The 142,705-nt window shown below is 54.1% G+C and overlaps 4 protein-coding genes across 7 annotated transcripts in view; 1 reads left to right on the top strand and 3 right to left on the bottom strand.

The window, feature by feature from the left end:
- Positions 1-33,312, bottom strand: part of LOC137358257 (fibulin-1-like) — a 94,789-nt gene extending 61,477 nt beyond the window's left edge. The window contains exons 1-8 of one of the 3 annotated variants that reach the window (XM_068024158.1): positions 33,084-33,312; positions 30,641-30,762; positions 11,579-12,250; positions 10,950-11,061; positions 4,030-4,162; positions 2,912-3,098; positions 2,097-2,189; positions 1,487-1,588 (exon numbers count right to left, since the gene is read on the bottom strand). In XM_068024158.1, coding sequence (XP_067880259.1) covers positions 1,487-1,588; positions 2,097-2,189; positions 2,912-3,098; positions 4,030-4,162; positions 10,950-11,061; positions 11,579-12,250; positions 30,641-30,680 — 1,339 coding nt within the window. In that variant the 5' untranslated portion in view covers positions 30,681-30,762; positions 33,084-33,312. Of the gene's footprint in view, positions 1-1,486; positions 1,589-2,096; positions 2,190-2,911; positions 3,099-4,029; positions 4,163-10,949; positions 11,062-11,578; positions 12,251-30,640; positions 30,763-33,017 lie in introns of all 3 variants that reach the window. The other 2 variants (XM_068024159.1, XM_068024160.1) reach the window with 2 other exon arrangements.
- An 8,031-nt stretch (positions 33,313-41,343) lies between these two features.
- LOC137358256 (structural maintenance of chromosomes protein 1A) lies at positions 41,344-82,603 on the bottom strand. Of its 2 annotated transcripts, none has more exons than XM_068024156.1 (25): positions 82,415-82,603; positions 79,935-80,123; positions 79,297-79,409; positions 78,673-78,876; positions 77,131-77,369; positions 75,858-76,116; positions 74,442-74,582; positions 73,112-73,194; positions 72,716-72,923; positions 71,576-71,761; positions 68,277-68,456; positions 66,652-66,798; positions 66,295-66,432; positions 65,777-65,893; positions 64,503-64,609; positions 63,942-64,083; positions 57,889-58,034; positions 56,812-56,965; positions 55,172-55,282; positions 53,244-53,400; positions 49,339-49,493; positions 48,315-48,466; positions 47,748-47,817; positions 46,996-47,106; positions 41,344-43,101 (listed from the first exon to the last, which is right to left on the bottom strand). In XM_068024156.1, exons 1-25 carry the CDS (start codon positions 82,521-82,523, stop codon positions 43,021-43,023), a joined length of 3,699 nt encoding a protein of 1,232 aa, XP_067880257.1. In that variant the 5' UTR covers positions 82,524-82,603; the 3' UTR covers positions 41,344-43,020. The 2 variants fall into 2 exon arrangements, with proteins under 2 accessions (XP_067880257.1, XP_067880258.1); XM_068024157.1 differs by having other exon boundaries at positions 55,172-55,270.
- Positions 82,604-83,229: 626 nt separating this feature from the next.
- LOC137358386 (RIB43A-like with coiled-coils protein 2) lies at positions 83,230-98,446 on the top strand. Its single transcript, XM_068024329.1, is given in 8 exon segments — positions 83,230-83,517; positions 84,590-84,671; positions 94,815-94,856; positions 94,859-95,158; positions 95,309-95,427; positions 95,920-96,147; positions 97,606-97,772; positions 98,168-98,446. Coding segments are annotated over 8 exon segments (1,137 nt in total). The 5' UTR covers positions 83,230-83,400; the 3' UTR covers positions 98,250-98,446.
- A 160-nt stretch (positions 98,447-98,606) lies between these two features.
- hsd17b10 (hydroxysteroid (17-beta) dehydrogenase 10) lies at positions 98,607-111,539 on the bottom strand. Its single transcript, XM_068024330.1, has 6 exons — positions 111,440-111,539; positions 106,482-106,646; positions 105,812-105,976; positions 104,100-104,228; positions 103,278-103,386; positions 98,607-99,610 (listed from the first exon to the last, which is right to left on the bottom strand). Exons 1-6 carry the CDS (start codon positions 111,461-111,463, stop codon positions 99,420-99,422), a joined length of 783 nt encoding a protein of 260 aa, XP_067880431.1. The 5' UTR covers positions 111,464-111,539; the 3' UTR covers positions 98,607-99,419.
- Positions 111,540-142,705: the final 31,166 nt, after the last annotated feature.

The raw sequence follows: 142,705 nt of genomic DNA, 5'->3' as shown, positions 1-142,705 counted from the left end.
CCGATAACACTGTCCCCCCGTGTACAGTACAGAATAAGGAGTATATTAATCCTTTACCCATTTCCCCGATAACACTGTCCGTGTACAGTACAGAATAAGGAGTATATTAATCCTTTACCCATTTCCCTGATAACACTGTCCGTGTACAGTACAGAATAAGGAGTATATTAATCCTTTACCCATTTCCCTGATAACACTGTCCGTGTACAGTACAGAATAAGGAGTATATTAATCCTTTACCCATTTCCCCGATAACACTGTCCCCCCGTGTACAGTACAGAATAAGGAGTATATTAATCCTTTACCCATTTCCCCGATAACACTGTCCGTGTACAGTACAGAATAAGGAGTATATTAATCCTTTACCCATTTCCCCGATAACACTGTCCGTGTACAGTACAGAATAAGGAGTATATTAATCCTTTACCCATTTCCCTGATAACACTGTCCCCCCGTGTACAGTACAGAATAAGGAGTATATTAATCCTTTACCCATTTCCCCGATAACACTGTCCGTGTACAGTACAGAATAAGGAGTATATTAATCCTTTACCCATTTCCCCGATAACACTGTCCCCCCGTGTACAGTACAGAATAAGGAGTATATTAATCCTTTACCCATTTCCCCGATAACACTGTCCGTGTACAGTACAGAATAAGGAGTATATTAATCATTTACCCATTTCCCCGATAACACTGTCCGTGTACAGTACAGAATAAGGAGTATATTAATCCTTTACCCATTTCCCCGATAACACTGTCCCCCCGTGTACAGTACAGAATAAGGAGTATATTAATCCTTTACCCATTTCCCCGATAACACTGTCCCCCCGTGTACAGTACAGAATAAGGAGTATATTAATCCTTTACCCATTTCCCTGATAACACTGTCCGTGTACAGTACAGAATAAGGAGTATATTAATCCTTTACCCATTTCCCCGATAACACTGTCCCCCCGTGTACAGTACAGAATAAGGAGTATATTAATCCTTTACCCATTTCCCCGATAACACTGTCCCCCCGTGTACAGTACAGAATAAGGAGTATATTAATCCTTTACCCATTTCCCTGATAACACTGTCCCCCCGTGTACAGTACAGAATAAGGAGTATATTAATCCTTTACCCATTTCCCCGATAACACTGTCCGTGTACAGTACAGAATAAGGAGTATATTAATCCTTTACCCATTTCCCTGATAACACTGTCCGTGTACAGTACAGAATAAGGAGTATATTAATCCTTTACCCATTTCCCCGATAACACTGTCCCCCGTGTACAGTACAGAATAAGGAGTATATTAATCCTTTACCCATTTCCCCGATAACACTGTCCCCCCGTGTACAGTACAGAATAAGGAGTATATTAATCCTTTACCCATTTCCCCGATAACACTGTCCCCCCCGTGTACAGTACAGAATAAGGAGTATATTATTCCTTTACCCCTGTCATTGGGTATGTTATAAGATGTCCCTCCAGTTCTTACCTTCACAGGTCCTTCCATCGTTCAACATCTTATATCCTGCAAAGCAGGAGCAGGTGATGGACTGTTCCTCACTGGTACACAGCTGTGAGCAGGGATTGTTACCTGAGTTGAAACAGATAACACACAGTGAGCAGAGAAACCAACACGCTGAGGATATTATCTCAGTACTGAGGGAGCGCCGCACTGTCGGAGGGTCAGTACTGAGGGAGTGCCGCACTGTCGGAGGGTCAGTACTGAGGGAGCGCCGCACTGTCGGAGGGTCTGTACTGAGGGAGTGCCGCACTGTCGGAGGGTCAGTACTGAGTTCTCCCCAGGTCCTGGGGCCGATATTTATCCCTCAACCAACATCGCTAAAAACTGATTCTCTCGCTCATTATCACATTGCTGTTTGTGGGATCTTGCTGTGCGCAAATTGGCTGCTGCGTTTCCGACATGACAACAGTGACCTTACTTCAAAAGGATTTCATTGGCTGTGAGGCTCTCTGCGATGTCCTCAGGTGGTGAAAGGCGCTACAGAAATGCAAGTTTTTCTTATACTGACTTATTGGTTGGCTTTACGATTTATTTTTACCATCAAGTCCAGCGCTTTTCCCCGTGGCCGGTGACATACCTCGGCAGCCATGATCCAGCGCCGACGCAGAGGCCCGCGTCGGGCTCCCTCGTCCGTCCCCCTCTCCTCTGCCACCTCCTCCCGCGTCCACTTCTGCCGGGATCAGAGGGAAAGACGTTCAGTTGTTGGGACATACATGGAGGCAGGGGACATGGTGGGCGGTTCTGCCTGTATTCTCCCAGGTCAACCCAGCCTTGTCCCCTGTGCTCCCAGGTCAACCCAGCCTTGTCCCGTGCTCTCCCAGGTCAACCCAGCCTTGTCCCGTGCTCTCCCAGGTCAACCCAGTCTTGTCCCCTGTGCTCCCAGATCAACCCAGCCTTGTCCCGTGTTATCCCAGGTCAACCCAGTCTTGTCCCAGGCTCTCCCAGGTCCACCCGGTCCTAAGTTCTCCCAGATCCACTCAGCCTTGTGCCATGTTCTCCCAGGTCCACCCAGTCTTGTCCCAGGCTCTCCCAGGTCAACCCGGTCCCAAGTTCTCCCAGATCCACTCAGCCTTGTGCCATGTTCTCCCAGGTCCACCCAGTCTTGTCCCAGGCTCTCCCAGGTCAACCCGGTCCCAAGTTCTCCCAGATCCACTCAGCCTTGTGCCATGTTCTCCCAGGTCCACCCAGTCTTGTCCCAGGCTCTCCCAGGTCCACCCGGTCCTAAGTTCTCCCAGATCCACTCAGCCTTGTGCCATGCTCTCCCAGGTCCACCCAGCCTTGTCCCATGCTCTCCCAGGTCCACCCCAGTCTTGTCTCTCGCTCACCCAGCCCTTACCGGGGCCTTCGAGGTGAAAGAGCTCCCCCCCTCCCCCCACCCCGCCCGTAACTCACCGGCGGAAGCCGTCTCTGGTGGGCGCCTGGGCTCACGCCGATTGCTGGGCGAGGGGAGGTGGCTGCCCGACTCCGTGCAGCAGCTGGTGGGAACCCGCCCGCAGCCGCGTCCGAGGGCTGGAATCCGGTCGCACGGCACTCCGTGACTGCGGGCCCGGATACCCAGAGCACAACACTCGCAACAGCGCTGCAAATTCAAAGCAACACAAGAAAGACGGCCGTCAAACGCAGACTTTGAAAACGGCTCCGCTGGCAAAACCACCTCGGAAGCCTCCGTCCATCTCTCCCCCCAGTCTCAGCTCAGAGGCCACCTCTGCCCCCTCCCCCCCCACCGCCCCCCGCCCCGACCGGAGAGTCTCGGACACGGGGGGTCACAGACTCAGGATCAGGGTTTGGCCATTTCGGGCTGAGACAGGGAGAAATATCTCCACTCGGAGGGTTATAAACCTCTGGAAATAAACCTGACCCGGGAGAGCTGTGGATGATCAGGCATTGAGTACATTCGAGACTGAGATCAATAGATCCTTTTGGGCACGAGGGGGGAGTCGAGGGAGAGAGGGATAACGCGGGAAGGTGGAGTTGAGGGAGAAATTCTTGCTGAATGGCGAAGCAGAGGGATGGAGGGGCCGAATGGCCAACTCCTGCTCCCATTTCTTATGTTACTTGACTGTTCACATGACCTCCCACCTTGCTCCCTCGCAGGAGGGTGTCAAAGATCCCACCCACATCCCAATATTTATCCCTCAACCCAAATCACTAATCCGGGTGATTGTCACATGGCTGTTTGTGGGATCTTGCTGTGCGCAAATTGGCTGCTGCGTTTCCTACACTACAACAGTGACTGCACGTTTGCCTTTTCCTCACTCTCTCCCTCTCTACCCCTCCCCCCCCCGGATTGCTCGTGACAGGCTCCGGGAAGTGGGTCTTCTAATCCCGGGAAAGTTCGGGGTAATCCAGGAGGATATGCCAAGTACTTAGGCCATTAGGCCCATCTGCTCGGTGCTGGGGTTTCTGCTCGACGCGAGACCCCTCCCGCCCCCTCCCCACCCCCCCCATATCTTTCTGGAGAGGCTTCACCGGGTTTCAGGCAAGGGAGGGAGCAGGGGCAGGGGCTTCACCTTGTACACGTCTGATCCACAGGTGTCGTCGGGGGCCTCCCGTGTGCAGGGGCTGTTGCGGATCGCCGCAGCGACACCTGCCTGGCATTTCACCTCCTCCAGTGTGGACAGACAGCACTGCTCCTGCAACTCCCTGGGGAAACAAAATCACGGAGATACCCCTCAGTCTGGCACAGAAATCTTAATAACCGGGAGGAAATGAAGAGCTGGTGACAGCACCCAGCGTCGTCATCAGTCCCAGCATGTGTACACACTGCGTAACACACACACCGCGTAACACACACACACACACCGCGTAACACACACACACACACACACACCGCGTAACACACACACACACACCGCGTAACACACACACACACACCGCGTAACACACACACCGCGTAACACACACACACCGCGTAACACACACACACCGCGTAACACACACACACACACACCGCGTAACACACACACACACACCGCGTAACACACACACACACACCGCGTAACACACACACACACACCGCGTAACACACACACACACACACCGCGTAAAACACACACACACACACCGCGTAACACACACACACACACACCGCGTAACACACACACACACCGCGTAACACACACACACACACCGCGTAACACACACACACACACCGCGTAACACACACACACACCGCGTAAAACACACACACACACGGCGTAACACACACACACACACCGCGTAACACACACACACGGCGTAACACACACACACACACCGCGTAAAACACACACACACACCGCGTAACACACACACACACACCGCGTAAAACACACACACACACCGCGTAACACACACACACACACACACCGCGTAACACACACACACGGCGTAACACACACACACACACCGCGTAAAACACACACACACACCGCGTAAAACACACACACCGCGTAACACACAAACACACACCGCGTAACACACAAACACACACCGCGTAACACACAAACACACACCGCGTAACACACAAAAACACACCGCGTAACACACAAAAACACACCGCGTAACACACAAAAACACACCGCGTAACACACACACACACACACACACACCGCGTAACACACAAACACACACCGCGTAACACACAAAACACACCGCGTAACACACACACACACACCGCGTAACACACAAAAACACACCGCGTAACACACACACCGCATAACACACACACACACAAACACACCGCGTAACACACAAAAACACACCGCGTAACACACAAAAACACACCGCGTAACACACAAAAACACACCGCGTAACACACACACACACACACACCGCGTAACACACAAACACACACCGCGTAACACACAAAACACACCGCGTAACACACAAAACACACCGCGTAACACACACACACACACCGCGTAACACACAAAAACACACCGCGTAACACACAAAAACACACACCGCATAACACACACACACACAAACACACCGCGTAACACACAAAAACACACCGCGTAACACACAAAAACACACCGCGTAACACACAAAAACACACCGCGTAACACACACAAACACACCGCGTAACACACACAAACACACCGCGTAACACACAAACACACACCGCGTAACACACAAACACACACCGCGTAACACACAAACACACACCGCGTAACACACACACACCGCATAACACACACACACACACCGCGTAACACACACACACACAAACACACCGCGTAACACACAAAAACACACCGCGTAACACACACAAACACACCGCGTAACACACACAAACACACCGCGTAACACACAAACACACACCGCGTAACACACAAACACACACCGCGTAACACACACACACACACACACAGCGTAACACACACACACACACAAACACACCGCGTAACACACACACACACAAACACACCGCGTAACACACACACACACACCGCGTAACACACACACACACACCGCGTAACACACACACACACACCGCGTAACACACACACACACACACCGCGTAACACACACACACACAAACACACCGCGTAACACACAAACACACAACCGCGTAACACACACACACACAAACACACCGCGTAACACACACACACAAAAACACACCGCGTAACACACAAACACACACCGCGTAACACACAAACACACACCGCGTAACACACACACAACCGCGTAACACACACACAACCGCGTAACACACACACACACACACACACCGCGTAACACACACACACAGCGTAAAACACACACACACCGCGTAACACACACACACACACACACCTCGTAACACACAAAAACACACCGCGTAACACACACACAGCGTAACACACACACACACAGCGTAAAACACACACACACCGCGTAAAACACACACACACCGCGTAAAACACACACACACCGCGTAAAACACACACACACCGCGTAAAACACACACACACCGCGTAAAACACACACACACCGCGTAAAACACACACACACAACCGCGTAACACACACAACCGCGTAACACACACAACCGCGTAACACACACACACACACACACACCGCGTAACACACACACAACCGCGTAACACACACACAGCGTAACACACACACACACAGCGTAAAACACACACACACAGCGTAAAACACACACACACAGCGTAAAACACATACACACACACCTCGTAACACACACACACCGCGTAACACACATACACACACCGCGTAACACACACACACACACACACCGCGTAACACACACACACACACACCGCGTAACACACACACACACAAACACACCGCGTAACACACAAACACACAACCGCGTAACACACACACACACAAACACACCGCGTAACACACACACACAAAAACACACCGCGTAACACACAAACACACACCGCGTAACACACAAACACACACCGCGTAACACACACACAACCGCGTAACACACACACAACCGCGTAACACACACACAACCGCGTAACACACACACACACACACACCGCGTAACACACACACACAGCGTAAAACACACACACACCGCGTAACACACACACACACACACACCTCGTAACACACAAAAACACACCGCGTAACACACACACAGCGTAACACACACACACACAGCGTAAAACACACACACACCGCGTAAAACACACACACACCGCGTAAAACACACACACACCGCGTAAAACACACACACACCGCGTAAAACACACACACACAACCGCGTAACACACACAACCGCGTAACACACACAACCGCGTAACACACACAACCGCGTAACACACACACACACACACACCGCGTAACACACACACAACCGCGTAACACACACACAGCGTAACACACACACACACAGCGTAAAACACACACACACAGCGTAAAACACACACACACAGCGTAAAACACATACACACACACCTCGTAACACACACACACCGCGTAACACACATACACACACCGCGTAACACACATACACACACACCTCGTAACACACACACACACACACCGCGTAACACACACACACACACACCGCGTAACACACACACACACACACCTCGTAACACACACACACACACACCTCGTAACACACACACACACACACCTCGTAACACACACACCGCGTAACACACATACACACACACCTCGTAACACACATACACACACACCGCGTAACACACATACACACACACCTCGTAACACACATACACACACCGCGTAACACACACACACACCTCGTAACACACACACACACCTCGTAACACACACACACACACACCTCGTAACACACACACACACACACCTCGTAACACACACACACACAGCGTACCGCATAACACACACGCGCGCGCACCGCATAACACACACGCGCGCGCACCGCATAACACACACGCGCGCGCACCGCATAACACACACGCGCGCGCACCGCATAACACACACGCGCGCGCACCGCATAACACACACGCGCGCGCACCGCATAACACACACGCGCGCGCACCGCATAACACACACGCGCGCGCCGCATAACACACACACACGCGCACCGCATAACACACACACGCGCGCACCGCATAACACACACACGCGCGCACCGCATAACACACACACGCGCGCACCGCATAACACACACACGCACCGCATAACACACACACGCACCGCATAACACACACACGCACCGCATAACACACACACGCACCGCATAACACACACACGCACCGCATAACACACACACGCGCACCGCATAACACACACACGCGCACCGCATAACACACACACGCGCACCGCATAACACACACACGCGCACCGCATAACACACACACGCGCACCGCATAACACACACACGCGCACCGCATAACACACACACGCGCACCGCATAACACACACACGCACCGCATAACACACACACGCACCGCATAACACACACACGCACCGCATAACACACACACACACACCGCATAACACACACACACACACCGCATAACACACACACACACACCGCATAACACACACACACACACCGCATAACACACACACACACACCGCATAACACACACACACACACCGCATAACACACACACACACACCGCATAACACCGCGTAAAAAATACACCGCGTAAAACACGCACACCGCGTAACATAGAGATAGGGAGGGTTGTAGGGGCTGGAGGAGGTTACAGAGATAGGGAGGGTTGTAGGGCTGGAAGAGGTTACAGAGATAGGGAGGGTTGTAGTGGCTGGAAGAGGTTACAGAGATAGGGAGGGTTGTAGGGCTGGAAGAGGTTACAGAGATAGGGAGGGTTGTAGGGCTGGAAGAGGTTACAGAGATAGGGAGGGTTGTAGGGCTGGAAGAGGTTACAGAGATAGGGAGGGTTGTAGGGCTGGAAGAGGTTACAGAGATAGGGAGGGTTGTAGGGGCTGGAGGAGGTTACAGATATAGGGAGGGTTGTAGGGCTGGAAGAGGTTACAGAGATAGGGAGGGTTGCAGGGGCTGGAGGAGATTACAGATATAGGGAGGGTTGTAGGGCTGGAAGAGGTTACAGAGATAGGGAGGGTTGTAGGGGCTGGAAGAGGTTACAGAGATAGGGAGGGTTGTAGTGGCTGGAGGAGGTTACAGATATAGGGAGGGTTGTAGGGCTGGAAGAGGTTACAGAGATAGGGAGGGTTGTAGGGCTGGAAGAGGTTACAGAGATAGGGAGGGTTGCAGGGGCTGTAGGAGGTTACAGATATAGGGAGGGTTGTAGGGCTGGAAGAGGTTACAGAGATAGGGAGGGTTGTAGGGGCTGGAAGAGGTTACAGAGATAGGGAGGGTTGTAGTGGCTGGAGGAGGTTACAGAGATAGGGAGGGTTGTAGGGCTGGAGGGGGTTACAGAGATAGGGAAGGTTGTAGGGCTGGAAGAGGTTACAGAGATAGGGAGGGTTGTAGGGCTGGAAGAGGTTAGAGAGATAGGGAGGGTTGCAGGGCTGGAGGGGGTTACAGAGATAGGGAGGGTTGTAGGGCTGGAAGAGGTTACAGAAATAGGGAGGGTTGTAGGGCTGGAAGTGGTTACAGAGATAGGGAGGGTTGTAGGGCTGGAAGTGGTTACAGAGACAGGGAGGGTTGTAGGGCTGGAGGGGGTTACAGAGATAGGGAGGGTTGCAGAGCTGGAAGAGGTTACAGAGATAGGGAAGGTTGTAGGGCTGGAAGAGGTTACAGAGATAGGGAGGGGCGAGGGCCATGGAGGGATTTGGAAACAGGGATTAGAATTTTAAAATCAAACTGTTGCTTAACTGGGAGCCGATGTAGGTCAGCGAGCACGGGGGTGATTGTTGCCAACAGTCTGCTTCAGCCTCAGGCTGTTGCCAGGGAGAGGGATGGAGTCAGTAGCTAGGGAACGGAGTGTGTTGTAGGGATCGAAAACAATGGCTTCAGTCTTCCCGATATTCAATTGGATTAAATTTCTGCCCATCCAGAACTGGATGTTGGGTAAGAAGGTAGGTCAGCGGGCACAGGGGGTGATGGGTGAACGGGGCTTGGCACAGGTTGGGACATCAAGGTTACGGACCGTCAGGGTCAGCCTCAGAGCATTACCAGGGAGAGGGACGGGATTGGTGACCAGGGAACAGAGTTTGGAGCGGGATTCAAAGGCAATGGCTTCGGTCTTTGAAATGTTTAGTCGGAGGAAATGTCTGCTCATCCAGTACTGGATGTCGGATAAGCAGTCTGATAATTCAGAGACAGCGGAGGAGTCGAGAGAGGTGGTGGTGAGGTAGAGCTGGGTGTCGTCAGTGTACATGTGAAAACTAACATTGTGCTTTCGGATGATGTCGCCGAGGGGCAGCACGTAGATGAGAAATAGGAGGGGGCCGAGGATAAATCCTTGGGGGACACTAGAGGTAGCGGTGCGGGAGCAGGAAGAGAAGCCAATTCTCCGGCTACGATGAGATAGATAAGAACGGAACCAGGTGAGAGCAGTCGCACCCGGCTGGACGACAGCGGAGAGGCGGTGGAGGAGGATGGTGTGGTCATCCGTGTCAAAGGGTGCAGCAGGTCGAGGAGGGAAAGTTTATCTTCATCAGTCACACAGGATGTCATTTATGTCTTTGCTAAGAGCTGTCTCGGTACTGAGGCAGAGGTGGGGGGGGGAGCCGGATAGGAGGGATTCGAAGGCGGAGTTCTGGGAAAGATGGGCACGGATTTGGGAGGCAACAACACGTTCAAGGACGTTGGAGAGGAAAGGGAGGTTGGAGATGGGACGGTAGTTTGCAAGGATAATGGGGAGGGTGGGGGAGTAGGGGGGGGTCAAGGGTTGTTCTTTTTGAGAAGAAAAAAGACAGCAGATTTAAAGGAGGGGGTGAAGACACACGGCGGCACCAACTCCTGCCGAAGGATCCCTGAGTTGTGAAAATGCAGGGTCCAACACCATCAGGGAAGGGCTTCCAGAGTGAAGTAAAGGTAAACAGACCTGCACAGCTCAGAGTCCCCTCCGTGCGGCAAATCCTTCAGGCATTTGCCATCCTCGGCCGCACGGTGATGCCCTGTAGCACAGCAATAGGCCAGAGACTCGTCCAGCACGGCTGCAGAAAACAAACCCGAAACACGGGGTCAATCCAAGCAAAGCAAAACATCAAACCAAGTGCAGGGAGCGGTCAGCGGAGAGTGGTCAGGAAGGGACCAGTCAACAGAGCGGGCAGGGAGGGACCAGTCAGCGGAGAGCGGGCATGGAGGGACCGGTCAACAGAGCGGGCAGGGAGAGACCGGTCAACAGAGCGGGCAGGCCGTTAACAGAGAGGCTGCCCGCCCACCCCAACTGTACCAGGGGCGGGACCTGGCCCCTCCCGGCCGGGTCGCGCAGACGTCGAGGGCCGGGCTGGACGTTTGCCGCCTCCCGCGAGATGCCTGGGGGGGGGGGGGGAGGTGGGGCGGCCAGGTCTGCTCGGAGCTCGCGGGCTTGTCGAACCTGCAGCCAGCATTTCGACTGGGTGGGTCGTCGCACTGCAGACCACGACCCCTTTCCCCTCCATCCCTTCTCCAAGCCCCTCCAGTTCCACTCCCTCAAACCGCAACCACCCCCCCCCCCCTCCCGCCGCTCACCTCTCTTGCCGTCGCTTGACGTCTCCCTCTCGTCCGTCTCCTCCCGGCGGTCATGCTGCTGGCCCCCAGCCGGGTCCTTCTGGTCGGACAGGACCCCGTCGGTCGGCCCCTCGAGCCGCCCTCCCTCCTGCCCGCAGTCCGGGTCCTCGCTGCACGTCAGGGAGCCCGAGCCGAGGCACTGGCAGACAGTGCAGGGCTCCACGCGGAACGAGTGCCCCACCGGGTACTGCTCCCCGCTACTCACGCAGCCCATCCCGGCGCACTGGGGACACCCGTCTTGGGGCTGGTACGTCCTGATACAGTTCTTGGGGAGCTCGGGACAGGGGATGAAGCTGCAGTCGATCCTCCCGCCCCCCTCCGGGCACTTGCACTCGGTGCTCCCGCCGTCCACGTAGTAGGAGGCGCCGGCTGGGATCTTGCCACCCCTGTAGCCAGCCCGCAGGCAGTCGTAATACATGTAGCCCTGGCACTCACAGCCCACCCGCACGCAACTGGCACAGCACGCGCCGGCCTCCAGGGTCTCCTCAATGCAGTTCTCCAACGGGGGGCACTGCACGCCCGTGCAGTCCCGCTGGCCGAGAGCGCTCGTCAGTGCCAGGGCAAGGCACAGCAAGATCCCGCCAGAGACAGTCAGCGAGCCCCTTCCCTCCAGAACGGCCATGACTTGGAAAGCTGTGGGAGAGATCGAGACGTGTCAGCAGATGTCACTGGGTTAGATAGGGTGTAAAACTCCCTATCCTCATCAAACACTCCCAGGACTGGTACAGCACGGGGGTTAGATACAGAGTAAAGCTCCCTCTACACTGTCCCCCATCAAACACTCCCAGGACAGGTACAGCACGGGGTTAGATACAGAGTAAGGCTCCCTCTACACTGTCCCCCATCAAACACTCCCCAGGACAGGTACAGCACGGGGTTAGATACAGAGTAAAGCTCCCTCTACACTGTCCCCCATCAAACACTCCCAGGACAGGTACAGTACGGGGTTAGATACAGAGTAAGGCTCCCTCTACACTGTCCCCCATCAAACACTCCCAGGACAGGTACAGTACGGGGTTAGATACAGAGTAAAGCTCCCTCTACACTGTCCCCATCAAACACTCCCAGGACAGGTACAGCACTGGGATTGGCTGGTCAATTTGGGAAGCACTTCCTGCCAGCAATCAGGGGGAACAGCTGCACCTGTGCTGCAGCAACTGCAACTGGAGAGGAGAGAGGAGACTAGAGTTACTGCAGAGAGGTGACTGTAGACAGCTGTATTTACTGTGGAACTGTTGCACTTTTTCAAGATTAAGAAGACCTGCAAGTCATTTTGGAGAGGTGGGTGTTGGAGCACCAGAGAACTGTTGGTTGTTTGGACTGTTGGGGGAGGGAGAAGGCACCGGAAGATCCAGGGGTGGGGCTGCCAAATTCTATAGGGAGCCCCTGTACGAGCTCTTGTGTTTATCAGCCATCCTGCACAAAAGGGGCTCCCTCCCCACCCCCAACTGTGTGGCTCGGGACGGCTGGAGCTGCCCGGCTGAAGAAAATCCTTACACAACAACAGAAAAGGGAGAGAACCGGGCGGCTCTAACCGACCTGGGCGAAGAACCCTCCCCTAACTGGAAGAGTGGAGTGTCGACTCTGCAGGAAGGTGCTCCAACCACCAAGTGAACTGTAACATCCTTGCAGCTGTTCTCTCTCTTCCATCACTCGGCCACCTATCCTCTCCTCTCCTTGTCCTTTTCAGCCCTATCCTCCTCTATTCCCATCCCCCACTCCCCCATCATATTGTTTGTGTTTAAGAAAACTGTCGTGTGCTTTGTTTCTTGGGGGTGGGCGTAGCTCTGCGACCCCATGGCAAGCCCCTCTTCGCCGGTGGCGGGGCCTTCCCGTTCATATGCTGCTGCGGCTGCTGCAGCTGCACCTGTTGCCCCGTCACCGTTTGCTTTATTAACATCGAAGCATGGGGTCAAGAGCTACGTCCACCCGAACATGACTATCGAGGCATGCGTGAAAGCAATGGCCGAGGTTGTTGGCCCTTCGGCCATTGTTGCAGCCTCTAAAATGTACGGGAAGGCAGTGTTTTTCCTGAAGACCGAGCGGGCGGTGTCCCTGGCTCTGAGCAAGGGGCTCACCGTGGGCGGGACCTTTCTGCCAGTGGACCCCCTGGAGGCCACTGCGCAAAGGCTCATTTTATCCAATGCCCCACCCTTCATCCCTGGTGAGCTCCTCCTTCCCCACCTGCACCATCTGGGGGAGGTAAAGACGGGGCTCACCCCAGTCCCGCTCGGTCTTCGGGAGAACAGCCTCCGACACGTGTACTCCTTCCGCCGCCAGTTATTCATACAGCTGGCGCGGGAGGAGGTGACAGAGGGCCACTTCAATGTAGAATTCCAGGGGACGGCCTACCGCGTCTTCTGGACCTTGGACGGGGTGCGGTGCCATGTCTGTAAGGGGGTGGGGCATGTTCGTAAGAACTGCCCCAACCTCCCGGCTGCCAACTCCAACTCAGCGGCCCAGGGTGGCGACGCTGCACCTCCTCCCACCCCCCACTACACCACCACCAGATACCATTCAGTCGGTACCGGAGGCTGTGGTTTTCACAGCCTCCGGCAGGGAGGGGGGTGACCGTCCAAGTGGAAGGAAGGCGCGGAGGAGAAATAAACATTGAGAGGCGCGTCCCCTGGATATCGTGACACTACCCGAGCCTGAGCTCAGCCCAAGGCCCGATTTCGGGAAGTCAACTTGCCCCAGGGCTGGGCTCAGGCCCAGGGTGAATAAAAAAAAGGAGAGTGTGGAGGTGGAGGCCTCTGATGATATGGAGGTCTCTGAGCCTCCGCACACAACTTGGAAAAAGAGGAGAAGGCACCCCTCCACAGAGGTAACAAGGGGCCCTGAGGCTCAGGGCCCATCTGTTGGAGGGGAGCTGTCTCCTGTTTCGGGTCCCCAGGTTTCCCCTACCGCCACCACCAAGGCTGCAAAGTCCGGGCAGGAGCACTCTATTCCTCAGGATGGAGAGGAGGGGAAGGCCCCGGTACTTGAGGCCCCTCCTGAAGGAGTAAGTGGGGCCCTGCTTGTGGTGGGGGAGCCTGGGGACGCCGCCCATTCTGCCACTGCTACTGGGTCGGGTGCCCTGAATGAAGGGGAGGGCGAGGCCCCAGAGGGTCGGGCCTCCCAGCCGGAGTCCACCAACCAGGAGACACCCGACCCAGTTATAACTGAGAATGCTGCCCCATCTGCTGGGCCTGTGGGTGCTGGCGGAGCGGGCGATAGCCTCCTCCCTCCGCCTCCAGTCTCGGCTCCGGCTGGTTTCCCGGAGTCCGGAACTTCTGTCTCCCCTGGACCACTCATTGGCCTGGGGACGGAGGTGGAGGGGGGTCCTGAACCGCTGGTGCCTACAGGCTCCAGTTTCACAATAGAACCCAGAGAGGACTCCTCCGCCATCGATCCTGGGGGTGGGATCGTGACGGAGGCGGGACCAGCTGGCGCGGCCGGGACGTCCGCCCCACAGTGTGTGGTGGACGTGTCGGCCGCTGGCGGTGACGACCCGGAGGAGGATGGGGATTCGGTGCGGGGCACGGAGGATGATCTTGATTCCATCGCCAGTGAGGTGGTGGAGTCCCTCGTGCCTCCCACCGAATCTCCTCTCATCCCCACGGCGGAACTCCGGGATTTCCTCGCCGCTTGCAGGGGTTGCCGCAATAAAGTTCAGCTGGCCCTCGACCGTTGGTCGAATCTGGCGCTGATCATACAGTCCGTCCGTGCCACCCTTAAGATAGCGGGCAAGCGCGCGGACGTGAAACTGGTTGAGAGGCGCCGTTTTAATGTGTTCCTCAATGGGTTGCTGGGGGAGTGGAGGGCCAGGTGCACTTCCACTCCCTCCTCACAGTGAGGTGTTGGTGACGGGTTTTAAGTACCTTTGACATGAAGATAACCATAGCCAGCCTCAACATCAAGGGCAGCAGGGGGTCTCACCGCAGATTTCACAATCTCTCAGTCCTCAGGGAAGGGAGATACGCGGTGAGCTTTCTGCAGGAAACCCACATCGTTCCGGGAGACGAAGCCACCTGGCTCCTGGAGTGGCAGGGTGGGGTCTACATGAGTCACCTCACCCCTATTTCTAATGGGGTGGCTATCTTGTTGGCCCCAACTTTTCAGCCGGAGATCTTGGGGGTCAAGGAGCTAGTGCCGGGCCGCTTGCTCCACCTCGCCGTTCGCCTGGGTAGCGTGCCGCTCCACTTTGTGAACGTGTACGCGCCCAGACCCGGCGCGTTGCAAGCGCGCTTCTTTGAAGAAGTGTCCGCTCTCTTGAGCTCCATCGATAGCGGCAAGTGCATCATCCTCGGGGGGGATTTTAACTGCACCCTCGAGGTGGGGGATCGCTCCGGTCCCCAGCGCGGCCAAGCATCGGTGGAGAAGTTGAGGGGACTGATCAGCTCCCTTAACTTGGTGGACGTCTGGCGGAATCTCCATCCCGACTCCAGCGCCTTCACGTGGAGGTCTGGAGGAGGGGGGTCGCGAATCGACCACCTCTACATTTCGCAGGCGTACGTCTCCCGCGTTTCGGCGGCCTCCATGCGGCTGGTGCCGTGCTCGGACCACCGCCTGGTGTGGGCGGAGTTCACTCCGCTCCGCACGCGGGCGGGGTCCGCGTACTGGCACTTTAACAACCGGCTGCTGGAGGACGTGCGATTTCGGGACTCGTTCTGTCGATTCTGGGCCAACTGGAGAAGGAAGCAGGGGGGCTTCATATGGTGGGACTCACATCTGCGTCTTCTGTCAGGAGTACGCGAAGGGGTCGACCAAGAGGCGGGAAGCCGAGATCGGGCGCCTTGAGAGGGAGGTGCTCGACTTGGAGTCCCGCCTCGGTCATGCCGTCGTGGACCCGGCTCTGTGGCAGGCGTACAAAGAGAAGAAGGGCGCGCTGAGGGACCTGCAGCTCATAGGGTCCCGAGGCGCGTACGTGAGGTCGCGGATCCAGATCCTGGAAGATTTGGACCGCGCCTCTCCCTTCTTCTACTCGTTGGAAAAATGGCGGGGGGTCCGTAAGCAGCTCGTCGAGCTGCTGGCCGACGACGGATCCTCCATCACGGATCCGGAGGGAATGGGCCTCCTGGTCCGGACTTATTACAGTGCGTTGTTCTCTCCGGATCCGTCCAGCGAGGATGCGCGCAGAGTTTTGTGGGAGGACCTGCCGCAGGTCAGCCCGGAGGACGCCGAAGGATTGGAGTCTCCGCTCACGTTGGCGGAGCTGACTGGCGCCCTCCACCAGCTCTCGAGGGGCAAATCCCCAGGGCTGGATGGGTTGACCGTGGAGTTCCTCAGGGCGTTCTGGGACGTCCTGGGGGACGATTACGCGCGGGTCCTGGGGGAAAGCCTGGTGACCGGGGAGATGCCCCTCTCGTGGCGCAGGGCGGTCATCGTCCTGCTGCCGAAGAGGGGCGATCTCCGCCTGCTTAAAAACTGGCGTCCGGTCTCCCTCCTCAGCACGGATTATAAGATCTTTGCCCGGGCTATGTCTACCCGCCTGGGCTCCGTGCTGGCCCACATGATCCAACCCGACCAGTCCTACACGGTCCCGGGCCGGTCCATCCAGGACAACATCCACCTGATCCATCTTTCCCAGAGGACTGGTCAGTCGGTCGCCTTTCTCTCCCTCGATCAGGAGAAGGCGTTCGACAGGGTGGATCACGATTACCTTTTCGGGACTCTGCGCGCTTTCGGACTCGGGCCGCATTTCGTGGCCCGGGTCCGACTTTTATACGCCGCCGCAGAGTGTCTAGTCAAAGTTAACGGGTCCTTGACGGCGCCCCTTCGATTTGGGAGAGGAGTGCGTCAGGGATGCCCCATGTCCGGCCAATTGTATACCATCTGCGTGGAGCCCTTCCTGTGCCTGCTTCGCAGGAGGTTGACGGGATTGGCTCTGCGCGAGCCGGCCATGCGGGTCGTCCTCTCGGCTTACGCCGACGACGTGCTCCTCGCAATCACAGATCCCGTTGACTTGCGGAGGATGCGCGACTGCCAGCAGACCTTTTCTGCCGCGTCCTCCGCGAGGATCAATTGGGAGAAATGTTCCGGACTCCTGGTTGGTCAGTGGCGGGTGGACTCCAAGCCGGAGGAGATGACACCTTTTGCGTGGAGCACCACGCACCTCCTCTATCTGGGAGTCCACCTTAGCCCCACTGAGGAAGCCTGGCCGGCAAACTGGCAGGAGTTGGAGGCGAAAGTCACCGCTCGGCTGGGGCGCTGGACAGGACTGCTCCGAGTGCTTTCCTACAGGGGCCGAGCGTTGGTCATAAACCAACTGGTGGCCTCCATGCTGTGGTACCGGTTGGTCACTTTGGCCCCGCCCCCTGTATTTGCCACCAAGATCCAGAAGAAACTCGTCGATTTCTTCTGGGGCAAGAGGAAACACTGGGTCTCTGCCGCGGTCCTGAGTCTCCCGATCGAGGAGGGCGGTCAGTCGCTGGTGTGCGCCCGCACCCAGGCTGCGACTCTCCGCCTTCGGACCCTGCAGAGATACCTGTACGTCGAGCGTCCTCCCAGATGGTGTGCGCTGGCGACGTATTTTTTCCGCCAGTGTCACTGCCTTCAAGACGACACGCAGCTCCCGGTGGAGTCCGTTAGCCGCGCCTCTCTGAGGGAGTTGCCTGTCTTTTACCGGGATCTTTTCCGAGTCTGGAACATGGTCGCCTCCAGTCAGGGCGCTCCCCCGTCGGCGGAGGAGAGCGCCTCGGCTGTCCGGGCGGCCGACTCCGGGGACGGTCCGGCGGGCGGAGGAGTAGCCGAAACCCCCGGGACGCCCCTCACTGCGGGTGGCGAGGGGGCTCGGGAGTGCGGAGCGATCCCGGCCGAGCTGACCATCGCTCGGCCGGAACTGCTCATCGGACCCAGGCCCCGAAACCCTCCTCGGGAGCCGGTCCCGCACAACCCGAGCCGCCTCTCGGAAATGCCCTCCGTGCCATTCCAATCGGCGCAGAGGGGTTTCCTGTATGGGCTGCTCCTGCACACTCTCCACTTCCTCGCCCTCGTCAGCCGACTGGACACGCCCTGGCGGTCCGCGTTGCCATCTGGCGGCGAGGGGAAACCCCGATGGAGGTCTCTCTACGCGGGAGTCTTCCCCCTTTACATCGGGGACCTGGGGTGGAGGGTGCTGCACAGAGCAGTCCCGTGCAATAGGCTTTTAAGTAGGTTCACGGACTCCCAGGCCAGCTGTACTTTCTGCGGCCTGGACGAGTCCGTGTTCCACATTTATATGGAGTGTGCGAGGTTGCAGCCCCTATTTGAGTATCTGAAGGGGCTGCTCCTCAAATTCTGGCTGCACTTCAGTCCCACGCTCCTGATCTTTGGGCACCCGGTGCGGAGGGGCTTGGGTCGGGAGGAGGATCTCGTCGGTCTGCTCCTGGGCCTGGCCAAGGTGGCAATTCACAGGTCCAGGTTGCGGGCCGTCGGGGGGTCCGTCCTCCCCGATTGCCTGCCCCTCTTCCGCGGTTACGTTCGCGCCCGGGTGTCCCTGGAAAAGGAGCATGCGGTGTCCGCCGGTACGCTTGAGGCCTTCCGCGACCGGTGGGCACCGCAGGGACTGGAGTGCATCGTCGACGCCGAGAATGGCATTTTAATTTGAGTTTTCATTTCACTTATCTGTTTTTAATAAAGTTATTTTATAAAATGTATATAAAGGGGGCCTCCCTAATGCAGGTGCGACCATCAATTGTCTGAGTTCCCCCCTTCAGTTCAATAAACTCAGCGCAGGTCAGGGTTGGCACCCTGACATCTGCTCAGTATCTGCTTGGTCTGTGCAGCTCAGGTCCAGTGATCTACTGATATCTGATGTTGCACTGTTGTGAGACCCCTCGACTCCACCCCTCTCCCTGGCTGCTGTCTGAGGCTGCACCAGTCAGTTCGCAAGCTTGCCGAACCTCTTTGACCCCGAGATGAGCTTCCAACCTCAAATCCTCCCCATAGCTAAGACTGCCTGTTTCAGCCCGACTCTGCCCTTGCCTCAGCACATCGGCTGCTGAAACCCTCATCCCTACCTTCGTTACCTCTGGACTTGAATATTCCGACGTTCTCCTGGCTGCTCTCCCACGTTCTACCCCCCCCCCCCCACCCCTCAACTTGAGCCGATCTAAAACTCTGCGACCTGTATCCTAACTCGCACCGAATCCCGTTCACCCATCACTCCCCGCCCCCCAGTTCTCCCGGGTTGACACCGGCTCCCAGTCTAGTCACTCCTCGACTTTTCAAATCCCTCCATGGCCCCTCGCTTCCCCCCGCCCCCCCCCCCCCATCTCTGTATCCTCCTCCAGTCCCGACAACCCTCCGAGATCTCTGCGCTCCTTCAATTCCGGCCCCTTGACCATCCCCCCCCGATTCCCATCGCTCCACCATTGGCGGCCGTGCCTTCAGCTGCCTGGGGGGCTCCTAAGCTCTGGAATTCCCCTCCCTAAACCTCTCCGCCTCTCTCTCTCCTCTTTTTAGACATTCCCTTAATATCCGACCAAGCTTTCGGCCACCTGTCCTAATTCCCTTGGGCAGCTCGGTGCCGAGTTCTGCTTGCTAATGCTCCTGCGTTTTGGGAGCTTTCACAACGTCCCATTGTACCTGAGTAATCGCAGGATTGCATCCATGCAGGGGAGGCGCTCCAGAAACCATGCAGGGGAGGCGCTCCAGAAACCATGCAGGGGAGGCGCTCCAGAAACCATGCCAGCCGGGAGATTATCGTGTGAGGGAATCACAGACACAGACCCACGTCCCATCACCGTGTGGGGGAATCACAGACACAGACCTACGTCCCATCACCGTGTGGGGGAATCACAGACACTGACCCACGTCCCATCACCGTGTGGGGGAATCACAGACACTGACCCACGTCCATCACCGTGTGGGGGAATCACAGACACAGACCCACGTCCATCACCGTGTGGGGGAATCTCAGACACAGACCCACGTTCCATCACCGTGTGGGGGAATCACAGACACTGACCCACGTCCCATCACCGTGTGGGGGAATCACAGACACTGACCCACGTCCCATCACCGTGTGGGGGAATCACAGACACAGACCCACGTCCCATCACCGTGTGGGGGAATCACAGACACTGACCCACGTCCCATCACCGTGTGGGGGAATCACAGACACAGACCCACGTCCATCACCGTGTGGGGGAATCTCAGACACAGACCCACGTTCCATCACCGTGTGGGGGAATCACAGACACTGACCCACGTCCCATCACCGTGTGGGGGAATCACAGACACAGACCTACGTCCCATCACCGTGTGGGGGAATCACAGACACAGACCCACGTCCCATCACCGTGTGGGGGAATCTCAGACACAGACCCACGTCCCATCACCGTGTGGGGGAATCACAGACACTGACCCACGTTCCATCACCGTGTGGGGGAATCACAGACACTGACCCACGTTCCATCACCGTGTGGGGGAATCACAGACACTGACCCACGTCCCATCACCGTGTGGGGGAATTACAGACACAGACCCACGTCCCATCACCGTGTGGGGGAATCACAGACACAGACCCACGTCCCATCACCGTGTGGGGGAATCACAGACACTGACCCACATCCCATCACCGTGTGGGGGAATCACAGACACAGACCCATGTCCATCACCGTGTGGGGGAATCACAGACACAGACCCACGTTCCATCACCGTGTGGGGGAATCACAGACACAGACCCACGTTCCATCACCGTGTGGGGGAATCTCAGACACAGACCCACGTTCCATCACCGTGTGGGGGAATTACAGACACAGACCCACATCCATCATCTCTCTCGACTCCTCTGCTAAATTATCAGGCTGCTCATCCGACATCCAGTACTGGATGAGCAGAAATTTCCTCCAGTTAAATATCGGGAAGACTGAAGCCATTATTTACAATCCCTGCTCCAAACTCCGTTCCCTAGCTACCGACTCCATCCCCCTCCCTGACAACAGTCGGAGGCTGAACCGGACCGTTCACAACCTTGGTGTCATATTTGATCCTGGATGAGCTTCTGACCTCATATTCGTGCCAACACTAACACCCCCTATTTCCACCTGCGTAACATCACCCAACTTCACCCCTGTCTCAGCTCATCTGCTGCTGAAACCCTCATTCATGCCTTCATTACCCCTAAACTTGACTATTCCAGTGCACTCCTGGCAGCTCACCCACGTTCTACTCTCCATAAACTGGAGGTCGTCCAAAACTCTGTTGCCCCGTGCCTTAACTCTGAACAAACTGTTGGAGCTGCGGGCTGACAAGTCCCCAGGTCCTGATGGACTTCATCCTAGGGTCTTAAAAGAAGAGGCTAGTGAGATAGTTGATGCGTTAGTTTTAATTTTCCAAAATTCCCTAGATTCAGGGAAGGTCCCGTTAGATTGGAAAATAGCGAACGTAATTCCTTTATCCAAAAAGCGAGGGAGACAGAAAGCAGGAAACTACAGGCCAGTTAGCTTAACATCTATCTTAGGGGAAATGTTAGAAGCTATTATTAAAGACGTTATAGCAGGGCATTTAGAAAAGTTCAAGGTAATCAGGCAGAGTCAACATGGTTTTGTGAAAGGGAAATCGTGTTTAACCAATTTATTGGAGTTCTTTGAGGGAGTTACACGTGCTGTGGATAAAGGGGAACCGGTGGATGTACTGTACTTAGATTTCCAGAAGGCATTTGATAAGGTGCCACATCAAAGGTTATTACAGAAAATAAAAGCTGATGGTGTAGGGGGTAACATATTGTCAGGGATAGAAGGTTGGTTAGCTAACAGGAAAGAGAGAGTAGGCATAAATGGGGTCATTTTCTGGTTGGCAAGATGTAACTAGTGGTGTGTCACAGGGATCAGTGCTGGAGCCTCAACTTTTTACAAGTTATATAAATGACTTAGATGAAGGGACTGAAGGTATGGTTGCTAAATTTGCTGATGTTACAAAGATAGGTAGGAAAGTAACTTGTGAAGAGGAAATAAGGGGGCTACAAAGGAATATAGATAGGTTAAGTGAGTGGGCAAAGATCTGGCAAATGGAGTACAATGTGGGAAAGTGGAAAATTGTCCACTTTGGCAGGAAGAATAAAAAAGAAGCATATTATCTAAATGGTGAGAGATTGCGGAGCTCTGAGATGCCGAGGGATCTGGGTGTCCTCGTGCAGGTACAGCACGTAATTAGGAAATGTCATAGAATGTTATCGTTTATCGCGAGGGGAATTGAATATAAAAGTAGGGAGGTTATGCTTCAGCTATACCAGGGCATTGGTGAGACCACATCTGGAGTATTGTATACAGTATTGGTCTCCTTATTTAAGGAAGGATGCAAATGGCAGTACAGAGAAGGTTTACTAGATTACTAACTGGAATGGGCGGGCTGTCTTACGAGGAAAGATTGGACAGGCTAGGCTTGTATGCGCTGGAGTTTCGAAGAGTAAGAGGCGACTTGATTGAAACATATAAGATCCTGAGGGGTCTTGACAGGGTGGATGTGGAAAGGATGTTTTCCATTGTGGAAGAATCTGGAACGAGGGCTCACTGTTTATTATCGGGGGTAGGTGGAAATGTGGAGTAATCAGTTCAGCCATGAACTTATTGAATGGTGGAGCAGGCTCGAAGGGCCGAATGGCCTACCCCTGCTCCTAATTCGTATGTTTGTATGTTAACTTGCAAACCGTCCCGTTCCCCTATCACCCCCTGTGCTCACTGACTTAAAAATTCTTATCCGTTTTCAAATCCCTCCATGGACCTTGACCCCCACTCACTATCTCTGTAATCTCCTCCGAGATCTCTGCGCTCCTCCAATTCCGGCCTCTTGACCATCCCCCGATTCCCATCGCTCCACCACTGGCGGCCGTGCCTTCAGCTGCCTGGGGCTCCGAAGCTCTGGAATTCCCCTCCCTAAACCTCTCCGACTCTCTCTCTCTGCTCCTTTAAGACGCTGCTTAAAACCTCACTCTTTGACCGAGCAGCTGATCTTTTGCTTTGCATTGTTCCTGTCAAGTGACGTGGGACGTTTTATTACGTGAAGGGGCCATGATGTAGGTTATTGCTGTTGGTAGAGGTCGCGGGTTTGGAAGGTGCTGTCGAAGGAGGCTTGGTGAGTTGCTGCAGTGCATCTTGTAGATGGTACACACTGCTGCCACTGTGCGTCGGTGGTGGAGGGTGTGAATGTTTGTGGATGGGGTGCCGATCAAGCGGGCTGCTTTGTCCTGGATGGTGTCGAGCTTCTTGAGTGTTGTGGGAGCTGCACCCATCCAGGCAAGTGGAGAGTATTCCATCACACTCCTGACTTGTGCCTTGTAGATGACGGACAGGCTTTGGGCGAGTTGGGGGCATCACAGAGCTCCCGGGTCCACCGGTTTCAGAGGCGGTAGCGTTAACTGACTGAGCAACTGCTGCAAGGGGAATTCTCCTCGATGGCAACCTCCAGCCCCCTTTCCCGCAGATCGTTGCGGGGGCGACCTTCTCCAGACTCACCTTCGGAAAGGGATCGGTTAAAGACCAGCGACGGCGCCCCCAGTCGAACAGCCTGCCCGCTCGGGCGAGGCGCGGGAGGGCGGCAGGACCCGGAAAAGGGAATCAGTGGCCAATTCCGTACGAACCCGTGATCTTCCCCCACGACGACAACCCAAAGCCCCACTCCGCGTGCCTCAGTCCCACGCAGGGTTTGGCCAATCTCACACAGCACCAGAGGCCGAAAGAAACGAGCGCCGAGGAAAACTGGAAGACGTTGATTTGCAGGCGCTCAGGGACTGAAATGAAACAGGAGAGCCTAGGATAATTGCTGACGCTGTCTTGAGGAGGCAGAAAAGGTGGACCCAGCTCATCACCTGCCTGTGGAATTGCCTGCAAGCTAACATTCCCCTGTTCAGGACATGCTCCACAGGACAGACAAGTGGGGACTAGCAGCGAGAGCAATTGCCCAGGAACAGTGCGACTGAGCATCGAACAGCAACCATCTGAGGGCCAAGCCACGAATTCCAATAACCCAGAGTCCAATTGCACGCAGAGACAAAGATAAGGTGCAAGAGCATTAACCGAGGCAGCGTTACAGAGTCATACAGGAGTAACTGGGACAGCAAGATTTGTGAAGGAATAAGGCGGACAGCGACTGACACAGACCCGCGTCCCGTCCGCGGTCGGCGCAGGGTTTCCCCCTCGCTGAAACGTTAGTGAGCGACCATGGTGAGGACGTGACCTCCCAAAGCTTCCAGGGTCTGCCCGAATGGGCAGCAGCGGACCAAATGTTGCCCGAGCCACCTCCGCAAAGCCAGGTCTGAAGGAAGGTTGGCAACGAGCGCCCCTCTCCGCAAGGAGTAGTCGCGTCTAGTCAGAGTGACGGAATACACATTAGGGATTAAAGAGTAACACCTCCTACACTGTCGGAGGGTCAGCGCTGAGGGAGCGCCGCACTGTCGGAGGGTGAGCGCTGAGGGAGCGCTGCACTGTCGGAGGGTCAGCGCTGAGGGAGAACTGCACTGTCGGAGGGTCAGCGCTGAGGGAGCGCCGCACTGTCGGAGGGTGAGCGCTGAGGGAGCGCCGCACTGTCGGAGGGTCAGCGCTGTGGGAGCACCGCACTGTCGGAGGGTCAGCGCTGTGGGAGCACCGCACTGTCGGAGGGTCAGCGCTGTGGGAGCGCCGCACTGTCGGAGGGTCAGCGCTGTGGGAGCGCCGCACTGTCGGAGGGTCAGCGCTGTGGGAGCGCCGCACTGTCGGAGGGTCAGCGCTGTGGGAGCGCCGCACTGTCGGAGGGTCAGCGCTGTGGGAGCACCGCACTGTCGGAGGGTCAGCGCTGTGGGAGCACCGCACTGTCGGAGGGGTCAGTGCTGAGGGAGCGCCGCACTGCCGGAGGGTCAGCGCTGAGGGAGAACTGCACTGTCGGAGGGTCAGCGCTGAGGGAGCACTGCACTGTCGGAGGGGTCAGTAATGAGGGAGCGCCGCACTGTCGGAGGGTCAATACTGAGGGAGCACCGCGCTGTCGGAGGGTCAGCGCTGAGGGAGCACTGCACTGTCGGAGGGGTCAGTAATGAGGGAGCGCCGCACTGCCGGAGGGTGCCGGGTATCCTGGCCGGTATTTATCCTCTGGCCTGCTGCTCCTGGGATCCTGCTGTGCACAGTCTGGCTGCCACACCACCACCGCCTCCACCTCAGTGCCTGAGAGGTACTCTGGGGACGTGCTGAGGATGTGGCAGGAGCTATCCGAATGCAAACTTCCCCCCATGAGTACGAGCTACCGTGGCCAACCTGTCTCCACCTTCAAGAACACTTGCTGGGGCCCTCCGCCCAACAACTCTCTTCCCTCCCACCTGCCCAAGACCACAGATATCGATCAGCCTCCAGTTCCTGGATGGTTCTCCATGCACTCGCCCGACCCAACGGAGGCCCTGATGTCACTCTGAAACGACTTACAGCACAGGAGGCCTTTCGGCCCATCGACGCTCTGTCGGCTCACCGCTTTACAGCCAATGAAGCACCTCTTGAAGCGTGCTCGCTGTTGTGATGTAGAAAACGCGGCAGCCGGGTCACGCACAGCAAGATCCCACAAACAGCAATTGTGATAAATGACCGGATCTCTTTTCACTCCAGCCAGCGGAGAGCTTTCCCCCCCACGGTTCCCACTGACTTCTATTTACTCAACCGCCATGATGCTACACTTAGTCAAACGCTGCCTTGATGTCAAGGGCAGTCACTCTCACCCTCACCTCTTGAGTTCACCTCTTTTCTCCTTGTTTGGACCAAGGCTGTCATGAGGTCAGGAGCTGAGTGGCCCCTGGCGGAACCCAAACTGAGCGTCACTGAGCAGGTTATTGCTGAGCAAGTGCCGCTTGATAGCACTGTCGATGACACCTTCCATCACTTTGCTGATGATTGAGAGTAGACTGATAGAGCAGTAATTGGCCGGGTTGGATTTGTCCTGCATTTTGTGTACAGGACATACCTGGGCAATTTTCCACATTGCCGGGTAGATACCGGTGTTGTGGCTGTACTGGAACAGCTTGGCTCGGGGCGTGGCTAGTTCTGGAGCACAAGTCTTCAGCTCTACAGCCGGGATGTTGTCAGGGCCCCTCGCCTTTGCAGTATCTCACGTGGAGTGAATCCAATTGGCTGAAGTCTGGCATCTGTGATGCTGGGAACTGCAGGAGGAGGCCGAGCTGGATCATCCACTCGGCACTTCTGGCTGAAGATGGTTGCAAATGCTTCAGCCTCGCCTTTCGCACTGATGTGCTGGGCTCCCCCATCGTGGAGGGTGGGGATATTTGTGGAGCCTCCTCCTCCTCCGCCTCCTGTCAAGTTGTTTAATTGTCCACCACCGTTCACAACTGAATATGGCAGGGGGGCAGAGCTTAGATCTGATCCGTTGCTTGTGGGATCGCGTAGCTCTCTCGATCACGTGCTGCTGACGCAGTGGGACCCGTGTTGTAGCTTCTCCAGGTTGGCACATCATTTTTGAGGTATGCCTGGTGCTACTCATTGTACGTTCTCCCGCACTCTTCATTGAACCAGGGTTAATCCCCCCAGCTCGATGGTAATGGTAGAGTGGGGGATATGCCGGGCCATGAGGTTACAGATTGTGGTTGAGTACAATTCTGCTGCTGCTGATGGCCCACAGCGCCTCGTGGATGCCCAGTTTTCAGCTGCCGGATCTGTTCTGAATCTTGGGAGAGATGACACAAAGTAGGGTTGGATTCCCGGGAATTCAGACGGTTGAGGGAGGGATTTGATCCAAGTTTTCAAGATACAAAGGGGAACAGGGAGGGTAATGAGAGAGAGAGAGAAAAAGTATTTCCGTTGGTTGGGGCGTCCAGCACTAGGGGGCGGGGTCTAAAAATGAGAGCCAGACCTTTCAGGAGTGAAATTAGGAAACGCTTTGACACACAAAAGGGTGGGAGAAGTTTGGAACTCTCTATCGAGTTTTGTTAACCAGTGGCATGAAGGGATATGAGGGCAAAGGCAAGTATATGGGGTTCAGTCACAGACCAGCCATGATCTCACTGACTGGCGGAACAGGCTCGAGGGACTGAATGAGGAATGGCGCACATCTCGTCGCAGGCGCTCGCTGCCCCACCGAGTAGTGCCAGGGCAGGTCCGCCCTCTGCAAGATCGGTGGCTCCCTTCTGTATGAAGCTCGTCCTGGGTGCCTCACTTTAATAAGAACTGAGTAAACCTTCTTTAAGTAATACCGGCTTAAGTTCGGCCAGTCGCGTTTTAGGCGAGGCCCCTTCTGCCTCTGGGAGCCTGGAGCGGATTGCGTGTCAGGCAGCAACAGGCACGATCGGAAACTGAACCTCCGCCGTGCCGGGGAGGCGAAGAGGCAGGGATGGTCCGCTGGGCCAGCCTGCACCTTCAGGAGGGGAGCGAGGGAGCAATATCCGCCAAGTGAGGGACAGAGCAACCAGAGGGGGAGGAAAGCACAGAGTGCAATCAAGCACTACCTCCGGCAAACACCAAACACAAACACTGTCGGAGGGTCAGTACTGAGGGAGCGCCGCACTGTCGGAGGGGCAGGACTGAGGGAGCGCCGCACTGTCGGAGGGGCAGTACTGAGGGAGCGCCGCACTGTCAGAGGGTCAGTACTGAGGGAGCGCCGCACTGTCGGAGGGGCAGTACTGAGGGAGCGCCGCACTGTCGGAGGGGCAGTACTGAGGGAGCGCCACACTGTCGGAGGGGCAGTACTGAGGGAGCGCCACACTGTCGGAGGGGCAGTACTGAGGGAGTGCTGCACTGTTGACAACAGTGGCTGCACTTCAAAACTACTTTGTTGGCTTTTGAAGGGTTCTGGGGCTCGCTGAGGTTGCATTGAGGATGATACAATTCTAAGTTTGTTTGGTGCGAGATATGAAACGGAGGCCACCTGGGCTGCACTTAATTCACTTGCACCGGAATCAGAACCCGTGTCATTTTAACTGCAGACAGTTCTGTTTGTGTCAGATTTAGAGCACAGGAACAGGCCATTCGGCCCAACTGCCCCATGCTGGTGTTTCAGCTCCACACGAGCCTCCTCCCACCCCACTCTTCATCTCTCCCTATCACCCTATCCTTCTATTCCTCTCTCCCTCGTGTGTTTATCCAGCTTCCCCTTAAATACATCGATACTATTCACCTCGACCACTCCCTGTGGGAGCGAGTTCCACATTCTCACCACTCTCTGGGGAAAGGAGTTTCTCCTGAATTCCCCATTGGATTTATTACTGACTGTCTTATATTGATGACCCCCCCTAGTTCTGGTCTCCCCCCACAAGTGGAAACATCTTCTCGACGTCTGCCTTTTCAAACACCGTTGTAATTTTAAAGACCCCAATAGGTGACCCCTCAGCCTCCTCTTTTCTACAGAACGGAGCCCCAGTGGGTTTACTATTTCCTGGTGGTTACAGCCTCTCAGTTCTGATTTCATCTTCTTTAATGGACACAGAAAGAGAGAAAAGAAATCAATTCTGTTCACATTTCTTTCACCGCAGACATGAACTGTGCTGCTCTTATCTGCATTGTGCAAGAGATAAATTCTGGCACCTCTCCCGATCACAGCTTGGCCACAAGGAAAGGAATAAAACTGGGGTGACTGAAAGCCCCTCCGACAGTGTGGCGCTCCCTCAGTACTGACCCTCCGACAGTGCAGCTCCCGCTCAGTACTGAACCTCCGACAGTGCGGCGCTCCCTCAGTACTGACCCTCCGACAGTGCGGCTCCCGCTCAGTACTGACCCTCCGACAGTGCAGCGCCCCCTCAGTACTGACCCTCCGACAGTGCAGCTCCCGCTCAGTACTGAACCTCCGACAGTGCGGCGCTCCCTCAGTACTGACCCTCCGACAGTGCGGCTCCCGCTCAGTACTGACCCTCCGACAGTGCAGCTCCCGCTCAGTACTGACCCTCCGACAGTGCGGCTCCCGCTCAGTACTGACCCTCCGACAGTGTGGCTCCCGCTCAGTACTGACCCTCCGACAGTGCGGCTCCCGCTCAGTACTGCCCCTCCGACAGTGCGGCTCCCGCTCAGTACTGACACTCCGACAGTGCGGCGCTCCCTCAGTACTGACCCTCCGACAGTGCCGCGCTCCCTCAGTACTGACTTTCCGACAGTGCGGCACTCCCTCAGTACTGACCCTCCGACAGTGCCGCGCTCCCTCAGTACTGACCCTCCGACAGTGCGGCATTCCCACAGTACTGACCCTCCGACAGTGCGGCGCTCCCTCAGTACTGACCCTCCGACAGTGCAGTACTCGCTCACAACCTTCTGACTCAGGAGGCGAGAGCGAGACCCGACGGCTGACAGCAGGCGGGCTCTTAAAGGAGGCGGAGATTTCGTCGGTCCTCCGTCGACGACCCTGAACGCTCGAGTGGGAGGACCGCGAAAGGCGCTGTGTTCTGCATCACCGGCTGCCTGTCCGACCACATCACAGGCCAAAGCGTCGGGAGCAGCCGGATCCTTATCGGGGTCCGACAATCACAGGAGACTTTCATCCCTCGCCAACGTCATTTAAACTGCTGCCAAGAAAACTCCATTTTCCACCCCCCACACCCCTCTCTCCACACTGGCTGCCAGGGTACAGCGAGCACGATTCCTCACTAGCTGGTCCAAGCAAACTCCTGGCCCGATCCTGCCTTCATCAGATACATTACATGCACTAAGCGTGTTCGCACACACACACACACACACACACACAAAAATAGATATACAAATTATCCATCCTAACAGTGATTTAAAGCAATCAGGGCACCTTAACCTCTGCCCTTTCTCTCGCCCGCTATCAGTATACGCTGAGGTGCTCAAGGCGATACATCAGGCTCAGGGAGGCTGGAGAGTGGGAGAGAATTAACAGCCCCGAGAGACACAACATTGCGTGCACATGCAATTTCAGACAAAGTGCTATGCCTCAGAGTCGAAAACCCAACCTTCCGCACTCCCTCAAGAAACAACCCCCCACACTCTACCCTAACTTCCATGCTGCCAAGGGTCATTAACTGCTGGCTAAGAAATACCCAACTCGCAGGAGAACTTCCATATACCTGTCCAAACCAGCCTGCCCTTCTGCAGGTCTGCACAGTCATTTTTGTTTTCAACACACATACAGACACAGACACGCAGTGCTTACCTGCTAAGTTCTTCCAGTGAATTCTCTCTCCTGCCCGCATTCCCTGCGTCCCACAACGTCCTCAGCCCATAGTCCCTTATCGTCAGCCAGGAGCACTCCAAAGGTCCGTGTAGGTCATGCAGCTAAATCTCAAACAGAAAGGCCACTCATTTTAAGCTGCTAAGTGTGTTCAGGCGAGTGCAGTTAACAAGAGCCTCCCCCTCAGTCCCCGGGAGGAGAGTTCCCTTAACCCTTTCGCTGCAGGTTCAAACTTTGTCGTCTTCTCTTTCTCAGCTTTTCTCTTGCTGGCGCCTGCCGGCGGCGCAGGTGGACGGGGCGCGGGGGGGGTGGGGGGGGGGGGGGATCGGCAGTGCCAGGGGATGACGCATTTAACACCTTCCTCACCGCACCCAAACATCACATAGGGCAGGTAGAGCAGAGGGTTAGATAAAGTTATTTATTTAAAAGAAAAACACATAAAAGGGGGCCTGGGGAATAAAGGTCACTTCGGAGAGAAAAAAAAGGGTTAGAGAAGAGTAAAGCTGTGCCTGTCCTGGGAATGTTTGATGGGGGACAGTGTAGAGGGAGCTTTACTCTGTATCTAACTCCCGTGCTGTACCTGTCCTGGGAGTGTTTGATGGGGACAGTGTAGAGGGAGCTTTACTCTGTATCTAACCCCCCATTTTTTTTTTTCTTGATGGGGTCAGTGTAGAGGGAGCTTTACTCTGTATCTAACCCCTGCGCTGTACCTGGCCTGGGAGTGTTTGATGGGGACAGTGTAGAGGGAGCTTTACTCTGTATCTAACCCCCGTGCTGTACCTGTCCTGGGGAGTGTTTGATGGGGACAGTGTAGAGGGAGCTTTACTCTGTATCTAACCCCTGTGCTGTACCTGTCCTGGGAGTGTTTGATGGGGACAGTGTAGCGGGAGCTTTATTACTAAAATACAGGCTTTAAAAAGGCCTAAATCTCCGTGTTCTTTCCGACCTCGGCTGTCTCCTGCACAGCAATCTTGGGGACCTTCGACTCAGCTGCCCAAGAAATGGCTCAAGCTCCCAACCTAAACCACGTATGTCTTGAATAGGGCTGGGATTCTGCTCTATCTGCAGGCGTGTTTGAACAAGCTCCCAAAACTATCCACATTGCACACAACAATCCTCTCAGAGAGGCACTTCAGCACGGCTGCACAAACTGCGGACTGCCTCGAGTTAAAACTTTGCACCCTCATGTTCAGTTGCGTCTGTTGCCTCGTCGCCCACCCCCTTACAACCCTCCGCGATCTCTGCGCTCCTCCAACTCCAGCCTCTTCAGCATCCCAGATTTCCATTGTTCCATCACTGGCGGCTGTGCCGAAGCTCCAGTACTGCCCCTTAAACCTCTCTCTTCCCCCTCTAAGAGGCTCCTTAAAGCCTACCCTTTCGACTAAGCTTTCGGTCACCTGCCCCAATATCCCCTTACGTGGCTCGACGTCATGTTTTGTTTTATAATGTCCCTCTGAAACACCTTAAGATTTTATTGTGTGAAAGGCGCTATATAAATATAATTTGCTGATTGACAAAATGCTTTTCCCGTTCACTCCCTTACGCACTTCTCCACTTCTTCTCTCTCTCTCTCTCTCGGCAAAAACTCCACCAAAAGAACAATTTATCCAACAGGTCAGCAGGCGCAACCCAAAGCCCGAGTCGTTCGAGAATATGAAAAGAACAGAAAATGTTGTAAACAGTCAGCGGGTCCGGCAGCTTCCGCGGAGAGAGAAGCAGAGTGAACGTTTCAGGTCAGTGACCCTTCATCAGGACCATTCTGACGAAAGGTCGCGGACCTGAAACGTTAACTCTGCTTCTCGCTCCACAGATGTTGCCAGACCCCGCCGAGTCTTTCCGACACTTTCTTCTTCTACTTCTATTTCAGGGTTCCGCCTCAGTCATTTAACACTTTCAACACCTAATCCCTCGAAGTAGCCTACAAAACCGATACTTTCCTACGACAGACCGGCTGTGGTCATATACCACCCTATTACATAATCATATCGTCAGTCCAGTTTACAAGTGGAGTCAGCTGCAGTCACTCCAAACATCGCTGTCCATTTCCTTGGCATTTCTATAATGCCCTATACAATCTCAGGACAAGAAAGCTGCTCCTCCAACAGTGCTGCACTCCCTCAGTACTGACCCTCCAACAGTGCGGTGTTCCCTCTCTACTGACCCTCCGGCAGTGCGGCACTCCCTCAGTACCGACCCTCCGACAGTGCTGCACTCCCTCAGTACTGACCCTCCAACAGTGCGGTGTTCCCTCTCTACTGACCCTCCGGCAGTGCGGCACTCCCTCAGTAGTAACCCTCCAACAGTGCGGCACTCCCTCAGTACCGACCCTCCTACAGTACAGCACTCCCTCAGTACTGACCCTCCGACAGTGCGGCACTCCCTCTGTACTGACCCTCCGACAGTGCGGCACTCCCTCTGTACTGACCCTCCGACAGTGCGGCGTTCCCTCTTTACTGACTCTCTGGCAGTGCAGCACTCCCTCAGTACTGCCCCCTCAGTACGGGAAACTGTCAGCCTGGATTGTGGGGCTCAGTTCTCTGGAGTGGAGCTCAAACCCAGGATTTTCTGATTCCGAGGCGAGGGCAAAATCAACCGGCTGAAGCAGGCAATTGTCGGCAAGCAGGTTAGGCTACGCTGAGTTTACAGTCAGTGGACCTCTGGCGCAGGCTTAATGTTTAGACAGAGATCAAGTGACGTATTTATTATTTATCTAACTTTTGTAAATAAAGCCACTCGTTGGTCCAAAGTCGGCATCTATGTCCAACTTGGATGTATCCGACCGAGTTTCCAAAGGCAGGAGAATCATCGAACACAGAAGGAGGCCATTCTGCCCATCATGTTTGCGTCAACTCTGACGCGGATGTGAGTCTTGCCCACATCCCACCATAGCCTCAAGGAGGGGAAGCCCCCCCTGCTTCCTTCTCCAGTCGGCCCAGAATCGACAGAACGAGTCCCGAAATCGCACGTCCTCCAGCAGCCGGTTGTTAAAAGTGCCAGTACGCGGACCCCGCCCGCGCGCGGAGCGGAGTGAACTCCGCCCACACCAGGCGGTGGTCCGAGCCACGGCGCCAGCCGCATGGAGGCCGCCGAGACGCGGGAGACGTACGCCTGCGAAATGTAGAGGCGGTCGATTCGCGACCCCCCCTCCTCCAGACCTCCACGTGAAGGCGCTGGAGTTGGGATGGAGATTCCGCCAGACGTCCACCAAGTTAAGGGAGCTGATCAGTCCCCTCAACTTCTCCACCGACGCTTGGCCGCGCTGGGGACCGGAGCGATCCCCCACCTCGAGGGTGCAGTTAAAATCCCCCCCCGAGGATGATGCACTCGCCGCTATCGATGGAGCTCAAGAGAGCGGACACGTCTTCAAAGAAGCGCGCTTGCAACGCGCCGGGCCTGGGCGCGTACACGTTCACAAAGTGGAGCGGCACGCTACCCAGGCGAACGGCGAGGTGGAGCAAGCGGCCCGGCACTAGCTCCTTGACCCCCAAGATCTCCGGCTGAAAAGTCGGGGCCAACAAGATAGCCACCCCACTAGAAATAGGGGTGAGGTGACTCATGTAGACCCCACCCTGCCACTCCAGGAGCCAGGTGGCTTCGTCTCCCGGAACGGTGTGGGTTTCCTGCAGAAAGCTCACCGCGTATCTCCCTTCCCTGAGGACTGAGAGATTGTGAAATCTGCGGTGAGACCCCCTGCTGCCCTTGATGTTGAGGCTGGCTATGGTTATCTTCATGTCAAAGGTACTTAAAACCCGTCACCAACACCTCACTGTGAGGAGGGAGTGGAAGTGCACCTGGACTTCCATTCCCCCAGCAACCCATTGAGGAACACATTAAAACGGCGCCTCTCAACCAGTTTCACGCCCGCGCGCTTGCCAGTTATCTTCAGGGCGGCACGGACGGACTGTATGATCAGCGCCAGATTTGACCAGCGGTCAAGGGCCAGCTGAACTTTATTGCGGCAGCCCCTGCAAACCGCGAGGAAATCCCGGAGTTCCGCCGTGGGGATGAGAGGAGATTCGGTGGGAGGCACGAGGGACTCCACCACCTCACTGGCGATGGAATCAAGATCATCCTCCGTGCCCCACACCGAATCCCCATCCTCCTCCGGTTCGTCACCGCCAGCGGCCGACACATCTACCACACACTGTGGGGCGGAAGTCCCGGCCGCGTCAGCTGAACCCACCTCCGTCACGATCCCACCCCCAGGATCGATGGCGGAGGAGTCCTCTCTGGGTTCTATTGTGAAACTGGAGCCTGTGGGCACCAGCGGTTCAGGACCTCCCTCCACCTCCATAACCAGGCCAATGAGTGGTCCAGGGGAGACAGAAGTTCTCGACTCCGGAAATGCAGCCGGAGCATGGACCGGAGGCGGAGAGAAGAGGCCATCTCCCACTCCGCCAGCACCCACAGGCCCAGCAGATGGGGCAGCATTCTCGGTTATAAGCGGGTCGGGTGTCTCCTGGTTGGTGGTGGACTCCGGCTGGGAGGGCCGACCCTCTGGGTCCTCGCCCTCCCCTTCACTCGGGGCACCCGACCCAGTGGCAGAATGGGCGGCGTCCCCAGGCTCCCCCACCACAAGCAGGGCCCCACTTACTCCTTCAGGAGGGGCCTCAAGTACCGGGGCCTTCCCCTCCCGTCCATCCTGAGGAATAGGGTGCTCCTGCCTGGACTTTGTCGCCTTGGTGGTGGTGGTAGGGGAAACCTGGGGACCCGAAACAGGAGACAGCTCCCCTCCAACAGATGGGCCCTGCGCCTCAGGGCCCCTCGTTACCTCTGTGGAGGGGTGCCTTCTCTTTTTCCCACCAGGGCACAGAGGTTCAGAGACCTCCATGTCATCAGAGGCCTCCGCACCCTCCTTCTTTTTAGTCACCCTAGGCCTGAGCCCAGCCCTGGGACAGGTGGATTCCGTGAGAACAGGCTTTGGGCTGAGCTCAGGCTCGGGTCGTTTCAATGTGTCCAGGGGACGCGCCTCTTGATGTTTCTTTTGCCTCCGCGTCTTCCTTCCACTCGGACGGGCACTCCCCTCCCCACTGGAGGCTGTGAAAACCACAGCCTCCGGAACCGACTGAGCGGTGTCTATTGGATGTGTGGGGGGAGTGGGAGGAGGTGCTGTGGAACCACCTTGGGCTGCCGAGGTGGAGCTGGCGGCCAGGAGGTTTGGGAAGTTCTTACGAACATGCCCCACCACCTTGCAGACGTGGCACCGCGCCCCGTCCGAGGTCCAAAAGACGCGGCAGGCCGTCCCCTGGAACTCCACATTAAATTGGCCTTCCAAGTCCTCCTCCCGCGCCAGCTGCATAAATAACTGGCGGCAGAAGGAGTAGACATGTTGGAGGCTGTGTTCCCGAAGACCAAGCCGGACTGGGGTGATCCCTGACCTCACCTCCCCCAGATGGTGTAGGTGGGGGAGGAGGAGCTCACTGCGAATGAAGGGTGGGACGTTTGATAACATTATCCGCTGCGCAGTGGCCCCCAGAGGGTCCACCGGCAGGGAGGTCCCCCCCACAGTGAGCCCCTTATTCAGGGCCAGGGACTCGGCCTGCTCAGTGTTTAGAAAAAACACAGCCTTCCCATACATCTTTGAGGCCGCAACAATGGCTGAGGGGCCGACAACCTCGGCCATTGCCTTCACACAGCCCTCAATGGACATGTTGGGGTTGGGATTGCTCTTCACCCCATGGCTGGATGTTATTAATTTAAAAGGTGACGGGGCCACGTGGGCAGCCACAGAGGCTGCAGCTGCATAGGTTGTAGAGGGCCCCGCCACCTGTGATGAAGGGCTTGCCATGGGTCTAAGAGCTAACCCACCCCAAATTGTAGGCTTGAAAATAACTTTATGCACAAAACAAACAAACAAACAACAGGTTAGGGGAGAGGCTGAGGGAATAGAGGAGAGGGAAAGACAGGCTGTAAGTGATGACTTTCTTTCCTTTCTGGAGGTGGTGCACACAGCACACTTAAAACAGTCTCTGCCACCACACTTGGTCTTACGATCTTCTGGTCTTCTGGTTGGGGGAGGCGTCTTCACCTGGGTCAGCTGAAGCTGCCCAGGCACTATTTATCCCCTTCTGTATATTAGCCAGGCAGCTTCAGCTGACTCAGGTTGGGCAATTGGGGTGGGGAGGGAGCTTCCCTCTAACTTTAGTGCAACTGCACAGCTCCCTGCAGAATTGTATAGCCCCCACCCCTTGTTCTTCTGGCCTCTTCCACCTCCCACAACAGTCCAAATGAAATGAGTCTGGTGCTCAACACCCACCTCCAAATACAGGCTTATTCCAAAAGTCTTTCCTCTGCAGCAAATGTTGAAAAGTTTTTGCGGTGTCTCCTCAGCTCTCCCTCTCCAGCAGCACCTCCAGCAACTGACTGCAGCACTGTCAGCTGCACCTCGTTGAGGCACTCAGCACTCAGTGTTCCCGATCACAGAGGAGCCAATCCCCGTTTTTTTTTTACAGTAACAGCAAATTTATTGCTTTTTTTTAAATACATTTAATATAAATATCTTGGTTCAGGATCGAGCTCAAACTCAGTGATGTCCCTTCTCAAAGATTCTTCATCCATTCCAGACTAGGTCCAAGTTTATCACAAGGATGGGCTGGAATATCAGGCATATTCCCATTATCTCGCATGGGAACTGGGTAATTGTAGGGAACAGCTTGGTTCATTTTGGCTTAGTAACTCGTACTGGGACTCAGCAGAGCAGTCACCGTGCTGTACCTGCCCTGGGAGTGTTTGATGGGGACAGTGTAGAGGGAGCTTTACTCTGTATCTAACCCCCGTACTGTACCTGTCCTGGGAGTGTTTGATGGGGACAGTGTAGAGGGAGCTTTACTCTGTATCTGACCCCCGTACTGTACCTGTCCTGGGAGTGTTTGATGGGGACAGTGTAGAGGGAGCTTTACTCTGTATCTAACCCCCGTGCTGTACCTGTCCTGGGAGTGTTTGATGGTAAGTTTACTCTGCAACTAGCCATGCTGTACCTGGGAGTGTCTGTAAAGAACACTGAGCAAACGAACGCATTCTACCCCAAGGCCACGAAATCCCTCACCTGGATGAGAACAAACGCCCATAAAAAATAAGGTAGCCATCGGGGGAAAAAGCAACTGCAATCCAAAAATCATTGCTCACTTGGTCCGACCCCAGCTCTGCTCCGCGTCAGTCATTCTTGACGTTTAAAAAAAAAAACATTTGTTCCGCAATGAAAAGGAAAAATACAATGCCCTAAAGCGCTGAAAATCAATTTCATAAGATCTCGATTCTTTCCCATTGAAAGGATTTTGGTTATAAATTACATTGGACATGACTGAAAACCCAGCAAAAACAATTAACTCTTTCAGAACACAAAAGGACAACTGAATAACATTCAGTGCCAAGAGTACATACAGTACCTTGTGTGATCTTCTGCTGTCCCGTTCTTCTGAATGTGCCAACTCACAGGCGTCGTTACGCTGTCCGTTCTTCACGTGTCGCATCAACAGTGAGGGGCTGTCGACTGTCTGACTCGCAATGGTTACCGACTCCAGGCCTTGCCCAGCTAATCCAGCCTTCCCTGGACCGAAGCTACTGGCCTCGGGGCCCCTTCACCACCGCTTCCCTCCCCGTCCCGCCTGAGGGCGAACCAGACCGTTCGCAACCTCTAAATCCGAGCTGGGCTTGCAACTCCGTGCCCTCTCTGCCACCACTTGCACCTCCGTCATAGCGTCCGTCTCTGTCCCTGCCTCAGCCCACCTGCTACTGAAACCCTTTCCCCCCCCCCCCACCCCACCCCTTTATTACCTCCAGCGCGACTATTTCGGCGCCCTCCTGGCCGGCCTCCCACTGTTACAAGTTTGAGCTCATCCGAAGCTCTGCAATTGTAAACAAACTCACACCGACCACCATTCACCCATCTCCTCTCCGAACTACATCGGCGTCCAGTTCACCCAATGCCTTGACTTTACAAATCTTATGCTCAAATCACTCCATGGCCTCACCCCTATCTCTGACAATCTCCAGTCCGACAATCCTTAGAGAACTCCTGCGTTCCTCCGATTCTGGCCCCTTGTGCATCCCCCACGTCCTCTGACCCACCATCGACAGGCACGCCTTCAGCCCCAAGCTCAGGAATTCTCTCCCTTCCTTTAGGAGTCTCTTCAGAACCTAGTTCTTTGAACAAACTCCCCTGATGTCTCTTCCTTTGGCTCCATGTTAATTACTGAGTACGCTGTTGTGAAATGCTGCGACCTTATATTACGTTAAAGACGCAATGCAAAGACATGGGAACAGGAGAGGGCCATTCAGCCCCTTGAGCTGGTTCCGTCATTCAATGAGATGTTGGTTGATCTGTGACCTAACTCCACATGCCCACCTTCGTCTCATATCCCTACCTTTTGATAACAAAAAACTCTCAATCTCAGATTTAAAATTAACAATTGATCCAGCATCGATTGCCATTTGTGGAAGAGTGTTCCAAACTTCTCCCACCCTTTGTGTGCAGAAGTGTTTCCTAATTTCACTCCTGAAAGGTCTGGCTCTAATCTCTAGACTATGCCCCTAATCCTAGACTCCCCAACCAGTGGAAGTAGTTTCTACCTACCCTAACTCTTCCTCTTAATTTCTTGAAAACTATCAAATCACCCCTAAATCTCCTAAACTCCAGGGAACACAACCTTAGTTTGTGTAATCTCTCCTCGGAGTCCAGGTATAATTCTGGTAAATCTACGCTGCACTCCCTCCAAAGACAATATATCCTTCCGCAGGTGTGGTGCCCAGAACTGTCCAGAGCAACTCCAGGTGTGGTCTAACCAGGGCTTTGTACAGCTGAGGCATGGCTTCTACCCCCTTGTATTCTAGTCCTCGAGATATAACAGTCTCAGTCCTGTTTCCTGTGGGCCGGAGGACACACGCCACCTCATCTGATAATCCTTGCACCACGGGGCGGTCTTTGTTCTGTCCTTTTATTCACTTGCGATTCACACGAGCCCAGGGATCCACAGTGAGAGGCCCTCGGCACCTGTCGGAAGTGGTTCAGCGGCTTTGTCGAAGGTTCACGCGAGCCACGCAAATGCGCACCGGTGTTGCGGACTTTGCAGCCCCTGCCTGAAAGAGGCACAGCTCTCCGGGACACTGCTGACGCAACAACATTCATGGGACCCGTGGGGCCACCACTGAGGAACTGGGGCACCCTGCTCTTCAGTTCCAGATAAACATGCAAAGTTAGCGCCCCAATAACGGAGGCAGTCCTGCAGTCCTGACGAGGCAAGCAGTCGGAACTTTGTCCCCCCACCACCGTACACCCCCTCGCCGCTGGTAAGCTGAGTTTGTGTTGTGTAGTGTTCCAATGCGCACTTGTGGGTCACTAAGATTTAACCCTTGCCGGCCCTGAAACTCCACCTAGTGTGGACTGCTCAATAGCTTGGCTTGAAGACTCGTGAGCATGAGGATGTGCTTCCAAGGTTGCGAGGGGTGGCGGGGCGAAGGGAGCGGGTGGGAAAGGAGAGGGGGAGGGAACATAATGATAAGCTTAGGGCATTGGTTGGGGAAAAATTAATAATTAGCCTCCTGGGCTGGTGGGCAGGGAATATGATCAGCCTAGGTGCCCTCTCATGGCACCTTCTGAATGGTGCGTGCGTGCAAACACTGTGCAACCCGACGGTCGCATAATGTGCCAACAATTGCAGCCTTGGCTCACGCTCGAAAAGGGAGATACTACAGGGCTGCCGGTGGAACTGTACCCCTACAACAGTCTGCAGTTTTCCGACAGGAAGACAAGTGGAGATGAAATGCTGTCCTCCACCGCCACAAAAAAAGGGCTGTAAATATAAGATAGTCACTAATAAATTACAGGATTCAATAGGGAGGACGTGGAGATGTTTGCACTTGTGGGGGAGACCAGAGCTCGGGGGCCATCAATATAAGAGAGTCAGTAATAAATCCAATCGGGAATTCAGAAGAAACTCCTTTACCCAGAGAGTAGTGAGAACGTGGAACTCGCTACCACTGGGAGTGGTAGATGCGAATAGCATAGATGCATTCAAGGAAAAACTACATAAGTGGATGAAGGAGAAAGAACAGTGGGATATGCTAATAGGGTGAAATGATGTAGGGTGGGAAGAAACTAGTGTGCAACATAACCACCGGCACAGCTCAGTTGGGCCAAACGGACTGTTTCTGTGCTGTAAAAGAAAAGGATTCCTGCAGAACAGGGTCGAACTCTCGCACAGCACGACCAGTGGCAGTGTGTCCCGAGGCAGGAGGTGAGCCCGGGCGCTGGGTTGATATTGGCAGATTCTTGCAGTCCACGGTATCACCTGAACTCCCTTCACGGGAAGCGGCCTCACAACACACTCCAGAGCCGCGCTCTTCCGCAACTCATCAAGATCCCCTCATGGACGACATACCACAAGAGTCACAGGGGACAGATCTGTACCTGCAATTCTTCCTGCATTGCACTTCAAACGTTAAAACACCACTTCCACGACTTGCTGTGGCAGGGGAGAGGAGGATAAGAAAAGGGAACAGCACTGAATCCCAGTGACCCACAGTCTGGCCTGGGATGTGAAAAAAAAAAACCTCAGAGGCGAGGGCCAGAAGGGAAGCGGAGGGTAGGGCATAAAACAGGCCCCTGTTTTAAAAAAACAACAATTGGCTCAGGACGTTCCACTGTGAATACAACAGCGTCTGAGGCGCACACACCACAACGCAACCAGTTAACTTAATAAAACTTATTTTTTATTTGGGGCAAAAATATTCAGGACAAATGTGATTTTGCACAAAGCTGCGATATGAAGTTTAACATGATTCTTCCTAAAAAAAAAAATTTTCCAGCCACTATTACAAAGACAGTTTTCAAAATTTAAAAATACCTTTCACAGTCACACTGCAGTGAGCAAGCGATGGGATACTGAACTCATTCAGGCCATGATCCTAACACGCTACATATCAAATATTCCAATGGGCTCTTCATTTTGAAAAGCCATCCTCCCCAACAGTTTATATATTACACTGATGCCGTTGGGCAATGACGGCGCATCAAAATATCGGCAAAGGTGCACAGGCGTACAATCCAAGATCCCACCCGTCCAAATTTGGGTGGGTGCCCAGAGGGGGCGTCGCGAACCGTGCAAGCATGAGGGTGCAGCGCTGGGGGACACCGTGCTTGCCTTTGGCCGCAGTAGCTTGAGGGGGTGAATGCAGAACCGCAGCAGTACTAAAACAGGTTTTCTCTCTCTCTCTCTCTCTATCCCTGTGACAGGGTTATTTGCTCATCTAGGGACAGCACAGAGCCCTGGTATAAGGCTAGCTGCTCCAAAGGGGGACCCCGCCTGCAAATGGGAGGTGGGGGGGGGGGGGGGGGGACGGGACGCGGCGGAGGTGCTGCATCGAGCAGCCAGGCAGATGTTTCCACAATCCGCCTTCCTCAACAGCTCTTGATCAGCTCGCACGGCACACGCACCTCGCTCTTCTCATTTCTGGGCTCGAATATCCTTTTGGACGACTCCTGTTACAGTCTCCACGGCACAAAAGCAGGAAGCTCACCAAAGGGGGGAGAAAAAATCATCCTTTTTCTTCACAATTAGAGCCTAGTTTCTGCTGCACAGCAAATAAAAATGTCAAGATACCAACCCCTCCCTCCATTTCCCTAACCACCTCCCCCACACACCCTAAACTTCGATCGACTCTTCCAAAATATTTTGCGGACATTGCAGAATTTCAGGCAAGTTACCGACTATCTCAACGTGCTGGCTTAAAGTGGCAGAGGTTAGTGGGACAGGGCAGAACGTCACTCCCCTAGGAATTCCACAACCCAAGAAACTCCAGAGGGGGCGGAATTCCACGTATATTATCCAAAACGGGTAATGCTGCCGCTATAAAAGATCAATCCTGAACGACTGCGAGGACAGCTGTGGGAGAATCAGAAGGCGAAACGCACCGAACGCTGGCTGTCTCGTGGCTTCGAAGGGAGGACAGCGGGTCAAAGGGAGCCGTCAGCGGCAGGGGAAAGGGGCACGAGAATTCAATAAACCGGCATTCCTCGCACGGGATTGCGTTTCTCGTGAATAGTCCCATAGGGGATCTTTGACACCCCCCCCGCCTGAGCAGGCAGACGGAGAGGGATTGGGGGAAAAAGACCTACAACGCCCCACTCTAGTCCCCTTTCTTACCCCAGCCAGACATAGGGGCAACAACAAGGATGAGAATCGCATGAAGGTACAAAGCAAACTGAGATAGGCTCATCACCCCCCTCCCCCCCACCCTGCCCTGCCCCCCTTCACCACCACCAGCCCTTGGTGGGGACGAAGCACAGTCACCACAATGCTGCCAGGCGCATAAAGTACTGTATGCCCCGACAATTCCACTCCACCTCCGCTCATCCCGCCCTCGGGCTACTCGTTGGGCGATGGACCGGCTTCTGGGAACCCAGTCAGGTCGAAGGTCAGCACTTTACTGATGACGCAGTCCCCTTGCTGAAAGAAAAAGGAGAAAGGAGAGAGGGGAAAAAAAAAAATTAGATTGAAACAGTCGGAGAAGGGAAGCAGCCGTTTCTCACCCCATGCTGGACGTGACGCCCTGGACACTTTACTGCAAGATCTCTGCCGGTGCAACCACTTAAAGCACCTGAAAGCTTTCAAAAGGAGAGCGTGGAGGGGGATTGAAAATTCTCTCCCCTCTCTTACCCATAAGCGTCTAACGTCCCCTCGTTCTCATCTCCACCCTGTTATACAGCGTGGAACAGTGTGCCACTGCTTCACAGAGTAAGCATGACGTATAATATTCTTAGAGGGCTTGACAGGGTAGATGCGGAGACGCTGTTTCCGCCCCCACCCCAGGCTGGAGAGTCTCGAACACGGGGTCACAGTCTCAGGATAAGGGGTCGGCCATCTCAGACTGAGATAGGGAGATATTTCTTCACTCGGAGGGTTGTGAATTTTTGGAATACTCCACCCCAGAGAGCTGTGGATGCTTGGTTGATGAGTGAGTTCAAGATTGAGACTGTTGCGCCCTAAGGGGGATCAAGTGATATGGGGATCGGGCGGGGGAAGGTGGAGTTGAGGTAGATCAGCCATGTTCTTATTGAAAGGCGGAGCAGGCCTAAGGGGCCTAACGGCCTCCTCCTGCTCCTCGTTCTCATGTTATGTGAGGAACCTCATCGAAGGTGCTTGAGTTAAATTTGCTTTTAAATTTGGGGGGGGGGACACAACTGAGACACGCACTCGCGGAAACCCCCCCATCTGAGATTAGCTGAGGCCGCAGAGCCAGGAGTACAACCCGGGCTTCATTTGGCCGAAAATCAGCAGCTTCAGGAGAGGACAGGGAGAAATGAGAAGATGGAACAACTTTGGAGGGTGGAAACACAAGACCAGACCCGCACCCCAGCGCAGGTTCCAAGTAACACTGTGGCCAATTCTGGGCACCACGCTTTATGAAGAATGTCAAGGAGCAGGAGAGGCTGCAGAGGAGATTTACCAGAATGGTACCGGGTATGAGCAATGAGGAATATCAGTTACGTGGAGTGTGTGGAGAAGCTGGGATTGTTCGCCTTAGAGCAGAGAAGGCTAAGAGGAGATTTAATGGAGGCGTTCAAAATCAGGAAGGGTTTTGATAAGAGTAATCAAGGAGAAACTGATTCCACTGGTAGGAGGGTCGGTAATCAGAGGACACAGAGTTAAGGTAATTGGCAAAAGAACTAGAGGCGACACGAGGAAAAAATATTTGGCGCAGAGTTGTTATGATCTGGAATGCAGGGCGGTGGAAGTAGATTCAATAGTAACTTTCAACAGGGGAATTGGATGAATACTTGAAGGGGGAAAATCTCAGGGATATGAGGCAAGTGCAGGAGGCAGTGGGACTAATTGGATAGCTCTTTCAGAGAGTCAGCATAGGCACGTTGGATCCTCTGCGTTGCATCAGTCTACAATAACATGACGGAGACGATCCTCTGGCATTAAGAGGTAGGGGCAAGTGACAGATTAATCGACAACCCTCTAATTACTGGCCAAAGGACCGTCCGGGAACGAAGACAAGGCAGACACAAACAGCAAAAGCGCGGCGTGGTTTCGGCATGCCCCCTGCTCCCCACCCCCAAGGCTTTGAAGCCACAGAAAGATCCTTGGCAGGCAGTCTGGGTTTCTCTTGCAGTTAAAAAAAATAAAAAATAAACCAACTCCAAAAACATCTGGAGCGCGGAATTACATTTGCACTCTGATAAACATCGTTTCTTGGCAGCTTCCTCTGCTGTCCTTGGATCGCAAATCCTGTAAGCTCCAGACTGAAACAGCCAGTTGGCAAAGCTTTCCCCACCCCCCCCCCCCCCCAGACCGCAAGAGCCTCTCGCAGTCCTTGGTTTGAACTCCCCCCGCCCCCAACCCCTTACACATCAACCCAAAACAGAAAATTTTAAAAAAGAGAGCGCACAACTGGCATCAAAGCACCGTCCGACAAAGTCGTCCAGAGCCGACAACCTTTCATTGTTTCTCTTCCTCCTCCCCACTCTTCCCACATCTCGCGCTATTTGTCTCCCTCCTCTCCTGAAGGCACCGACTCTCAACGGGGTACAGCCTGTAACCACCCCCCCCTCACCTGCGCGTCTAGTTCACCTGCTGCGGGTGGGGTGGCGTGGGGGGTTAGTGGGGCATCATTCTGGGACGAAGGAGGAGGATATGTGTTAAATGATCCAATTTTAAAAAGGGGATTCATGTACACAGATCTTCAGAAGGTGGCAAGACAAGGTTAAAAGACTGTTTTTTTAAAAAAACAAACGTAGAGTACAAAAGGAAGGAAGTTACGTAAGCCTTTGTAAAACACTGGTCAGACCCGAGCTGGAGTACTGCGTTCCAATTCCGGGCACCGCGCTTCAAGAAGGTCGTCAAGGCCTGGGAGAGGCTGCGGAGGAGATTTACGAAAGCGCTACCGGGGATGAGGGGCCTCAGTTCCACGTAGAGGCTGGAGAATCTGGGAACTGTTCTCCGCAGAGCAGAGAGGGTTAAGGGGAGATTTTGTAGAGGTGTTCAAAATCATGGAAAGTTTTGAGACAGTAATTAAGGAGAAACATTTTCCACTGGCAGGAGGATCAGAAAGCAGAGGGGACAGATTTAAGATAACTGGTAAGAGACTCAGAGCAGTGATAAGGAGAATTTTATTTTAAAAACAGTGAGTTGCTGTGATCTGGAATGCGCTGCCTGAAAGGACGGTGGAAGCAGATTCAACAGTAAAAGGGAATTGCATAAATACTTGAAAAATATATCAAAAAAGAATTGCAGGAGAAAGAGCTCATCGAATAGCTCTTTTAAAGGGCCAGCGAGGGTACGATGTGCCGAATGATCTCCTCCTATGCTGTATGTGTTCCCCGATCCAGTTTTCATCCAACCACACAAGAGTATCTTTTCAGCAAGGAGCAAGGGTCACGGGAACAGCGACCCCATCAACTGCCTGCCCCCCGGGCCCAGTGCGCAAAGGTCAATCATCATGCATCCCTGCTGTGCTGCCCCCTGGCAGAGGTCAAATCAGTTCAAAAGAGGTGGGAGATGGATCCCCGGGGCCACCTATGCCTCACGAATGGGCCAGTGCGCGGCCCCACTGGGATAGTGGAGGGAACGGGGCCGTGGACCCCAGCGGCTGTGACGGCAGGAGCAAGGGGCGTGGCAGGGGGAGGAGAGGTGGCCCTGGGATGGAGAGGGCGGCAGGAGGGGAGGGTGCCGTGAGCCTCGGTGTCGATAGCGTGAGGGGGGGAATCAGCGAGTCGGACGACAAAGAAAAGGACTTGCTCATCGACAGCGCCTTTCACCACCTCAGGAGCTCCCAAAGCACTTCAAAGTCATATAAATACTTTTTATTTTTGTGGTGCGGTCACTGTTGTAATGTAGGGAACAGGGCAGCCGATCTGCACACAGCAAGATCCCCCAAACAACGATGTAATAGAGATCAGATCGTCTGTTTTAGTGATACTGATTGAGGGATAAATATTGGTTCCAGCTCCTCTTCCAATCTCAGCTGTGGGACCTTTCACGTCCATCTTAGAGGGTGGATACCGGGGACTGGGGTTTAATGTCTCATCCGACAGTGCGGCGTTCCCTCAAGACTGACCCTCCGACAGTGCGGCGCTCCCTCAGGAATGACCCTCCGACAGTGCGCTGTTCCCTCAGGACTGACCCTCCGACAGTGCGGCGCTCCCTCAGTACTGACACCGAGTGTTAGGAACATAGCAGGAGCTTTGAAGCAACATGGGGCGGAGGAGGGGGAGGGTGCAATGGAACGGGAGGGAGGAGTTGGTTCTCAGGACTCTGTACCACTGGGAATGTGAGACTTCGTGAAGCTGGCTCCCATTAGAGTGAATAGGTGAAGAGGAATTTACTGTCACTTACCTCAGGATAAACTCCGATAAGAGCATCAGCTTTGGTGTAGAATTCCTCTTTCAGGGAAATAACCACAGCCTGGAAATTTGACACTGACTGCTCCTTGATGTAGTTGGCAACCTGGAAAAAGTGGAATCCTCCCCTCAGTCGGCTGAAAACCTGTTCGCGCAAATTCCCCTTCCCTCAAAAGTTTCAAATCCTTCCAGGGCGCAAGGCTGGCATGCCCCTCTGCTCCACGTGCATGCCCCAGACAGGGCACGCCGGCGGGCTATTTGACCACGTGGGGCACCACAGCGGACCCTCGCCCATCGCTCTGCAACAAGGAACACTGGACCAGCCCGTGAGCAATTACAACAGCCGTTCGTGATGAGCCCACTTGGGAGACTCGGGATGTATCCCTGAATCCTCCTGGGCTCCTCAGCAGCTGACTGGGAGAAGAGGGGAGGGGGACTGTGTCTGAAGTAAAGCTAGTTACTGGAAGTGGTGCAGCACCACATCAAGGGTGACCTCCCAGCATGAGCGAGAAAGTCAGACAGTGAGAAAATCAGAGCGACTGCGAGCACGAAAACAAATGAGTACACGAGGGTGGCTCTGTTTCACGCGCGCGCAGAGAGACTCATGACAGCACAACAGGTGCCAGTCGCACACCCAGCAGGGAGGGGGAGCACGGGGGCAACCTTTCCCCCTCCTGCTCGCGCAGCGCTCCAGCACCTTGGGATGTTAAACTCGGCGCCTGCATGGATCGGGACGAAAGCACTCACCTTCCCAATGTTTGTGTTGTCGAGAGCAGCATCAATCTCGTCCAGAACGAAGAACGGAGCTGGTTTGTAGCTGGGGAAAGAGGATAGCCTTGGTTAGCAGCCCGTTCAATTGTATCCCTTACCCCTAAAACAAGCACGCACCACGAACGTGATGGAAGAGTCAACAGAGATCAGCAAATCAGGATGGGGATTGGTGGATTGTTGTTGGGTAAGGGTATCAAGGGCTATGGAGCAATGGTGGGAAAACAGAGTTGAAGTACAGTTCGAGGGGCTGAATGGCACCCCCCACCCCCCACCGCCCCTACCATAACAGACCGGAGGGGCTCAATGGGGCCTCCTCCAGCTCCTATCTAACAGGGTCAAAGAGCTTAATGGCCCCCTCCAGCTCCGACCTTAGACCATGGCTCCCAACAGAAAGTATACAAGTGCGCACGGACGACACACTGTTCCGGGTACAGTCTGAAAACTTACAAACCATATTTCACTCCATCAATTTAAGCTGGATTTAAATCCAGTGGTAATAGGGACAGCGCCCTGCAGCGTCCCACAACCCGCAAATGTCCGTACCTGTGGATAGCAAACAGCAGGGCCAAGGCTGCAACTGTCTTCTCCCCTCCCGATAAGTTGTCCATGGGCCTGAACCTTTTCCCCGGAGCCACGCAGTTATAGTTGATCCCATCCAGGTAGGGTTCCTCTGGATTCTCCGGGCCCAGGAATGCCTGGATAATAATAGACCGTGGTCACGGATCAATGTACACACACGACAAACTTGAATCTATGTAGCACCTTTAAACTTAGTGAAACGTCCCAAGGCATTTACTTAAAACAAAAAAAATTACACTCCTGGAATTTAGGCACCAGCCGTGGCTCAGTGGAACTTCACTCACGCCTCGGAGTCAGAAGGGTCGTGTGTTTGAGCCCCCATTCCGGAGACTCGAGTCTCCATAATCCAGGCTGACCCTCCCAGTGTCAGCACTGAGGGAGATGCCACCCTTCTGGATGAGATGTTAAACCCGAGGCCCAATCTGCCCTCTCAGGTGGTTGCAAAATGATCCCTCGGCCACTACTGGCAGTGCCACTAATGGGAAAGCAGCTTGACTTATCAGCAGGTTTGTGGGGTCGACTTTCCCAAGCGCACTATGCTGCTCGATGGCACGTTCCAAACCTGCCACCTCTACCACCTAGAAGGACAAGGGCACCTGCAAGTTCCCCTCAAGCCACATATCACCCTGACTTGGAAACATATTGGCCGTTCCTTCGTTGTCGCTGGGTCAAAATCCTGGAACTCCCTCCCTAACTGCACTGTGGGCGTACCTACCCCACACGGACTGCAGCGGTCCAAGGCGGCAGCTCACCCACCACCTTCTCAAGGGGCAATCTGGGATGGGTGACAAAATGCCGGCCTCGCCAGTGATGCCCACAGCCCATGAACAAATATTTAAAAAAAAGGGCTGGAGTGCAGCACCAACAGAGCAGGGAGAGAAGAATCACAGAGCAAATCAAAAGGCGGCAGCTCCGGTTTACTGCAGACAAGATGAGCCAGGTTTGAGTGCAGACCAGCGGACGAGCCTGGGGTGTGCTCTGCCCTTACCTGCGCGCTACTGTTCCGCGAGAGAGCCTTGTAAATCTCATCGATGTTGGTGGCCACGGCCTCAAAACAGGCATTGAAGCGGTCAAAGCGCTCCTTCTTGATCTGTTCGAAGGCCTGCTTCGCTTTTTTGGCTCGCTTTCTTGCCGCTTCAAACTCTACCCACAAAGAGGAAGAGGAAAGTGGTTAGAAACAGTTAAAAAAAAAAGGTACAATTTTAACGTGTTATCAGGCGAACCTCAGAGATAGGGAGTGCCTGGTCTGATAGTCTTCAGATAGCGTGTGTGTGTGGGGGGGGGGGGGTGTGGACATCATTGGGTTGTGATAACCTTCGTCTATTTCTCACGGCCTGCTGGCACTCTTCATTCAGGCTCACGCACACATACGCGGACATTTCGCACCCATGGATGGACTACGATCTTGACGCAGCTAAGGCATGTCAGCTGTGGCTCGGTTGGTAGCACCCGCGAGTCTGAGTCAGGAGACTGTGGGTTCAAGACCCACGCCAGGGACTGGAGCACAAAATTCAGGCTGACACTGCCCAGCGCAGTACCGCGGGAGAGCTGCACTGCCTTCGGACGAGACGTTAAACCGAGGACCCACCTGCCTTCTCGGGTGGACACACACACACAAAAAAAAAATCCCACGGCGGCAAGAACAGCAGGGGGAGCCTTGGGCCAATATTTATCCCTGAACTAACATCACTGACGCCGATGAAATGTTAACTCCCTCCAGAGATGCTGCCTTGACCGGCTGAGTATTTCTGCCTTTCACTTTAGATTTCCAGCAGCTGCAGTTATATTGCTTTTGTATCAGCTGAAGTAGAATATCTGGTTGTTACGCAATTGCTGTTTGTGGGAGCTTGCTGTAGGCAAACAGGCTGCTGCGCCTCCTACATCACAACAGTGAGTACACTTCAAAAATTACTTAACTGGCGGTACAACACTTTGGGTGTCCTGAGCTAGAGAGAGGTTTTTTTTTGAAAATACAGAAAAGGGATTTTTTTCTTTCACGCTGCAAACTCTCCCGGCGCACTTTGACACTTCACTCGTCAGCTGTGCCGGGAGTGCCAGGAGGTGATTCACCTGTGGATAGCATCATAAGCCAACTCCAATATTACCTGGCAACAGCGGAAACTCCCTCAACCGTTCGTAAAACTCACGACAAGATGGGGAAGGACATTCAACCAGCCCAGGAGGAGCCTATAGACAGCACACCTGCTCCTCCCCCAACCCCCCATTACATTTTCCAGCTGTCTCTTCAATTAGACCAGAGTATCTGTCCTCACTCCCATACCCAGAGCCCACCCACTCCTGTGGCCTCGAAGGGTTAACGTACCCGAGAACAGAGAAGGCGGAGGGGGTGACCTGATCGAGGTCTTTAAAACGATGGATGGGTAGCTGCAGAGAAAATGTTTCATCACTCTTGGTCTGCAGAACTTCCAGAGAGGAGCCCCAAAATCACCTCCCCCTAGTTTGACCCTGCGCCCCCTCGTCCGACTGCCAGGGTTTAACTAGGCTCCCCATGTACCTTTTCCCACAGTGTTGGCTATCATATGCGTCTATCAATGTCCCCCCCACCCCCCACACCCCCGTCACCTCCTGCCAAGGGGCAGCTCCCTGGCTGTCTCCAGCCCTCTTCCCAAGCAGTCTGTACGACACTCAGGATGAGCCTCCTGCCTCATTGCTGCCCCTCCACCACCACCACCGCCCTCCCCCCCACTCCCTCACATCAAGGCCCTGAACTTCCTCCCTCATACAGCAACCCACAGCTTTTTGCCAGGGAAACCAGAGCTGAGAACGGTTGGCAATAGTAAGCAAGCTGCTAATGTGGCCTCAAAGAATGAGCATATCTTAGAAAAAAAGAGGTGTACGGGGTGACCTGATAGAGATCATTAAGATTATGAAAGGGTTTACTCAGGTAAACATCGAGAAGATATTCCCACTTTGTACAAGAGAGATCAGAACTCAGGGACCATCAATATAAGACGGGGCGGTACAGTGGCACAGTGGTTAGCACTGCAGCCTCACAGCTCCAGCGACCCGGGTTCAATTCTGCGTACTGCCTGTGTGGAGTCTGCAAGTTCTCCCTGTGTCTGCGTGGGTTTCCTCCGGGTGCTCCGGTTTCCTCCCACAAGCCAAAAGACTTGCAGGTTGGTAAGTAAATTGGCCATTATAAATTGCCCCTAGTATAGGTAGGTGGTAGGGAAATGTAGGGACAGGTGGGGATGTGGTAGGAATATGGGATTAGTGTAGGATTAGTATAAATGGGTGGTTGATGGTCGGCACAGACTCGGTGGGCCGAAGGGCCTGTTTCAGTGCTGTATCTCTAAACTAAACTAAACAGTCAAAAATAAATCCAATGGGGAATTCAGGAGTAACTTCTTTACCCAGAGAGTGGTGAGAATGTGGAACTTGCTCCCACAGGGAGTGGTCGAGGTGAATAGTATCGATGTATTTAAGGGGAAGCTGGACAAACACACGAGGGAAAGAGGAATAGAAGCATAGGGTGATAGAGGGAGACAAACAACGGCATACACCTGATGGGCTGAGTCTGTTGCAGACTTGCTGTAACTGCTGTAGGACCACAAGCTTCCAGAAACTTCTCTACTGCCCCAACCTCAGCCACTCCCGCCCACCTCGAAACAGTCTGCAGCTTTTCAAAGCTTAGCCTTCACTGAGAGAGCTGCAGTGTTCAAAGGAGGGGGAAAGATATCCAAGGCATTCTTGGAATGCGTGGAAAGTGAGTTTTTGTTGACTTTTTTTTCTCCCTGAGTTACATCTGCTGGGAAAGGCAAGGAGCAACAAACCACCCCTGGGATCGGCCCAGGTTTCACCCCCAGCCTGCGCAGGGTTAGGCTGATGGGAGCCAGACGTGGAAATAGATGGTTACTGCAGCTAGGCACAGCATTCCACGGTTGCAGAGGAGTCAAAAGGTACTTGATTACTGCCCAGTAACTACTATGGGCAGTACTGAGGGAGAGCTGCATTGTCAGAGGCGCCATCAGATGAGATGTCGAGACAAGGGCTTATCTGCCTGCTCAGGTGAATCCCCTGGCACTGCTGGAAGGGGAGTAGAGAATTCTCTCGGATATCCTCAGGCCGACATTACCTTCCTCAATCGACACTACCAAAAAACAGACCAACTGGGTACTGATCTCGTTTGCTATTTGTTCTGACAAAAAGTCACAGACCTGAAACCTTAACTTGGTTTCCCTCTCCACGGATGCTACCAGACCTGCCTGGTACTTCCAGTATTTTCTGTTTATTTGCTATTAGAGGGATCTTGCTGTGCACAAATTAGCTGCCATGCTTGCTTCCATGGGGGAAAAGAACTTGTATTTATATCACGCCTTTTCGGTCCTCAAAACGGCCAAAGTGCTTCGCAACCAAAGATGTGCTGAAGTACGGTCGCTGTTGTAATGTAGGAAACGATGAAGCCCATTGGCGCACAGCAAGCTCCCACAAACAACGTGATAAATGACCCAGATCATCTTGTTTTAGTGATGTTGGTTGTGGGATAAAAAATTGGCCCAGGACACCGGGGAGAACACCCCCCTGCTCTTCTTCAAAATAGTGACTGGAATCTTCACATCCACCTATGGGGATGCCTCAGCTTAACAGAACACCTGAAGGACGACACTTCCATACAGCGCGGCGCTCCCTCGGCACCGACCCTCCGACAGTGCGGCGCTCCCTCGGCACTGACCCTCCGACAGTGCGGCGCTCCCTCGGCACTGCTGACACTTGGCGTCTTGGCGTGGATTATCAACTCAAATCCCTGGAGTGGGGCTCAAACCCATAACCTGCTGACTCAAGAGGCGACTGTGACACCCACTGAGCCACAGCGATTGTTCCACAGATACAAAGCACTTTGCGGCACTCGCGAGATGTGACAAGAGGACCCACCTTCCGACGTTTCCTGGAATTTATCCCGCACGCTATCCAGCTTTTCCATGGCCTTCATATTGGGGGCAGCGATCCGTTGCAGGATGTTTTGGTGCTCTGTCACCTTCTGCTGGAGGCCGTTCAACTCTATCTTGACCTCGTCCTCCGCTAGTGCGTCCTGTGCGACAGAAACATCAGGGCAGAGTCAGTACAAAACCCTCTCTTTTTTTATTTTTAAGAACAAAACTCTTTCCCTCCTTGCTGCACTAGGGAAATCATACACAGTGGATGGCCAGGGATTATCTGACCTAGCTGTGCCATCTAGTGGAGAATTTAAATTGCACATTATTCTACTTGTTTGTCATAAGCATATACAGCAATTGGGACGTGCTTGTGAAGGGTGTGGGGCGGGGACGTGTAAATGGGAACAGGGGATGCTGCTTCCCCTGGCTGGAAAGTCTAGAACTGGGGGTCATATCTCAGGATAAAGGCCAGCAAATTCGGACTGCAATGAGGAGGAATCTCTTCACTCGGAGGGTTGTGAATCTTCGGAATTCTCTACCCCAGAGAGCTGTGGATGCTCAGTCGTTGAACATATTCAAGACAGAGACCCATAGATTTTTGAGCACTAAGGGAACCAAGGGATATGGGGATCGGGCAGGAAAGCAGAGTTGAGGTAGATGTTCAGCCATGATCTTGTTGATTGGCGCAGCTGGCTTGTGGGGCCGAATGGTCTCCACCTATTTCTTACCTATGTTCCCACGGAAGGAAAGAACATTTAGCTTACAGGGTAAAGTTATGAGGACAGGCTGCGTAAACTCGTTTTGTATTCCCTCGAGTTTCGAAGGTCAAGGGATGATCTGATCGAGGTCCTGAAAATAATAAAAGGGAATTGGTCGGCTGGTTACGGAGAAACTATGTAGGTTGCGGGAGCCCCAGAACAAGGGGACATAGCCTCAAAATTAGAGCCAGGCCGTTCAGGGGCGATGCCAGGAAGCACTTCTTCACACGAAGAGGAGTGGAAATCTGGAACTCTCTCCCCCCCCCGGAAAGGTTGTGGATGCTGGGGTGTCAAATTAAATTTCCAAAACTGAGACTGAACAAGTGGATTAAGGGATATGGAGCAAAAACGGGAAAACAAGGTTGGGGCACAGATCGGCCAATATCTGATCGAATTGCACAGCACGGCCGAGGGGCCGAATGGCCTCCTCCTGATCCTATGTTCAATCAACTCCCCTCCCCATCCCCTCAATCTTTGACAGCTCTCGTGGCTCTGGCCATTCTTCAGTCCCTGGCTGACATCATTATGTGGGACACCTTCTGTTTTACAACTGGGCCCTCTAATGCATGCACAGGTCAAATCTGAGCATAGTCAACGGGATTCTGCTCACTTCTGGGATTTTGGGAAACCCGTCAATTTTCCTGGGAAAGCCCCGACGATGGATGCCTAGTCAAAGTGCTGGACTCTCTTCGGAGTCTACTCTCGTTGGTTAAAATGGCAGAAGCACCGGAGAACGTGCAAACAACTGGCCAGGACAATACCAGAACAGAGAGGTTATAATTGTCCAGAAAGATTGAACAGGCCCGGGCTCTTTTCTCTACAAAAGTGAAGGCTGTGGGCTGAGAGGTTATTAACATTGAGAATGGGTTCAATAGGATAGACATAGAGATGTTTCCACTTGTGGGAGACACCAGAACAAAGGACCATAAATATAAGACAGTCGCTAATAAATTCAGAAGGGAATTCACAAGAAACCTCTTTACCCAGACAGAACGTAGATCTCGCGACAGCAGAGAGTGGATGAGACGAATGGCGTAGATGCTCGTGTGGAGCAGAAACTCTGGCCAGGACCACCTCGATAGAATGGCCCGTTTCTGTGCTCTGAATTCAATGTAAAATTGGAGCCACATCTATCATACAATACAGGCTGACTGGCAACCAACTGTACCTTCAGGTCCTCTGACAGCTCGCTGTAGTCAATCTCAATCATCGCCTCCCGTGCACATACGTTCGAGGTCCTCTGGGAACTGCTGCCTGGGTCCTCAGACTGTGATCCGCCCTTAGAGGGAAACGTCAGCAAATCAGTTCAACCAAATGTGACGGGCGGGGGTGGGGGAAGAACGGAGAAAATAGGGCCCAGCGAGAGTGGGCATGCGACGAGGAAGAGGAGTGGAGAGACCGAACTCACAAAAAAAAGGGGGTGACGGTGGTATGTGGGGAGGGGGGGGGGGGGGGGGGGGGAGGGCGGCGTGTGGGCAGCGGAAAGTGACCGATGCAGGAATGGAAGCAAACAATGGAGTTATGGGTCAGTTGGGAGTTTGCGACAAAAGGGCGACACAGCAATTTCCTGGGCCTGAGACGATTGGCCTCCAACTTCCACAGCAATTTCCTTTGTACCATGTATGGCTCCAACTAGTGGAGAGTTCTCCCCAATTCCCGAGTTCAATTTTGCCAGGGCTCCTTGGTGCCACACTCATTCAAATGCTGCCTGGCTATCAAAGACAGTCACTCTCGCCGCACCAACTCAATTCGGCTCTTACTGAATTGTCCAGCAGGTGCGAGAGGCCACATTTGTGCTTTTATTTGGTCGTGGGATGTGGCAGTCATATAGCCTACCCCTGCTCCTATTTCTTGCATTCCTGAGCTCCTGGCAGGTACGAGATCAGGCCTTTCGGTGACCTCTCAATCGCCATGGTTAAAATACGCCGGGTTGCGCTCACCAACTAGGTGGAGGCAGGACACACGGGTGAAGTACCGGGGAGGTGCGGGAAGAGGGACGGCTGGTACTCACCGAACAGCACCCTGGCGTGCGTTAAGTCCCTCCAAGCACAAAAACATTGGTGCTCGTCGGGCTTTCACTTTTTTTCCCCGTTCTCTCCACCATATAGTCGATCAGATAGAAGATCGTTGTTACAGGGCAAGATGAGGGAGAGAGGACAAGGGAATGTTATTGAGGTAAAGAATCGAGGCAAAGTTTTAAAGGAGTTGCAGATTTCACATCGTCAGGATGCCCCAAAGCGTTTTATAACCAATTAATTTAATTTTTTGGCGTTTAGTCGCTGTTGTAATGTCACAAGCATGTGCACAGCAAGCTCCCACAAACAGCAAAGTGATAAATAACTGGCACCATTTGTTTTAATGATGTCGGTTGAGGGATAACTATTGGGCCTGGGACACCAGAGAGAACTCCTCACCCATTCTTCTTCCAATAGCAACCGTGGAATCTTTCACATCCACCCGAGGGGGCAGACGGGGACCTTGGCTTAATATTTCGCCTGAAAGACGGCTCCCTCCGACAGGGCAGCACTCCCTCGGTACTGACACTGGGAGCGCCAGCATGGATTTTGTGCTCAAGACTGTGCAGTGGAAACACTGAGCCATGGCTAAAAATGCAGGTGGGGGGGGGGGGGGGGGGAAGGAGTGTGGGATCAGGGTTTGGTGCGGGGTGGGGGGGGGGGGGGGGGGGGGGGGGGGGGGAGAAAAGAGAAAGACTAAGAAAAAGCGATGAAAACTTTGCATTTTTTTTTATATAGATAAAACAACTGCTGCCTGCCGGTAAAGCTCCAGCCAGCGCCCAGCACACTTCACCTCCTCTTGGCTGATGTCGTCCATGCTTCCCTGCTGCAGGGGCAGTTTGATATCCTGCATTTTGCAGTTCTGCAGCAGGTTGTGTCGGTCGCTGCGCTTCTGCTCCAGTTTGGTCTCGAGGGCGGTGACTGCCTTCTGGAGTTGGGTCATCTCCCTGCGAAACGGGGGGGAAAAAAAATGGAGGAGGGGGCGGTGGTTACGTGATGAGAAGTGCTGGGCATTCCCCCCTCGCCGACCCCGGTTACGAGCGAGTCTGCCCCCCACCCCGGTAGCTAAGGTTGCGCGTCTCCAGGGTTGCCGGGGAACCGTTCAACCATGCCGGCAGCACCCCCGCTCAAGTGAGGGGAGTGCGCGGCCAGGATTATTCGACTGCGGGAGCTTGCGCACACCTTCCAATAAAGGGGGGGGGGGGGGGGGGTGGCGGCGTTCACGGCACAAGGAAAGAGAGTTCCAGATTTCCACTCCCCTTTGTCTGAAGAAGTGCTTCCTGACATCACCCCAGAACAGCCTGGCTCTAATTTTAAGGTTACACTCCCTTGTTCTGGGCTCTGCCCCACCAGATGAAATAGTTTCTCCCTGTCGACCCTATCGCATCCCCTTAATCATCTCAAACACCTCGACTGGATCAGCCCTTAATCTTCTACACTCAAGGGGTCACAGGCAGCTTTATGCAACCTCTCCACATAACTGAACCATTTTAGCGCCGGTTTCGTTCTGGTGAATCTGCGCTGCACCCCCTCCAAGGTCAATATATCCCTCCTGAGGTGTGGTGCCTAGAACTGAGCGCAGTCACCCAGATGGGAACTATCCAAAGTTCTGTATAACATCCACCCCTTTGTATTTCAGAGAGAGAAAAGGGCAGCACTCCATTAGCACGTATTGTGAATGCACACCCTATCAGTCTGGGGCTAGAGGTGGACCCCAGAATAGAGTTAAGATACAGATCAGCCACGATCTCAGAGAATGGCAGAACAGGCTCAAGGGGCTGAATGGCCTCCTCCTGCTCCGATGTCCCCCCGAGGTAAAAGGACACTGTCTATCCCCGCTGAGCCACCCAACCCCATTCGCCGCACTGACTTGTTGGCCCCTCCGAGCTTCTTGCGGATGTCGTCCATCTCGTGATTCTTATCGTTGACCTCGGACTTCTTGGCGAGGTGCTGGTTCTTCAGGTCCTGGAGCTGGGCCATGGTCTCGTCGATGATCTTCATGTGCCTGTGCTCCTCCTGCAAACAGAGAGCGGCAGCTGAAAGGAAGGTGCTGAAGGTTTGGCGGGTTTCTCACCAACGCAGCTAAAAAAAAAAAAGCCTCTATCGCCTGTGTCCCAGCCTCTCCCCAACTCTAGCTGCAGGGCAGGGGAATGGGTTCCCCGGAGATTATTTGATCAAGGTGTTTAAAATCAAGAGGGGTCCAGACCTCTCGCCTGTGTATGTTCACGAGTTTCACTTGGCCTATCCTTGAGATAAGCGTTGGGGTAAAACATACCGTACTATTCTCTACGGGGCGCTGTGTCGTACCATGCCAGAATGATGTCTGAGAGGTATTCACACAATATCTCCCCTTACTCATGTAAGCCAACCGAGTTGGACTCATAACCACCAGTACTGCCTCCATAGTGCAATTAACTGTCGCATAAAAACCACATTTAATGTCTATGATAAAAGCAAAATACTGTGGATGTTGAAAATATGACCGTTGACGGACCTGAAACGTTAACTCTGTTTCTCTCTCCACAGCTTTGACAATAGATACTGGGCAATTTGGGAAGCACTTCCTGTCCGCAATCGGGGGGAGCAGCAGCACCTGTGTTGCTGCAACTGGAGTGGAGACAGCAGAGTGGAGAGAGCTGCATTTACAACTTTAACTGTGGGACTGTTGTACTTTATTCAAAGACAAAGGTGACCTGCAAGTCATTTTGGAGAGGTGGTTTGCTGTTTGGACTGTTGGGGGAGGGAGGAGCACCGGGGGTGGGGGGGGGGGGGGGGAAGAGAACCCCTGCACTTGCTCTTGTGTTTATCTTCCATCCTGCACAAAAGGGGCTCCCTCCCCACCCCCAACTGTGTGGCTCGGGACGGCTGGAGATGCCCGGCTGAAGACCATCTTTATCGAACAGAAGGAAAAGGAGAGAACCGGGATGCTCTGGCTGACCCGGGCGAAGAGCCCTCCCCTAACTGGAAGACTGAACTGTAGACTCTGCAGGAAGGTGCTCCAACCACCAATTGAACAATAACATCCTCACAGGTCTTCTCTCCCTTCCATCACTCGGCAACCTATCCTCTCCTTGTCCTTTTCAGCCCTATCCTCCTCTACTCCCTTCCCCACCCCATCATATTGCTTGTGTTTAAGAGAAAACTATTGTGTGCTTTGTTTCTTGGGGTCGGGCGTGCCTCTGCAACCCCAGTGCAAGCCCCTCTTTGCCGGTGGCGGGGCCTTCACGCATGTACACTGCAGCGGTTGCTGCAGCTGCACCTGTTGCCCCGTCACCGTTTGCACTAATAACATCGAAGCATGGGGTCAAGAGTTACGTCCACCCCAATATGTCAATAGAGGTATGCATGAAGGCAATGGCCAAGGTTGTCGGCCCTTCGGCCATTGTTGCTGACTCTAAAATGGAGGGGAAGGCAGTGTTTTTCCTGAAGACTGAGCGGGCGGTGTCCCTGACTCTAAACAAGGGGCTCACCGTGGGCGGGCCTTTTCTGCCAGTGAACCCCCTGGAGGCCACTGCGCAGCAGGTCACTCTGTTGAATGTCCCACCCATTATTCCTGGTGAGCTCCTCCTTCCCCACTTGCACCATCTGGGGGAGGTAAAAACGGGGCTCACCCCAGTCCCATTCGGTCTTCGAGAGAACAGCCTCCGGCATGTGTACTCCTTCCGCCGCCAGTTATTTATGCAGCTGGCGCGGGAGGTAGTCACGGATGGCCACTTCAATGTGGAGCTCCAGGGGGCGACCTACCACGTCTTCTGGACCTTGGACGGGGCGCGGTGCCATGTCTGCAAGCAGGTGGGGCATGTTCATATGAACTGCCCCAACCTCCTGGCTGCCAACTCCACCTCGGCGGCCCAGGGTGGCACCGCTGCACCTCCTCCCACTCCCCCTACACCTCCACCAGACACCGTTCAGTCGGTGCCGGAGGCTGTGGTTTTCACAGCCTCTGGTGGGGAAGAGGGTGCCTGTCCAAGTAGAAGGAAGGCACAGAGGAAAAATAAACAGAAAGGCGTGTCCCCTGAATACCGTGGCACAACCTGAGCCTGAACTCTGCCCAAGGCCCGCTCCCGAGGATTCCACCTGCCCCAGGGCTGGGCTCAGGCCCAGGATAACTAAAGGAAAGGAGGGTGCGGAGGCGGAGGCCCATGATGACATGGAGGTCTCTGAGTCTCTGCGCCCCAGCGGGAAAAAGAGGAGAAGGCACCCGTCCACGAAGGTAACTCAGGGTCCGGAGGTGCAGGGCCCATCTGTTGGAGGGGAGCTGTCACCTGGTTCAGGTCCCCAGGTTCCCCCTGCCACCACCAACATCAAGGATTCAAAGTCTGGGCAGGAGCTCCCTACTCCTCAGGATGTGGGGGGAGGGGGAGGCCCCTCTACATGCGGCCCCTCCTGTGGGAGCAAGTGGAGCCCTACTTGTGGTGGGGGAGCCTGGGCACGCCTCCCATTCTGCCACTGCCACTGGGTCGGGTGCCCTGAGTGGAGGGGAGGGCGAGGCCCCAGAAGGTCAGCCCTTCCAGCCAAACTCCACCACCAACCAGGAGACACCCGACCCGGTTATAATTGAAAATTTTGCCCCATCTGCTAGGTCTGTGGGTGCTGGCGGGGCAGGAGATGGTCTCCTCTCTCTGCCTCTGGTCCCGGCTCCGGCTGGAATTCCGGAGTCGGGCACTTCCAACTCCCCGGACCACTCATTGGCCTGGGGACGGAGGTGGAGGGGGGTACTGAACTGCCGGTTCCCACCCAGTTCCATTCAAGAACACAGAGAGGACTACCCGCCATCGTTCCTGGGGGTGGGATCGTGATGGAGGCGGGATCAGCAGGCGCGGCTAGGACATCCACCCCACAGTGTGTGGTGGATGTGTTGGCCGCTGGCGGTGACGACCCAGAGGACAATGGGGATTCGGTGTGGGGCACGGAGGACGATCTTGATTCCATCGCCAGTGAGGTGGTGGAGTCCCTCGTGCCTCCCACCGAGTCTCCTCTCATCCCCACAGCCGAACTCCGGGATTTCCTCACGGCATGCAGGGGTTGCCACAATAAAGTTCAGCTGGCCATCAGCCGTTGGTCGAAGCTGGCGCTGATCGTCCAGTCCGTCCGTGCCGCCCTCAAAAAAGTGGTGAAGGGCGCGGGCGTGAAACTAGTTGAGAGGTGCCGATTTAATGCGTTCCTCAATGGGTTGCTGGGGGAGTGGAGGGCCAGGTGCACTTCCACTCCCTCCTCACAGTGAGACGTTGGTGACGGGTTTTAAGTACCTTTGACATGAAGATAACCATAGCCAGCCTCAACATCAATGGCAGCAGTGGGTCTCACCACAGATTTCACAATCTCTCAGTCCTCAGGGAAGGGAGATACGCGGTGAGCTTTCGTCAGGAAACCCACACCGTTCCGGGAGACAAAGCCACCTGGCTCCTGGAGTGGCAGGGTGGGGTCGACATGAGTCACCTCACCCCTATTTCTAGTGGGGTGGCTATCTTGTTGACCGCGACTTTTCAGCCGGAGATCTTGGGGGTCAAGGAGCGAGTGCCGGGCCGCTTGCTCCACCTCGCCGTTCGCCTAGGTAGCGTGCCACTCCACTTTGTGAAAATGTGCGCACCCAGGCCCAGCACGTTGCAAGCGCGCTTCTTTGGTGTCCGCTCTCTTGAGCTCTATCGATAGCGGTGAGTGCATCATCCTCAGGGGGGGGATTTTAACTGTACCCTCGAGGTGGGGGATCGCACTGGTCTCCAGTGCGGCCAAGCGCGGTGGAGAAGTTGAGGGGACTGATCAGCTCCCTCAACTTGTTGGACGTTTGGCGGAATCTCCATCACGACTCCAGCGCCTTCACGTGGAGGTCTGGAGGAGGGGGGTTCCGAATCGACCGCCTCTACTTTTCGCAGGCGTACATCTCCCGCGTCTTGGCGGCCTCCATGCGGCTGGTGCAGTGCTCGGACCACCAACTTTCTCTCCCTTTATCAGGAGAAGGCGTTCGACAGGGTGGATCACAAATACCTTTTCGGGACCCTGCGCGCTTTTATTTTTATACCCTGCCAGAGAGTGTCTGGTCAAAGTTAACGGATCCTTGACGGCGCCCCTTCACTTTGGGAGAGGAATGCTTCAGGGATGCCCCATGTCTGGCCAAAGATCAATTGGGAGAAATGTTCCGGACTCCTGGTGGGTCAGTGGCGGGTGGACTCCCTGCCGGAGGAGATGACACCTTTTGCATGGAGCACCACGCACCTCCTCTATCTGGGAGTCCACCTTCGCCCCGCTGAGGAAGTCTGGCCGGCAAACTGGCAGGAGTTGGACGTGAAAGTCACCACTCGGCTGGGGCGGGACTGCTCCGAGTGCTTTCCTACAGGGGCCGAGCGCTGGTCATAAAGCAACTGGTGGACTCCATGCTGTGGTACCGGTTGGTCACTTTGGCCCCGCCCCCAGCATTTGCCACCAAGATCCAGAAGAAGCTAGTCGATTTCTTGTGCGGAAAGAGGAAACACTGGGTCTCTGCCGCGGTCCTGAGTCTCCCGATCGAGGAGGGCGGTCAGTCGCTGGTGTGCATCAGCATCCAGGCTGCGACTCTCCGCCTTCGGACCCTGCAGAGATACCTGTACGTCGAGCGTCCTCCCAGATGGTGTGCGCTGGTGACATTTTTTTCTGCCTGTGTCACTGCCTTCAAGACGACACGCAGCTCCCGGCGGAGTCAGTTAGCCGTGCCTATCTGAGGGAGTTGCCTGTCTTTTACCGGGATCTATTCCGAGTCTGGAACATGGTCGCCTCCAGGCAGGGCGCTCCCCCGCCGGCGGAGGAGAGCACCTCAGCTGTCCGGGCGGCCAGCTCCAGGAACGGACAAACGGGCGGAGGAGTAGCCGAAGCTCCCCCGGACGCCCCTCACTGCGGGTGATGAGGGGCCTCGGGAGTGCAGATCGCTCCTGGCTGAGCTGACCGCCGCTCGGCCGGAACTGCTCATCGGACCCAAACCCTGAAACCCTCCCCGGGAGCCGGTCCCGCACAACACGAGCCGCCTCACGGAAATGCCCTCCGTGCCATTCCAATCGGCGCGGAGGGATTTCCTGTACGGGCTGCTCCTGTACAGTCTCCACTTCCTCGCCCTCGTCAGCCAGCCGGACACGCTCTGGCGGTCCGTGTTGCCATCTGGCGGCAAGGAGAAACCCCGATGGAGGTCTCTCTGCGCGGGACTCCACCCCCTTTACATCGTGGGCCTGGGGTGGTGGGTGTTGCACAGGACAGTCCCGTGCAATAGACTTTTTAGTAGGTTCACGGACTCCCAGGCTACCTGTAATTTCTGCGGCCTGGACGGGTCCATGTTCCATGGAGATATGGAGTGTGCGAGGTTGCAGTCCCTCTGAGTATTTGAAGGGGCTGCTCCTCAAGTTTTGGCTGCACTTCAGCCCCATGCTCCTGATCTTTGGGCACCCGGTGCGGAGGGGCTTGGGCCGGGAGGAGATCTCCTCGTCGGTCTGCTCCTGGGCCTGGACAAGGTGGCAATTCACAGATCCAGGCTCCGGGCGGTCAGGGGGTCCGTCCTCCCCGATTGCCTGCCCCTCTTCCGCGGTTACGTTCGCGCCCGCGTGTCCCTGGACGAGGAGCATGTGGTGTCCGCCGGTACGCTTGACCGGTGGGCACCACAGGGACTGGAATGCGTAATTGACGCCAAGAATGGCATTTTAATTTGAGTTTGTTTTATTTATGTTTTTTTAATGAAGTTATTTTTATAAAATGTATATAAAGGGGGCCCGAGGAATAAAGGTCCCCTCGACATAAAAAAAAATGGGGTTAGAGTAAAGCTCCCTCTGCACTGTCCCCATCAAACACTCCCAGGGCAGGTACAGCACAGGATTAGATACAGAGTAAACAAACACACTCAGTCTCAACTCGGACCAGTTAGTTCATAAGCAGCAAGCCATCAACGCTGGATGAAGAGTGCCGTACCTTTTTCAGTTTCTCGATCTCATTCTCGTCCTTCTTCACCGTTTGCTCCCACATGTGGACCTTGTCCTGGTCCTCCTTCAGCTGCTGCCGCTCGTAGTCCAGCTGGATCCCCAGCCTCGTCTTCTGGTTTTCAAACTCCAGCCTGCAGGATGTGGGCCTCAGTTAATAAAGTACACCCTCACTCGATGTGGAGCCTCAGTTACTACAGTTCCTGGGGAATTTCAACTGTGGGAGTCCTCGCCTGGAGTCAGCATCTGTGCTTTAACCAGCTGGAGTCCATGAACACCCACGAGAAGCAGGAATCCCTCTGCCGCAGCTAAGGGTAGAGTCCATTCAAAGCAACCTCTACCATCATGCCAAGCATGGTCAGCTGATTCAAGAGAGGCCAGGAATCTGGGAACCACACACCTTCATGGTCTGTACAGCTCAGCGATTTACCAAGACAAACGCACTGAACCACCGTGGGGAGCTGAAGCACCAAGGGTGGGGGGGGGGAGGAAGACAGACCTGACGGGAGGGGCTAAGACAGGGGAAGATAACACAAGCATCCAATCCACGTACCTTTTCTTTGCTATCTCGTTCTGTCTTTTCACCTTCTCCTCTTCGAACTCTCTGATATTCCGCACCCCGATTTCTCGACAGAATTCCTCAAACACCTCGTCCTCTACCTGCGGAGCAGTCACATCAGTACTGAGTACTATTTAAACATTCATTCTTGGGACATGGGTGTCGCTCACCTGTCGGGGAGTCAGGAGGCAAGTTACTTGCCACAGAATTCCCAGCCTCTGACCTGCTCTTGCAGCCACAGCATTTATGCGGCTGGTCCAATTGAGTTTCTGGTCAATGGTAACCCCCCCCGCAGGATGTTGATGGTGGGGGCTTCAGCGATGGTAATGCCATTGAATGTCAAGGGGAGATGGCTAGACTCTCTCTTCTTGGGACAGGGTCATTGCCTGGCATTTGTGTGACACCAAAGTTATTTGCCAATTGTGAGCTTGGATGTTTTCCAGGTCTTGCTGCATGCAGACACGGACTGCCTCAGTATCTGTGGTGTCACGAATGGTGCTGAACACTGAGCAATCATCAGCGGACATCCGCAGTTCTGACCTTATGATGGAGGTAAAGTCATTGATAAAGCAGCTGAAGATGGTTGGGCCTCGGACACTACCCTGAGGAACTCCTGCAGCGATGTCAGGGGCTGAGAAAATTGGCCTCCAACAACTGCAGCCACCTTCCTTTGTGCTAGGTCTGACTCCAACCAGCGGAAGAGTTTTCCCACTGACTTCAGAATTACTGGGGCTCCTTGAAGCCACTCGGGTCGAACGCTGCCTTGATGTCAAGGCCAGTCACTCTCAGCTAATCTCTGGAGTTCATCCCGTGTCCATGTCTGACCAGGACAGTCACGAGGTCTGGAGCCCAAAGGGGCGGGCAGAACCCAAAATGAGCATCCGAACAAAGGCAGACAGGAAAAGACCCTCCATTCCACCCAGCCTGTCCCGCAACTGTGATACCTAGTGTGTCACAACATGTAAACCCCCTACCCTGCCGGCTTGGAAGAGGTAAAAAACCATTTAAGGGAAAGAAAAACTGGATAATTCCTCTCTGACGCTACCACCACCAAACCCCCCACCGAGTCCAAGTATTCACTCTGGCCCAATGCCTACCTTTGATCCAAGGTTATCAGCACTCCGGCCAGAATGAGATCCGGCCAGGAGCCGAGCTTCACTGGGGTATATGGTGTGGTCGCAGGTGAAGTCAAGGCCGAGTGAAATATCCTCTCCGAGAAAATACGACACAAAATGGAAAGGGAAGGGCTCAGAGCACGGCTGTCTCACCTGGTTCATCTTCTCCTTGAGCTCTTTCATCTCACGGTCCCGCGCCTGGACAGTGCGTTTGATATCGTTGATTTTTGGTCCGAAGTTTGCCAGCTCACTCTCCAGCTTGGACTTCTCCTGTGGCGAGGGAAACGAAAAAGTGAGAACAGGGGTGGGAGAGAGAACGTGCACGAGTGGGGGGTGGTGGGGGCGGGGCGGTGGAAGAGAGAGAGATGTACATGCAGGGCCGAGAGAGAGAGAGAGACAGAGAGAAAAAAAGTGTGCGTGTGCGTGTCCAGGCTAGCAGGGACAAGACAGCGAGCCAGCAAACAACACCAGAGTTAGAAGAGAGCAAGCCGGGGTGGGGGAAGGTTGCTTGCGTTCAAGGACGTAATCGACGGAAAGAGAGAGAAAGAGAGAGAAGCATCAAGAGAGAGAAGCAACAAGAGCGAGGAAGAAAGACAGGAGAGAGATAAAAAGCCATCACACATCACAGGAGGAGAGATGCACACGCTTCAGTTACTCGCTGCAGCACTGACCTGCATGTTGAGCGAGAGGTGCCGGGTTTTGGTCTGATCCAGGTCACTCTGCGAATACTTCAACCTCATCTGGAGTCCGTGAGCTTGCGACTGCACCTGGCGCAGTTCAGCTTCCTTGCGTTTAATCTTCATTTGCTCCTGTCACAGGAATTAACAGATAGACTCGATGAATCAGACTGACGAAGCAAACTGTCTAAAGCCTGCACCGTAAAAATTCCAACTTGCCAGCCGAACTCCGAACCCAACACAATTATGTCAAGTACATTTCAGCCAGAGGTTTCCCACAAACGTGGCCCATGAAAAAACACCACCGTACTTTCTGTCACTCTGGAAACGAGAGTTCTTCCTTTCTCTTACCTTCAGCTCCTCAGTCAGTTTCTCCTTCTTGCTCTTGAGTTTCTCGACCGCTTTCTCGTCCCAGCGCCGGGCTTTTGCCTTCAGGTCACTGGCGCCTCCCGAAATCACCCCGGATTTCTGGAACAGGGTCCCATCCAGAGCAACCGTCTGCGGAGAGAAGAGGTGGGGGTAGGGGGAAAAACAGAATGATGAGATGAGGAACCGGAGGAGCTACACGCTGGCACACGCATTGCCCTCTGGACACAGCTGGGGGGGTGGGGGGGGGGTGCTCTGCGCTTTAAAGCCCAGGCCACGTTTCTAATGCGATTTGCGCGGCGCAGTGCAGGTGTCAGTCAGGCCAGGGAGATCCCCAGGAATGCACATATCCTCGCCTGGAGTCAGCGTTTGTGCTTTAACCATCTGGAGTGACCAAACACGGAACAAGAAGCAGGAACCCCTGCCATAGTCCAGGCTCCTGACAGCGGCAGAAACCAGTAGAGTCAAATGGTCTGACATTCAGCCTGTTTTTCTGCTGTAAGAAGCAACCCCTCCAGGTAGGGTCAAGTGGCCAGTGCAGGGAAAACAATCAGACTGCACTACCATTCAGCAACCCAGAGGAGAGCACTGGGTAAGGACAGCTGGAGGTCAGCGCAGATAGAGCTTGCACAGGAAGAACGGTCGGCACAGTGTCCACACAGGGGTTCCTCCCGTGGACTGTTCCAAGGTGACCGGCCTCCGCCAGAGCCCAGGTTGCAGTACTGTCGCAAAATGTGCACAAAAAAAAACAACTCAGTAGGTGCCCCCTGCTCGAGCACGGAGAAAAAGCGGCCAGCATTCCTGCTCCCAATCTTACTCCAGTATTTTGGTTCGGCTAGAGTGGTGAGGGTTACGGAAAGTCAAGGCGGGTAAATGGAATCAAAGATACAGTTCGGTCCTAATCTGAAGTGAATGGCGCAGCAGACCCGAGGGGCTGAATGGCCGAATTCTGTGGCTACGTTCCAGCGAGCACTGCACATGCAAGGGCAGGATCAAGCTCAGCTGAGGCACCTCAAGGTCGAATAGTTTGCTAACATTCACGGTCTAGTCTCACATGAAAGAACAACCAACTTGGACAAAAAGGTCCAGCACCTTTACCAACAACGATCTGCATTGATACAGCGCCCGAAAAGTAGTTAAAAGCCTCCAATAGAAACCTCACAGGGGCGTAAATCAGATAGAAATGGATACCGAGTTACACAAAGACAGGTGACCAAAGGGGTAGGTTTTTAGCAGCGTCTTAAGCAAGAGAGACGGAGAGATTTAGGGAGGGAATTCCAGAGCTTGGGGTCGGGGCGGCCGAAGGCATGGCCGCCAGTGGTGGGGAATGGAGAATGCACAGGAGGCCAGGATTGGAGGAATGTGGAGATCTCAAAGGGTTGTGGCTGGAGGAGGTCACAGAAAAAGGGAGAGAGGAGAGGCCATGGAGAGATTTCAACACGAGGGCGAGAATCGTAAACGAGAGGTGTTGCTGGACTGAGAGCAAAGGAGCGGGATGGTGGGTCTCTTCAGGAAGCAATAGCAAAAGGCGGGAGGGGGAAAACCTGTAGAGGATTCTCTCCACACTCTATCCTGATTGGCACTTGAGGACACCCTTGCCAAGGACGCACCTTGTGTCTTTGCGGTCCCCCGAAGGCTATCCTCCTAGCGTCCTCCACGTTGTCACACACCAACGCGTTGCCACAGGCGTACTGCAACGCCTTCTTGATGTGTGGCGGCTCATAACGGATGACGTCGATCACCAGCTTGGCTCCCCGCAGCTCTCGAAGCTTCTCGTCGGTGGGCTTGACCTGAAACCAGAAGACAGTCAACAATGTCACTTTGGCGAACCATGGGAGAGAAATCATCACGCGATGTCACTGCGTTTAACGAGCACGTCAGAACTAAAAGCCGACTGCAATAATCACATCCGACCCAATACACTTCTGATATTCCCGCACTCTGGATCCAACCCAGTCCTGCCAGCAACATGTGACAGATCTGTCCCCACCAGTACTGTACCCCAGTGTTATACAGTGACAGACCTGTCCCCACCAGTACTGTACACCAGTGTTATACAGTGACAGATCTGTCCCCACCAGTACTGTACCCCAGTGTTATACAATGACAGATCTGTCCCCACCAGTACTGTACCCCAGTGTTATACAGTGACAGACCCGTCCCCACCAGTACTGTACACCAGTGTTATACAGTGACAGACCTGTCCCCACCAGTACTGTACCAGTGTTATACACTGACAGACCTGTCCCCACCAGTACTGTACACCAGTGTTATACACTGACAGACCTGTCCCCACCAGTACTGTACCCCAGTGTTATACAGTGACAGACCTGTCCCCACCAGTACTGTACCCCAGTGTTATACAGTGACAGACCCGTCCCCACCAGTACTGTACACCAGTGTTATACAGTGACAGACCTGTCCCCACCAGTACTGTACCCCAGTGTTATACAGTGACAGACCTGTCCCCACCAGTACTGTACCCAAGTGTTACACAGTGACAGACCTGTCCACCAGTACTGTACCCCAGTGTTATACACTGACAGACCTGTCCCCACCAGTACTGTACCTCAGTGTTATAGTGACAGACCTGTCCCCACCAGTACTGGACCTCAGTGTTATAGTGACAGACCTGTCCCCACCAGTACTGTACACCAGTGTTACACACTGACAGACCTGTCCCCACCAGTACTGTACACCAGTGTTATACAGTGACAGATCTGTCCCCACCAGTACTGTACCCCAGTGTTATACAGTGACAGATCTGGCCCCACCAGTACTGTACCCCAGTGTTATACAGTGACAGACCTGTCCCCACCAGTACTGTACCCCAGTATTATACAGTGACAGACCTGTCCCCACCAGTACTGTACCCCAGTGTTATACAGTGACAGACCTGTCCCCACCAGTACTGTACCTCAGTGTTATAGTGACAGACCTGTCCCCACCAGTACTGGACCTCAGTGTTATAGTGACAGACCTGTCCCCACCAGTACTGTACACCAGTGTTACACACTGACAGACCTGTCCCCACCAGTACTGTACACCAGTGTTATACAGTGACAGATCTGTCCCCACCAGTACTGTACCCCAGTGTTATACAGTGACAGATCTGTCCCCACCAGTACTGTACCCCAGTGTTATACAGTGACGGATCTGTCCCCACCAGTACTGTACACCAGTGTTATACAGTGACAGACCTGTCCCCACCAGTACTGTACCAGTGTTATACACTGACAGACCTGTCCCCACCAGTACTGTACACCAGTGTTATACACTGACAGACCTGTCCCCACCAGTACTGTACACCAGTATTATACAGTGACGGATCTGTCCCCACCAGTACTGTACACCAGTGTTATACACTGACAGACCTGTCCCCACCAGTACTGTACCTCAGTGTTATAGTGACAGACCTGTCCCCACCAGTACTGGACCTCAGTGTTATAGTGACAGACCTGTCCCCACCAGTACTGTACACCAGTGTTACACACTGACAGACCTGTCCCCACCAGTACTGTACCCCAGTATTATACAGTGACGGATCTGTCCCCACCAGTACTGTACACCAGTGTTATACACTGACAGACCTGTCCCCACCAGTACTGTACCTCAGTGTTATAGTGACAGACCTGTCCCCACCAGTACTGTACCCCAGTGTTATACAGTGACAAATCTGTCCCCACCAGTACTGTACCCCAGTGTTTAACAGTGACACCTGTCCCCACCAGTACTGTACTCGTGTTATACAGTGATAGACCTGTCCACACCAGTACTGTACCAGTGTTATATAGTGACAGACCTGTTCCTACCAGTACTGTACCCCAGTGTTATACAGTGGCAGACCTGTACCCACCAGTACTATACGCCAGTGTTATACAACTGAAAATGCTCTAATTTGTTCTCAGTGGGAGTGGAGGAACAAAGAAGTTTGTCGAGGTTTTGGAGCAGTTGCTGAGGAGATTTGACCAAAGAGGTACCAGAGATGTGGGACTTCTCTCGTGGAGAGATCGGAGAAGCTGGGATCGCTCTCCTTGGAGCAGAGAACGTTAAGCAGAGGATAGAGGTGCTCAAAATAACAAGGGGTTCCTGATAGCGTAAATAAGGAGAAACTGTTTCCACTGGCAGGAGAGTCAGTAACTGGAGTACTAAAATAACTCGAAATGTTTTCAAGTTGAAAAGTTTTCACCCAGAGAGTGGTGGGGATCTGGAACTCACTGCCTGGAAGGGTGGTAGAGGCAGAAACCCTCTTAACATGTACTTGAATATGCGCCTGAAGCGCTGTAACCTACAAGGCTACAGAACAAGAGTTGGAAAGTGGGATTCGGCTGGCTGGCTCCTGGTCAGCCAGCATAGACACGAAGGGCCGAATGGTCTCCTTCCGTGCTGCAATTTTATATGATTCTATGATCCTCACTGGCAAATGAATCAGAGATCAGGAAAAATGTTTGTACCCCTGTGAGCTATGATGATCTGGAATACAAAGCCTGATCCAGATTCAATCCCAACTTTCGTAATCAAGTAAATAAATTTGCAGGGCCAGGGGGAGAATAGCAAGGGAGATCAGAATAAATGGATAGCTCTTTGAAAGAGCTGACATAGGCACAATGGGCCGAATGGCCTCCTCCTGTGCTGTACGATCCTGTGCTTTTCCCCCATTACTCTTTACAGACACTGAGAGTGGCAATCTGAAAATCAAAACGGACGACACTGCCAGCTAAACTGGAACAGAATTGCTCCCGCGTTCCGCCTGTAACGTGCCAGCTTCTGAAGCCCAAGCTTTGATTCACCCCATCGCTCCCTCTTCAATGACTTACTTTCCCTCCCTCTCTTTCTCTCCCTGCAATTCTGAGCCCGGAACCAGGTTTCTCAGTAAAGATAAAGCCCCCCCCCACATTCCCTGGCTGACCTCCAGATAATCGAGTGGCAGGAAGGTCTCCGGCTCTCCCCGCTGCTCTTTGATGTATTGGATGCAGTCCCTTCCGGTCTTCTCAGTGTCCACGATAATGGCATCCATGTTCTTCCCCAGCACTTTGGTGACGGCAATCTGGTACTTCTTCTGCGTGGGCTGGCAAAGGTCAATCAGGCGGCCGTACTGCATAGACGCAAAGAGAGAGATAGCTAACCAACAGTGAAGGACCAGAAATGAACATTCAGCCCATCTTTACAATAACCCAACTCACTGTAATAAAAGCAAAACACTGCAGATGCTGGAAATCTGAAATAAAAACAAGAAATGCTGGAAATACTCAGCAGGTCTCTGATGAAAGGTCACTGACCTGAAACGTTAACTCTGCTTCTCTCTCCACAGACGCTGCCAGACCTGCTGAGTATTTCCAGCATTTCTTGTTTTTATTACCACATGTTACTGTATCCTGCTGTATTTTAAGCTCCCTAGTATTAACCACTGCCAACTTGGCAAATTATTCCAAAAATGTATTACTCTGGAGTTTAAAAGAAAGTTCAGACACTAGCTTCGAATTGACCTTTCACCAATTTACGCTGCACCTGTTCACACTGGGCTGAACTATGCTCATTTTGTATTTTACTGGCGGACCTCCCGCGGCATTGCTCCAGATTAAGACGGAAAAAAAATGTGCTCCCCTGTGTGAGCGAAGCTATCGCGCCACCAGAGGCGAGAGGACTGCGCAGCAAGCATTACAGAGTAAAAGCAGAGAAGCAAACGATCGCATCAACAGCTCCGTGGTTTCCGGCTACACAAGAGCTGTTACTAAGTCACGAAAAGGGAATTTGATTTTTTTTTTAAACTTGGAATGGAAACGATTTTGCAGACCTATAGGAAAAGAGCAGGGACTTGGGACTAATTGGATCACTCTTCTAAAATGAGTCGGCACAGGCACCATGGGCTGAACAGTCTCCTTTTTTTTGCTGCACACAATTCCATGACAAGAACAAATCTCATGAATTTCCAAAGAGATCCGTCTTCACCCCAATAGCTTCCCTAGTCCTTTCTTGTCACTCACGCCCGTTATACTTGCCGGTCTTGTCTGCGCTCTCTGTACAAGCAGCAACTGAACGAGCCACGTACCACGGAGCCCGGGTAGAGGCGCTTGATGCTCTCCATGATCTCTGCCTTGCGCTGTTGGCGGCTGTTCTCCTGCCGGTCGATGCGGGCATCGCCCAGCTGCTCCATGACCTGGTTCAGCTCCATGTTAATCTCGTCAATCCGCCGTTTCGCCGCCTCCACCTCGTCGGTCAGCTTAGTCTCCTGCGCCTGCTGCTCCTCCAGCGACTGCCTGGAGTAGAAGGCCACGTTAACCAAAAGCAATGCCCCACACATTTCTCTTTCGTTTGCGTCGTGCTCGAAGCAACAGATATTCACACACACATATAGATACAGATTTCGCAAACTCCGTGTTCATATCCAAGCACTGCCAGATATCAAATGTATACAAATTCTTTTTATTATTTAACGCGTGCTCACTTGCTGGTGTTGATGTAATCTTCCAGCTTTTCTATTCTCTTCTGGTTCTCTTCAATTTCTCTGAGTTTCTGTTTGATTTTCGCCTGCAGAGGGTGAGAGTGTATAGTTAAATTCCATAGTTAACCCAAACATAGGAATTGCTAGGCAAGACAAAAAGGCCAAGGTCAATTCAGTTAGCCCTGTACTGTAACACCACCACCATTTGTGTAACAACTTTAACGTAGTAAAACGTCCCAAGGTGCTTGAAAGGAGTGCGATCAGACAAAAATCTGACATCGAGCCACATAAGGAGATATTAGGGACCGAAAGCTTGGCTAAAGAGGTAGGCTTTAAAGAGCATCTTAAAGGCGGAAGAGAGACAGGAAGGTTTAGGGAGGGAATTCCAGAGCTTAGAGCCCAGGCAGCTAAAAACACAGCCGGCAATGACGAGACGATGAAAATCGGAGAAGTCTCGGAGGGTTGTAGGAGGTGACAGATAGGGAGGGGCGAGGCTATGGAGGGATTTGAAAATAAGGGCGAGAATTTTTAAATGGAGGCGTTGCTGGACTGGGAGGACAGCGAGTACGGGGGCTGATCGTACCAGGCTGGCAGTCGCATGATGCAGCCATTATGGAGTTGTTGACTAATCATAGCAACGAATCGGCCAATAAGTCTGCCACAGACTTGCAATGAGGCGAGGAAAGCCCCAGTGGTGCCGAGCTCTGGGAACCATCGGTCCAAAGATACCCTTTACATATCAAGCACAAGTCGGGTCTCGAATTATTCACACACTGTATCCCAGGTTGTTATTTTCTGAAAGAATCCCAGCCATCCTGATAACCGCACGACACGACAATAACGATGTTGTTGACGAATCTCTATCAATTAATCAACAATAAAGCCAGCTTAGGACCGAGACAGCAGGCGTGGCCGCCAACCGATGCCCCCACTGATTTTTTTTTTTTTTGCGCGTGACCTGTTTGTTACCTGCGGGGTCCCTTTAAAGATTGCTGCACGGCCACACACGCGCGCATCTTAAAAGGTAACCTTGGCTGTGGGTGGCCCGTTTGCTGCACTGCGCAGTACGTTCCAGACTGCTGCACAAACACGCATGCGCGCAGCTTAGAGGGAACACGGCCACCCAACGTATGTGCGCCCGCACCTGAAGTGCTGTAACTCACAAGGCTCCAGACCAGGTGCTGGAAGGTGGGATTAGATTGGGCGGCTCGCTTTTTCAGCCGGAGCAGACACGAGGGGCTGGGTGGCCTCCTTCTGCGCCATAACCTTTCTATGGTGGGCTACAGGTTTGGCCCCTTGGCTTAGAAATAGGAGCACTGAATTAGGAACCCACCTCTGTCTCCACTTTCTTCCTTTCCTCCAAGTCCAGCCGATCCTGGTCTGCCTTCTGATCCCTGTTGAATTTCTCCAGCTCTTGAGCCAGTGTGGCAGCTCGTTTGCTGGCTTCTTCTTTCAACCGATGGTATTTCTTCACCTAAAGAAGTCCGTGAGGGGGTGGGGGCGCGAAAGAAAGAGAAAAACGAAGGCGTCAGAGAGAAGGGTTGACAATTCCAATCCATGGTCAATCGAGACCGTCACTTTGCAACCAATCAAACAACCTTTTTTTTGGAGAAAAGAAACAGCCATCCATTTTTCTGCTTGGGGGAGCAGCCAACAATTTCCAAGCACCCGCCAGTCTAATAGCGAAAGAAGCCGTCTCCAGTTGACCCCAACTTACAGCAATGAGATGTGGTCTTGACAATATCAGCTTGGAAACACTCTTGCCAGAGTCAGAATGTTGTGAGTTGAAGCCATATCCTGAAAGGTCGGACTTGGCTGTGGTGCGATGCACGTTCACCCGAGTTATAACGGTGTCCTGGCTATAGTGCATAACATCGACAAGATGCACAGCAGCAACGCACCAAAGCAATTCCAAACCCGCGATCTCCACCACCTAGAAGGACAAGTGCAGCAGATGCATGGGAACACCACCACCTGCAAGTTCCCCCCCAAAGCCACACACCATCCTGACTTGGAACTAAATCGGCCGTTCTTTCACTGTCGAAGGGTCAAAATCCTGGAACTCCCTTCCCTTGCAGCACTGTGGGTGTACCTACCCCACATGGACTGCAGTGGTTCACCACCACGCCAATGAGGTCGGGAAAGGTGCTTTATAAATGCGTGTCCTTTCTTTGATGTTGTAGCTAACCTGGGAGTACTGATGCTGACACTGGCTGCCTGAGATGCAAAGTGTCAAATTAAACTAAAGTTAAAAGGTCAAATTGTTGGATAACTGGGACTTCCTGAGGTCAGTGGGAGCGCAATTGTTTTTTTTTTAGAGATACAGCACTGAAACAGGCCCTTCGGCCCACCGAGTCTGTGCCGACCATCAACCACCCATTTATACTAATCCTACACTAATCCCATATTCCTACCACATCCCCACCTGTCCCTATATTTCCCTACCACCTACCTATACTAGTGACAATTTATAATGGCCAATTTACCTACCAACCTGCAAGTCTTTTGGCTTGTGGGAGGAAACCGGAGCACCCGGAGAAAACCCACGCAGACACAGGGAGAACTTGCAAACTCCACACAGGCAGTACCCAGAATTGAACCCGGGTCCCTGGAGCTGTGAGGCTGCGGTGCTAACCACTGCGCCGCCCTGTTTCTCTTTAGACTGGCGGATGCTTGGAAATTGCCTGGCAGGCAACGACGGATCAACACAAGTTACTCTCCCGCCACACTTCTCCGTGCTCAACCTTACCTGGTTCTCCTCGAGCTGCAGATCCCGGCCTTGGCTCTGGCTCTCCTCCTCCATGCGCTCCTCAAACTCCTGGCGGGCTTTCTCCACCGACAGCATCTCCTGCTCCAGCTCGTCCATGTCTGCCTTGCGCTTCTTGTACTGCTTCTGCGCGTTCTGCAACGACTTCTTGGCAGACTCCAGCTTCTTGATCTTGTGCGACGTGTTCTCCTTGGCCTTGATGTACTGCGGCCGTTTCTGGTTCAGTTCCACGTCCTTTTCTCTGAGAAGGTGGAAATGCACCAAGAGTCAGCCAAGCACTCAGTTACGTTTAAAACGGCTCAAGCGAAGGGACTCACCTTCCACTCCTAGAACGCGTGAAGCGGCCCTGCAAATTGGGACTCCCCAAGGTCACTGAGAGTGCAATTGCTTCTCTTTAGACTGACAAGTGCTTGGAAACTGCTGGCTTCTCCCCGAGAAGGAAACACCCGCCGCTAACATTCCTGAATGGAACAACACAGATTACTACCCTGCCACACGACACCATCAGCTCATCCTGGGTGAGGTGAGGTACAGATCGCGTGGCATACGTAAGCTGGGGTAAATGTTGCCAAGCGGTTTTCTCATATCAGGCATCATAACCTCGGGGCTAATCGTTCTTCACAGGATATTCATCAGTACGCAGGAATCCCGGCTGAGCCCACGAGAGAGAGAGAGCAATGCAGTTCCCATTCTGCCGCTCAGTGCACAGAACAGGAATGGAACCCGAGACCAGCACCATGGCCCCAAACGACCCACCACCAGCCCCCACTCCCCCTCTCAACTCACCTCCCCCCCCCCCCCCCCCCCCCAAGCTCGTCTGTATGGGTCAGCTGCATGTGACCTACACAGCCGACATCTCTTGCAACAAATTGATCAACCTTGGCCTCAGAGCGTCAGGCGTGGTGAGGCGGGTAGCACTCGTGCATCCGAATCCGAAGGTCACGGGTTCAGGACACACGAGCACACCTGCCAGACCGATGCTCCCATTGCAGTACTGAGGGAATGCTGCACTGCCGGAGGTGCCGTCTTTCGGATGATATGCAAGACCCACACCCTGTCTGACCTCTCGAGTAGATATAAAAGATCCCATGGCCACTGGTGGGGGGGGGGAAGCAGGGGGAAGTTCTCCCTAGTGTCCTGGGGCCTGACATTTATGACTCTACAGAGAGAGAGAATGCACCCATCCCGCCATTCCCGACTGTCCCCCACCCCACCAACAGGACTAGCCGTTCGGAAGATAGGGCCTGTCACCTACTTGATTTCTTTCTCGATCTGCTGCTGCTCCCTCATCAGCTTGCCCACTTCCTTCTTCTGCACCTTCATCTCCTCCTCCACCTTGTCCATGCGCTTCTTGTCCTTATCAATCTCCTTGTTGCGGGAAGCCAGGTCCTTGCTCAGCCGCTCGATCTCCGACTCGTTGTGGTAGAGTTTGAAGAGTTGCAGCTGCACCTGCGCCCGGACCAGCTCATCCTTCAGGCGCTGGTAACGTTCCGCCTACAAGGGTGGGAAGGAGCAAAATGGTAAGGAACAAGGAAAGGGCCCGAGAAGACCAAGAACCCTTTCATCTTTGGTGTCAGGCGTGACTCAGTGGGTCTCACTCTCACCTCTGAGTTCAAGCCCCTACTGCAGAGACTCAAGTCCCATGCTCCAGGCCTAGCACCCCCTCGAGGCTGGTGCTGAGGGAGCGTTGCACTGTCAGAGGGGGTGGTGCTGGGGAGTGCCACACTGTCGAACGGTCAGTGCCGGGGGAGCGCCGCACTGTCGGAGGGGGCATTGCCGGGGGAGCGCCGCACTGTCGGAGGGGCGGTCTTTCAGGTGAGACATTAAACAGTGTTCCTGCCTGCCCCCTCAAGTGGGCACAAGAGATCCAACAGGCACGATTTCAAAGAGCTTGCGGGGGGGAGCTCTCCCCAGTGTTTGAGGCCAATATCTATCCCTCAACCTATAGCACTACAAACAGATGATTTGGTTAAGGGGGAGAAGGAAGAGGAAAAAGGGGTTGTCTTGGGTGATGAGTGATCTTGAGAAAGGATCAATGAGAGCTACAAGAATAGCTTAAAGAGCCTTGTTTACTCAGAGAGGCCATTTACTTTGCAGCAACGTCAACCTAAAGGCAACATGAGTGAGGCTGATCAAATCAAAGGGTTGGTTGGCATATCTAGCAATCAGATCCTTCTGTGTTCACAGACGGGGGGTTGGGGGAAGGAACACTGGTTTAAACTATGAAACAGTTGGACGGTTCCCAGAGAAAAGTGAGCCTCTGGGAACTGCTGCGTGAGTATTTTTTCCTCTTACTGTCCCTGGCGTTTTCTCAGCTCCTCCCAGGAGATTACAAGGCTGAATGGGGGGGTGGGGGAATGGGAGGTGTCTGGTCATGACGTTGCAGCTGTCAATGTCTCTTCCCCATCGTTTTCGTATGAAGATGGCGGGGGGTGGGTGGGGGATCAGACGGCCAGTTAATATCCAGCGGACAGCCTCCACCCAACTCATCAGCCCAACAACAACTTGGACGTTCACAAATGGCTCTGCCGCAGCGAAACACACCAACTTGCCGCCTAGGTCTGTGGCTGTTCGCTACTTGGGTCAGGCCTGCAGCCCAGCAGCAGTCTGTTCTTCCAGGAAGAATGGGAATGGTGAGGTGGGGAAGAAGGAGGAGGAGGCTCATGTGGAGCATAAACGATCGCATGAAACAACTGGGCCGAACGGCCTGTTTCTGTGCTGTTGACTCTATGTAAATGCAGCCTCTCAAATCACACATCCACTAAGGCAAGCACCGCAACCTCGCTCTCAGCCCTACCTCCTCCTTCTCCTGCTTGGCCTCTTTGCGCTCTGCTGCGATGTTCTTCTTCCGGTGGTAGTTGAACTGGGTGTCCTCTTCCGCCTTCACCATCTCCTTCTTCCTCTTGTCGTATTCCTGAGCTAGCTCGCCCGATCGGCTGATCTCCTCAAAGAGCGCGGTCCGCTCTTTGGGGTTCTTCATGGCGATCGACTCCACCGCGCCCTGCGAAGCGAGAAAGTCTCAGTTACTCCCCCCGACGAACCTGTCTAAACAAATACTGAGCCACAGAAGGTGATATCAGGACCTGGGGGACGTGCAAGAGGCCAGAAGAGAGAGCTGCGCAATTCTCAGAAGGCTGTAAGGCTGGAGGAGGCGATAGAGATCGGGGGGGGGTGGGTGGGTGGGTGGGTGGGCGGGGGAGGCGTGGCCATAGTTTTGAAAGCAAGCATAAGAAAGGAATGTCCAACCCACTGACCATTAGCCACAGAAACTCATTCTGGTTCACGAGTGGAGCTTGAGGGCTTCCAGCAGGTAACAGTGGACAATTGAACCAGCATGATAAAAGACCCTCAGGAGAGGGAAGGGGGAAAACTTTAAAGTGGGGAGGGGAATAGAAAATAAATCAGTCGGGTGGAAGTTTACCTGAAAGACTAAGAAGTTACGAGCTTTGATGAGTATCCCCAGCTTCTCTAGCTGCTCGCTGTAGTCCTGCAATGGCACCACCTTGTTGTTGATCCTGTACTCCGAGGAAGCACCTGAAAAGTTACTGAGAATTAGGCCTGCTCACTATCGAGGGTTTGGGGGTGAGTAGGGGGAAAGGTCAAGTCCTAGCCTCAGAGCTGTGAGGAGGGGTGCTCGCCAACCTCCAGTGCCTTCCTGCACCCACCAACAGAAGTTGGAAATCCTTCTCTACCTATACAACTTCATCTATACTCCAGCCCCACTCCCCACCCCGCTACCGTCTCGAAGGTCAGATGTCATCTCAGAGGTCGTGGGCTCATGCCCCACACTTCAGAGCGCCATAATCCAGGCCCGACACTTCACCACCACCACCCTGCCCGGTGCTATTACCTAGGGAGCGCCGCACTGTCGGAGGGGAAGCACCGAGGCAGTGCCGCACTGTCGGAGGGTCAGTACTGAGGGAGCAGCCGCACTATCGGAGGGTCAGTACTGAGTCAGTGCCGTGCCATCAATTCAGAAATTGGAGACCAGCGCTGGTTTAACCCACACGCGAACCCCTCTCTCTCAACCACCGGCCGCTCCTGGCGCCCGTTACTCACCGACGATAACCCTGGTGAACACTTTATCCTCGCCGGAATCCTCAGCGTATACCATGCTGACCAGAGCCCGGTTGGCCGCTGGCTTTCCCACTGGGGCGCCGTGGATCAGGTCCTTCAGGGTCTTCACTCGCAGGTTGCTCGTCTTCTCCGCCAGGACAAAGCTGATGGCGTCCATGAGGTTAGATTTGCCTGAGCGGGAAGGACACAGAATGTCATTTCAGCGTTGAGCTCAAAAGACTAAAAGGAGGTCGTTCTGGGGTGACCCGATAGAGGTATTTACAATGACGAAAGTGTTTCGACAGATTAGACACGAGATGTTTCCACTTGTAGTGGGAGACCAAAACTACAGAGTGGGGGGGGGCAAAATATAAGATAGCCAATTGTGGGGAAGGGAGACACACAAGAGGCCAGAAATGGAGGAGTGCAGAGATCCCAGGAGGGATGGAGGCTCCGTTCCTCCTTTTATTAAACCCTCCCTACCGCCCTCCCCCCACATCTCCCTAACACCCCTCCCCAGCCCCCTCATCCACCCAGCCCCCTCATCCCCCACTTCTCCCTAGCCCACTCCTCTCCGCAGCACCCTCCTCCTCCTCCCCCTCCCCCAGCCCCTTCCTCCTCCTCTCCCCAGCCCCTCTCCTCCTCCTCCTCTCCCCAGCCCCGGCTCCTCCTCCCCCCAGCCCCTTCCTCCTCCTCTCCCCAGCCCCTCTCCTCCTCCTCCTCTCCCCAGCCCCTCTCCTCCTCCTCTCCCCAGCCCCTCTCCTCCTCCTCCTCCTCCCCAGCCCCTCTCCTCCTCCTCCTCCTCCCCAGCCCCTCTCCTCCTCCCCAGCCCCCTCCTCCTCCTCTCCCCAGCCCCTCCTCCTCCTCTCCCCAGCCCCCTCCTCCTCCTCTCCCCAGCCCCTCTCCTCCTCCCCCCAGCCCCCTCCTCCTCCCAGCCCCTCTCCTCCTCCTCCCAACCCCTCTCCTCCTCCTCCTCCCCCCAGCCCCCTCCTCCTCTCCCCCGCCCCTCTCCCCCCTCCTCCTCCTCTCCCCCGCCCCTCTCCTCCTCCCCTCTCCCCCTCCTCCTCTCCCCCGCCCCCCCTCTCCTCTCCCCGCCCCCCTCCTCCTCTCCCCCCTCCTCCTCTCCCTCGCCCCCCTCCTCCTCTCCCCAGCCCCTCTCCTCCTCCCCCAGCCCCCTCCTCCTCTCCCCAGCCCCTCTCCTCCTCCCCCCAGCCCCCTCCTCCTCTCCCAGCCCCCTCCTCCTCTCCTCAGCCCACTCCTCCTCACCCTCTCCCCTCCTCCTCCCCCCCTCCTCCTCCCCCCAGCCCCCTCCTCCTCCTCTCCCCAGCCCCCTCCTCCTCCCCCCAGCCCCCCTCCTCCTCCCCCAGCCCCCCTCCCCCCAGCCCCCCTCCTCCTCCCCCCAGCCCCCCTCCTCCTCCTCTCCCTCGCCCCCCTCCTCCTTCCTCTCCCCAGCCCCTCTCCTCCTCCCCCCCCAGCCCCCCTCCTCCTCCCCCCCCAGCCCCCCTCCTCCTCCCCCAGCCCCCCTCCTCCTCCCCCCAGCCCCCCTCCCCCCCTCCTCCTCCCCCCAGCCCCCCTCCTCCTCTCCCTCGCCCCCCTCCTCCTCCTCCCCCCAGCCCTCTCCTCCTCCCCCCCCAGCCCCCTCCTCCTCTCCCCAGCCCCCTCCTCCCCCCAGCCCCCCTCCTCCCCCCAGCCCCCCTCCTCCTCTCCCTCGCCCCCCTCCTCCTCCCCCCAGCCCCTCTCCTCCTCCTCCCCCAGCCCCTCCTCCTCCTCTCCCTCGACCCCCTCCTCCTCCTCTCCCCAGCCCCTCTCCTCCTCCTCCCCCAGCCCCTCTCCTCCTCCTCCCCCCAGCCCCTCCTCCTCCTCTCCCCAGCCCCCTCCTCCCCCCAGCCCCCCTCCTCCTCTCCCTCGCCCCCCCTCCTGCTCTCCCCAGCCCCCTCCTCCCCCAGCCCCCCTCCTCCTCTCCCTCGCCCCCCCTCCTCCTCTCCCCAGCCCCCTCCTCCCCCCAGCCCCCCTCCTCCTCCTCCTCTCCCCCCTCCTCCTCCTCCTCCCCCCAGCCCCTCTCCCTCTCCCCCCAGCCCCCTCCCATCCTCTCAGCACAAGGTAACCTAAATACTTCACAACTTTGCCCTGCCACCTGATCAGGACTAATGGACGTGGCCACCAAAGCGTCTCTCTGTTCCTCTCCCTCCACTGTCATAACTTTGCCAAAGGCACACCACGTTTTTGAAGCAACGAATTTGAGAAAACGTCCAACGTGCAGTATTTTTTCTCCTTTTTGCAAAAATAAAGACGTCAATGAAAATTGAGGAAGTTTTTTTTTGGGGGGTAAAAAAAAAAAACAAAATGGTAAGAATTTTCGGGATCATGAGGTAAATTCGGCCTCAAATGCCTCGGGGTGGCTGGTTTTGAGGGGGTCTGGGTGGGGGAAAGGCAGCCGCGGCCTAGCACATCCTCGGCCTCGATTTCCGCCGCTGCCGCCTCACCCGAGCCATTGGGCCCGATGATGGCCGTGAACTTCTTGAAGGGCCCGATGATCTGACGGCCTTTGTACGACTTGAAGTTCTCGATCTCGATCAGCCGCAGGAAGCCCATGACCCTCGCACCGCGCCGCCGCCGCCGAACAACAACAACACCGCGGCGGCCCTCAACCGACAACACCTCCCGCCTCCCGCTCCAAACACCGCGAGACTTCCCCCCCGGCCACGCTCCGCCTTCTGGGATTTGTAGTTCCCGCTCCCCCCCACCACCATTGCAATGGAGGGAGCGGCGAACTACAACAACCGGCATGCCTCTTCCCTCCGCCGGCGGCGCCTTGAACGCATGCGCCAATCGCAACGGCCAAAGGGACTTCATCACCCCTCCACCCCCCCCCAACCAACTACCCCCGGCGCCTGCGCACACTCCAAACCGCCGCCCTCTCAGAAGCCCCGCCCATACCCCGCCGCCCGATTGGCACAGCCCCACAACGAGCCGCCGCTCCCATTGGCCAGCTCGCACGCCGCTCAAGCGTGCGGCGGACCCCACTCCATCGTGACTCGGCGGAGGAGAGGAGAGGAGAGGAAGAGGGGGGGGGGGGTGTCCTCTCCCGAGTTTAGCCTTCTTGTCACCCTTGTGGCCAAATGCTGAGCTACTGTAAACCCGTCCCTAGGGAACTTTGAATCATAATGCGTAGTAAATCTACTGGAGAAGACGTGGCGTGCGGGAAATTATTATTTTCCGGATGGTGCATTTGGAAATCCCCCCCTTTTCTCAAGATGCAGTGTGCCCGTTGCCATGGCGACCCAAGGCGTCCTGTTGTTTGTTACAGTAGCCAGGTTCTTGGGAGCCAATGGACTGCTCATGGGTTTCAATGTAAATGGAGGGTGGCTGCCCATCAACCAAGACTTAGGCACTGCCAAAGGGCAGAGCTAGCTGGTGACCACCTCTATACATTGATATATATAAAATCACATAGAAAATTAGATGAAATATGTACAAATTGGACATCCCCATCGACCCAAAGCAGCCCGCAGCCATCGAGAGGCGGAGGAACGCAGAGTTGCAGCGTCAGAGCCGCATATTCAATGCCCGGTACAGGACCTTAGGGGTGAGTGACCGAGAATGAGCCCTCCCAGAGACCGTGCGGTGGGGACAGCGGAGCAGGAGGAGGATGGTGTCGAGCTGCAAAAGGGCATAGACAAGTTGGGGGAATGGGCAGGCAGGTGGCAGATGAAGTTCAATGCAGACAAATGTGAAGTGATTCATTTTGGCAGGAAGAATATGGGAGGGAGGGGGGGGGGGGAGGGGGGACAATAGAAAATAAAGGGCACAATTATAAAGGGGTTGCAGGAGCAGAGGGACCTGGGGGGGGTAAATGTGAAAGACATTGAAGGTGACAGGACAGGTTGAGAGAGCCTAACCAGGACTTGATCAAGTCCCGCTTGCTCCCTCCATTTTCTCTTTCAACGATTTATCCAATTGCGTTTTGAAGGCCTCGATTGAGCCTGAATTCGCCGCCTTTCGAGGCAGCGCAATTCGAACCCTCGCTGCGTCAAAAACAAAATGGTTCTTCCTCGTCTCGAACCTGGATCTTTCACCGATCGCCACATATCTGTGCCCTGTGCTTATTCGCCCTTCGGCCCCTGGAATCAGTCTCTCTTTATTTCCTCTCCAATTAACTCCGTAAAGTATGCAAGGAGGGACAAAGATGTAGGAGCAGGGGGTCACATCCGCGTCAGGCGGTGCTGAGGGCCCTTCCCACTCCAGCACGTAAACTCCCGCGGGGAACCATGCAGGAACGCCTCGTTCTCCCGAGCGGGATCATTCGCCCGCCCGCCCACCCCAGCCCTCCCTTCCGCAGCAGAGCACTGGGCATCTACGATCCGGTGCGGTGGGGGGGGGGGTGCGGGGGGGGTGGGGGGGGGGGATGATTTTCTTTGCAATTAAGGGGAAGCAGGATAGACCTGTGAGGTAGCGGAGGGAGGGGGGGGGGAAAAAAAAGGAACAGAAGGATATGCTGAGCGGGCGAGATGACGGCGAGCTGGCAGGAAGCTCGTGTGGAGCATAAACGCTGGCACGGAGCAGAGGGGCCGAGTGGCCTGTTTCTGTGCTGCACACGTCAGGTAATCCATGACCCTGCTCAAAAATTTTGCAATTTTTAATTCTGCTTCATTTGAAAGGTGGATCGCCTCTTCTTGGATCAGCAAATAAAGGAAAAGACGACAAGAGAGGACAGAGAGCGATTAAGGGACAGTGCTTTTGGTAACTATCTATGGCAAAACATCTGGGAAATCGACCCCGAATTCAATATTAACACGTCAGTCCCGTGGAGAGGGGTGGTTCCTGAGGCATGTTGTTGCAACAGTGTAGAGGGAGCTTCACTCTGTATCTAACCCCGTTTTTCTTTTTTAAGGTGGCCTTTCTATCCCAGGCCCCTTTTATATAATTTTGTTGGGGGGCTTTTATTCCTCAGGCCCCCTTTATATACATTTTATGAAATAACTTTATTTAAAAACAGATAAATAAAACAAAAACTCCCGTTAAGGCAGCACTCCAGCCCCTGCAGCACCCACCGGTCGCGGAAGGCCTCAAGCACCCGGGTGCGAACGTAACCTTCTCCACCGACGCTTGGCCGCGCTGGGGACCGGAGCGATCCCCCCACCTCGAGGGTGCAGTTAAAATCCCCCCCGAGGATGATGCACTCGCCGCTATCGATAGAGCTCAAGAGAGCGGACACTTCTTCAAAGAAGCGCGCTCGCAACGCGCCGGGCCTGGGCGCGTACACGTTCACAAGGTGGAGCGGCACGCTACCCAGGCGAACGGCGAGGTGGAGCAAGCGTCCCGGCACTAGCTCCTTGACCCCCAAGATCTCCGGCTGAAATGTCGGGGCCAACAAGATAGCCACCCCACTAGAAATAGGGGTGAGGTGACTCATGTAGACCCCACCCTGCCACTCCAGGAGCCAGGTGGCTTCATCTCCCGGAACGGTGTGGGTTTCCTGCAGAAAGCTCACCGCGTATCTCCCTTCCCTGAAGACTGAGAGATTGTGAAATCTGCGGTGAGACCCCCTGCTGCCCTTGATGTTGAGGCTGGCTATGGTTATCTTCATGTCAAAGGTATTTAGAAACCCGTCACCAACACCTCACTGTGAGGAGGGAGTGGAAGTGCACCTGGACCTCCACTCCCCCAGCAACCCATTGAGGAACACATTAAAACGGTTCTTGAATGGAACTGGAGTCTATGGGCGCCAGCGGTTCAGGACTCCCCTCCACCTCCGTCCTCAGGCCAATGAGCGGCCCAGGGGAGATGGTACTTCCCAATTCCAGAAGTCCAGGACCGGAGGCAGAGACCGGAGGCTATCTCCCACCCCGCCAACGCCCATAGACCCAGCAGATGAGGAATTACACAAAATGCCTTCTGGGTCGGGCACACCCCGGGTGGCAGCTGGGAGGGTTGACGCATAGGCGTGCACCCCACCCCAGGAGTTGCCGAGATTACAGGGGCATCTCCCCACCCCACTTCCGTTCCGAGGGGCAGAGGGTTCCTACCCAGGGCTCCAGACCCTCATGGTGCTGGTGGCAGGGAGAGCTCAAGGACCCGTGCCAGGAGATGGGCCCTGCCACTCACTGCCCTCTTCAGAGGAGGGATGTCTCCTCTGATTCCGGGAGGGGCTCAGAGACCTCCATCTCAGCAGAGGCCTCTGCTTCTCCCTCCATGCCCCCTTGCCCAGGTTTCTTGGGCCCCGGGTTCAGCCGAGCTCAGGCTCAGGCCTTTATTCCGTGTCCAGGGGGCGCGCCTCCAGGTGTTTTGTTTTGCACCGTGTCCTCCTTCCACCCGGACGGGACTCCACCTCCCCCACCAGAGGCCGTGAAGACCACAGCCTCCGGAACTGCCTGAGTGGTGTCGGATGGAGGTGTAGGGGGAGTTGGGAGGAGGTGCAGCGGCGCCACCCTGGGCCAAAAGGTGGAGTTAGCGGCCTGGAAGTTGGGGCAGTTCTTACCAACATGTCCCACCCCCTTGCAGACATGGCACCGCGCCCCGTCCGAGGTCCAGAAATCTCGGTAGGTCGCCCCCTGGAGCTCCACATTGAAGTGGCCCTCCGAGACCTCCCCCCATGTCAGCTGCATAAAGAGCTGACGGCGGAAGGAGCAGACATGTCGGAGGCTGTTCTCCCGAAGACCGAGCGGGACTGGGATGATCCCCGGCCTCACCTCCCCCAGGTGGTGCAGGTGGGGGAGGAGGAGCTCACCGGGAACGAAAGGCGTGACGTTTGATAACATGATCCGCTGCGCAGTGGCCCCCAGAGGGTCCAACGGCGATAAGGCACCCCCCCCCCCCCCACCCCCCACTGTGAGCCCCTTACTCAGGGCCAGGGACACCGCCCGCTCGGTCTTCAGGAAGAACACAGCCTTCCCGTACATCTTCAAGGCTGCGACAATGGCCGAGGGGCTGACAACCTCGGCCATTGCCTGAACCCAGGCCTCGATGGACATGTTGGGGTGGGGATAGCTCTTCACCCCATGGCTGAATGTTAATAATTTAAAAGGTGACGGGATCACGTGGGCAGCCACAGAGGCTGCAGCTGCATAGGTAGTAGAGGGCCCCGCCACCAGTGAATAAGAGCTTGCCATGGGTCTAAGAGCTAAACCAACCCCGAATTGTAGGCTTGCAAATCGAACAAAATGAAAGATTCAGAAGAGATACTGAATAAAATAAACAAATAACAGGTTAGGGGAGAGGCTGAGGGTATCGAGGAGAGGGAAAGACAGGCTGTAAGGGATGACTTGCTCTCCGGGGGTGCTGCACTGAGAAAACGTCTTTGCCAGCACTCTTGGTCTTCCGGTGGGGGAGGCGTCTTCACCTGGGTCAGCTGAAGCTGCCCAGGCACTATCTATCCCCTTCCATCTCTTTAGCCAGGCAGCTTCAGCTGACCCAGGCTGGGCAATTGGGGTGGGGAGGGAGCTTCCCTGTGTGCTTATTGCAGCAGCACAGATTCCTGCTGAATTGGCAGCCCCACCCCTTCTTGTTCCAGCCACTTGTTCCTCCCTCAACAGTCCAAAGCACAGAAAACCTCTGGTGTTCAGCACCCACCTCCAGACAAAGCCTTGTTTCCAACAAAAAGTCTCTTTCTTCACTGTAAAGGTGATCGTTGTTCAAAATTTCCCTCTGCTTGTTTGGACCTGCTCTCCCTCTGCTCATTGTTGCCCCTCTCTCCACCGAAGCAACCTCCAACTGCCACCAGCACTGTCAGCTGAGGCCCGTTGCTGCAATCAGCACTCAGCATCTCCAATCAGGCAGCAGCCACTGACGGCTGGACCTGTCCGAGGAGTGTTTGATGGGGACAGTGCAGAGGGAGCTTTACTCTGAAACTAACCCCATTTTTTTTTTTTTGATGAGGACAGTGTAGGGGGAGCTTTACTCTGTATCTAACCCAGTTTTTTTTTCTCTTTTTTTTAAAAGAGTGTTGGATAGGGGACAGTGCAGAGGGAGCTTTATTCTGCATCCAACCCAGTTTTTTTTTTATGTCGAGGGGGCCTTTATTCCTCAGGCCCCCTTTATAAACATACTTATATTTTTTAAAATAACTTTATTAAAACCAGAAATAAACAAAACTCAAATTAAAAGGTCATTCTCGGCGTCGGCAATGCACTCCAGTCCCTGCGGTGCCCACCGGTCGCGGAAGGCCTCAAGCGTACCGGCGGACACCGCATGCTCCTTCTCCAGGGACACCCGGGCGCGAACGTAACCGTGTAAGAGGGGCAGGCAATCAGGGAGGACGGAACCCCCAACGGCCTGCAACCTGGACCTGTGAATTGCCAGCTTGGCCAGGCCCAGGATCAGACAGAAGAGGAGATCCTCCTCCCGGCCCAAGCCCCTCCATCCCAGGTCCCCAATGTAAAGGGGGAAGACTCCCGCGTAGAGAGACCTCCATCGGGGGTTCCCTTCGCCACCAGATGGCAACGCGGACCGCCAGGGCGTGTCCGGCCGGCTGACGAGGGCGAGGAAGTGGAGAGTGTGCAGGAACAGCCCGTACAGGAAACCCCTCCGCGCCGATTGGAATGGCACGGAGGGCATTTCCGAGAGGCGGCTCGGGTTCTGCAGGACCGGCTCCCGAGGAGGGTTTCGGGGCCTGGGTCCGATGAGCAGTTCCGGCCGAGCGGACCCACACTCGGCCAGGAGCGCTCCGCACTCCCGAGCCCCCTCGCCACCCGCAGTGAGGGGCGTCCCGGGGGTTTCGGCGACTCCTCCGCCCACCGGACCGTCCCCGGAGTCGGCTGCCCGGACAGCCGAGGCGCTCACCTTCGCTGGCGGGGGAGCACCCTGACTGGAGGCGACCATGTTCCAAACTCGGAATAGATCCCGGTAAAAGACAGGCAACTCCCTCAGAGAAGCGCGGCTAACGGACTCCACCAGGAGCTGCGTGTCGTCTTGAAGGCAGTGACACTGGCGGAAAAAATATGTCACCAGCGCACACCATCTGGGAGGACGCTCGACGTACAGGTATTTCTGCAGGGTCCGAAGGCGGAGAGTCGCAGCCTGGGTGCGGTCGCACACCAGCGACTGGCCGCCCTCCTCGATCGGGAGACTCAGGACCGCGGCAGAGACCCAGTGTTTCCTCTTGCCCCAGAAGAAATCGACGAGTTTCTTCTGGATCTTGGTGGCAAATACAGGGGGCGGGGCCAAAGTGACCAACCGGTACCACAACATGGAGGCCACCAGTTGGTTTATGACCAACGCTCGGCCCCTGTAGGAAAGCACTCGGAGCAGTCCTGTCCAGCGCCCCAGCCGAGCGGTGACTTTCGCCTCCAACTCCTGCCAGTTTGCCGGCCAGGCTTCCTCAGCGGGGCTAAGGTGGACTCCCAGATAGAGGAGGTGTGTGGTGCTCCACGCAAAAGGTGTCATCTCCTCCGGCAGGGAGTTCACCCGCCACTGACCAACCAGGAGTCCGGAACATTTCTCCCAATTGATCCTCGCGGAGGACGCGGCAGAAAAGGTCTGCTGGCAGTCGCGCATCCTCCGCAAGTCAACGGGATATGTGATTGCGAGGAGCACGTCGTCGGCGTAAGCCGAGAGGACGACCCGCATGGCCGGCCCGTGCAGAGCCAATCCCGTCAACCTCCTGCGAAGCAGGCACAGGAAGGGCTCCACGCAGATGGTATACAATTGGCCGGACATGGGGCAACCCTGACGCACTCCTCTCCCAAAGCGAAGGGGCGCCGTCAAGGACCCGTTAACTTTGACTAGACACTCTGCGGCGGCGTATAAAAGTTGGACCCGGGCCACAAAATGCGGCCCGAGTCCGAAAGCGCGCAGAGTCCCGAAAAGGTAATCGTGATCCACCCTGTCGAACGCCTTCTCCTGATCGAGGGAGAGAAAGGCGACCGACTGACCAGTTCTCTGGGAAAGATGGATCAGGTCACGGACCAGGTGGATGTTGTCCTGGATGGACCGGCCCGGGATCGTGTAGGACTGGTCGGGGTGGATCATGTGGGCCAGCACAGAGCCCAGGCGAGTAGACATAGCCCGGGCAAAGATCTTATAATCCGTGCTGAGGAGGGAGACCGGACGCCAGTTTTTAAGCAGGCGGAGATCGCCCCTCTTCGGCAGCAGGACGATGACCGCCCTGCGCCACGAGAGGGGCATCTCCCCGGTCGCCAGGCTTTCCCCCAGGACCCGCGCGTAATCGTCCCCCAGGACGTCCCAGAACGCCCTGAGGAACTCCACGGTCAACCCATCCAGCCCTGGGGATTTGCCCCTCGAGAGCTGGTGGAGGGCGCCAGTCAGCTCCGCCAACGTGAGTGGAGCCTCCAATCCTTCGGCGCCCTCCGGGCTGACCTGCGGCAGGTCCTCCCACAAAACTCTGCGCGCATCCTCGCTGGACGGATCTGGAGAGAACAACGCACTGTAATAAGTCCGGACCAGGAGGCCCATTCCCTCCGGATCCGTGATGGAGGATCCGTCGTCGGCCAGCAGCTCAACGAGCTGCTTACGGACCCCCCGCCATTTTTCCAGCGAGTAGAAGAAGGGAGAGGCTCGGTCCAAATCTTCCAGGATCTGGATCCGCGACCTCACGTACGTCCCTCGGGACCCTATGAGCTGCAGCTCCCTCAGCGCACCCTTCTTCTCTTTGTACGCCTGCCACAGGGTCGGGTCCACGACGGCATGACCGAGGCGGGACTCCAAGTCGAGCACCTCCCTCTCAAGGCGCCCGATCTCGGCTTCCCGCCTCTTGGTCGACCCCTTCGCGTACTCCTGACAGAAGACGCGGATGTGAGTCTTGCCCACATCCCACCATAGCCACAAGGAGGGGAAGCCCCCCTGCTTCCTTCTCCAGTCGGCCCAGAATCGACAGAACGAGTCCCGAAATCGCACGTCCTCCAGCAGCCGGTTGTTAAAGTGCCAGTACGCGGACCCCGCCCGCGTGCGGAGCGGAGTGAACTCCGCCCACACCAGGTGGTGGTCCGAGCACGGCACCAGCCGCATGGAGGCCGCCGAGACGCACGCCTGCGAAATGTAGAGGCGGTCGATTCGCGACCCTCCTCCTCCAGACCTCCACGTGAAGGCGCTGGAGTCGGGATGGAGATTCCGCCAGACGTCCACCAAGTTAAGGGAGCTGATCAGTCCCCTCAACTTCTCCACCGACGCTTGGCCGCGCTGGGGCCCGGAGCGATCCCCCACCTCGTGGGTGCAGTAAAAATCCCCCCCGAGGATGATGCACTCGCCGCTATCGATGGAGCTCAAGAGAGCGGACACTTCTTCAAAGAAGCGCGCTTGCAATGCGCCGGGCCTGGGCGCGTACACGTTCACAAAGTGGAGCGGCACGCTACCCAGGTGAACGGCGAGGTGGAGCAAGCGGCCCGGCACTAGCTCCTTGACCCCCAAGATCTCCGGCTGAAATGTCGGGGCCAACAAGATAGCCACCCCACTAGAAATAGGGGTGAGGTGACTCATGTAGACCCCACCCTGCCACTCCAGGAGCCAGGTGGCTTCATCTCCCGGAACGGTGTGGGTTTCCTGCAGAAAGCTCACCGCGTATCTCCCTTCCCTAAGGACTGAGAGATTGTGAAATCTGCGGTGAGCCCCCCACTGCTGCCGTTGATGTTGAGGCTGGCTATGGTTATCTTCATGTCAAAGGTACTTAAAACCCGTCACAAACACCTCACTGTGAGGAGGGAGTGGAAGTGCACCTGGCCGTCCACTCCCCCAGCAACCCATTGAGGAACACATTAAAACGGCGCCTCTCAACCAGTTTCACGTCCGCGCGCTTGCCCGCTATCTTAAGGGCGGCACGGACGGACTGTATGATCAGCGCCAGATTCGACCAACGGTCGAGGGCCAGCTGAACTTTATTGCGGCAACCCCTGCAAGCCGCGAGGAAATCCCGGAGTTCCGACATGGGGATGAGAGGAGATTCGGTGGGAGCACGAGGGACTCCACCACCTCACTGGCGATGGAATCAAGATCATCCTCCGTGCCCCGCACCGAATCCCATCCTCCTCCGGGTCGTCACCGCCAGCGGCCGACACATCTACCACACACTGTGGGGCGGACGTCCCGGCCGCGCCAGCTGGTCCTGCCTCCGTCACGATCCCACCCCCAGGATCGATGGCGGAGGAGTCCTCTCTGGGTCTATTGTGAAACTGGAGCCTGTAGGCACCAGCGGATCAGGACCCCCCCTCCACCTCCGTCCCAGGCCAATGAGTGGTCCAGGGGAGACAGAAGTTCCGGACTCCGGAAACCCAGCCGGAGCCGAGACTGGAGGCGGAGGGAGGAGGCCATCTCCCGCTCCGCCAGCACCCACAGGCCAGCAGATGGGGCAGCATTCTCAGTTATAACTGGGTCGGGTGTCTCCTGGTTGGTGGTGGACTCCGGCTGGGAGGGCCGACCCTCTGGGGCCTCACCTTCCCCTTCATTCAGGGCACCCGACCCAGTAGCAGTGGCAGAATGGGCGGCGTCCCCAGGCTCCCTCACCACAAGCAGGGCCCCACTTACTCCTTCAGGAGGGGTCTCAAGTACCGGGGCCTTCCCCTCCCCTCCATCCTGAGGAATAGGGAGCTCCTGCCCGGACTTTGTAGCCTTGGTGGTGGCGCTAGGGGGAACCTGGGGACCCGAAACAGGAGACAGCTCCCCTCCAACAGATGGGCCCTGCGCCTCAGGGCCCTGTGTTATTTCAGTGGAGGGGTGCCTTCTCCTCTTTTTCGCACTAGGGGCGCAGAGGCTCAGAGACATCCATGTCATCAGAGGCCTCCGCACCCTCCTGTTTTTTGGTCACCCTGGGCCTGAGCCCAGCCCTGGGACAGGTGGATTCCATGAGAACGGGCTTTGGGCTGAGCTCAGGCTCGGGTTGTTTCAATGTGTCCAGGGGACGCGCCTCTTGATGTTTCTTTTTCCTCCACGTCTTCCTTCCACTCGGGATGGGCACTCTCCTCCCCGCTGGAGGCTGTGAAAATCACAGCCTCCGGAACCGACTGAGCGGTGTCTGTTGGATATGTGGGGGGAGTGGGAGGACCCTGGGCCGCCGAGGTGGAGCTGGCGGCCGGGAGGTTGGGGCAGTTCTTACGAACATGCCCCACCCCCTTGCAGACGTGGCACCGCGCCCCGTCCGAGGTCCAAAAGACGCGGTAGGCCATCCCCTGGAACTCCAAATTAAATTGGCCATCCGAGTCCTCCTCCCGCGCCAGCTGCATAAATAACTGGCGGCGGAAGGAGTAGACATGTTGGAGGCTGTGCTCCCGAAGACCAAGCCGGACTGGGGTGATCCCCGACCTCACCTCCCCCATGTGGTGCAGGTGGGGAAGGAGGAGCTCACTGGAATAAAGGGCGGGACGCTTGATACGATTATCCGCTGAGCAGTGGCCCCTAGAGGGTCCACCGGCAGCAAAGTCCCACCCACAGTGAGCCCTTTACTCAGGGCCAGGGACACGGCCCGCTCGGTCTTCAGGAAGAACACAGCTTCCCGTACATTTTTGAGACTGCCACAATGGCGAGGGGCCGACAACCTCGGCCATTGCCTTTACACAGGCCTCTATAGACATATTGGGGTGGGGATAGCTCTTTACCCCATGGCTTGAAGTAATGAATTTAAAAGGTGACGGGGTCACACGGGGTGGCCACAGAGGCTACAGCCGCATAGGTATGAGAAGGCCCCGCCACCGGTGATGATGGGCTTGCCAAGGCTCAAGAGCCAAACCCACCCCAAATTGCAGGCAAGCAAGCAAACAAACAAACAAGCAAAAACAAACAAAGAAACCAACTAGGAGGTTTGGGGAGAGGCTGAGGGTATACAGGAAATGGGAAAGACAGGCTGCAAGCGATGACTTTGCTTTTTTCCCCCTTAAAGGGTGGTACTCTGAGCACTGTAAACACTTCTGGTCTTCCGGTTGTGGGAGGGGTCTTCACCTGGGTCAGCCGAAAGCTGCCCAGGCACTAGTTCGATCCTTATGTCTCTATTAGCCAGGCAGCTTCAGCTGACTCAGGCTGGGCAATTGGGGTGGGGAGGGAGCTTCCCTGCAACTTTAGTGCAACTGCTTGTTCTTCTGGCCTCTTTCACCTCCCACAACAGTCCAAATGAAATGAAAGTTTGGTGCTCGACACCCACCTCGAAATACAGCCTTTTTCAAAGTCTTTCCTCCTCTGCAGCAAAAGTTGTTGAAAGGGTTTTGCAGTTTCACCTCAGCAGCACCTCCAGCAACTGACTGCAGCACTGTCAGCTGCACCTCGTTGAGGCACTCAGTATTGCCAATCACAGAGGAGCCAATCCCATGCTGTACCTGTCCTGGAAGTATTTGATGGGGGACAGTGGAGCGGGAGCTTTACTCTGTATCTAACCCCGTGCTGTACCTGTCCTGGGGAGTATTTGATGGGGACAGTGTGGAGGGGGATTTAGGAGTCAGTCATTGCTCAGTTAGTAGCATTCTCGCCAGACTCTGAAGAATGTAGGTTCGAGCTCCACTCCTCAGGCTTGAGCACAGAATCCAGGTTGGCACTCTCAGTGCAGTACTGAGGGAGCGCCGCACTGTCGGAGGGTCAGCACTGAGGGAGCGCCGCACTGTCGGAGGGTCAGCACTGAGGGAGCGCCGCACTGTCGGAGGGTCAGCACTGAGGGAGCGCCGCACTGTCGGAGGGTCAGCACTGAGGGAGCGCCGCACTGTCGGAGGGTCAGCACTGAGGGAGCGGCCGCACTGTCGGAGGGTCAGCACTGAGGGAGCGCCGCACTGTCGGAGGGTCAGCACTGAGGGAGCGCCGCACTATTAGAGGGTCAGTAGTGAGGGAGCGCTGCATTGTCGGATATGCCTTCTCCGAGGGTGTCCCTCGGTGAGACCGCCTAACGCACGGCGAGTGAGTTTCTCAGCCTGCCTTCTGTGTAACCTCCCCTCCTCCCCCCCCCCCCCCCTCTCTGTGCAGAAGCCGACAGCCTGCGCTATGACAAGACGGCCCAGCTCCTCGAGCCGAGGAGCAGGAGAGGGTGCGGCGGCTCAACGAGGAGGTCAACGAGTACCGGGCTCGCTACCAGCAGCCGGAGAATCAGCGCGAGTTCGACCTGTGGGACCCGGACGGCCTGAAAAAGGACGCGCCGGCCCGCGTGTGCGACGACGACCCCCGCTGCGGGCCCTCGGGCCTGCAGAGGTTCGAGGGCGAAGACCTGAACGAGAAAGCTCGGAAAAAGTTCCAGCAGCAGGAATCCCGCAAGTGGCTGGCAGCCCAGAAACTGGAGAAGGAGAGGGCAGAGAGGGACCAGAAGTTTGCAGGTACCTACGCCCGCCTTCCCCTCACCTGCTCCCTGGATCCACCTCCTCCCCCCCCACCCCCCACCCCCCAACCCCGCTCCTGAACCGCGGGCTCCTGGCGCGCTCAACCTCACCCGGCATTCACTTTACCCTCCCCTCCTCCTCCGACAGATGACCTGTACCACAAGAAGGAGACGGAGCTCGCCGAGAGAGCCTCGAGGCTCGCCGAGATGGAGGAGGAGGCCCGCAGAGCCCTCGACACTGCCACCCTCAACTACAACATGGCACTGGTAGGGGGCTGAACCTCCGCTCCCGGCCCCCACTCCCCCGGGTCACGCAGGAAAAGGGGTGACAATTGGACATTGCAATCTAAAATCTCGGGGGAAAATACGGTTAAGATTCATAAAATTGTTACAGCACAAAAGACGGCCATTCACCCCTTCCAGCCCAGGCCAGCCCTCTGTAAGGTTGCCACACCCAGGCGCGCGCGTGGATTTCCCCCACCCCACCCCACAGCAGTTTTGGACCGGGGTGGGTGGAGGAAGTTAACGGGAGATCAAAACCGGAGCAGGGAACACCCACTCCCCCGGTTTCTCCATCATCCCACGCTACACGGCCGGCTCGACAACGACCAGGGAGGGAATTCAGGATCCCCGGCCTTCAGTGTTGGGGCTCATCAGGTGGTGGGGAAGGGGGGTGTGCGCGGTGATGGAGAAGTGTTTTTGGCTCCGCGCCCCGTCGCAAGGCTGCAGTCTCACAGGCTGTGTCCGCTTTCGCCGCAGGCAGCGGAGCAGGACGCGGCGAGGGAGGTGGAGAAGCAACGGGAGACGGACGAGAACTACGCGGAGATTGGAAACCACGTCTACGGGGACATCCTGACGGAGAACCCCGAGGTGGCGGTCAGTGCCTTCGGGCCCCACCGCGTGGTCCCAGACCGCTGGAAGGGGATGAGCCCTCAGCAGCTGGAGGAGATTTGGCGCCAGCAACGACGTCAGATCGACGAGAATAAGGTAGGCCAGGGGAAATCCCGAACCCTGGGGGACGGAGTATCCCAATCCCTCGCGTGCCCCAGTGTCCAATCCCTCGCGTGCCCCAGTGTCCAATCCCTCGAGTGGCTCCGTGACCAATCCCTCGCGTGCCCCAGTGACCAATCCCTCGCGTGCCCCAGTGACCAAACCCTCGCGTGCCCCAGTGACCAAACCCTCGCGTGCCCCAGTGTCCAATCCCTCGCGTGCCCCAGTGTCCAATCCCTCGCGTGCCCCAGTGTCCAATCCCTCGCGTGGCTCCGTGACCAAACCCTCGAGTGGCTCCGTGACCAAACCCTCGCGTGTGCCAGTGACCAAACCATCAAGCGTCCAAACCCTCGAGCGTCCAAGTGTCCAAAACCACCAAGTGTCCGAGTGTCCAAACCTAAGTATCCCAGTGTCTCGCGTGGCTCCGTGACCAAACCCTCGAGCGTCCAAGTGTCCAAACCCTCGAGTGGCCACACTTCTTTTCGGAAGACGAGGCCATTCAGCCCCTCAGGTCTTTTCCACCATGGAATTCAACCATGGCCTCTGTGAGTCCAGCAAGGTGGTTGACTCTGAGCGGCGCGATCGGCGGGTTTCAGTGGCACTGTGGGAGGCGTAGCCCCAGGTCTGCGGGCCTCAGCACCACACCGGGAGGCGTAGCCCCAGGTCTGCGGGCCTCAGCACCACACCGGGAGGCGTTGCCCCAGTTCTGCGGGCCTCAGCACCACACCGGGAGGCGTAGCCCCAGGTCTGCGGGCCTCAGCACCACACCGGGAGGCGTAGCCCCAGGTCTGCGGGCCTCAGCACCACACCGGGAGGCGTAGCCCCAGGTCTGCGGGCCTCAGCACCACACCGGGAGGCGTAGCCCCAGGTCTGCGGGCCTCAGCACCACACCGGGAGGCGTAGCCCCAGGTCTGCGGGCCTCAGCACCACACCGGGAGGCGTAGCCCCAGGTCTGCGGGCCTCAGCACCACACCGGGAGGCGTAGCCCCAGGTCTGCGGGCCTCAGCACCACACCGGGAGCGTTGCCCCAGTTCTGCGGGCCTCAGCACCACACCGGGAGGCGTAGCCCCAGGTCTGCGGGCCTCAGCACCACACCGGGAGGCGTAGCCCCAGGTCTGCGGGCCTCAGCACCACACCGGGAGGCGTAGCCCCAGGTCTGCGGGCCTCAGCACCACACCGGGAGGCGTAGCCCCAGGTCTGCGGGCCTCAGCACCACACCGGGAGGCGTAGCCCCAGGTCTGCGGGCCTCAGCACCACACCGGGAGGCGTAGCCCCAGGTCTGCGGGCCTCAGCACCACACCGGGAGGCGTAGCCCCAGGTCTGCGGGCCTCAGCACCACACCGGGAGGCGTAGCCCCAGGTCTGCGGGCCTCAGTACAGCTCCCCCTAGAACCGAGGGATGGGGGCGAATCCCGTGTTGTCTCACGCTGTCACAGACGCCCATCCTCCACTGCAGAGACAGAGGATGAAAGAGGCGCAGATCGAGACGGAGTGGGACAGGCAGCGGAGCACAGACGCCCGGGCTGCCATGGCGATGGAAGGGCAGGAGGCGGAGGCGGCGAGGAGGCGGAGGAAGGAGCTGGACAAGTACAACATCCAGCTGGCCAAGGAGCAGCTCGCACAGTGCGTATCCAAGCGGGACGGAGGGAGGGACGAGCTGGGGCGGAGGCAGTTTCTCTCTCTCTCTCTCTCGGAAAGTTAAATCTCCTGGCTTTCCCGTGGATGTCGGTCGGTAGCAGTGGGAGCTTTTGCGTGTCGTTCCCCTCCCCCCGCCGAGAGAGCAGTGGGCCCTCAGTTTAACGTCTGACAGCGCATCACTTGCCAGGCAACAATGTGGAAGTCATACACGGGAGATTTAGTGTAGACGGATAGTCTACATCTAACCCTTTTTTAAAAATCCTTTGATTCTGTATCTAACCCCCGTGCTGTACCTGTCCTGGGAGTGTTTGATGGGGAGGCATCGGAGAAATATTTTGCAGCAGCTCAGATTACTGAACGAGGATTATTCTGATTTCCAGCCAACAATACCTGGATAAGGAGCTGTACACAAACCCACCCACTGCACAGTACTTCCTGCAGTTCAACACGTCGAGTCGCTGATCAATGTTGGCCAGAACTACAGATAATGATGCTGTGATCGGACCCTGGTGCTGCCTCAACGAGTGACCTCCTCAGCTGGTATAAAGTGCACAGTTTAGAATTAAATAAAATAGTTTAGCCCTCCTTTCTCTGTGTTGCCCCCACGACTGCAAGGTTAGTGGGAATACTGTCACGGTTAGAAACCTTTATCGGGTTTGGTTCCTGTTATCCAGCATCTATCCCGGGTTTACAGAGACCGGGAAATCTTGACATTGCACGCTGTGACACCTACGACGGCGGTGCCGGGGTAGTAAAATTTTCCCGCCCTTTTTTTGCAACGCGATTGGCCCCACATTTTAAAAATAAAGGCAGCAGACCTTGTCAGCACACACGGCGTTATTTAATCAGCTAAGAGCTGTCTCGAGAGAATCAGACCCGTGATCCGCATTCAAAAGTTCAGTCGGGCTTCGGGACAAGGCTGCGGAAGCACGGTCCTCGACCGCCTTTTACGGGCCCCCTCCCCCCGCCCCCAGGTTGAGCAACCGTCACCGTCTGCGAGACGTCAACTCTCAGGATTGAGATACCTAACTTAAATGGGCACGGGCAGTTGGCGCGGTCGCGCTTCTACCCCCCCACTCTCCTGCTCAGAGTCCCCCACGGCATCGTTTACCACTCGCCATGGGGAACGAAGGTGGGGCGCACACCCAGCATCCGTTTGTGTCCCCTGTCCCATCACGCACACTCCACACCCCCCCCCACCCCCCCCCCTTCATTATTCAGACAGTGCTCGTCGCCTCGTTCCCAAGGGTGGGCGATCTCAGTAAGCTTTGGCACCGCTTGTCTGTAACCCAGCAAAGGAGGGTCCTGTCCATTATAGGCTCCCCCACATCCTCCACAGGCAATACAGCATTGAGTGGCCTTGCTTCAGACAAGGCGGGCAGGGCAGAAGACCCTCTGTGAACTGGGCGGGGGAGGGTTTGGATAGGGTCAGGGGATGGACGTTTGGGAGGGGAGGGGATGGAACAGTCCAGTGAGCGTCCCTCCAGTCAGAACGATCCAAGAGAGGGGAGGTCGAGTGCGACTGGATCGGGTACGATTTCAGCCTTTGGAATTGGACAGACACTGAGACACCTTTCCTACCCCCCCCCCCCCCCCCGCCCTCCCCCCCTCCCACAACGAGCTCCACCCCCTCTACGGCTGCATCCGGATGGCCCCGTCCAATCGGATAACCTCCCCGTTCAGCATGGGGTTCTCCACGATGGCCTGCACCAGGTGGGCATACTCAGCAGGGTCTCCCAGGCGGCTGGGGAAGGGCACCTGACGGGCCAGGAAATTACGGACCTTCTCCGGGAGTCCAGCCAGCAGCGGAGTGGAAAATAAACCTGCCAGAGGGAGGGAATGGGAGAGGGGGAGAGAGAGGGATTGGGGAGGGGGGGATAGAGAGAGAGGGATTGGGGAGGGGGGTATAGAGAGAGGGATTGGGAGGGGGGGGGATAGAGAGGGGGAGGGATTGGGGGAGCGGAGAGAGAGAAGGGGAGGGATTGGGGGAGGGGGGAGAGAGAAGAGAGAGAGGGAGAGAGAGATTGGGGGAGGGGAGAGAGAGAGGGAGGGATTGGGGGAGGGGAGAGAGAGAGGGAGGGAGGGATTGGGGGAGAGGGGGAGGGATTGGGGGAGGGGGGGAGAGAGAGAGGGAGAGAGAGAGAGAGAGAGAGAGGGGGGGCAGGGATTGGGGAGAGAGAGACAGGGAGGGGCGGGGGGCGGAGAGACGGGGAGGGTGGCGAGACAGGGAGGGGCGGGGGGGGTGGCGAGACAGGGAGGGGCGGGGGGGGTGGCGAGACAGGGAGGGGCGGGGGGGGTGGCGAGACAGGGAGGGGCGGGGGGGTGGAGAGACGGAGGGGCGGAGGGTGGGTGGAGAGACAGGGAGGGGTGGGGGGGGTGGAGACAGAAATAGGGAGGGGCAGGGGGGGAGAGAGAGACAGGGAGGGATGTGGGGGGAGAGAGACAGGGAGGGATGTGGGGGGGGGGGGAGAGAGAGACAGGGAGGGGCGGGGGGGAGACAGGGAGGAGGGAGGCAGAGAGAGAGGGGGATAGATAGGAGGGAGAGGGAATGTAGAGAGGGAGAGAGGGAAGGTGGAGAGGGAGAATAGGGAAGGTTGGTGGGTAAGAGAGAGGGAAGAAAGAGGAGGGGAAGGGAAGGGAGAGACAGGAAAAGAGGGAGAGAGGTGGAGGGAGGGAGAGGGGAAAGAGAGAGAGAAAGAGCGAGTGAGGGTGGGAAGGGAAGAGAAATTGGAGGCAGTTGGGAGAGAAGGGGAGAGAGAGAGCAAGAAAGACAGGGTGGGAAGGAGAGAGAGTGAAAGGAGGGTGCCGGAGGGGGGTGGGGAGTGAGAGTGAGAGAGAGAAATAAAATCAAGACAATTAAAATGTTTTAAACAAGAGACATTCACCAGCCTGGCCGACTCACAACTTGCTCTGATGATCGCACTCCCTGCTTCACATTCCGACTGTGCCCAGAATATCAGTTACTTGTCCCTCCTTAAACTCTCACGTACCTCTCCCACCACCGAGTTTATACCCTCACACCCCCTCTGCCGTTGGTACTCACTCCACGCACCCTTTCATATCCCACCAGTCCAATCCCACTCTCCCCCTCACTCCCCGCACCCTTTCATATCCACCCAGTCCAATCCACTCTCCCCCTCACTCCCCGCACCCTTTCATATCCCACACAGTCCAATCCCACTCTCCCCTCACTCCCCGCACCTTTCATATCCCACCCAGTCTAATCCCACTCTCCCCTCACACCCCACACCCTTTCATATCCCACACAGTCCAATCCCACTCTCCCCTCACACCCACACCCTTTCATATCCCACACAGTCTAATCCACTCTCCCCCTCACACCCCACACCCTTTCATATCCCACCCAGTCTAATCCCACTCTCCCCCTCACTCCCCGTACCCTTTAATATCCCACCCAGTCCAATCCACTCTCCCCTCACTCCCCACACCCTTTCATATCCCACCCAGTCTAATCCCGACTCTCCCCGCACCCTTTAATATCCCACACAGTCTAATCCCACTCTCCCCCTCACACCCCACACCCTTTCATATCCCACACAGTCCAATCCCACTCTCCCCCTCACTCCCCGCACCCTTTCATATCCACCCAGTCTAATCCCACTCTCCCCCTCACTCCCCGTACCCTTTAATATCCCACCCAGTCCAATCCCACTCTCCCCCTCACTCCCCACACCCTTTCATATCCCACCCAGTCTAATCCCACTCTCCCCGCACCCTTTAATATCCCACCCAGTCTAATCCCACTCTCCCCCTCACACCCCACACCCTTTCATATCCCACACAGTCCAATCCCACTCTCCCCCTCACTCCCCGCACCCTTTCATATCCCACCCAGTCTAATCCCACTCTCCCCCTCACTCCCCGTACCCTTTAATATCCCACCCAGTCCAATCCCACTCTCCCCCTCACTCCCCACACCCTTTCATATCCCACCCAGTCTAATCCCACTCTCCCCGCACCCTTTAATATCCCACCCAGTCTAATCCCACTCTCCCCCTCACACCCCACACCCTTTCATATCCCACACAGTCCAATCCCACTCTCCCCCTCACTCCCCGCACCCTTTAATATCCCACCCAGTCTAATCCCACTCTCCCCCTCACACCCCACACCCTTTCATATCCCACACAGTCCAATCCCACTCTCCCCCTCACTCCCCGTACCCTTTCATATCCCACCCAGTCTAATCCCACTCTCCCCCTCACACCCCACACCCTTTCATATCCCACACAGTCCAATCCCACTCTCCCCCTCACTCCCCGCACCCTTTCATATCCCACCCAGTCTAATCCCACTCTCCCCCTCACTCCCCGCACCCTTTCATATCCCACCCAGTCTAATTCCACTCTCCCCCTCACTCCCCGCACCCTTTCATATCCCACCCAGTCTAATCCCACTCTCCCCCTCACTCCCCGTTCCCTTTCATATCCCACCCAGTCTAATCCCACTCTCCCCCTCACACCCCACACCCTTTCATATCCCACACAGTCCAATCCCACTCTCCCCCTCACTCCCCGTACCCTTTCATATCCCACCCAGTCTAATCCCACTCTCCCCCTCACTCCCGTACCCTTTCATATCCCACCCAGTCTAATCCCACTCTCCCCCTCACTCCCCGTTCCCTTTCATATCCCACCCAGTCCAATCCCACTCTCCCCCTCACACCCCACACCCTTTCATATCCCACACAGTCCAATCCCACTCTCCCCCTCACTCCCCGCACCCTTTCATATCCCACCCAGTCTAATCCCACTCTCCCCCTCACTCCCCGTACCCTTTCATATCCCACCCAGTCCAATCCCACTCTCCCCCTCACTCCCCACACCCTTTCATATCCCACCCAGTCTAATCCCACTCTCCCCCTCACTCCCCGCACCCTTTAATATCCCACCCAGTCTAATCCCACTCTCCCCCTCACACCCCACACCCTTTCATATCCCACACAGTCCAATCCCACTCTCCCCTCACTCCCCGCACCCTTTCATATCCCACCCAGTCTAATCCCACTCTCCCCCTCACTCCCCGTACCCTTTAATATCCCACCCAGTCCAATCCCACTCTCCCCCTCACTCCCCACACCCTTTCATATCCCACCCAGTCTAATCCCACTCTCCCCCTCACTCCCCGCACCCTTTCATATCCCACCCAGTCTAATCCCACTCTCCCCCTCACTCCCCGCACCCTTTCATATCCCACCCAGTCTAATCCCACTCTCCCCCTCACTCCCCGTTCCCTTTCATATCCCACCCAGTCCAATCCCACTCTCCCCCTCACTCCCTGCACCCTTTCATATCGCACACAGTCCAATCCCACTCTCCCCCTCACTCCCCGCACCCTTTCATATCCCACCCAGTCCAATCCCACTCTCCCCCTCACTCCCCGTACCCTTTAATATCCCACACAGTCTAATCCCGCGCAAACCACCCTTCCTCGGAGCTCCCCGTCTACTCCTGTCCCGCAGGGGCCTACCTGGTGCGATGGTGACCACCCTGATTCCCTGCGGTGCCAGGTCCCGGGCAATGGGGAGGGTCATTCCCACAATGCCACCTTTGGATGCGGAATACGCTGCCTGCCCCACCTGCAGTTCGGTAGAGCGGGGGGTTGGGTAAAGCGGGAGGGGAGGAGGGACAAGAATAAATGGTCTTTGTACCAGAGATCGGAAACCCGCGGTCAACATTTTTGACATCAGCCCGCGATGGGTCACGGTTATCACTACCCCTCAGCTCGTCGCTGACTGAAAAAGCAGGAACAAGGCCACTTATCAATAAATACTCCGACACAATCCACTGCACGGACGAGGCCCTGTCTGCCCTCTCAGGCGGACGTGAGGGGGAGGACACTACTGGAGGAAGGGCAGACGGGGAGGGAGTTCTCCAGGGTATATTCGCACCCAATATTTAATCCCTCAACCCACTTCACTTAAAAAAAAAAGAACAAGACAGATGATCAGGGTCATGTATTGCATTGCCGATTGAGGGATCTTGCTGTGCATAAACTGGCTTGCTGCGTTTCCTGCATTATCACAGCGTCCACATTGCAAACATACGCCAGTGGCTGCCAAGACGCTTTATGCTCTCCTAACCTCTCCTCACAGGACGCCCGACTCACCGACAGAGTGTTGAGGCCAGACAGGTCAGCTTCGCCGAGCCCTGAGGCACCCGGCAAGCACCGCGGCGCCTCTGCCTCATCCGGCCGCTAAGGCCGGGTCCCCATCGGATGGGGTAGAACACAGACGGGGCGGGGGAGGGGAAGGAGGGGGGATGGGCGCTCACGTTTGCCAGGGGTAACTACCTGCCCGTCGAAGGCGGCCACGCTGGCGGTGTTAATGACCACGCCCCTCTGTCCGTCCGCGTCAGGCTCATTCTTCCCCATCTCGGCCACAGCCAGGCGGATCACGTTGAACGTCCCGCCGATGTTCACCTGCGGGGGAGCAGCACAGAATCCAGCAATGAAATGGGCCATTTGGGTTTTTCACTACGTCCCCCACCCAGTCTAATCCCATTCTCCCCCTCACTCCCCGAACCCTTTAATATCCCACCCAGTCTAATCCCATTCACCCCCTCACTCCCCGTACCCTTTAATATCCCACCCAGTCTAATCCCATTCTCCCCCTCACTCCCCGTACCCTTTAATATCCCACCCAGTCTAATCCCATTCTCCCCCTCACTCCCCGTACCCTTTAATATCCCACCCAGTCTAATCCCATTCACCCCCTCACTCCCCGCACCCTTTAATATCCCACGCAGTCTAATCCCACTCTCACCATCACTCCCCGTACCCTTTAATATCCCACCCAGTCTAATCCCATTCTCCCCCTCACTCCCCGTACCCTTTAATATCCCACCCAGTCTAATCCCATTCACCCCCTCACTCCCCGCACCCTTTAATATCCCACGCAGTCTAATCCCACTCTCACCATCACTCCCCGTACCCTTTAATATCCCACCCAGTCTAAACCCATTCTCCCCCTCACTCCCCGTACCCTTTAATATCCCACCCAGTCTAAACCCACTCTCCCCCTCACTCCCCGTACCCTTTAATATCCCACCCAGTCTAATCCCATTCACCCCCTCACTCCCCGAACCCTTTAATATCCCACCCAGTCTAATCCCACTCTCCCCCTCACTCCCCGTACCCTTTAATATCCCACCCAGTCTAATCCCATTCACCCCCTCACTCCCCGTACCCTTTAATATCCCACCCAGTCTAAACCCACTCTCCCCCTCACTCCCCGTACCCTTTAATATCCCACCCAGTCTAATCCCATTCACCCCCTCACTCCCCGAACCCTTTAATATCCCACCCAGTCTAATCCCACTCTCCCCCTCACTCCCCGTACCCTTTAATATCCCACCCAGTCTAATCCCATTCACCCCCTCACTCCCCGTACCCTTTAATATCCCACCCAGTCTAATCCCATTCACCCCCTCACTCCCCGTACCCTTTAATATCCCACCCAGTCTAATCCCATTCACCCCCTCACTCCCCGAACCCTTTAATATCCCACCCAGTCTAATCCCACTCTCCCCCTCACTCCCTGTACCCTTTAATATCCCAACCAGTCTAATCCCACTCTCCCCATCACTCCCCGTACCCTTTAATATCCCACCCAGTCTAATCCCATTCTCCCCCTCACTCCCTGTACCCTTTAATATCCCACCCAGTCTAATCCCATTCTCCCCCTCACTCCCCGTACCCTTTAATATCCCACCCAGTCTAATCCCATTCTCCCCCTCACTCCCCGTACCCTTTAATATCCCACCCAGTCTAATCCCATTCTTCCCCTCACTCCCCGTACCCTTTAATATCCCACCCAGTCTAATCCCATTCTCCCCCTCACTCCCCGTACCCTTTAATATCCCACCCAGTCTAATCCCATTCTCCCCTCACTCCCCGTACCCTTTAATATCCCACCCAGTCTAATCCCATTCTCCCCCTCACTCCCCGTACCCTTTAATATCCCACCCAGTCTAATCCCACTCTGCTGATTACTCAGTTCGTACTGTGATCACTCTCTGGAAATCCTCCAGACTGTGTGCGATATCCTTTTTGAAGTTGTAGGTTTTGACTGCCACTGCGACCCCCGCGCAGTTCACCGTGATGTCCAGGCGTCCGAACCTCTCCTTTGCCAGGGCCACGGCGCCCTTGACGTCCGACTCGGAGGTGACCTGACGGGGGGAAGACGAGCAGAATGAGGCGAGGGCCAATTTGCTCTGCCGCTAAAATCGAGGCCACTTCCATTTGTTGGGCCCTCGAACCTCTCTGCGCCGCCCCCCCCCACCCCCACCCCCACCCCACTCCTGACGCTGCAGATTCCTGCTGGGGGAGGTTTCGTGACACCATTTGAGGGCAGCTAACCCGACGCAGCAAACTTGCTGCTTAGCTGCACTCCAGCTACATGGCCTGATCGAGCCAGTAGGCGATTCACTCCAATGTCTCAGCCTCAGCTCAGAGTCAGGTCATGGGTTCCAGTCCGCACGCCAGAACTGAGGGAACGCCGCGCTGTCGGAGGGGCAGCGCCGAAGGGGGCGCCGCGCTGAATGACAGAACAGGTTCGAGGGGCTGAATGGGCCTCCTATGTTCCTCTCGTAGCGATGGCTGCACCCACCACCCACCCCCCCCCCGGCCCCTGTTTCCCGCAGAGTGAACCCCGGTGGTGGGTGGCGTACTTACATCTGCCGGTGCAAAGGCACACCTGTCTCCCAGGGCCTGGGCCACCGCAGCTCCGTCCGACGTCGGCAGGTCCACGATCACGGCTCGGGCTCCCTGTTGCACCAGTCTCTCGGCCGTGGCCCGGCCGAGCCCCGAGGCTCCGCCCGTCACCAGACCGACCAAACCCTGCCGGGGAGGGGGGAGAGGGGAGGGGGGAGAAAAAAGAAAAAAGCACTCAGTACGAGCTGTGAAGGCAGCGGCCTGAACCGCCAATGTTACTATCGACATTAGCGTCCCATTAACATTGCTACACTGAGTCAGGTGGAGGCTTGGGGGTGGGGGGGGCTCTCAGTGTGACGCCGGAAAGGTGGCAGCCAGCGTGGGCACAGCAAGATCCCACAAGCGGGGCGGCGATAACCACCAGACCGTCCGTTCCCCGTTGGTGATGTCGGTTGAGGGATGGATGTTGGCCCCGAGACTCCGGGGAGAACGTCCGCGCCCCCGCACCCCCCCACTGCTCGTCTTCCGACAGCGACCGCGGGATCCTTCACGTCCACCTGAGAGGGCAGACGGGGGGGAACTTCGGGTCTCGGGCCACTCAGGCTGTGACGAGAGGAGGCCATTCTGCCCCTCTCGAGCCTGTCACATAGGAACACAGAAAGCGTACGGTACAGAAAGAGGCCACTTGGCCCATCGTGTCTGTGCCGGCCACAAAAGGATCCACCTATTCTAATCCCACCCTCCAGCGTCTGGTCCAGAGCCCTGCAGATTACAGCACTTGAGGTGCATATCCAGACTCCTTTTGAATGAGTTGAGGGTCTCTGCCTTAACTACCCTTTCAGGCAGTGAGTTCCAGACCCCCACCACCCTCTGGGTGAAAAACGTTGTTCCCCATCTCCCCTCTAATCTTTCTACCAATCCCTTTAAATCTATGTCCCCTCGTCACTGACCTCTCTGCTAAGGTGAATAGACCCTTCACCTCCACTCTATCCAGGCCCCTTAAAATGTTGTACATTTCAATCCGATCTCCCCTCAGCCTTCTCTGTTCCAAGGAGAACAACCCCAGCCTATCCAATCTTTCCTCGTAGCTGCATTTTTCCAGTCCTGGCAACATCCTCGTAAATCTCCTCTGTACCCTCTCTAGTGCAATTGCATCCTTTCTGTAATGAGGTGACCAGAACTGCACACAATGCTCAAGTTGTGGCCTAACCAATGAGTTATACAGTTCCAGCATAACCTCCCTGCTCTTATATTCTATACCTCGGCTAATAAAGGAAAGGATTCCATATGCCTTCTTAACCACCTTATCGACCTATCCTCCTACCTTCAGGGATCTGTGGACATTCACTCCAAGGTCCCTCACTTCCTCTACACCTCTCAGTATTCTCCCATTAATCGTGTATTCCTTTGCCTTGGTTGGCCTCCCCAAATGCATCACCTCACACTTCTCCGGGTTGAATTCCATTTGCCGCTTTTCTGCCCATCTGACCAGACCATCAATATCTTCCTGCAGCCTAAAGCTATCCCCCTTGCTATCTACCACACGGCCAATCTTTGTCATCTGCAAACGTCTTGATCATGCCCCCTACACTTACATCCAAATCGTTAATATACACGGCGCACTGACACGGAACACAAAAGTCCGCGTGTATCAAGCCTGTGTCCTCAGTACCTTTCTCTACGGCAGCAAGGCCTGGACAACGTATGTCAGCCAAGAGCGACGTCTCAATTCATTCCATCTTCGCTGCCTCCGGAGAATCCTTGGCATCAGGTAGCAGGACCGTATCTCCAACACAGAAGTCCTCGAGGCGGCCAACATCCCCAGCTTATACACCCTACTGAGTCAGCGGCGCTTGAGATGGCTTGGCCATGTGAGCCGCATGGAAGATGGCAGGATCCCCAAGGACACATTGTACAGTGAGCTCGTCACTGGTATCAGACCCACCGGCCGTCCATGTCTCCGCTTTAAAGATGTCTGCAAACACGACATGAAGTCCTGTGACATTGATCACAAGTCGTGGGAGTCAGTTGCCAGCGATCGCCAGAGCTGGCGGGCAGCCATAAAGGCGGGGCTAAAGTGTGGCGAGTCGAAGAGACTTAGCAGTTGGCAGCAAAAAAGACAGAAGCGCAAGGGGAGAGCCAACTGCGAAACAGCCCTGACAACAAATTTTATCCGCAGCACCTGTGGAAGAGTCTGTCACTCTAGAATTGACCTTTATAGCCACTCCAGGCACTGCTTCACAAACCACTGACCACCTCCAGGCGCTTACCCATTGTCTCCCGAGACAAGGAGGCCAAAGAAGAAGAAGACACCACAAAAAGCAGGGGACCCATTACTGAGCCCTGCAGAACGCCACTGGAAACAGCCCTCCAGTCGCTAAAGCACCCATCAACAATTACCCTTGGTTTCCCGCCACTGAGCCAATTTTGTATCCACCTTGCTGCATTTCCCTGGATCCCATGGGATTTTACTTTTTAACCAGTCTGCCCTGTGGGACCTTGTCAAAAGCCTTGCTAAAATCCATGTAGACCGCATCAACTGCACTACCCTCATCTATCTTCCTTGTTACTTCAAAAAATTCAATCAAGTTGGTCAAACAAGATCTTCCCTTAACAAGTCCACGCTGACTATCCCTGATTAACCTGTGCCTTTCTAAGTGACAGTTTATCCAGTCTCTCAGAATAGATTCCAATAATTTGCCCACTACGGAGGTTAGACTGGCTGGCCTGTAATTATTTGGTCAATCCTTCGCTCCCTTTTTAAACAGAGGTACAACGTTCGCAATTCTCCAATCCTCTGGCACCACACCTGTATCCAGTGAGGACGGGAAAATGATGGTCAGACCCTCTGCTATTTCCTCTCTTGCTTCTTTTAAATAGCCCAGGATACATTTCATCTGGTCCTGGTGGTTTATCAACTTTCAAGGATGCTAATCCCATTAATACATCCTCTCTCCCTATGCTTATCACATCCAATACTTCACACCTCTCTTCCTTAACTACAATATCTGCATCGTCGCCCTGTGTTGTGAAGACAGACACAAACTATTCATTAAGAACCATACCAACATCTTCCACCCCTACACATAGGTTATCTTTTTGGTCATTTATGGGCCCTACTCTTTCCTTAGTTATTGTCTTGCTCTTAATAGGAACATAGGAAGATAGGAACAGGAGTAGGCCATTCAGCCCCTCGAGCCTGTCCCGCCATTCAATGAGAACATGGTTGATCCGCGGCCTAACTCCATATACCTGCCTTTGGCCCATATCCCTTAATATCTTTGCTTAGAAAAAAATCTATCTGTCTAGATTTAAAATTAACAACTGTTCTAGCTTCAACTGCTGTTTGTGGGAGAGAGTTCCAAACCTCTATCACCCTTTGTGTGAAGAAGTGCTTCCTAACATCTCTCCTGAATGGTCTGGTCCTAATTTTTAGACTATGCCCCCTAGTTTTAGAATCTCCAACCAGTGGAAATAGTTTATCTTTAGCTAGCCTGTCTTTTCCTGTTAATATCTTGAAGACTTCGATCAGATCACCCCTTAACCTTCTAAATTCTAGCGAAAACAGGCCTAATTTGTGTAATTTGTCGATAAAACATCTTTGGGTTCACCTTGATTTTGCTTGCCCTCTCTTTGCTCTCTTTCATGCCCTCTCTTTGCTTTCCTAATTTTCTTTTTGATTTCACCCCTCCGCTTGCTATACTCCTCTCGGCTTTCTGTAGTATTGAATTCTCGGTGTCGGACATAAGCTTTCCTTTTCTGCCTTAGCTTACCCTGTAAGCTCCTTGACATCCATGCGACTCTAGATTTGGCCGAACCACCCTTTTTCTTTGTGGGAACATGTTTACTCTGAACCCCTTGAATCTCCCCTTTGCCTCCCACTGCTCAGACACTGATTTAGCTTCAAGTCGCTGTTTCCAGTCAGCTTTTGCTAAATCACTCCCCAGTTTAGTAAAATTGGCCTTGCCCCAATTGAGAACTCTAACCCCTGTGCTATCTATGTCCTTTTCCATAATTATGTTAAAATTTGACTGAATTATGATCACTATCACCAAAATGCTCTCCCACTGCCACTCCTTCCACCTGCCCATCTTCACTTCCTAAAACTAAGTCTAAAACTGCGTCCTCTCTTGTTGGACTTGCTATATACTGGGCAAAAAAGCTCTCCTTAATGCAACAGTTAATATTGGGGTAATTAAAATCCCCTATTACTGCCCTATTGTTCTTGCACTTCTCAGAGATTTGCCTACATATCTGCTCTTTTTATCTCCCTCTGACTGTTTGGGAGTCTATAATACACTCCCAGCAGTGTGATTGCCCCTTTTCTTGTTCCTTAGCTCAATCCATATGGCCTCATTTGATGAAACTGCCAACATATCATCCCTCCTCACAGCTGTAATAGTTTCCTTGACCAAAATTGCCATTCCCCCTCCTTTCTTATCCTCTTCCCTGTCGCGCCTTGTGACCAGGGATGTTGAGCTGCCATGCCTGTTCCCCCCCCACCACCCCTTAAGCCATGTTTCTGTAATAGCTATGCTCTCAAACCGCCACGTGCCCTATCTGTGCCCGCAGCTCATCTGGAACAGTTGGAGGAGGTCACTCGGCCCCTCTCTGCAGCCTGTTACACAGGAAGAGGAGAAGGCCATTCAGCCCCTCTAACCCGTTGCCACTCCACGAGGCTTTGGTGGTTGGCATCTTCAAAGTGCAAGATTTTGTCTTCCCCCCCTCCCCCCTCACCTAAAAGAAGTTGAAAATAATAAAACATTTCTCGTTTGGAGCCAATTTCTGGGGGTATGTCCCCCAGTCTTGACCTCTTGACCTTTGACCTCTGACCTCGCATGCCCTCTACAGCCCCTCCATAACGGTTTTTTTTTGCGGCTGGGTTTGTTCCCCTGTCTCGCCGCCCGGACACGGTGACCTTTTTTATTTTTATTCTTTCTTTGCCTCCCCACCCCGTCTTTCTCAGTCACCGCTCTCACCTTCACCGACCGCGCCGCCGCCATCTCTCACGCACCGACCCCGCTCAACAGCGCCGGCCCAAGAGCCCAGCCAATCACAGCGCGGCCAATCATATCACTCTTTCCCACACCCGGTGCAGCCAATCATAGCGCGGCAACTCAAGGACGGCCAACCAGATCGCGCCTCCTTACCGAGCGCAGCCAATCGCGGCCCGGCTCTGTCAGCGCCAGCCAAACAGACCATTCCCCACCCCTCCGCGCCGAATACAGCCAATCGTAGTGCCGCTCTATCGGGAACGGCCCATCTGACGGCCAATCAAATCATTCTCCCCCGCCCCCCCACCCCACCAGAGTCCAGCCAATCGGGTCGCACTTTCGTCTGACCTACCGCAGCGCCCCCATAGCCACCCTTCACCAATCGTCGCTTGCCTACCAATCAGGTCGACCAATCATGCTCTCCCCGCCAGCTCGGGACGAAGCCAACCGTATGTCCCTGCATCTGACCAATCACGGAGCGCGACTGTCCCACTTCAACCAATCATGGAGCCTCCCTCAGTGCAGCCAATCATACTGCACCTCCCGTCCACCAATCACAGCGTGCCAATACCCATTGCCTCCTCAACTAATGCCAAAGAGCAGGGTGTCCACTTCCAACCAATCACCATGCAGGCTGGCCCTCATTCCGCCAATCAAAACGTTGCTGGTGGCATTGGTCAAACTCTTCAATCAAAGTGAGGTGAAGGGTGGTTTTACTTTGTCAGCGTGGAGAGAAAAGCAATGGAAGAAATAAGAGCTTTGTTTAAAGCGTCAAGTTTCCACATGTACGCTGACGACGCCCAGCGCGGCCTCACCACCAACTCTCTCAAGCTCCTTCGCTGTCATATTTGACCCCCGAGCTGAGCTTCCGAACTCATATTCGCGCCATCACTAAGACCGCCTGTTTCCACCTCCCTAGCATCGCCCCCGCCACTGCTCATTGGCTGCTGAAACCCCACCCGCTTCATTACTTCTAGACTTGGTCATTCCAACCCACTTCTGGCCGGCCTACCACATTCGGCCCCTTCGAGTCTGCTCCGCCATTCTATAAGATTATGCTGATCTGATTGTGGCCCCAATTCCACTTTCCTGCCTAACCCCCCCTCCCCACCACCCCCCCCCCCCTTGACTCCCTTGTTAGACCAGAATTTAACAGCCTCTGCCTTAAAAATATTGCAGTGACCCTGTCCTCCCCGCTCTCCAGGAAGAGAGTTCGAAAGACTCATGACACTGTGAAAGAAAAGAACTTCTCCTCAACTCAGTCCTAAATGGGCTACCCCCTTATTTTTAAACGGTGTCCCCTAGTTTTAGTCTCCCTCACAAGGGGGAACATCCTCTCAGCATCGACCCTGTCAACTCCCCTCGGGATCTTACATGTTTCGATAAGATCACCTCTCATTCCTCAAAACTCCAATGGACCCAGACCCAGCCTTTCTTCATAGGATAACCCGCCCCATCCCAGATATCAGTCGAGTGAACCTTCTCTGAACTGCCTCTGACGCACTTGTATCCGTTCTTAAATAAGGAGACCAAAGCTCTAGCAAGGAAAAGCTACAATAAACGAGGAAGTTGCAAAGGTATTGGGGGAGATAAAAGTTGATAAAGTGGGGTTTTTGGAGAGGTTGGTTGTACTTAAAGTTGATAAATTAAGAGCGGATACTGAGGGAAGTAAGGGAGGAAATTGCAGAAGCACGGGCTGTAATCTTCCAATTCTCCTTAGATACAGGGCTGGTGCCAGAGGATCGGAGAATTACAAATGTTACACCCTTGTTCAAAAACGGGGTATAAGGATAAGCCCAGCGACTGCAGCCCAGTCAGTTTAACCTCGGTGGGCGTGAAAGCTTTTCGAAACGATAATCTGGGACAAAATTAACAGTCAGTTGGACAAGTGTGGTTTAATAAAGGAAAGCCAGCAACAGACTTGTGAAGGGAAAGTCCTGTTTGACTAACATGATTGAGTTTTGTGATGAGGTGACAGAGAAGGTTGATGAGGGCAGTGCAGTTGATGTCATGTATGTAGCTTTTCAAAAGGCATTGGATAAAGTGCCACATATAACAGGCTTGTAGCCCATGGGATAAAAATGGCAGGAGGAGCATGGATGCAAAATTCACTAAGAGGAAAGAAAAGTTGTGGTGAATGGTTGTTTTTCGGAATGTAGGAAGGTCCCCAGCGTTCAGTACAAGGGACACTGTTGTTATTGACTTATTCTTTTCAAATTATTCTTTCACAGATGCGGGCGTCGCTGGCAAGGCCAGAATTTGTTGCCTATCCCGAATTGCCCCTGACAACTGAGTGGCTTGCTAGGCCATTTCAGAGGGCAGGTTAGAGTCAGCCACATTGCCGTGGGTCTGGAGTCACATGTAGGCCAGACCCGGTAAGGACGGCAGATTTCCTTCCCTGAAAGACATTAGTGAGTCAGGTGGGGGTTTTTTTTTTAACGACAATTGATGATGGTTTTCATGGCATCATCACCGAGACTAGCTCTTAATTCCAGATTTTTATGAATTAATTACATTTATGAACAAATTGATTTTAAATCCCACTGGCTGTTATAGGTGGGATTCGAACCTCTGTTGGCTGGGTATTAGCCTGGGCCTCAAAACGACACCACTGCTTCCCCACACACATTATATGCATCAATGACCTGGATTTGGGCGTACAGGGCACAGTCTCGACTAGCAATAAAATAAAGCATAAACACACAGATTTAATTTTTTAAAGTCCCCTTTTTACCTTAGCCCCTCACACTCACAGACACATACATACACCGGTTGACCGGAAAAATAAAAGGGATTTTTTTTTAATTCAGAGCTCTGTTACAGACCAAAAAAAAAACACTTGAGCTTATTACTTGCTTCTTTTTTTGAAGAAAACTAGCAGGTGAGATCAGTTGTTCCAAAACTGGCATGCATTCTGGTCTCCCAGTACACGTAGACTGGCCACTGGGGTCTTTTAGAACTGTTCTTTTCAGGCGGCATTGAGAAGTCATTTAGCAGGCTTCCTTCAAAGACAGGAGGCGAGATGAATTGACGCAGTTGACTTCTCAGGGTCTTTTAGCGATGCTGGAAAACAAGCTGTGTTGCGTTCTTCTCTCCTTCCTTCACTTCTTCAGCAAGAGGCTCACTTTATCAGCCGCTCACTCCAGAAGGTGAAACACAGTGACCCTACAACCAAAAAGCCTGCGCGTTTTCTGCTCTCTCAGGTGCGCACTGCTGCTCCTGGCTTGTCCTAACAGGGCCCGCGACTGACTTCCCTGCCCACATCTTCCCGTTACCAGGGTTTCTGTTCCGTTTTTTTAAACCTGAGTCATGTGGCAACCGGTTACATTGTTGCCAAACCAGTTCTTTCAGAGACCTCTTGATGACTCCCGTGAAAACAAAAAAAAAAGGTCCAACGTTTATTCAGTTTGACTATGAGTTCCTCAAAAAAACTATCTGAACAAACAAAAAAAAAAAAGAATAACTTCCGCAACACCAGATAGAACACGGCTGGGGTATTGTGCCCAACTCTGGACACTGCAATTTGGGAAGAGTGCGTAAGGCTTCAGAGGGGGATGCGGAAGAGACTTATTAGAATGCTTCCGGGGATGAGGGACTAGGGTGACGTGGAGAGACTGGGGAAAATGGGGTTGTTCTCCCCGAGAGGGGAGACGGCTAAGAGGAGAATTCATGGAGGTTTTCGGAATCGGGGAGGGTTTCGGCAGAGTGAATAGGGAGAAAGAATTTCCAGTGGCTGATGGATCAGTAACCAGACGGAGATTCTGTAGTCTTATTACTGGAATTGCTTCCCTGGTGCAGAATGAGCCCTGTTGGATATGGAACTGACAGGACAGTGTCTTTCTGGCAGGGGGCAGTCCGACATCACAGATGACAGAGCCTGCTTGTGCATCCAACTCTGGCCACTTTCAGCCTGCTCTGAGGTTGTTTCCCTCGAAATATAAATGGCCCCTCCGACACCGCAACCCCCCTCCCCTCCCCGCCCTCAGGTGCTGGCGGATACGAGAATGCTGGTCCTCAGTCTCTCGTCCCAGCGGCCACTCTTCACCCGGGAGCCTGGGCGGTGGCTGTCGGTGGGCTATTCGACTGTGGGGGAGGCACCCGCCCTTCAGGGGAAAGGAAAGGACTCTTGCCCGGCGCCTCACCCCGCCTCAGGCCGCCCCGAAGGGCGCTTTCACAGCCAACGGCTGTGTTGTCACCGTCGTGACGTAGGAAATGGGGGGGGGGCAGCCAGTTTGCGCACAGCAAGATCCCACAAGCAGTATCCCCGGGTATCCTGGGCGGAATATCTACCCCTCAACCAACATCCCTGAAAATAGATGACCCGGTCATTTAGCGCGGAGCTGTTCGTGGGATCTTGCTGTGCGCAGGTTGGCCGCTGCGTTTCCTGCGTAACAGCGGCGACTGCATTTCATTCCAAAAACAACCCACCCCACCCCATTGGTTATGAATTGCTTCGGAATATCCCGAGGTTGAGGGGGGTGGGGAAGGCGCCCCCAGATACACAAATCCTTTCCCCCCCCCGACGCCTGCTGCCCGATTTCGGGCGATTTTGGCGGGGAAGCGTGGCGGCAGTCCTGGGTCCGTAACTGCTCACGCCGGCGGGCAGACACATCCTGGTACCGAAAGCCCTCAGCGAGACGGGAGGACCAACTCATTCCGAAAACCATCCTGCCCGCTGACTGTCACTGAGACATCGAGTGCGAGTCACCAGCAAGGAACGTCCTCAATTCTCCCGGTCGATATATTCCCTCTCGTTCCCACTCTTGTGCCTGAGCAGCCCGCCCACCTCCCTGAATTTTATTCTCACCAGACACTTCCTCATTCCACCTTGCCTCACACCTTCAGACGGAGAATGGCATCACCTGTGCAACATCCGGGCAGTCAAGTGTAGGTAGTAAGGACATGTATTGGGGTTAGATGCAGAGTAAAGCTCCCTCTACACTGTCCCCCATCAAACACTCCCCAGGACAGGTACAGCCCAGGGGTTAGATACAGAGTAAAGCTCCCTCTACACTGTCCCCCATCAAACACTCCCCAGGACAGGTACAGCCCAGGGGTTAGATACAGAGTAAAGCTCCCTCTACACTTTTCCCCAATCAAACACTCCCAGCACAGGTACAGCACGGGGTTAGATACAGAGTAAAGCTCCCGCTACACTGTCCCATCAAACACTCCCAGGACAGGTACAGTACGGGGGTTAGATACAGAGTAAAGCTCCCTCTACACTGTCACCCATCAAACACTCCCAGGACAGGTACAGCATGGGGTTAGAAAAAAAAACGGGGGGGGGGGTTAGATTTTTTATAGAATTAGAATTAGAATATTACAGCGCAGTACAGGCCCTTCGGCCCTCGATGTTGCGCCGATCATCTGACCTACACTATTCCATTTACATCCATATGTCTATCCAATGACCACTTAAATGCCCTTAAAGTTGGCGAGTCTACTACTGTTGCAGGCAGTGCGTTCCACGCCCCTACTACTCTCTGCGTAAAGAAACTACCTCTGACATCTGTCCTATATCTTTCACCCCTCAACTTAAAGCTATGTCCCCTCGTGTTTGCCATCCTCATCCGAGGAAAAAGACTCTCACTATCCACCCTATCTAACCCTCTGATTATCTTGTACGTCTCTATTAAGTCACCTCTCCTCCTCCTTCTCTCTAACGAAAACAACCCCAAGTCCCTCAGCCTTTCCTCGTAAGACCTTCCTTCCATACCAGGCAACATCCTAGTAAATCTCCTCTGCACCCTTTCCAAAGCTTCCACATCCTTCCTATAATGCGGTGACCAGAACTGCACGCAATACTCCAGGTGCGGCCTCACCAGAGTTTTGTACAGCTGCATCATGACCTCGTGGCTCCGAAACTCGATCCCCCTACTAATAAAGGCTAACACACCATATGCCTTCTTAACAGCCCTATTAACCTGGGTAGCAACTTTCAGGGATTTATGTACCTGGATACCAAGATCTCTCTGCTCATCTACACTACCAAGAATCTTCCCATTAGCCCAGTACTCTGCATTGCTGTTACTCCTTCCAAAGTGAATCACCTCACACTTCTCCGCATTAAACTCCATTTGCCATCTCTCAGCCCAGCTCTGCAGCCTATCTATGTCCCTCTGTACCCTACAACACCCTTCGACACTATCCACAACTCCACCGACCTTCGTGTCATCCGCAAATTTACTAACCCACCCTTCTACACCCTCATCCAGGTCGTTTATAAAAATGACAAACAGCAGTGGCCCCAAAACAGAACCTTGCGGTACACCACTAGTAACTAAACTCCAGGATGAACATTTGCCATCAACCACCACCCTCTGTCTTCTTTCAGCTAGCCAATTTCTGATCCAAAGCTCTAAATCACCTTCAACCCCATACTTCCGTATTTTCTGCAATAGCCTACCGTGGGGAACCTTATCAAACGCCTTACTGAAATCCATATACACCACATCCACTGCTTTACCCTCATCCACCTGTTTGGTCACCTTCTCGAAAAACTCAATAAGGTTTGTGAGGCACGACCTACCTTTCACAAAACCGTGCTGACTATCGCAAATGAACTTATTCTTTTCAAGATGATTATAAATCCTGTCTCTTATAACCTTTTCCAACATTTTACCCACAACCGAAGTAAGGCTCACAGGTCTATAATTACCAGGGCTGTCTCTACTCCCCTTCTTGAACAAGGGGACAACATTTGCTATCCTCCAGTCCTCCGGCACTACTCCTGTCGACAACGACGACATAAAGATCAACAACAACGGCTCTGCAATCTCCTCCCTGGCTTCCCAGAGAATCCTAGGATAAATCCCATCTGGCCCAGGGGACTTATCTATTTTCACTCTTTCCAAAATTGCTAACACCTCCTCCTTGTGAATCTCAATCCCATCTAGCCTAGTAGGCTGTATCTCAGTAATCTCCTCGGCAACATTTTCTTTTTCTACTGTAAATACTGACGAAAAATATTCATTTAACGCTTCCCCTATCTCCTCTGATTCCACACACAACTTCCCACTACTATCCTTGATTGGCCCTGTTCTAACTCTTATCATTCGTTTATTCCTGATATACCTATAGAAAGCCTTAGGGTTTTCTTTGATCCTATCCGCCAATGACTTCTCGTGTCCTCTCCTTGCTCTTCTTAGCCCTCCCTTTAGATCCTTCCTGGCTAGCTTGTAACTCTCAAGCGCCCTAACTGAACCTTCACGTCTCATCCTAACATAAGCCGCCCTCTTCCTCTTGACAAGCGCTTCAACTTCTTGAGTAAACCACGGCTCCCTCGCTCGACAACTTCCTCCCTGCTTGACAGGTACATACTTATCAAGGACACGCATTAGCTGCTCCTTGAATAAGCTCCACATTTCGTTTGTGCCCATCCCCTGCAGTTTCCTTCCCCATCCTACACATCCTAAATCTTGCCTAATCGCGTCATAATTTCCTTTCCCCCAGCTATAATTCTTGCCCTGCGGTATATACCTGTCCCTGCCCATCGCTAAGGTAAACCTAACCGATTTGTGATCACTATCGCCAAAGTGCTCACCTACATCTAAATCGAACACCTGGCCGGGTTCATTACCCAGTACCAAATCCAATGTGGCATCGCCCCTGGTTGGCCTGTCCACATACTGTGTCAGAAAACCCTCCTGCACACACTGGACAAAAACAGACCCATCTAAAGTACTCGAACTATAGTATTTCCAGTCAATATTTGGAAAGTTAAAGTCCCCCATAACCACTACCCTGTTACTCTCGCTCCTGTCGAGAATCATCTTCGCTATCCTTTCCTCTACATCTCTGGAACTATTCGGAGGTCTATAGAAAACTCCCAACAGGGTGACCTCTCCTCTCCTGTTTCTAACCTCGGCCCATACTACCTCAGTAGACGAGTCCTCAAACGTCCTTTCTGCCGCTGTCATACTTTCCTTGATTAACAATGCCACACCCCCCCCTCTTTTACCCTCTTCTCTGTTCTTACTGAAACATCTAAATCCCGGAACCTGCAACATCCATTCCTGCCCCTGCTCTACCCATGTCTCTGAAATGGCCACAACATCAGGATCCCAGGTACCAACCCATGCTGCAAGCTCACCCACCTTATTCCGGATGCTCCTGGCGTTGAAGTAGACACACTTTAAACCAAGTTCTTGCTTGCCAGTGCCCTTTTGCGTCCCTGTAGCCTTATCCCCTACCTCACTACTCTCAACAAGATACAGAGTAAAGCTCGCTCGACACAGGACAGCATCACTGACAGTGCAGCTCTCCATCAGCACTGCCCTCCCGGTTGGGTGTAAAAGATCCCTGCTGAAAGATGAAGTGTGGTGGGCGGGAGGAGCTTGGAGAGTTCCACCAATATTTACCCGCCAACCAACGTCAGCTGTAAAAAAAAAAAGACCATCTGGGTCATTGATCACATTGCTGTTTGTGGGATCTTGCTGTGCGCACAGGGGCTGCCGCGTTCCCCCTCCCCCACAACGGTGACCGCGCTTCAAAAAGACAAAAAGTACATCAGTTGGGTCGCGGGGCGGGCTTTGGGACGTCCTCAGGTGTGGAATAGGCGCTATAGAAATGTACGTTCCCCGCAGAGGTCAGGAGCTCAGCGCAGGTGTAAAACCCAAGAGAAATGGAGGGGTGGGGGGGGGGGGGGGGGGTGGGGGAGGGGGAGGGGTGGAATCAGGGCTCAGTCCCAAACGGCCGCCACCCACCTGCATTGACCAGCCGCCAGGTAATCACCTGAACGACAGACAGTCCGCTGGCTGAATTCTGCTCACTAACTTGAGCCTCATAAATCACTCGGCCTCAGGGCCACACTGAGGCTGGTGTTGCGGGGGGGGGGGGGGGTTGGGGGGGGGTGGGGAAGGGGTGTGTGTCTGTCGTCGCAAACACAATGACTTACCAAAGCTCCCAAACAAAGCCCCCCATTGTCCCACTGATTGCACAATTGGCCAGAGATTTCAAGTGCGTGACAAAGGTGCTTTCTGGTGTTGTTGTTCAAGATTACTGGACAGTGGAACTGAGGCCCCCGAGGTTTGTCGTGCCCAGTTCCGTTGTGCATTGTTAACAGTTTCACTGCTGCGGCAGTGAGCGATTGAGATGATCCATCCTCCTGCCCGCTGAATAAGGTCAGGCAGAGTAAAGCTCCCTCTACACTGTCCCCCATCAAACAGTCCCCAGGACAGGTACAGCACGGGGGTTAGATACAGAGTAAAGCTCCCTCTACACTGTCCCCCATCAAACAGTCCCCAGGGCAGGTACAGCACTGGGGTTAGATACAGAGTAAAGCTTCCTCTACACTGTCCCCCATCAAACAGTCCCCAGGGCAGGTACAGCACTGGGGTTAGATACAGAGTAAAGCTTCCTCTACACTGTCCCCCATCAAACACTCCCCAGGACAGGTACAGCACTTGGGTTAGATACAGAGTAAAGCTCCCTCTACACTGTCCCCATCAAACAGTCCCCAGGACAGGTACAGCACTGGGGTTAGATACAGAGTAAAGCTCCGTCTACACTGTCCCCATCAAACAGTCCCCAGGACAGGTACAGCACTTGGGTTAGATACAGAGTAAAGCTCCCTCTACACTGTCCCCATCAAACAGTCCCCAGGACAGGTACAGCACTGGGGTTAGATACAGAGTAAAGCTCCGTCTACACTGTCCCCATCAAACAGTCCCCAGGGCAGGTACAGCACGGGGGTTAGATACAGAGTAAAGCTCCCTCTACACTGTCCCCCATCAAACAGTCCCCAGGACAGGTACAGCACTGGGGTTAGATACAGAGTAAAGCTCCCTCTACACTGTCCCCCATCAAACAGTCCCCAGGACAGGTACAGCACTGGGGTTAGATACAGAGTAAAGCTCCCTCTACACTGTCCCCCATCAAACACTCCCAGGACAGGTACAGCACGGGGTTAGATACAGAGTAAAGCTCCCACTACACTGTCCTCATCAAACACTCCCAGGACAGGTACAGTACGGGGGTTAGATACAGAGTAAAGCTCCCTCTACACTGTCCCCCATCAAACAGTCCCCAGGACAGGTACAGTACGGGGGTTAGATACAGAGTAAAGCTCCCTCTACACTGTCCCCCATCAAACAGTCCCCAGGACAGGTACAGTACGGGGGTTAGATACAGAGTAAAGCTCCCACTACACCGTCCCTGCCATCTTTATTTCAGAGATGCTCGCCGAAGGATAAATATAAAAGTCGGAGAATAACCCCAGCTCTCCCTTCAGATCTTTCAGACTGTAACCGAGGGGGCGGGCGAGGCTGCGGTTTAGTGCCCAGACCAAAAGACTGCCCCTCTGACCGAGCCGCACTCGCTCAGTCGTGCACCCGAGGGAGTATCAGTCTGGATGGCCAGGATCGAACCTGTGGGTCTCGACCTCCTGACTCACTGAGGCTTGTCGGGGGAGGCTTCGGAGGCGGCTGGCACGGGTCAGTAGCTCAGTGATGATGGAAATGTTCCCGCCCGCAGACACAGTGCCTGTCCGCTACCCTGTTCGGTTTAGTGCTGGTTGCTGTGTGGACTTCTATCTCACTGGCTGAAATTACATGTCTGGGATGTGTGAATGACAATAGAGACTGGAAGACAGCATCACAGTGAAGCCGACAGCATTTTGAAGCAGAGTGCTCGGGACATCATTAACAGTCCCTTAGACGAACGCGGATTAATTAAGGACAGCAAGCTCGGATTTGCTCAGGGCAAATTGTGCTTAGCTAACTTGATTTGAGTTTTTCCATGAGGTGAAGGTTGATGAGGGTAATGTGGTAGATGTGGTGTACCTGGACTTCCAGAAAGGTGTTTGATAGAGTGCCTGCTACGACAGGTGAGAAAGGTGTCGAGGTTTCCCTTTCAGCCTTCACCTGGTCTTACTGTAACAGAGTTTGATGTTTAAGCACACCGCATTTTGAGCTCCCCCCCCCCCACCTTGGTGAAAACTTGTTCACCGTTTTCCCATGACAGGGCAAAGAAATGAGCACACCAGGTTTCCCTCGGTTTAAAGAAGAAAAGTGAAATTTAACAAAACGCAAACTTAAACTCTAATTCGGCTAACTACGGATACACACCACGCCCCACGCTAGCATGCATGAGCGATACGCACGTGCAGGTAGAGACTGAAAAGAGCAGAAGAAAAGTAAAATGGAGAGGTTTGAGGCAATATCAGAATAGTTTCTTGCTACTCCTTGGGGGAGAAGGCCGAGAGACGATTTGATCGAGGTGTTCAAAATCATGAGGGGTATGGACAGAGTGGATAGGGAGAAACTGGCAGCAGGGTAGAGAATGGGAGGACACAGATTTAAGGTGATTGGCAAAGGTCGCAACAGCGACATGGGAAAACCCTTTTTCACGCGGCGACTGGTTAGGATCTGGAATGCACTGCCCAAGAGTGTAGTGGAGGCAGATTCAATCCAAGCTTTCAAAAGAGAGCTGGATAATTACCAGAAGAAGAACAATTTGCAGGGCTATGTGTAAAAGGTGGGAGAGTGGGGCAAAGTGAGAAGCTCTTGCAGAGAGGCGGCATGGACGCAATGGGCGGAATGGTCTCCTTCTGTGCTGTAACCATTCTCGGATTCTATTACATGTATTCTAGAGAATAGCAGTCCCAGTGTGTATTATCAAGAATAGCAGTCCCTGTGTGTATTATAAAGAATAGCAGTCCCTGTGTGTATTATCGAGAATAGCAGTCCCTGTGTGTATTCGAGAGAATAGCAGTCCCTGTGTGTATTATAGAGAATAGCAGCCCCTGTGTATATTATAGGGAATAGCAGTCCCTGTGTACTGTGCAGAGAATAGCAGTCCCTGTGTATATAATAGAGAATAGCAGTCCCTGTGTATAATGTAGAGAATAGCAGTCCCTGTGTATATTATAGAGAATAGCAGCCCCAGTGTATATTATAGGGAATAGCAGTCCCTGTGCATATTATATAGAATAGCAGCCCGTGTATATTATAGAGAATAGCAGTCCCTGTGTATAGTGTAGAGAATAGCAGTCCCTGTGTATAATGTAGAGAATAGCAGTCCCTGTGTATATTATAGAGAATAGCAGCCCCTGTGTATATTATAGGGAATAGCAGTCCCTGTGCATATTATATAGAATAGCAGCTGCTGTGTATATTATAGAGAATAGCAGTCCCTGTGTATATTATTGAGAATAGCAGTCCCTGTGTATATTATAGAGAATAGCAGCCCCTGTGTATATTATAGGGAATAGCAGTCCCTGTGCATATTATATAGAATAGCAGCTGCTGTGTATATTATAGAGAATAGCAGTCCCTGTGTATATTATAGAGAATAGCAGTCCCTGTGTATATTATAGAGAATAGCAGTCCCTGTGCATATTATATAGAATAGCAGCTGCTGTGTATATTATAGAGAATAGCAGTCCCTGTGTATATTATTGAGAATAGCAGTCCCTGTGTATATTATAGAGAATAGCAGTCCCTGTGTATATTATAGAGAATAGCAGTCCCTGTGTATATTATAGAGAATAGCAGTCCCTGTGTATATTATAGAGAATAGCAGTCCTTGTGTATATTATAGAGAATAGCAGTCCCTGTGTATATTATAGAGAATAGCAGTCGCTGTGTATATTATTGAGAATAGCAGTCCCTGTGTATATTATTGAGAATAGCAGCCCTTGTGTATATTATAGAGAATAGCAGTCCCTGTGTATATTATTCAGAATAGCAGCCCTTGTGTATATTATAGAGAATAGCAATCCCTGTGTATATTATAGAGAATAGCAGTCCCTGTGTATATTATTGTGAATAGCAGTCCCTGTGTATATTATAGTGAATAGCAGTCCCTGTGTATATCATAGAGAATAGCAGTCCCTGTGTGTATTATAGAGAATAGCAGCCCCAGTGTATATTATAGAGAATAGCAGTCCCTGTGTATATTATAGAGAATAGCAGTCCCTGTGTATATTATAGAGAATAGCAGTCCCTGTGTATATTATAGAGAATAGCAGCCCCTGTGTATATTATAGATAATAGCAGCCCCTGTGTATATTATAGATAATAGCAGCCCCCGTGTATATTCCAGAGAATAGCAGTCCCCGTGTATATTATAGAGAATAGCAGTCCCCATGTATATTATAGAGAATAGCAGCCCCCGTGTATATTAAAGAGAATAGCAGTCCCCGTGTATATTATGGAGAATAGCAGTCCCCGTGTATATTATAGAGAATAGCAGCCGCTGTATATATTATAGAGAATAGCAGTCCCTGTGTATATTATAGAGAATAGCAGTCCCTGTGTATATTATAGAGAATAGCAGTCCCTGTGCATATTATAGTGAATAGCAGTCCCTGTGTATATTATAGAGAATAGCAGTTCCTGTGTGTATTATAGAGAATAGCAGTCCCTGTGTATATTATAGAGAATAGCAGTCACTGTATATATTATAGAGAATAGCAGTCCCTGTGTATATTATAGAGAATAGCAGTCCCTGTGTATATTATAGAGAATAGCAGCCCTTGTGTATATTATAGAGAATAGCAGTCCCTGTGTATATTATAATGAATAGCAGTCCCTGTGTATATTATGGAGAATAGCAGTCCCTGTGTATATTATAAAGAATAGCAGTCACTGTGTATATTATAGAGAATAGCAGTCCCTGTGAAGATTATAGAGAATAGCAGTCCCTGTGTGTATTATAGAGAATAGCAGTCCCTGTGTGTATTATAGAGAATAGCAGTCCCTGTGTATATTAGAGTGAATAGCAGTCCCTGTGTATATTACAGAGAATAGCAGTCCCTGTGTATATTATAGAGAATAGCAGCTCCTGTATATATTATAGAGAATAGCAGTCCCTGTGTATATTATAGAGAATAGCAGTCCCTGTATATATTATAGAGAATAGCAGTCCCTGTGTATATTATAGAGAATAGCAGTCCCTGTATATATTATAGAGAATAGCAGTCCCTGTGTATATTATAGAGAATAGCAGTCCCTGTGTATATTATAGAGAATAGCAGCTCCTGTATATATTATAGAGAATAGCAGTCCCTGTGTATATTATAGAGAATAGCAGTCCCTGTCTATATTATAGAGAATAGCAGTCCCTGTGTATATTATAATGAATAGCAGTCCCTGTGTGTATTATAGAGAATAGCAGTCCCTGTGTATATTATAATGAATAGCAGTCCCTGTGTATATTATAATGAATAGCAGTCCCTGTGTATATTATAGAGAATAGCAGTCCCTGTCTATATTATAGAGAATAGCAGTCCCTGTGTATATTATAATGAATAGCAGTCCCTGTGTATATTATAGAGAATAGCAGCTCCTGTATATATTATAGAGAATAGCAGTACCTGTGTATATTATAGAGAATAGCAGTCCCTGTGTATATTATAGAGAATAGCAGTCCCTGTGTATATTATAGAGAATAACAGTACCTGTGTATATTATAGAGAATAGCAGTCCCTGTGTATATTATAGAGAATAGCAGTCCCTGTGTGTATTATAATGAATAGCAGTCCCTGTGTATATTATAGAGAATAGCAGTACCTGTGTATATTATAGAGAATAGCAGTACCTGTGTATATTATAGAGAATAGCAGTCCCTGTGTATATTATAATGAATAGCAGTCCCTGTGTATATTATAGAGAATAGCAGTCCCTGTGTATATTATAATGAATAGCAGTACCTGTGTATATTATAGAGAATAGCAGTACCTGTTTATATTATAATGAATAGCAGTCCCTGTGTATATTATAGAGAATAGCAGTCCCTGTGTATATTATAATGAATAGCAGTACCTGTGTATATTATAGAGAATAGCAGTCCCTGTGTATATTATAATGAATAGCAGTCCCTGTGTATATTATAATGAATAGCAGTCCCTGTGTATATTATAGAGAATAGCAGTCCCTGTGTATATTATAATGAATAGCAGTACCTGTGTATATTATAGAGAATAGCAGTCCCTGTGTATATTATAATGAATAGCAGTCCCTGTGTATATTATAATGAATAGCAGTACCTGTGTATATTATAGAGAATAGCAGTACCTGTTTATATTATAGAGAATAGCAGTCCCTGTGTATATTATAATGAATAGCAGTCCCTGTGTATATTATAGAGAATAGCAGTACCTGTGTATATTATAGAGAATAGCAGTCCCTGTCTATATTATAGAGAATAGCAGTCCCTGTGTATATTATAATGAATAGCAGTCCCTGTGTATATTATAGAGAATAGCAGTCCCTGTGTATATTATAGAGAATAGCAGTCCCTGTGTATATTATAGAGAATAGCAGCTCCTGTATATATTATAGAGAATAGCAGTCCCTGTGTATATTATAGAGAATAGCAGTCCCTGTGTATATTATAGAGAATAGCAGTCGCTGTGTATATTATAGAGAATAGCAGTCCCTGTGTGTATTATGGAGAATAGCAGTCCCTGTGAAGATTATAGAGAATAGCAGTCCCTGTGTATATTATAGAGAATAGCAGTCCCTGTGTATATTATAGAGAATAGCAGTCCCTGTGTGTATTATGGAGAATAGCAGTCCCTGTGAAGATTATAGAGAATAGCAGTCTCTGTGTGTATTATAGAGAATAGCAGTCCCTGTGTATATTGTAGAGAATAGCAGTCCCTGTGTGTATTATAGAGAATAGCAGTCCCTGTATATATTATAGAGAATAGCAGTCGCTGTGTATATTATAGAGAATAGCAGTCCCTGTGTGTATTATGGAGAATAGCAGACCCTGTGAAGATTATAGAGAATAGCAGCCCCTGTGTATATTATAGAGAATAGCAGTCCCTGTATATATTATAGAGAATAGCAGTCCCTGTGTATATTATAGAGAATAGCAGTCCCTGTATATATTATAGAGAATAGCAGTCCCTGTGTATATTATAGAGAATAGCAGTCCCTGTGTATATTATAGAGAATAGCAGCTCCTGTATATATTATAGAGAATAGCAGTCCCTGTGTATATTATAGAGAATAGCAGTCCCTGTCTATATTATAGAGAATAGCAGTCCCTGTGTATATTATAATGAATAGCAGTCCCTGTGTGTATTATAGAGAATAGCAGTCCCTGTGTATATTATAATGAATAGCAGTCCCTGTGTATATTATAATGAATAGCAGTCCCTGTGTATATTATAGAGAATAGCAGTCCCTGTCTATATTATAGAGAATAGCAGTCCCTGTGTATATTATAATGAATAGCAGTCCCTGTGTATATTATAGAGAATAGCAGCTCCTGTATATATTATAGAGAATAGCAGTACCTGTGTATATTATAGAGAATAGCAGTCCCTGTGTATATTATAGAGAATAGCAGTCCCTGTGTATATTATAGAGAATAACAGTACCTGTGTATATTATAGAGAATAGCAGTCCCTGTGTATATTATAATGAATAGCAGTCCCTGTGTATATTATAGAGAATAGCAGTACCTGTGTATATTATAGAGAATAGCAGTCCCTGTCTATATTATAGAGAATAGCAGTCCCTGTGTATATTATAATGAATAGCAGTCCCTGTGTATATTATAGAGAATAGCAGTCCCTGTGTATATTATAGAGAATAGCAGTCCCTGTGTATATTATAGAGAATAGCAGCTCCTGTATATATTATAGAGAATAGCAGTCCCTGTGTATATTATAGAGAATAGCAGTCCCTGTGTATATTATAGAGAATAGCAGTCGCTGTGTATATTATAGAGAATAGCAGTCCCTGTGTGTATTATGGAGAATAGCAGTCCCTGTGAAGATTATAGAGAATAGCAGTCCCTGTGTATATTATAGAGAATAGCAGTCCCTGTGTATATTATAGAGAATAGCAGTCCCTGTGTGTATTATGGAGAATAGCAGTCCCTGTGAAGATTATAGAGAATAGCAGTCTCTGTGTGTATTATAGAGAATAGCAGTCCCTGTGTATATTGTAGAGAATAGCAGTCCCTGTGTGTATTATAGAGAATAGCAGTCCCTGTATATATTATAGAGAATAGCAGTCGCTGTGTATATTATAGAGAATAGCAGTCCCTGTGTGTATTATGGAGAATAGCAGTCCCTGTGAAGATTATAGAGAATAGCAGCCCCTGTGTATATTATAGAGAATAGCAGTCTCTGTGTGTATTATAGAGAATAGCAGTCCCTGTGAAGATTATAGAGAATAGCAGCCCCTGTGTATATTATAGAGAATAGCAGTCCCTGTGTATATTATAGAGAATAGCAGTCCCTGTGTATATTATAGAGAATAGCAGTCCCTGTGTGTATTATAGAGAATAGCAGTCACTGTGAAGATTATAGAGAATAGCAGTCCCTGTGAAGATTATAGAGAATAGCAGTCCCTGTGTATATTATAGAGAATAGCAGTCCCTGTGTGTATTATAGAGAATAGCAGTCACTGTGTATATTATAGAGAATAGCAGTCCCTGTGTATATTATAGAGAATAGCAGTCCCTGTTTATATTATAGAGAATAGCAGCCCCTGTGTATATTATAGAGAATAGCAGTCCCTGTGTATATTATAGAGAATAGCAGTCCCTGTGTGTATTATGGAGAATAGCAGTCCCTGTGTATATTACAGAGAATAGCAGTCCCTGTGTATATTATAGAGAATAGCAGTCCCTGTGAAGATTATAGAGAATAGCAGACCCTGTGAAGATTATAGAGAATAGCAGTCCCTGTGTATATTATAGAGAATAGCAGTCCCTGTGCATATTATAGAGAATAGCAGTCCCTGTGTGTATTATAGAGAATAGCAGTCCCTGTATATATTATAGAGAATAGCAGTCCCTGTGTATATTATAGAGAATAGCAGCCCTTGTGTATATTATAGAGAATAGCAGTCCCTGTGTATATTATAATGAATAGCAGTCCCTGTGTATATTATAGAGAATAGCAGTCCCTGTATATATTATAGAGAATAGCAGCTCCTGTATATATTATAGAGAATAGCAGTCCCTGTGTATATTATAATGAATAGCAGTCCCTGTGTATATTATAGAGAATAGCAGTCCCTGTGTATATTATAGAGAATAGCAGCTCCTGTATATATTATAGAGAATAGCAGCCCCTGTGTATATTATAGAGAATAGCAGTCCCTGTGTGTATTATAGAGAATAGCAGTCCCTGTGTATATTATAGAGAATAGCAGTCCCTGTGTATATTATAATGAATAGCAGTCCCTGTGTGTATTATAGAGAATAGCAGTCCCTGTGTATATTGTAGAGAATAGCAGTCCCTGTGTGTATTATAGAGAATAGCAGTCCCTGTGTATATTATAGAGAATAGCAGTCCCTGTGTATATTATAATGAATAGCAGTCCCTGTTTATATTATAGAGAATAGCAGTCCCTGTGTGTATTATGGAGAATAGCAGTCCCTGTGAAGATTATAGAGAATAGCAGTCCCTGTGTATATTATAGAGAATAGCAGTCCCTGTGTATATTATAGAGAATAGCAGTCCCTGTTTATATTATAGAGAATAGCAGCCCCTGTGTATATTATAGAGAATAGCAGTCCCTGTGTATATTATAGAGAATAGCAGTCCCTGTCTATATTATAGATAATAGCAGTCCCTGTCTATATTATAGATAATAGCAGTCCCTGTGTATATTATAGAGAATAGCAGCCCCTGTGTATATTTTAGATATTAGCAGTCCCTGTGTATATTATAGAGAATAGCAGCCCCTGTGTATATTATAGAGAATAGCAGTCCCTGTGTATATTATAGAGAATAGCAGTCCCCGTGTATATTATAGAGAATAGCAGTCCCTGTGTATATTATAGAGAATAGCAGCCCCTGTGTATATTATAGAGAATAGCAGTCCCTGTGTATATTATAGAGAATAGCAGTCCCTGTGTATATTATAGAGAATAGCAGTCCCTGTGTATATTATAGAGAATAGCAGTCCCTGTGTATATTATAGAGAATAGCAGTCCCTGTCTATATTATAGAGAATAGCAGTCCCTGTCTATATTATAGAGAATAGCAGTCCCTGTGTATATTATAGAGAATAGCAGTCCCTGTGTATATTATAGAGAATAGCAGCCCCTGTGTATATTATAGAGAATAGCAGTCCCTGTGTATATTATAGAGAATAGCAGTCCCTGTTTATATTATAGAGAATAGCAGTCCCTGTGTGTATTATGGAGAATAGCAGTCCCTGTGTGTATTATAGAGAATAGCAGTCCCTGTTTATATTATAGAGAATAGCAGTCCCTGTGTATATTATAGAGAATAGCAGTCCCTGTTTATATTATAGAGAATAGCAGTCCCTGTTTATATTATAGAGAATAGCAGTCCCTGTGTATATTATAGTGAATAGCAGTCTCTGTGTGTATTATAGAGAATAGCAGCCCCTGTGTGTATTATAGAGAATAGCAGTCACTGTGAAGATTATAGAGAATAGCAGTCCCTGTTTATATAATAGAGAATAGCAGTCCCTGTGAAGATTATAGAGAATAGCAGTCCCTGTTTATATTATAGAGAATAGCAGTCCCTGTGAAGATTATAGAGAATAGCAGTCCCTGTTTATATAATAGAGAATAGCAGTCCCTGTGAAGATTATAGAGAATAGCAGTCCCTGTTTATATAATAGAGAATAGCAGTCCCTGTGAAGATTATAGAGAATAGCAGTCCCTGTTTATATTATAGAGAATAGCAGTCCCTGTTTATATTATAGAGAATAGCAGTCCCTGTGTGTATTATAGAGAATAGCAGTCCCTGTGTGTATTATAGAGAATAGCAGTCCCTGTGGATATTATAGAGAATAGCAGTCCCTGTGTATTTTATAGAGAATAGCAGTGCTGGGGGACGGCGCACTCTCTGAGAGTCAGTACTGTGGGAGTGCCGCGCTGTCGGAGGGTCAATACTGAGGGAGCGCCGCACTGTCGGAGGGTCAGTACTGAGGAAGTGCCACACTGTTGGAGGGTCAGTACTGAGGGAGTGCCGCACTGTCGGAGGGTCAGTACTGAGGGAGCGCCACACTGGCGGAGGGTCAATACTGAGGGAGCGCCGCACTGTCGGAGGGTCAGTACTGAGGGAGCGCCGCACTGTCAGCTGGTCAGTACTGAGGGAGCGCCGCACTGTCAGAGGGTCAGTACTGAGGGAGCTCCGCACTTTCGGAGGTTCAGTACTGAGGGAGCTCCGCACTGTCAGAGGGTCAGTACTGAGGTAGCTCCGCACTGTGGGGGCGTCAGTACTGAGGGAGCGCCGCACTGTTGGGGGGTCAGTACTGAGGGAGCGCTGCACGTTTGGGGGGTCAGTACTGATGGAGCGCCGCACTGTCGGAGGGTCAGTACTGAGGGAGCGCCACACTGGCGGAGGGTCAATACTGAGGGAGCGCCGCACTGTCGGAGGGTCAGTACTGAGGGAGCGCCGCACGGTCGGAGGGTCAGTACTGAGGGTGCGCCGCACTGTCGGAGGGTCAGGACTGAGGGAGCGCACTGTTGGAGGTGCTGTCATTATTAAACTTGAGGCCCCCATCTGTCCTCTCGGGTGCATGTAAAAGATCCCACGGCTACTATTGCAGGCAGACCGGGGGGTGGGGGCGGATGGAGTTCTCCCCGCTGTACTGGGACCCAGTAGTTATCCCTCAAACAACATCAGTAAAAATCAGATGCTCTGGGTCATTCTCACATTGCTGTCTGTGGGTACTTGCTGTGCGCCATTGACTGCCGCTTTTCCAAAGCTGAAACAGTGGGCATGGTCCGGAAATGTGTCATTGGCAGCAAAGTGGTTTGGAATGCAGTGCAAGGCACTATGTAAATGCACATCCCTTCTTGCTGATGTCACTCCTTGAAAAATCCTCAGCCCCACTCCTCGCCTCGAATTCCCACTCCCCGCCTCGAATTCCCTCTCCCTGCCTCGAAATCCCCCTCCCCGCCTCGACATCCCACTCCTCGCCTCGACATCCCACTCCCCGCCTCGACATCCCACTCCCCGCCTCGACATCCCACTCCCTTCCTCGGCTTTCCACTCCCCCCTCAAAATTCCACTCCCCGTCTCGACATCCCACACCCCCCTCGAAATCCCACTCCCCCTTCGAAATCCCACTTCCCCCCTCGAAATACCACTCCCCACCTCGACTTTCCACTCCACCCTCGAAATACCACTCCCTGCCTCGACTTTCCACTCCCCCCTCAAAATCCCACTCCCCCCTCAAAATCACACTCCCCAACTTGACTTTCCACTCCACCCTCGAAATCCCACTCCCCACCTCGACTTTCCACTCCACTCTTGAAATCCCACTCCCCACTTCGACTTTCCACTCCCCACCTCGACATCCCACTCCCCCCTCGAAATCCCACTCCCCACCTCGACATCCCACTCCCCACCTCGACATCCCACTCACCCCTCGAAATCCCACTCCCCACTTCGACATCCCACTCCCCCCTCGACATCCCACTCCCCACCTCGACATCCCACTCCCCACCCCGACATCCCACTCCCCATCTCGAAATCCCACTCCCCACCTTGACTTTCCACTCCCCCCTCGAAATCCCACTCCCCACCTCGACTTTCCACTCCCCCCTCGAAATCCCACTCCCCACCTCGACTTTCCACTCCCCCCTCGACATCCCACTCCCCACCTCGACATCCCACTCCCCACCTCGACATCCCACTCCCCACCTCGACATCCCACTCCCCTCTCGAAATCCCACTCCCCACCTCGAAATCCCACTCCCCACCTCGAAATCCCACTCCCCCCCCCCCTCGAAATCCCACTCCCCACATCGAAATCCCACTCCCCACATCGAAATCCCACTCCCCACCTCGACATCCCACTCCCCACCTCGACATCCCACTCCCCCCCCCTCGAAATCCCACTCCCCACCTCGACATCCCACTCCCCACCTCGAAATCCCACTCCCCACCTCGACATCCCACTCCCCCCTCGAAATCCCACTCCCCACCTCGAAATCCCACTCCCCACCTCGACTTTCCACTCCCCCCTCGACATCCCACTCCCCACCTCGACATCCCACTCCCCCCTCGAAATCCCACTCCCCACCTCGAAATCCCACTCCCCACCTCGACTTTCCACTCCCCCCTCGACATCCCACTCCCCACCTCGAAATCCCACTCCCCACCTCGACATCCCACTCCCCACCTCGACATCCCACTCCCCTCTCGAAATCCCACTCCCCACCTCGACATCCCACTCCCCACCTCGACATCCCACTCCCCTCTCGAAATCCCACTCCCCACCTCGAAATCCCACTCCCCACCTCGAAATCCCACTCCCCACCTCGACATCCCACTCCCCACCTCGAAATCCCACTCTCCACCTCGAAATCCCACTCCCCCCTCGAAATCCCACTCCCCACCTCGCCAACCCAACTCCGGCTCGTCCTTCAGCCACCTGCCCCGTGCCAATCTCTGGACCGTGGCCTGGCATCCCTTGACCCTCCCCTCGCTCTCCCCCGCCCACTCGACCTCCCCCCTCCCCTCGCCACGTCTCAGTCCCTCCGAGTGTGAAACAAGCCGGCAACATTCCGGAAGTATCTTCTATTTGCAACCTCTGAGTGTGCGGAGGGGAGGCGGAATAACTAGGTGCTTATTTTCCGCAGGCGAATTATTACTCACAGGAGGTCTGAGGATATGGAGAGGTTGAGACTTGTCGGGTTACCAGGGAGAGTGAGATTCCCTTGTCACCTGCAGTTCAGGCAACTTCCAGTATCTCTGGTTGATGCCAACTCTGCCTCCACTTGCCTCCGACAAGAAAATGATGCAATTCAATGAAAAGAGTCTGTCTTTCTCCACATCGGCACTTCTCAAAGCGTTCAACTGCCATGGAAGGACTGTCGTGATGTCGGAAACTTGGCAGCCGAACGGCGCACAGCAAGATCCCACGAGCAACAATGTGATAAATGACCAGATGATGGCTGAGGGGCAGATACTATCCCCAGGACAACCCGCCGCTTCATCCCACAGCGGGCGAGGGATCTTTTATATCCGCCTGAATGTCGCTTCCGAAGACTGACCCTCCGGCAGCGCGGCGCACCCTCAGTGCTGACCCTCCGGCAGCGCGGCGCTCCCTCAGTACTGACCCTCCGACAGCGCGGCGCTCCCTCAGTACTGACCCTCCGACAGCGCGGCACTCCCTCGGTACTGACCCTCCGACAGTGCGGCACTCCCTCGGTACTGACCCTCCGACAGCGCGGCACTCCCTCGGTACTGACCCTCCGACAGTGCGGTGCTCCCTCAGTACTGACCCTCTGACAGTGCTGCGCTCCCTCAGTACTGACCCTCCGGCAGCGCGGCGCTCCCTCGGTACTGACCCTCCGACAGTGCGGCGCTCCCTCAGTACTGACCCTCCGGCAGCGCGGCGCTCCCTCGGTACTGACCCTCCGACATTGCGGCGCTCCCTCAGTACTGACCCTCCGACAGTGCGGCGCTCCCTCAGTACTGACCCTCCGACAGTGCGGCGCTCCCTCAGTACTGACCCTCCGACAGCGTTCCCTCAGTACTGACCCTCCGACAGTGCGGCACTCCCTCAGTACTGACCCTCCGACAGTGCGGCACTCCCTCAGTACTGACCATCCGACAGTGCGGCACTCCCTCGGTACTGACCATCCGACAGTGCGGCACTCCCTCGGTATTGACCCTCTGACAGTGCAGCACTCCCTCAGTACTGACCCTCCGACAGTGCGGCGCTCCCTCAGTACTGACCCTCCGACAATGTGGCGCTCCCTCAGTACTGACCCTCCGACAGTGCGGCGCTCCCTCAGTACTGACCCTCCAACAGTGCGGCGCTCCCTCAGTACTGACCCTGTGGCAGTGCAGCGCTCCCTCAGTACTGACCCTCCGACAGTACGGCGCTCTCTCAGTACTGACCCGCTGACAGTGCGGCGCTCCCTCAGTACTGACCCTCCGACAGTGTGGCACTCCCTCAGTACTGACCCTCCGACAGTGCAGCGTTCCCTCAGTACTGACCCTCCGACAGTGCGGCACTCCCTCAGTATTGACCCTCCGACAGTGCGGCGCTCCCTCAGCATTGACCCTCCGACAGTGCAGCGCTCCCTCAGTATTGACCCTCCGACAGTCCAGCGCTCCCTCAGTATTGACCCTCTGACAGTGCGGCGCTCCCTCAGTACTGACCCTCCGACAGTGCGGCACTCCCTCAGTACTGACCCTCCGACATTGCAGCATTCCCTCAGTACTGACCCTCCGACAGTGCGGCACTCCCTCGGTACTGACCCTCCGACAGTGCGGTGCTCCCTCAGTATTGATCCTCTGACAGTGCGGCGCTCCCTCAGTATTGACCCTCTGACAGTGCGGCACTCCCTCAGTCCTGCATTGCCAGCCTGGATTTTGTGCTCGGGTCCCTGGTATGGGGCTTAAGTACACGGCCTTTTAACACAGAGGCGAGTTTGTTACTTACTCAGCCAGTGCTGGCATTCAGGGAGGATTTCGTTACTGGGCGATGTGGGTCAGCAGTCTAATGGTAGAAGTGTTCCCGCCTGGGGACACACTGCAGGTTGGCTGCTATCTGCTATTTCGTGCTGGTTACTAGGTACCCATATCTCAGTCCGTGAAATCATCCCTCTGGAGCGTGAGAGAGGCCATGGGATCATTAATGTCCACTTGAGAGGCAGACGGGTGTCTTGGTTTAACATCTTGTCCAAAAGACAGTACCTCCAACAGTGCGGCACTCCCTCAGTACTGACCCTCCGACAGTGCGGCGCTCCCTCAGTACTGACCCTCCGACAGTGCGGCGCTCCCTCAGTACTGACCCTCCCACAGTGCGGCGCTCCCTCAGTACTGACCCTCCGACAGTGCGGCGCTCCCTCAGTACTGACCCTCCCACAGTGCGGCGCTCCCTCAGTACTGACCCTCCGACAGTGCGGCACTCCCTCAGTACTGACCCTCCGACAGTGCGGCACTCCCTCAGAGCTGACCCTCCAACAGTGCAGCACTCCCTCAGTACTGACCCTCCGACAGTGCGGCACTCCCTCAGAGCTGACCCTCCGACAGTGCGGCACTCCCTCAGTACTGACCCTCCGACAATGTGGCGCTCCCTCAGTACTGACCCTCCCACAGTGCGGCGCTCCCTCAGTACTGACCCTCCGACAATGTGGCGCTCCCTCAGTACTGACCCTCCCACAGTGCGGCACTCCCTCAGTACTGACCCTCCAACAATGTGGCGCTCCCTCAGTACTGACCCTCCGACAGTGCGGTGCTCCCTCAGTACTGACCCTCCAACAGTGCAGCACTCCCTCAGTACTGACTCTCCGACAGTGCGGCACTCCCTCGGTACTGACCCTCCGACAGTGCGGCACTCCCTCGGTACTGACCCTCCGACAGTGCGGCACTCCCTCAGTACTGACCCTCCGACAATGTGGCGCTCCCTCAGTACTGACCCTCCCACAGTGCGGCGCTCCCTCAGTACTGACCCTCCGACAGTGCGGCGCTCCCTCAGTACTGACCCTCCGACAGTGCGGCGCTCCCTCAGTACTGACCCTCCCACAGTGCGGCGCTCCCTCAGTACTGGCAGTGGAGGCTCGGCCCTGGATTAATTTACTTAATAACATCAACTTGCATTTAGATAGCGCCTTTAATCTATCAAAAACATCCCAAGGTGCTTCACAGAAGCGTTATTAAGCAAAATTTGACCCCGTGACACATCAGGAGATATTCAGGTCAGGCGACCAATCGCTCGGTCAGAGAGGTCAGTTTTAAGCAGCGTCTTAAAGGAGGAGAGGGAGGGAGGCGGAGAGGTTTAGGTAGGGGAATTCCAGAACTTAGGGCTCCCAGGCAGCTGAAGGCACGGCCGCCAATGGTGGAGCGATGGGAATCGGGGGGGATGTTCAAGAGGCCGGAATTGGAGGAGGGCAGAGATCTCAGTGGGGGGTTTGTAGGGGCTGGAGGAGGTTACAGAGATCGGGAGGAGAGGGCGAGGAGGGATACTGAAAACAAGGACGGGGATTTTAAATTTGAGGCCTTGCTTAACCGGATGCCCGGTGCAGGGGTCTACAATACCCTACGCACCCACCCACCCCAAATTCCAAGCGGCCAATCACAACACCGCTTCACCCTCGGGAGGCGGGGTCAGGTTAAAGGTCACGCCCCCCCCCTCTCTCTCTCTCTCCGTCACCCCCAACGCACGAAGGGTGGTCAAAGTTTGGAACTCTCTCCCGCAAAACGGCCATCGATGCTGGATCAATTGTTGATGTTAAATCTGAGAGGTTGATCGGTTTTTGTTAACCAATGGTATTAAGGGATGGGGGTGGGGGGGGGTTTGTGGGGGGCAAAGGTTAGATGGAGTTAGATCACAGATCAGCCATGATCTCACTGAATGGCGGAACAGGATCGATGGACTGAATGGGCCTCCTCCTGCTCCTGTGTTCATATTTGATGGACTTACCAAAAAAAAATGACGGGGCAGGAGATTTCCACACAACGAATGTGCTGCTCACGTCAAGATGGTGGAAACATCGGGAGAAGATCGTTCCCGCTTTTTTCTTCCCCCCCCCCCCCCCAATCACCGTGGACTCTCCCTCGAACAGGCCGGAAACCAAAGGAAAATTAACGCCAATGAGGGAAGAACCGGTCACGAAAAACGGAGCGATCAAATCCTCAACCGCCATCACTAAAAGGCCCACAATCCGGGCATTGCTCACTTGGCTTTGCGGGATCCTCCTGTGCGCAGATTGGGCCGCCGCGTTACCGACAATCCGGGCCCGGCACTCCCCCAGCATCAGCACCGAGGAGGGAGCGAGTGCCGCACCGGGAGCCTTTGGAGGTCACGGCCCTTGCGGCGGAGGATGCGGGAACCGTCAGAACTTCACCCAAAACGCTCGCTCTGACACGTCCGAGCGGATTGTCAAGGGAGGTAAAGGCACCCTGGGTTTGGCACTTAATTCACCCACCACGGGGAGTGTGTCAGTATTTATAGGGGGCGGCGGTGGGGGTGGGGTGTGTCAGTGAGGATTGTCGGTCAATCCCACCACTCGTCCTTCAGGGCAAGGAAATCTGCCACCTTTAGCCGGTCTGGCCTGCACGTGACTCCAGTCTCCGCCAGCTCCGAGACGCCACCTCCCAGTTAAAATAGCTCGAAACCCTTTGAGCGGAGGGTTCCGATCTTGGGTTCAAGAGCGCAGGCTCAAATCTGACGCTCCGTTCCCTGCCGGGTCCGTCGCTGGGAATGTCAAGCCGGCGGAATGCGAACGGGACACACTTCGCAAGCCGGGAGCGTGGGTCGCAGGGGGACCCCCGGTGGGAGCTGCCCGCGCGGTGGGCCTCCGTCCCCTGACCTTTCCGGAAGGCCGTTCACCCGGAGCGTGTTCCCAAGAGCATAATCACAGGGAAGTTGACAGACAGCCAAAGACGGGGATGTAAGGACAGGGGACCGAGAGCTCAGTCAAGGACGCAGACTTTAAAGATATCCCAGGAATGCGTCAACAATCACAGAAGAAAGTGGGTCAGGAATTTGGAAAACACTGCTGTTAGACAGAGAAAGAAGGGCCTGCATTACTATGCCTTCCACATCCTCAGCACGTTCCAAAGAGACGCATAGCCAGTGAAAGACTTTTGAAGCGTGCGCTCGCTGTTGTAAAACTAGGCTCCCTCAGTACTGACCTCCGACAGTGCGGCGCTCCCTCAGTACTGACCCTCCGACAGTGCGGCGCTCCCTCAGTACTGACCCTCCGACAGTGCGGCGCTCCCTCAGTACTGACCCTCCGACAGTGCGGGGCTCCCTCAGTGCTGACCCTCCGACAGTGCGGAGCTCCCTCAGTACTGACCCTCCGACAGTGCGGGGCTCCCTCAGTACTGACCCTCCGACAGTGCGGGGCTCCCTCAGTGCTGACCCTCCGACAGTCCGGGGCTCCCTCAGTGCTGACCCTCCGACAGCGCGGGGCTCCCTCAGTGCTGACCCTCCGACAGCGCGGGGCTCCCTCAGGCTCACCCTCCGACAGCGCGGCGCTCCCTCAGTACTGACCCTCCGACAGTGCGGAGCTCCCTCAGTACTGACCCTCTGACAGTGTGGCGCTCCCTCAGTACTGACCCTCTGACAGTGCGGGGCTCCCTCAGTACTGACCCTCCGACAGTGCGGGGCTCCCTCAGTACTGACCCTCCGACAGTGCGGGGCTCCCTCAGTACTGACCCTCCGACAGTGCGGGGCTCCCTCAGTACTGACCCTCCGACAGCACGGAGCTCCCTCAGTGCTGACCCTCCGACAGTGCGGGGCTCCCTCAGTACTGACCCTCCGACAGCACGGCGCTCCCTCAGTATTGATCCTCCGACAGTGCGGGGCTCCCTCAGTGCTGACCCTCCGACAGTGCGGCACTCCCTCAGTACTGACCCTCCGACAGCACGGCGCTCCCTCAGTACTGACCCTCCAACAGTGCGGCACTCCCTCAGTACTGACCCTCCGACAGTGCGGGGCTCCCTCAGTACTGACCCTCCGACAGCGTGGTGCTCCCTCAGTACTGATCCTCCGACAGTGCGGGGCTCCCTCAGTGCTGACCCTCCGACAGCGCGGTGCTCCCTCAGTACTGACCCTCCGACAGTGCGGCACTCCCTAAGTACTGACCCTCCGACAGTGCGGCACTCCCTCAGTACTGACCCTCCGACAGTGCGGGGCTCCCTCAGTACTGACCCTCCGACAGCGTGGTGCTCCCTCAGTACTGACCCTCCGACAGTGCGGGGCTCCCTCAGTGCTGACCTCCGACAGCGTGGTGCTCCCTCAGTACTGACCCTCCGACAGTGCGGCACTCCCTCAGTACTGACCCTCCGACAGTGTGGCGCTCCCTCAGTACTGACCCTCCGACAGTGTGGCGCTCCCTCAGTACTGACCCTGCGACAGTGCGGGGCTCCCTCAGTGCTGACCCTCCGACAGCGCGGTGCTCCGTCAGTACTGTCCCTCCGACAGCGCGGAGCTCCTCAGTGCTGACCCTCCGACAGCGCGGAGCTCCCTCAGTACTGACCCTCTGACAGCGCGGCGCTCCCTCAGTGCTGACCCTCCGACAGTGCGGAGCTCCCTCAGTACTGACCCTCCGACAGTGCGGAGCTCCCTCAGTACTGACCCTCCGACAGCGCGGCGATCCCTCAGTACTGACCCTCCGACAGCGCGGAGCTCCCTCAGTGCTGACCCTCCGACAGCGCGATGCTCCCTCAGTACTGACCCTCCGACAGTGTGGCGCTCCCTCAGTACTGACCCTCCGACAGTGTGGCGCTCCCTCAGTACTGTCCCTCCGACAGCGCGGAGCTCCCTCAGTGCTGACCCTCCGACAGCGCGGAGCTCCCTCAGTACTGACCCTCTGACAGCGCGGCGCTCCCCTCAGTGCTGACCCTCCGACAGTGCGGAGCTCCCTCAGTACTGACCCTCCGACAGTGCGGAGCTCCCTCAGTACTGACCCTCCGACAGCGCGGCGATCCCTCAGTACTGACCCTCTGACAGCGCGGCGCTCCCTCAGTGCTGACCCTCCGACAGTGCGGAGCTCCCTCAGTGCTGACCCTCCGACAGTGCGGAGCTCCCTCAGTACTGACCCTCCGACAGTGCGGAGCTCCCTCAGTACTGACCCTCCGACAGCGCGGAGCTCCCTCAGTACTGACCCTCCGACAGCGCGGCGATCCCTCAGTATGACCCTCCGACAGCGCGGAGCTCCCTCAGTGCTGACCCTCCGACAGCGCGGCGATCCCTCAGTACTGACCCTCCGACAGTGCGGAGCTCCCTCAGTTCTGCGGTTCTCATACCAGTGCGTCAGACATGTTGTGATGTCCACGTCTGCCCACAGAGGCCACTGCTGCTACTGTGCTGTCTGGTGCAGTCACCCATCACCAGAGGCTTTCGCTGGATTGCTATCTCCACCCGTGTTCCCCCCACCCTCAGCCCGCTCTGCCCTCCCCCACCCCCCCCAGCTTCTCTCACTCACCGTGACCCAGCAGCAGTTACACTCTGTCCCACGATCAGCCCCCATCCTGGATTCCAGCCTCCACACTTTCTATCCCGTAAATCATTAACTGCGTATGGCAGATTCCAAGCTGCCCTGGCGTGCGGAGGTGGGTAGAGAAGAATAAAACAATTGTAACACTCACAGAGAGGAGCTGCAGATCCCAAGACACAGCTGTGGTCTGATCTGCTCGTGTGGGAAATGAATGTTTGCAGTTAAGGGACAGACTGCTCAAGGGGTTAGATACAGAGTAAAGCTCCCTCTACACTGTCCCCATCAAAACACTCCCAGGACAGGTACAGCACGGGGGTTAGATACAGAGTAAAGTTCCCTCTACACTGTCCCCATCAAACACTCCCAGGGCAGGTACAGCACGGGGGTTAGATACAGAGTAAAGATCAAAGAACAAAGAACAGTACAGCACAGGAACAGGCCATTCGGCCCTCCAAGCCTGCGCCGATCTTGATGCCTGCCTAAACTCAAACCTTCTGCACTTCCGGGGTCCGTATCCCTCTATTCCCATCCTATTCATGTATTTGTCAGATGCCTCTTAAACGTCTCTATGGTACCTGCTTCCACCACCTCCCCCGGCAACAAGTTCCAGGCACTCACCACCCTCTGTGTAAAGACTCGCCTCGCACATCCCCTCTAAACTTTGTCCTCTATGTCCCCTAGTAACTGACTCTTCCACCCTGGGAAAAAGCCTCTGACTATCCACTCTGTCCATGCCGCTCGTACTTTGTAAACCTCTATCATGTTGCCCCTCCACCTCCGTCGTTCCAGTGAAAACAATCCGAGTTTATCCAACCTCTCCTCATAGCTAATGCCCTCCAGACCAGGCAACGCCCTGGTAAACCTCTTCTGTACCCTCTCCAAAGCCTCCACATCCTTCTGGTAGTGTGACGACCAGAATTGTACGCAATATTCTAAGTGTGGCCTAACTAAAGTTCTGTACAGCTGCAGCATGACTTGCCAATTTTATACTCTATGCCCCGACCGATGAAGGCAAGCATGCCGTATGCCTTCCTGACTACCTTATCCACCTGCGTTGCCACTTTCAGTGACCTGTGGACCTGTACGCCCAGATCTCTCTGCCTGTCAATACTCCTAAGCTCCCTCTACACTGTCCCTATCCTGCCTGTGTGTCGATGCCTGGGCTGGATTCAATGTTACGCTAAGTTTTCTCTGTTGACTTTCTGCATTAATCAGTCCTGATCATTACAGCCTCCCTTCTTCTGCCTGATGAATACTCCGCTTTCATATTCCCTCGTGCCCTCTCAGCCCGGGAAACAAGAGGTAAGGAAGGATCACAGAGCAGGGGAGAGAGAGAGAGAGAGAGAGAGAGAGAGAGAGAGAAAGACACAGAGAGAGACACAGAGA

Source organism: Heterodontus francisci, chromosome 49 (genome assembly GCF_036365525.1).
Source record: "Heterodontus francisci isolate sHetFra1 chromosome 49, sHetFra1.hap1, whole genome shotgun sequence".
Classification (NCBI taxonomy): Eukaryota; Metazoa; Chordata; class Chondrichthyes; order Heterodontiformes; family Heterodontidae; genus Heterodontus; species Heterodontus francisci.
This window is presented reverse-complemented; position numbering and strand designations above follow the sequence as displayed.

What these genes read in the sequence shown, in the direction of transcription:
- hsd17b10 (XM_068024330.1), bottom strand. Translation starts at nt 111,463, where the DNA reads ATGGCGGCGGCGCGGTCGGTGAAG. An exon ending in CGGCGGCGCGGTCGGTGAAG is followed by an intron (nt 106,647 to 111,439) that starts GTGAGAGCGGTG and finishes CCTCCCCGGCAG; the next exon opens with GGTTTGGTCGGTCTGGTGAC. An exon ending in TGGCCGCCTTCGACGGGCAG is followed by an intron (nt 103,387 to 104,099) that starts GTAGTTACCCCT and finishes ACCGAACTGCAG; the next exon opens with GTGGGGCAGGCAGCGTATTC.
- LOC137358256 (XM_068024156.1), bottom strand. Translation starts at nt 82,523, where the DNA reads ATGGGCTTCCTGCGGCTGATCGAGATCGAGAACTTCAAGTCGTACAAA. An exon ending in GTAACTTCTTAGTCTTTCAG is followed by an intron (nt 78,877 to 79,296) that starts GTAAACTTCCAC and finishes CTCGCTTCGCAG; the next exon opens with GGCGCGGTGGAGTCGATCGC. An exon ending in GGGGACCGCAAAGACACAAG is followed by an intron (nt 66,799 to 68,276) that starts GTGCGTCCTTGG and finishes TTCTCTCCGCAG; the next exon opens with ACGGTTGCTCTGGATGGGAC.